The sequence below is a fragment of the Oryctolagus cuniculus genome, chromosome 3 (assembly GCF_051225735.1).
Source record: "Oryctolagus cuniculus isolate XC-2025 breed Fujian yellow rabbit chromosome 3, ASM5122573v1, whole genome shotgun sequence".
Classification (NCBI taxonomy): domain Eukaryota; kingdom Metazoa; phylum Chordata; class Mammalia; order Lagomorpha; family Leporidae; genus Oryctolagus; species Oryctolagus cuniculus.
Window position 1 is genome coordinate 69283495 of NC_142869.1, and position 144179 is coordinate 69427673.

A 144179-nucleotide genomic window follows, 5' to 3' on the forward strand; every position below is an offset into this window, starting at 1 on the left:
TTCTACTGCTTTCTCAAGCCATAGCAGAGAGCTGGACTGGAAGTGGAGCAGCCAGGACTAGCACTGGTACCCATATGGGATGCCAGTGCCGCAGGCGGAGGATTAACCCACTGTGCCCCCAGTTTGTGGTTTTAATTAAACATTTTATATAATTTTCTTTTCCAGCCTTTCTTACCATATAACTTATCTGTTAGGCCAGTTAAAAATAATATAAGTTCTTAGTTTTACCTTCATCTATTCCTTCTCTGATTTTCTTCCTTTCTTTGTGTAGATCAGAGTTTCTGACCTATATCTTTTTCCTTCTTTCTGAAGAACTTTTTAACATTTCTTGCAAGGCAAATCTGATAGTAAATTTTCTTAATTTTTAAAGGATAATTTCAAAGTGAAGAGTTCTAGGTTGGGGTGGGTGTGTAACATATTGGTTAAGAAATCAGTTGGAATGCCCATATTCCTGTGGTGGAGTACTTGGGTTCAAGTTCTCACTCTGCTGTTGATTCTAGCTTCCTGCTAATGTGCACCCTGAGACACAGCAGGTGATGGGACAAGTGCTTGAGTCCCTGCCATCCACATGGAAGATTCCAATTGAGTTCTGGGATCCTGGCTTTAGCCTGGCCCAGTCCCAGGTGTCACGAGCATTTGAAGTGAACCAGCATATAGGAACTTTCTGTCTCTGTTTCTCTGCCTCTCAGATCAAGTTTTAAAAAAATAGGTTGGTGATTTTGTTCTTGCAACTCTTTAGATATTTTACTACCTTTCTTCTTGTTAACATGGTTTCTCAGAACAAGTAGAATTAATTTTCAACTTGCTTCTTTGTGGGTAAGATATTTTTCTCCTCTACCTTCTTCTGAGATTTTTCTCTGTATATTTGATTTTCTGAAGTTTGAATATATTATACCTAGTTGTAATCTTGTTGGCATTTATCCTGCTTTGTGTTCTCTGAGCTTCCTGGATTTGTAGTATCTGACATTAATTCTGGGAAGTTATCAGTCATTACTTCAAACGCTGCTGTTTCTTCCCTTGTCATTGCCTTTTGTTATTCCAGTCATTCAGGTATTATTACACATTTTATAGATGTTCCATTCTTGGATTTTCATTTTTTTTTTTAAGATTTATTTTATTTGAAAGGCAGAGTTACAGAGAGAGAGAAAGGGAGGGAGAGAGAGAGAGTGAAAGAGAGAGAGATCTTCTGTCTGTTGTTTTCACTCCCTAAAATGGATGTAATGGCCCAGTCTAGGCCAGGCCAGGCCAAATCCCGGAGCCTGGAACTCCATCCAGGTCTCCTGTGTGGGTGGCAGGGACCTAAGTATGTGCTCCTGTGGGTTGCTGGCAGCAGGTTAACCCACTGCACGACAACATAGGCCCTTCCCCACTCACCCCGCATCCCCCAGTCTTTTTCCTCTTTGTTTTTCACTTTTGGAAGTTTCAAACTCAGTTTCTTTTCTCAGCCATGTCCAGTCTAGTAATGAGCCAGCCCATTAAAGGCATTCTTCACTTCTGCTAGTATTTTTTATCTCTAGCATTCAAGATTTATTTATTTGCTATTTGAAAATCAGAGCTTCAGAAAGAGAGGAAGAGACAGAGGGAGAGAGAAAAATCTTCCATCTGCTGGTTCACTCCCTAAATGTCCTCAATGGTCAGGGCCGGGCCAGATCAAAGCTAGGAGCCAAGAGCTTCATCCAAGCCTCCCACATGGATGTAAGGGCCAAAGGACTTGGGCCATTCTCTGCTACTTTCCCAGGCCATAGCAGAGAGCTAGATCAGAAGAGGAGCAGCTTGGACTCAAACCAACACCTATATGGGATGCCAATGCTGCAGATGGTGGCTTAACCTGCTATACTGCAATGCAGGCCCCGATCTCTAGCATTTTTATGTTCTTAGAATTTTCATCTCTCATTACATTTTGCATTCATCTGTTTCTGTGTGTTTTCTATTTCTATTTTCTATTGTTTCCATTAATTCCCTTAGCATATTAATATTTTTAAAAATTCCTGTTTGATAATCCTGGCATTCTGGTATACCTGGTTCTGGTTCTGATGCTGTCTGTTTTTTTCAAATTGTGTTTGAGACCCACTTTTGGTGGCTGCTGCTTCTGCTCATCAAAGCCTGTGATGAGCCAGTGGGCTGTGCTGCCAGTATTCCGATTCTGGGGATAGGCTTCTCTTTTCCTCCTGGAAAAGGCATTTTCTGCCTTCTCTAGCTCCAATGGCTTCACCCAGCCATATTCTAGGCTGGGTATAGACACTTCTTTAGCCCAGCTCTTGACCCATGGGTGGGGACAGAACATGCTCAATTATTTTTTATTTTTAAAAAGATTCATTGAGGGGCTGGCGCTGTGGCATAGTTAAGCCACTGCCTCTGCCTGTGGAACCAGTGTCCCATATGGGCACTGATTTGAGTCCTGGCTGCTCTACTTGTGATCCAGCTCCATGCTGATGGCCTAGGAAAGCAGCAGAGGATGGCTCAAGTGCTTGGGCCCCTGCATCCACGTGGGAGACCCAGAGAAAGCTCCTGGTTTTGGCCATTTGGAGTAAACCAGTGGATGGAAGACTGACTCTTTCTCTAAATCTTTAAAAAAAAATATTCATTTATTTATTTGAAAGGCATAGCAACAAAGAGATAAAGGACACAGAGATCTTTCATCTACTGGCACACTCCCCAAATGGCCAGGGCTGCACCAGGCCGAAGCTAGGAGCCAGGAACTCCATCTGGGTCTCCCTCATGGGTAGCAGGGGCCCAAGCACTTGAGTCATTTTCAACTACCTTGCCAAGTGCATTAGCAGGTAGCCAGGTAGGAAACGGAGCAGCCAGCACTCAAACCAGCACTCAAATATGGGATGATGGTGTCACAGGAGGCAGCTGAATCCCCTGCGCCACAACAGCAGCCCCGGGACTTGCTTAATTGTTGTTTCATCCCTAATGAGTCACCCTATCCAGCACCCCAGGACACCCTCTTGCTCTGTTGTGTCGCTCCCCCTCTTCGTGGAGGAGCGACACTAAACCCTGCGCTGTTCTTTCGTCTGCTCGGCCCTCCCCGGGTTTGCTGCTGGTTCTTCCCGGGTTGGCTACTATCCCTTCCACCTCCGTGGAAGGGCAGTTCCCCCTGGCCACATTCCCCACTTCCGCAGGGGAGCGGCACACCGCCGGCCGGCTCTTCTCGGGGGCTGCACAGGTGTTCCCCTTAGATGTTCCCCTTAGATGTTCCTGGTGCATGCCGTCTCTCTCCTCCTTTATAGTCCTCCTCTGCCAATCCCAACTCGGCTGCCCACACACCGAGTACGCTGCTCTCCTCCAATCAGGAGCAAGTCCTACAGTTAATTGGTTGAACTGGAGGCACCTGTGTAGAAGCTGTTTACTTCTCTCCCAGCGCCATATTGTGGGAGAGCAGATGCATAGAATAAGTCTTAATTCCAGTAACTCAGTCTAGTCCGGATTGCTCCCCACATGTTGACTCTGGATTCCAAGCCATCCTCCTTTTGTTGTAGTAATATTTGCCTGCTTTGAGTTATGATTTCCTCATTTTATTTTCCTATAGCTTCGATCCTGTTTTGTCTTTTTAACGTGATACTTTAAAAGTTTATTTATTTATTTGAAAGGCAGAGTTAGAGAGAGAGAGGGAGGGAGGAAAGGAGAGAGGGAGGGAGGGAGGGAGGGAGGGAGGGAGAGAGAGAGAATGATTATCTTCCATCCTCTGATGTGCTTCCCAAATGACAACAGCTGGGGCTGGGCCTTACCAAAGCCGGGTGCCGAGAGCTGCTTCTGGGTCTCCCACGTGGGTGCTGGGTCCCAAGCACTTGAGTCATCTTCCATTGTTTTCCCAGGCACGTTAGCAAGTAGCCAGGACTCACACCCGTGCTTATATGGGATGCCAGCATTGCAGGTCGCAGCTTAACCTGCTATGTCACATTGCCAGCCCTGATCCTTCCTGGTTTCTACCTTTCTGGAATTCCTCCAAACTTATATTCAGTTGGTAGCCCTCTCATTTTTCAGTACTGTAGCAGATTTTCTTCTGCTTTAGCACTTTATAGGATTTACGGTTGGAAAGGGGTAGTAGATACTTCTGTCTACTATCTTAGCTCCAGTCTAATGCCACTTTAAAGCAAACAAAACAAAACAAAACAAACCCCCCCCCCAAAAAAAAATAAAACCACCTCTTTATCCTGTCCTAGTTAGTTTTCTTTGAAAGAACTAGTGTGTAAATGATTCCTGGGATGGTCCTATAGATACTAAGCTATTCACAGAAAGTATTATTTACAACCTATTTTTTTTTTAATCAAAATAGCAAGCTCCTTGTATCCTAATTGTGATGACTCTGTCAATACTAGTAACCAATCTCTAGAAGGCAATAATACACTGAGGGTTCATAAAACAGTCTTCAGTGATCATTAATTTTATTTGCATTGAAAATACCACAGATTAAGTTTAACAAAGCTATCTTAAAAAACAAAAACAAAAAAAAACAAAAACAAAAAAAAACCCAAAACTCAGTTGACTTCAGGAGAAGAGGAAGCCCAGAACTGCCAGTAGCTAACTGACCGATTTTAGAGGACCTCTTGAACCATGAACTCTGAGCCTTGGCCTTCTTGTAGTTTTGTCTTTCCCAAGGGGGAGAGTCTACAGCATCAATGGGATATGGCCACCTGGAGCCAGTTTCATTTCCTTCTAGGTCATGGTCAAGGCACCTGTGACTCAGAATTTCCTACCTAACAGTTCAGCTTGCAGGGCCTGTCCCCTATGTGCACAGTCCCCAAAACTCAACCTAAGTTGAGAAGGTGGCCAAGGGTTGGCTGTTTATAGGCGTGTGAACAAAACTTAGGCATGTATGCTAACGAGTCAGCAAGTGTCACTCTGAGGCTCTGCAGAGCACTGGGGGTGCTGGTGTGAGCCGGCCAGAGGAGGACAGTGGACTGCAAGCTGTTTCCCCTGGCTGCTGCCTTCTCACATGGAATTCTGAGAAGTCTAAAAACTCTAAAATCCAAGCAGAATTGGCACATTGTTAACATCGCTTTTTTCTAGATTTATAACATTGACATAGTTGGGCCTACTGCCTCAGTGCTTATAAACTTTAATGGAGAGCCAGGAAAGAGAAAGGTAGTGATTTCTCAGTGGGTTCAGGCAATACACTTGCTAAATGAGATGCCATAACTGAGTTCTGTTTAGTTGTAGGTAAGTCACTTCTGGCTACCACTGTCTTTTTTATTTTAAAGATTTATTTATTTATTTGAAAGGCAGAGTTAAGAGAGGCAGAGGCAGAGAGACAGAGACAGAAAGAGAAGTCTTCCATCCACTGGTTCACTCCCCAAGTGGCTGAAACTGCTGGAGCTTCGCCAATCTGAAGCCAAGGAGCCAGGAGCTTCTTCCAGGTGCAGGGGCCTAAGGACTTGGGCCATCTTCTACTGCTGTCCCAGGCCATAGCAGAGAGCTGGATTGGAAGTGGAGCAGCTGGGACCTGAATTAGTGCTCCTATGGGATGCCAGTGCTGCAAGTAGAGGCCAAGCCCGCTATGCCACAGTGTCAGCCCCCTATACTATTCTGAGTAAAAGGTGAACTAATCTGTATTCCCACTAACAGTGTACAGGAGTTCCCTGTTCTCCGCATTCTCACCAGCACTTGTTGTCTTTTTGATAACAGCCATGCTAGCTTGGGTAAGCTGACATCTCATTATGATTTTAGTTTGCATTTCCTGATACCTAATGATGTTGAGCATTTTTCATAAATTTGTTGGTCATTTAAATTTCTTCTTTTGAAAGATATTTGTTCACATTGTTTGACATTTTTATTTGATTTTTTAACTTGATTTTTCTGCTGTTGAGTTTTTTGGTGCCTGTTTGTTCTAGATGCTAGCGCTTTGTAAGATGAATAGTTTGCAAATATTTTCTTCCATTCTGCAGATTGCCTATTCATTGTTTCCTTTGCTGTTGTCGCTCCCCAACTCGCGGAGGAATGACACCGGACCCTGTGCTGTTCTTTTTGCCCGGCCCTTCCTGGGTTTGCTGCCGTTCCCCCACTCACGGAGGAAGGACGCCATCCCAGGTTTGCTGCCGGTCCCCCCCACCCCCCGCCTCCGCGGAGGGGCGGCACACTGCCGGCTGGCTCTCAGGGGTTCCTCAGATGTTTCCCTCAGATGTTCCTGGTGCATGTTGTCTCTCTCCTCCTTTATAGTCCTCTTCCACCAATCCCAACTCTGCTGCCCACACGCCGAGCACGCTGCTCTCCTCCAATCAGGGACAGAATCAGCTCCTGCAGCTTGTTAGTCAAATTGGTGAGGCAGCTGTGTAGAAGTTGTTTACTCTCTCTCAGCACCATATGGTGGGAGATCAGATGCATAGAATTAGTTCTAGCAGTTCCAGTAATTTAGTCTAGTCTTGGTTGCTCCCCACAGCTGTGCAGAAGCTTCTTGGTGTGATTTAATCCTGTTTGTCTATTTTTTGTTTTTAGTTGCCTGTACTTGTTGTCTTACCCAGAAATCATTGCCTGTATGAATGTCCTGAAGTACTTTCCCTGATTTTTTTCTAGTATAGTCTTAGGTCTTGTATTTAGGTCTTTGGCCCATTTTGAATTCACTTTTGTATAGAGAGATAGCATGTGTCAAGGTGATCCATGTGTGTTGATTTTTGTAGTGACAGATCGGGATCAAGTTTCAACCTTTCGCATTTGGGTGTTATTTTCCGACCACCACTTACTGAAGAGGCTGTCCCTTTTCCCAGGAATGTTTGGTGCCTTTTTTTAAGCTATTGATTGTAGATATGTGGATTCATTCTGGAATCTCTGTTCATTGGTGTGTATATCTTTTTTATGGCAGTACCAAGCTATTTGGGTTACTATTACTCTGTAGCAGTCTTGAAATTAAGTATTGTGATACCTTTAGCTTTGTTGTTTTTGTTTAAGATTGCTTTGCTATTTGGGATCTGTAAAGAATGTCATTGGTATTTTAATGGGGATTGCACTGAATCTGTATAAATCACTGTGGATAGTAATATTCTTCCGACCCATGAAAATGGATGGTCTTTCTACTTTTTTTGGTCTTGTTCAGTTGCTTTTAGTGTTTTGTAATTTTTTTTTTTTAATTTATTTATTTGAAAGGTAGAGCTGGGGGAGGGGGGATGTTCCATCTATTGGTTTACCTCTCAAATGACTGCAACAGTTGGAGCTGGAACAGGCCAAAAAAAGGAGCCTGGAAGTCCAGGTCTCTCATGTGGGTTGCGGGGCCTAAGTACTCCAATTATCTTCCACTGATTTCCCCGGTGTGTTAGCAGGGAGCTGCTTTGGAAGTGGAACAGCACTTATATGGCATTTATATGGGACGCTGGCATTGCAGGTGGTGGCTTCACCCACTGTGCCGCAATGCCAGGGCATGTTCTGTAATTTCCATTTTAGAGGCCCTTCACTTGGTTGAATTTATTCCAGTTTTGTAGCCATTGTGAATGGGATTGTTCTTATTCATTTGTCTGTTGGAGTCTGGGTTTTTCTTCATATAGAAATATGCATTTGCAACTGGATAATTCAACTCCCCTCTCCTATTTGATATGCCTTCTATTTCTTTCTCTTGCCCAGCTACTCTGATTCAAACTTGCAGTATTATATATTGAAAACAAGTGGTGAGAGTGGACATCCTTGTTGGGTTCTAGATCTTAGAGAAGAAGCTTTTCCCAATTCAATGTTTTTTTTTTTTTTTCCTGTGGGGTCTGTCATAACTTTATTATGTTAATGATGTTCTTTCTATACCTAATTTGTCCAGGGTTTTGATTATGAATGGATGTTGAATTTTATTGAATGCTTTTTCTGCATCTACTGAGATGATACAATTCCTACCATCCATTCTGTTGATGTGATATGTTGATATGCATATGATCTCTGCATGCCTGAAGTAAGTCACAGTTGAATGATCTATGTGCTGTTGCACTTGATTTTCTAGTATTTTGTTGGGAATATTTGGATTTATTTTAACAAGGGACATTGGTATATAGTTTTACTTTTTTTCTGTATTGTTGCCTGGTTTTGGTATCAAAGTAATGCTGGCCTTATAGAATGAGTTTGGAAGGGTTCTCTCCCAATTTTTTTGGAATGCTTTGAGAATTAGTACTTTTTTAAAATTTTTATTAATTTTTATTTGACAGGGTTAGAGAGAGACAGACAGAAAGGTCTTCCTTCCATTGGTTCACTCCCCTAATGGCTGCTACGCTGATCCAAAGCCAGGAGCCGGGTACTTCCTCCTGGTCTCCCATGTGGGTACAGGGACCCAAGCACTTGGGCCATTCTCCGCTGCCCTCCCAGGCCACAGCAGAGAGCTGGACTGGAAGAGGAGCAACCAGGACTAGACCCCGTGGTGCCAGTGCTGCAGGCAGAGGATTAGCCAAGTGAGCCACGGCGCCAGCCGAGAATTAGTACTTTCTTAAAAGCTTGGTAAAATTGTGCAGTGTGGCTATCAGGTTCCAGGCTTTTCTTTATTGGAAGATTTGGGATCACTGATTCATCACCTGTGATTGGTTTTCTGTGTCTTCATAGTTTAACTTTGGTAGTTACATGTATCTAGAAATTTATCCATTTCTTTTAGAGGTTCCAGTTTGTTGGTTGTTCATAATAGTTGCTCCTAATAGTTCTTAATGATTTTTTTTATAAAAAAATGGTATCAATTATAATTTTTCCTTTTTAATCTCTAATTTTGATTTATTGATTTTATCTTTTCAAAAAACCAACTGTTTCAATGATCATTTGCACTTTTTTTTCTCCCTTTTATTTATGCTCTCATCTTTGTTATGTCTTTATATTAACTTTAGGTTGGCTTGTTCTTGTATTTGTAGGTCTAAGATTAGGTTGATTTTTCTTTTTGCTTTCTTGATGTGGACACTTATTGCTTTAAACTTTTTTAGTCCGGGTTTGGGTACATCACATTCTATTTTCATTAGTTTCAAGACATTTTTAAATTGCCTTTTGATTTCTTCAGGAACCCATTTTTATTCAGTAGCATGTTGAGACTCCATGTATTTGTATAATTCCTAAAGTTTCTTTTTAGTTTTATCACATTGTGGCCAGAAAATATACATGATATGATTTTGTCTTAATTTGTTGAGACTTATTTTGTGGCCTAAAACAATCTAACCTAGAGAGTGTTCATGTGCTACTGAAAATAATTTGTATTTTACAGCTGTTGGATGACACTTTCTGTAAATAACTGTTATGTCCATTTGGCCTTAAATGCAGTGTAACACTGATTTTTTTTTTTTTTTTGGATGTTCTGTCCATTGATGATGGTTGGGTGTTAAAGTTTCCTGCTATTATTGTATTGGAATCTATCTCTATTTAGCTTTAATATTAATCTTATAAAATTGGGTGCTTTGGCATTAAGGTGCATATATAGATTTACAATTGGTATACCTTCTTGTTGAATTGATCTGTTGATATAACAACTTGGGTTCTTTTTATAATTTGCTTTAAAGTCTAATTTGTCTTAACAATTAGTTATTCCTGCTTGCTTTTGGTTTCTATTTGCAAAGAAAATCTTCCCATCCTTCTACTTTGTCTATGTGTGTCTTTACTGAAGTGAGTTTCTTGTAGGCAACTGGGTCTTGTTTCTTTTTCACTCAGCCAGTCTTTTTCATTGGGAAATTTGTCTTTACATTTCCAGTTACCAGTAGGTAAAGACTTAGCGACGTATTGATTTTCTTCTGTATGTTTGGGATATCCTTTCTTCTGTTCTTCCTCTATTGGCAATTTTCTGTATTTATAAAGGTTTAATTTTTCCATTTCTTTTGTGTACCTGCTCTTCTTGTGGGCTGTATCCTTTCACATTTTCATATGGTAGTTATCTCTTTTGTTTCTGGAAGTAATAGGACTCCTTTATAAGGCCAGTGTGATGGTGATGAATCCTGTTTTCATCGGTCTTGAGAAGTCTGGAATTCTCTTTCATTCACGAAGGATAGCTTTATGGGGCCTGGTATTCTTGGCAACTGTATTTCTTCAGAACTTCTAATATGTCATTCCATTCCTTTTTGTCCTACTAGGTTTTTGCAGAGAACTTTGCTGTTAGGCCAGTAGGGTTCCCTTACATGTCAACTGGCACTTCTGCGGTTTTTAGAATTCTCCTTGTTGTGTGGTTTTGGTAGTTTTGACTTTATATATATATAGGATCTTTTCTGGTCATGTTTATTTAGGGTCCTGTGGTCATTATGTACATAATTGGACATCCAAATCTTTCCAAGATTGGGGAAGTTTTCAATTATTATTTCATTGACTAGGTTTTCTATGCTTCTTCTCTTCAGGTATCCCCAATTTTTAAATATTTTTAATCATGTTCCAAAGGTCTCTTTTTTTTCTATTTTAAGACCTGTCTTGAAGTTCTGATATTGTTTCTTCAGCTTCATCTGGTTTATAGAGTATTTCAGTATTTTTTTTAATTTCAACTCAAGATTTTTTGGTCCAAGAGCTCTCCTTGTTGAATTTCTCATTCACATCATGTAGTGTTTTCTTGGTTCTCTTAAACTATCTCTATGCATCTCTTTCAGTATCCTTATCAGACATTTCATCTATCTCATTTTTCTCGGGAGTCTGTTATGGAAGCATTATTGTGTTCCTTTGGAGAAGTGATAATGCCTTGCATCTTCGTATTTCTTGTGTCCCTATGTTGATATTTGTGCATCTGGTGGACTAGCTATCACTTAAAAGGTGGCTTTTGTGGTAAGAGGCTTTTTCCTGAAGATGTGCCTTCAAGTCGAGGTTTAGCAGGCTATTTTGGCTTTTGTCCCAGTTAAATGCTGTAGTGTAGTCTTCCATTGTTAATTGGCAGTGGTGGGGGTTTTTTAAGTCTTAGCTGGGGCATGTAGATCCCAGTGATCAGACATGGGGTGGTACTGAGGTCACAGAAGCATCAGCCCAGAGTGTGAGAACTCGTCTTAAGTCTGGCAGGGGCACACGTGGGTCTCCGCAGCAGCCCACAGTGGTGGTGGTGGCAGGGCCGGAGTCCTGGTAGCACCAGCCCCAGGTTTCTATGAAGTTCTTGGCATCTACCTAGCTTTTCTTCTCCCCAGTTATATTCTTTGTGCTACCTAGCATTGGAGGAGGAATGAAGTGGGTCATTTTTCTACTGCTCAGGTGTTACTTGTGACCTGAGGCCACAATATGTGATACTGGCTGGGATATAAGTCCACAGGTCTCCACTTGGCACTGAGGCAGATTCAGAGACTCTACTCACAGGTACAGGCCTGGGAACAGGGACCATTAGCATCTGCCCAGTGTTGGGCACTAAGATGAAGTCTTGTGATTTTTGTGTCTATACCTCAGTAACTGGAGTATGGTTCTTTGCTGTCTGCCCTAGGTTGGAGGAAAGGTAGTCCCTTGGCCACTCAAGCTCAGTAACACCAGGGTCTCAGTCACCAGGGCCTGCACAATCTCAGGCCCACGTGAGGCTGGTAGTGATACTGGACAAAATGAGTCCCTCCCACCAGGGTGGTCTTCACCCAGTGGCCAAGGCAGAGCTTGAGGCTCCCTCTGTGCACAGTGGCCTGGAAATACAAGCCTTTTCTTCTGGTGCTTTGTCTCAGTATCTAAGCTCCAAGGCAGTCCTGTCCTGCTCCCTGTGAACAGCAGCCTTCTTCCACTGTTACAGCAGGGTGGAGGAAGGGTAGGAGACGAACCTTGGCCACCTGGCAAAGGAGGATCCAGAAGCTTAGGCTGCATATACTGGCCTGGGGAAAGGGGCTATAGGGCACTGCCTGGTAGACGATTTAAAATTTAGACTTAATTCCTTCTCCTTTGTTCTCTCTATGCTACTGCTACTTGAAAGAGATGACATGGGCAACTCTTTTCTTACTATATAAAACTAGGCACTGTGATCTCTCACCTGACTTTCTTTGCTGTGGTGAAGGTAGTTTGGTATGTGAAGAGGTGTTCAAATCAGTGTCTGACTGCTAGTGTCTTATTTAGCTGTCGTTTTGCTCTGCCCTCTCAAATCAATTTTGTCTTTAGTAATTAATAATCAGAAGAGTTTCAACATCATAGGGAGCTAGGATAAATGAGAAAAAATATACAACCATTTAGTAAATGCTAGCAGTTACTACTGCTTGGTCAGAGTATACATCAGGTTGAGGTTGGCATTGTGGCATATATATTAAAGCTACTGTCTGCAATGCTGGTATCCCATATAGGCACTGGTTCAAGTCCTAGCTGTTTCACTTTTTTTTTTTTTTTTAAGATTATTTATTTATTTGAAAGTCAGAGTTACACAGAGAGAGAGAGAGGTCTTCCATCCACTGGTTTACTCCCCAGTTGGCCGCAATGGCCGGAGCTGTGCCGATCTGAAGCCAGGAGTTTCTTCCGGGTCTCTCACGTGGGTGCAGGGACCCAACGGCTTGGGTCATCTAACACTGCTTTCTCAGGCCAAAGCAGAGAGCTGGATCATAAATGGAGCAGCCGGGACTCAAACCAGCACCCACATAGGATGTTGGCACTGCAGGTGGTGGCTTTACCCACTACACCACAGCGCCGGCCCCTGTTTTACTTCTGATCAAACTCCCCTGCCAATGGCCTGGGAAAGCAGCAGCAGATGGCCAAGTGCTGGAGCCCTGCCGGGCCCCAGCCACTGCAGCCATTCGAAGAGTGAACCAATGGATGGAAGATATCCCTCTCTCTCACCCTCTAACTCTGCTCAAATAAGTAAATAAATCTTTAATTAAGGAGAAAAAAAGAAAAGAATGTACACTGCTCTGTTCTTTGTAAGGCAGAGGATATGCTAACTCTGGAAACAGAGATAAACATTTCCATTAAGTAAGACCTTTGAGTAGGTACTCATTTACTCCCCACTCTATTTCTTTGAAACTTACCTTTTTTATTCTGCTTCCATGAAACCAGTGTAAGAAATTGTTCACAAGGGACTCGTAATGGGTCAAGGTGGCCTGTATTAGAGATCTCTGAATTTCTAAGAGCCAATGTTAAATCTCTAACAGCCAGGACATAGAGTCTGTAACTTGTGGGAGCTATGGAAGATCAGTTGCTAAATCTCGTGAATGTTCTTTACTCATCACCCCCTCCACCATTAAAATGCCTCATATTTGTATGGTGCTTTATAGCTTCTTATCCATTTTTATATATACTCTGGTTTAATATTCTTAACTGCCTGAGAATCAGCATATAAGGAAATAGGCTTAGAGGGGGTGAAGCCATTTGCCCAAAGGCATGATTAACTGTTTCAACACAAGTTGACGCTTAAGGTCCAAGGTTCTTAGCACTTTGAAATAGAATGTTCAGGAGCCGGCGCCGCGGCTCACTAGGCTAATCCTCCACCTAGCGGCGCAGGCACACGGGGTTCTAGTCCCGGTCGGGGTGCCGGATTCTGTCCCGGTTGCCCCTCTTCCAGGCCAGCCCTCTGCTGTGGCCAGGGAGTGCAATGGAGGATGGCCCAAGTGCTTGGGCCCTGCACCCCATGGGAGACCAGGAAAAGCACCTGGCTCCTGCCATCGGATCAGCGCGGTGTGCCGGCCGTGGCGGCCATTGGAGGGTGAACCAACGGCAAAGGAAGACCTTTCTCTCTGTCTCTCTCTCTCACTGTCCACTCTGCCTGTCAAAAAAAAAAAAATAATAATAAATAAATAAAAAAATAGAATGTTCAGGACCACCATATTTTGAAAGGGTTTATCTACCAACCAACCACTGAGGGTGAGTCAAGGCTTTCCTCTAGCTGTTAAAATTCCTACTGAAACATAGCATCTTGCATCAATTAACCTTTTAGAGCTTTTAGATCCATGTGGATGTATTATTCCAGTTATTCTCTTGTTATTCTGGTATTCTACAGGATTCACTTTACACCAAAAGGATGAAGGTCTGGAGAGAAGAACTCCCCTGAGCTGAGGACCAAGAGACCCAGGGGCAGGGAAGTCTTCTTTTTATCACACTGTGCTCCTTTTCTGCTTTCCAGCACAACATGCAAAGGCCTTTTTCTCATTTGATACACCTAAGTAGCTCCTGACTTTCATGACAACAAAGGCATTTCTCATTTCTTGACCCAAGTTTTTTTTTTTTTTTTTTTTTGAATAATTGAAAAGAGTTCTAAGCCTTCACATGTGACACTCCAGGTACTGCCTTGGAAATATCTTGGAAATTCTGAGTGGGTCATTTGTTTTTTATTTAGTGTAATTTGCAACTTTACAATGTAATGAGAGAAAATATCCCTAAGAAAAGCAGCTCTTTTCAAGGGCAGTTAATATTTTTTCTCTCAATTCACTATTGCAAATATCTGAAGATGCTGAAGGTTGAAACTGATATAAAGTGAGAAATGATTCCTTGAACACCAAGCCACTTAGAAACTGAACTCTTGTAACACTGCACAGGAAGCTACAGAGAATGGCCCTCTCTATTCTGTATTCTTTAATAAAAAATCCCTTATTTGTATAATACTTCTAACGTAATTTACAAAGGTCTCCACATACACATTCTCTCTTGTAACTGTCACCGAAAGCAAGTATTTTCCTCATTTAACAGACAATATTACTGCTCCATGTCCCAGATAACGTTATTGGGGTTGTGGAGAATCAGGAATAGAACTTGGATCTTTGGATCCCACTGCTCTTTTCTCTTGTATACCAGGCCACACTTGAAGTCTAAGAGATTTTGTTCCAAAGCATTTCTGTTACTTTCTTTTTTTCTACTCCAAAGTTTTTTTTTTTTTTTTTTAAATTAGTACAAAAGTTCACAAAAGATAAAATTACTTGCTCTCAAAGCCTTGCCAGTGGTATACCTGATTTCTGGAGTCACAGTGTCGGGTCTCTGTATGCTCAGTGCAATACAGGTGTATTCTACACCCCATACAATTGCTGCCCCACAGCTTTCTGACCAAATCGAGTACATTATGAGAGAGGCAGGATAATACATTACCAGAGACCTGCATAAGTGACCTCACAAAGTGAAACAGACCTTTCAGAAAGCTTACCTGGGTGCAAGCTGTTCCATCCTCCGACTGGGAACTGGTAATGGAATATTAAGAAGCCAAAACTGAGACTCCTGCTATGAAACTAACAACACAAAATACTGTAATTTTATAAAAGTTTGTAAAAGGTTGCTGATTGGCTATGTTGAAGCTATCAGTGGCTAGAAACTACATACTGAAAACTTAAATACCTGACATCCACTCAAACTTGTAGAAGTTAGGGAATTCTGAAAGTGGGGCAGGCGGAAAGAGAATCTAAACACCTCAGATCTAACAGGTCTGAGAGCACTGGCCTGCTGTGAAAAGCACTGCACTGTGCTGACTGCTCAGAGGCTTGCACTTGGTATTCTGCTTAGGAATGAAGGCTCTCCAAAATGGAGTCTATAATAAGGTTCCCTACATATGAAATTAATTTCAAAGTTATAATACAGTAAAAGCAAATTATCATTTGTGGAGAGGAAGACTATAAATTGATTAAAACAATGTTCCTAATTATAATTCTCCACTTCAAAAGAAATAGTGAACATGAATATTCTGATTTGGGGACAGCTTTCCAGTTCTTTAGTAGCACAAGAAGACTCCAGATCTGTATACCGTATCTTAAGTAAATCATTTCCTAGCACTGATAATTTTTAATGAGTCAAAAATCCATGCATCTATAGCCAACTGATTCTTAACCAATGAACCAAAAACATACATTGGAAAAAGATAATCTCTTCAGTAAGTGGTGCTGGGAAAACTGGATGTCCACAGGCAGAAGACTGAAACTTAACCTCTGCCACTCAACCTAGACAAAAATCAACACAAAATGGACCAAACACCTAAAAGTAAGACTTGAAGCTCTGAAACTACTAGAAGAAAACATAGGGGAAATACTTCAAGCCATTGGCATAGCGGATTGAGCCGCTGCCTGTAGCACCAGCATCCCATATGGGCACCAGTTCAAGTACCGCCTGCTCCACTTCTGATCCAGCTGCCTGCTAATGTGCCTGGGAAGACAGAGGAGGATGGCCCAAGTCCTTGCGTCCCAGCACCCACATGGGAGACCCGGAGGGGGCTCCTGGCTTTGGCCTGGCCCAGCTCCAGCCTCAGCCGTTGTGGCCATTTGGGGAGTGAGCCAGCAGATGGGGGATATCTCTGTCTTTCCTTCTCTGTAACTCAGCCTTTCAAAATAAATAAAATAAATAAATAAAAAATGGTGTAGGTGATAATTTTTTGGATAACACTCCAAAGGCACAGGCAACTAAAAGCAAAAATAGACAAACAGGATTATATTGCATCAAGAAGTTTCTGCACAGCTGAACAGTGACTATAACCTACCTACCCAATGGGAGAAAACGTTTGCAAACCATTCATCTGACAAATATATAAGACACCCAAAAAGTTCAATCAAATGCACTGAAAAAATGGATAAATTATATGAATAGACACTTCTCAAAAGAAGAAATTACAAAGGCAATACATTTATGCAAAAATTATCATCATCATTAGCCATCAGAAAAATGCAAACCAAAACCATGAGATGTTTTAATACCCCACATGGAATGGCTGCTATCAAAAAGACAAAATATGACAAATGCTAGAGAAATGTGGAGAAAGAAGAACTCTTGTATACTGTGGTTGGGAATGTAAATCAGTACACTCATTATGAAGAACACTACGGAAAGGTTCCTCAAAAACTAAAAATAGATCTACCATGAGGCATCTAACTACAACTGAGTATATATCCAAAGTAATGAAATCAGCACAAAGAGATACTTGCACTCCCATGTTTATTGCTGCATCATTCAGAAAATGTACACACACACACACACACACACATACACACAGGATTATTATTCAGCCATAGAAAAGAATTATCATTTGCAGCAAAATGTCTGGAACTGGAAGACATCATGTTAAGTGAAAATTCAGACACAGGAAGACAAATACGCACACACATACAAAAAAAGTTGATCTGAATGTGGAATTGTGATTACCTGAGGCTGAGGAGGGACAAGAGGGACAGGATGGGGAGACAGGGGTCTTGGATAACACATCAAAACACAGAAGGAATAAGTTCTAGTGTTCCACAGTGGGGTGACTATAGTTCAGAGTAGTCTATATATATTTTATAGGAAGAACTGAAAGGGAGGAGCTCAAAGCTACCAAAGATAAGGAAGTGAAAAGAAGATGGAAATGCTAATTACCCTGATTCGATCAGTAGCTTCTGTATACATGTGGCTAGCAGGTAAAGCTGCCGCCTGCAGTGCCAGCATCCCATATGGGTGCTGCTTTGAGTTGCAGCTGCTCCACTTCCTGTCCAGCTCTCTGCTGTGGCCTGGGAAGGCAGTGGAAGATGGCCCAAGTGCTTGGGCCCTGGCACCCACGTGGGAGACCCAGAAGAGGCTCCTGGCTCTGGATTGGTGCAGCTCCGGCTGTTGCGGCCAATTGGGGAGTGAATCTGCAGATCAAATACCTCTCTGTTTCTCTGCCTCTCCTTCTCTGTTTAACTCTTTCAAGTAAATAAATTTTTTTTAAAAAAGAAATATATTATACTCTGTAACTATAATTATTCCATGTTAATAAAAAATGTAGAGTCCTACCTGGGAGTATTTTCCCCAAACCTGGAAGTTCCCTTAGGTGGCTACCAATCAACAAGGTGCTAGCAGGAAAGCAAGAACTCCTTTCTTCTTAAAGCTTGGGTAAAAACAAAAATCTCAGTGGGAACTCCATCATCAAAGGAAGCAAAGCCCTTGGCTTGGTAACTGAGTTATGCCCAGGATTCAGGCAAGACACCACCAGTAGGGATGGCAACAAGCAACTGGAACTATAATTGTAGTTTCATTACATATAATACAGCTTTTCTGTTTAGAAAATCATTACTATGACAACACTGGAATATTAGGGTTGTGGAAGACATTTAAAAATGTATTTTTCAATAGAAAGGAGAGAACAGCAGATCATATTTTCATCCATTCATTCAAGACCTTCCTTTCCACACATTACAGGTGCTGGAGACTGTAGTCTATCTGTAGTGCTGTGGAACACAATGGAACAACACTGCGTGACTAGGACCAGTCACTCCTAATACTACGAGTCCTCCCCCTAAATGTTAATTCATGCATTCCTTCAAGACACAGTACCTCAGTATTACTGCAACAACATGTTATATGAAGAGATTTTCCAAGCTTTGTTTGGAACTGAATCTGTAAAGAGAAAGAAAGCTTCTAGCAATGAATATTTGGTTTAAACGGCATAAACATGATTATTCTGGGGATTTACTGCAAGTTAATATCTGCAAAATGAAGTGTTCTTTCTCAACACAAACAGGAGTAATCATCTTTAACTTTCCTTTCAAAGGAGAGAAATACAGAAATTAGAAAGCTATAGTTTCCCACTCAGAAAAAAAAGCATAAATGAAAGAAAATAAGGTGTAAATTCTATAACTGACTAGTTTCCAAAATTATAAGGCTTCCATTTCTAAAAATATAGACACTTGTAGTTATTTTCATGTTACCAGCAAATTCCACATCAATTTTAACAGTATTTTCTGTTCTGCTATTTTATACAGTCTTTTTTTTTTTTTTTTTTGACAGGCAGAGTGGACAGTGAGAGAGAGAGACAGAGAGAAAGGTCTTCCTTTGCCATTGGTTCACCCTCCAATGGCCACCGCGGCCGGCGCGCTGCGGCCAGCGCACCGCGCTGATCCGATGGCAGGAGCCAGGAGCCAGGTGCTTTTCCTGGTCTCCCATGGGGTGAAGGGCCCAAGCACTTGGGCCATCCTCCACTGCACTCCCTGGCCACAGCAGAGGGCTGGCCTGGAAGAGGGGCAACCGGGACAGAATCCGGCGCCCCAACCGGGACTAGAACCTGGTGTGCCGGCGCCGCTAGGCGGAGGATTAGCCTAGTGAGCCACGGCGCCAGCCATACATAGTCATCTTTAAAGACAGTAAGTTTGTGTTCCAAACTAAAACTGAGTATCAGTCCACATTTACATATTTTTAAAAAAGACTTACTTATTTGAAAGACAGAGTTACAGAGGTAGAGAGAAAGAGAGGGAGGGAGGTCTTCCATCTGGTGGTTCACTCCCCAGATGGCTGCAATGGCCAGAGCTGTGCTGATCCGAAGCCAGGAGCCAGGAGCTTCTTCTGGGTATCTTGGCCCAAGGAGTTGGGCCATCCTCCACTGCTATCCCAGGCCATAGCAGAGAGCTGGACTGGAAGAGGAGCAGCCAGGACTAGAACCAGTGCCAATTTGGGATGCCAGCGCCTTAGGCCAGGGCATTAACCCACTGCGCCAAAGCGCCAGCCCCCACATTGACGTTTCTGAGGGCAGAAGTTATTTCCAGAAGGTGAAAACCCTTTGGTGTTAATTATTTTGCAAATACTTACCAATTTTTTTTTCATAAGTGAATACAAATTGAAGTCAGTTGTTGGTTTTTTGTTTTGTTTTGTTTTGCTTTGTTTTGACAGGCAGAGTTAGACAGTGAGAGAGAGAGACAGAGAGAGAGGTCTTCCTTCTGTGGGTTCACCCCCTAAATGGCCGCCATGGCAGGAGCTACGCCGATCCGAAGGCAGGAGCCAGGTGCTTCCTCCTGGTCTCCCATGCGGGTGCAGGGCCCAAGCACTTGGGCCATCCTCCACTGCACTCCCGGGCCACAGCAGAGAGCTGGACTGGAAGAGGAACAACTGGGCCAGAACCAGCGCCCCAACCGGGACTAGAACCTGGGGTGCCGGCGCCGCAGGCAGAAGATTAGCCTAGTGAGCCATGGTGCCAGCCGGAAGTCAGTATTTAATGTCATGGCTGTTGATTTCCAACCTAAGTCACCATTATGTTTTAACATTTATGTTTATCTTCTGTTTAGTCATTTTTACAAACTGAGGGCAAAAATACAATAACTTTATTATAAGAAGTATATGAATTTTTTAAAAGATTTTTATTTGAAAGGCAGAGTTAGAGAAAAAGAGATACCTCTTCCATCCTCTAATTGACTTGCCAAATGGCTGTGATGGCCGGATCTGGGCCAGGCTGAAGCCAGGAGCCTGGAGCTCCATTCGAGTTTCCTACATGAGTGGCAGGGGCCCAAGCACTTGGTCCATCATCCACTGTTTTCCCAGATGCATTAGCAGAGCTGGATTGGAAGTGGAGCAACTGGGACTCGAACTGGTCCTCATATAGGATGCCGGTGTTCCAAGTGGTGGCTAAACCCACTGTGCTACAATGCTGGCCCATGAATTTTCCTACGTATCAGTGTGACACTGCTGAACTTGAAATTCTGACTCAGGCATGGCTACCATGAAATGTCTTTGGTTTATAATGGGCAATTATTCGGGGGGGGGGGTGTCCATTTAGGAAAATATAGTATGTAAACGTGGAGAATTACCTGATATAATTAGAGATAATAATTTTAGAGCTGTAAGAAATTCAGATACCATCTAACCCACACTTAATTCCTAGATAAAAGCACAAAGCACAGATGGGCCAAAATCACATTTCTCAGAAGTGCCAGAGCTAGAACTTGAGTTTGAGTCTAATATTCCCAGTCAATTATTCTTTACTGCAAACAGTACTCATAGTTAAGTTTTTTTTTTTTAACTTTTATTTAATGAATATGACATAGTTAAGTTTTTAACAAAACAAAAATGCTCAAATTCTGATTTCGAATCTTCCTAGTTCATTTCTTTTGAATTATGATAGTTAAACTTTAGAAGGACAAAACGCTCAGGATCAAGGAATGGACAATTTAAAGTGGGTAAAATCAAGATCTGATTATGGCCTTTTCCTTTAGTCCTCAAGTCAGCTGACTTCAACACTAATTCTTAGATATTTGTCACCTACCTTTCAGAGGTGTAGATAAGGTTGTGCTAACAGATCAAGATGTGGAGTTGATTTGATGGCAAACTGAAGGTTCATTTGAGCACTTTTCATGCATAGTTACTGCAGCCATGAAGTCAGCTTCTCCTAAAGGAGGTTTTACTCTCAGAGAGCTCACAAAAATAGTAATCTCCATCAGTGACAATAATAGGCAGCTTTCTACTTACTCTTTAAAGTACGCATATCTTAGGTGAAAGCAAACAAGATGGTAAAGCAAACACTACCCCAGGGCGCATTTTTTCACTGACGGATTAGCTAAGTATCAGTTCATAGTGTACTGGGAGCTCTACAGTATCCATGGATGGTATCTTTAAAGCACAAAGCTTTACAGGGTTTCAGGTGGCTGTTCACATTCGGAGCTTAAAGAATAGCAAAGAAAGACACTGTATAAGAGAGATGGAAAATTTCAAATTACAGAAAGTCAAAATGAAAATTTGAAAAGTTAACACATATTTGTTTTTATTTATGGATAACTATCACATGAGTTATAAAGGCGAAAAAAGATGTCATAATGGAACTTGGATGGGTGTATACATGCCGTGGTTAAGAATAAACTGCTCCTACATATTATGGATAGTGAGAACCTCAGTATTAACCGAGAATTGTGATTATTTAAAAAGTATGCAGAACTCATTTAATCTGTGCTTTAGAAGTAACTGCACATAGTGTTAGAAGGAGAAAAGAATGAAAAAGAATACTACCACAGATATACCTGTGTCAAATTCAGAAAAAGCTGCATTCTGTAAAGTCAGTCAGCTGTATTAAAAATGACACAAATCCAAAACAAGGTGTATGTTATATAAAAAGGGACATTGTTAAGAGTTCCTTGCTGCATTACATCCATGGTTTAATCCACAAAATTCCCTTTTAATAATCATTTGGACAGAAGCATGCAAATAGCTTAAGAGTCTTTCCCAAATCCTCTAAGGCTACCCTCTTTTTCAGGAACTAAGCAGGTATTCGGGTAGCTGCTTCCTCTTCTGCATCAGCTCGATTTGCATTAATTTCTGCAAGTGTCCGGCCGAACCGTGCCCATTCATCATTGCGGGGAACGGCAATCTGCTGTTAGAAGAAAGACAATATTTGTGTACTCTGAAGTAAAAGATCATCTTACCACTATTCACTTGGTTTTCAAATAGTTTTCCTATCCATTAAAAAGTAATAATTGACCTGAATGGCCTTTCCATAATTACAGGGAATATAACAATGATTTACAACATTTCAAAATGAAAGACGGTGTTTGTAAAGTGTGTTTTGACAGCATCAGAAAGGACTTTGCTGTTATCACCATCAGTGCAGGAGAGTATAACAATGATGCTTTGTAAATACAGCTGCTGTGCACCGTCACACGGATTCTGCTGGTGGGGAAGAATTCCTGAAGAAAAAGTCTTCCTTATTCTTGCACACTTCTTAGCATGAAACTGTTTTTGAAGCATGGTTCATAACAGCTGGTTTCTAAGTGCTTTTGTTTGGAACCTAAGACAAGCTCTCTGATACCTTCATTTCTTCAACAGAAGGGCATGCTGTTCTCTTCAGGGTTGTACCCTTAGCAAAAGGGGAGAAGCAGCTTAGGGGCTTTGGCTCCACAGAGGCAATCCCATGATAAAAATGGGTGATAACTGCCATTATAATATAGGAGCTGGACACTGCTAGTTAGGGCACAAATCACTCAAGTGCGGCAGATGCATATGCCCGCTTCTAAATCTATACTATCCATTAAGGTGGCTTACTAGCCATAAGGTGACTATTTATATGTTAATTAACTAAAATTAAACTAAAAAATGCAATGCTTTATTTAGCTGTCTCAACTACATTTTAAGTATTCAGCAGCCGAATGCAGCTAATGGCTACTTCACTGGATGGTGTGGATATGGAACATCTCCAGCTGTGTGGTTCTACTGGCTGTTCTAAATAATTCAATCTACCTCCCTCCAAATCCAACTGATAGAGGCTGTGGGGTATCCAGGCAAGATGAGAGATCATAAGACATCACAAAAGAAAAAGTAACTAAGGCACTAGGTAGGGTTGAAGAGGAGGAAATCAGTTTAGGCGTTGTGTACAAAGTCAGAGCCCCAAACATGAGAGCTCTAACTTTTGCTGGATTCAGTTAATATTGATATTGGCTTTGCAACAAGGATCAAGACTCACAATTCTTTTTGTTTTTCAAGTAAATAAATAAATATTTAAAGAATTACAGTGAGAAAGGGAGAGACAGAGATCTTCCATCTGATGGTTTACTCCCCAAATGGCCTCAATGGCTAGGGATGGGTCAGGCTAAAGCCAAGAGCCAGGAGCTTCTTCAAGGTCTCCCACGTGGGTAGCAGGAGCCCAAGCACTTGGGCCATCTTCTGCTGTTTTCCCCAGGCCATTAGTGGGGAGTTGGATCAGAAATAGAGAAGCCAGGACATGAACTGGTGCCCATAAGGGATGCTGGCATTGCAGACAGCAGCTTTACATGCTACACCACAATGCCAGCCTCAAGATTCACAGTTCAAGGACAGGCATCTGGTGCAGCCATTCAGACGCCAGTTAGGACGCCTGCCTGTCTGCCATATCAGAGTACCTAGGTTCGACCTCTTAGTTCCGTTTCCAATTCCAGCTTCCTGCTAATGCATACCCTAGGAGGCAGCAAGTGATGGCTCTAGCACTTGAGTCCTGTCGCTTCTGTGAGAAGCCTGGATAGAATTCTGGGCTCTTGGTTTTGGTGGGGCCCAACCCTGACTGTTGCAGGCATTTGGGGAGTGAACCAACAGTTCGAAGATCTCTGTGTCTGGTCTCCCTCTGTGTGTCTCTGCCTTTCAAATAAACATAATGTTTTTAAAAAGATTCATGAATTACATTGAACATAGTTATCAGGTAACAAAGGACAGTACTTTTTGTTTTTACCACCTGGCCCAAACAAATCTACGTATAAAGAAAAATAAAACCTCAATATCAATTATGTGAAAGCCTAAAGTCCATCTATAACTCCCAATTTCTTCTTTTGCCTAAAGAATTGACGTCTAGCAACACAAGCTTCAAGAAACAAGGTACTTCCAACATATTATATTACCCTCAAAATCTGTCATACAGGGATGCAAGACATCTAGTGCATAAAGAAAACTAATCTCAAGGTATGCCTCTGTGGTGGAAAGTATGGTTTACACAATTCATGAACTTCTAAGATTTAGCCACAGAGCTACTTTGACTACAATGCCACTAAACAGATGTCAAAATTAGAAGCAGCGAGCCCCATACCTCTCCCACATCATATATAACAATCTGTCCTTCGGAATCGCCCACGGCAATCTCTCTTCCCGAATGGGTCCATCTTACGCGATTAAGAGCAGGATTACCTTCCACAGAAATGCTGGCTGTTGGTACCTAAAGTCATTTAAAATACAGTGCAGTGTTAAAAGTTTCATCAAGATTTCTATAAACATGTAAAACAGTAATTCTTATTTCAATCTGGCTATGTTTTTTAAAACAAAGATGGAAACAGATAAAAAATTTTCCCAACTTCCTTGCTGTACAGTGATATATTTTGAATGGCATTTATAGTCAATTCTTGAAAAAGGTCTGGGAAAATAACTTAAGCCCTTACATAAGAAATTCTCACATGACTGGATACATCGGCTTGAAATTTTTTCTCTTTAATAAACTTTAAGAGTTGTTTTAACTTCTTTAAGAAGTCAAGCTGTTTGAAAACATGGCCAAAACTCATTTAGAAGAAAACATGTCAAAAGCTCCCATAAACAGGTTATGTTTCAATTTCACAGGAAGGGAATTACTTTTGTACATAGTATCTCTGCCAGCTGAATTCTGTATTTTATGCACACTTGCTGGAAACACAGTGTACTGAAGGTGCAGTACGAGTCTCTAAAGCCCCTTATTCCCATGAACTGGCTGGAGGGAGGCAGGGTGATGGTGCCAACACAATGGAATAAGGCCTCTGAAATCTGATCACGCCTCTCCTATGCTCAGGGGAAAGACATATTTGCCACACGTGAAGCAAACACTGAGTGTATAATTCAGACTAAAGGTACAACAACATTAAAAAAAAATTTGAAATGAGGCAATAGTAGTCCATAGAACTGACATCATTCAATCCCAAATGACTGAATTAACCCTCTAAAATACCAGTCCTGTTATAAAGAAAACTATTTTGATACATTTTTTGAGTTCACTATTACCAAAATCATCCACATTTAATCGTAACCAAAAATTTCTAAGACCAAAATCTAAACTAATAAAACTGGTACCATTCTAGCTAACTGGAAAATGTATAACCAAGTCCAAACATCTGGCTAGGACTTCTTACCTTTTCCTGGCTATATCTGAATGTTCCTCCCCAAACTGCTACACTAGTAGTTACAGTGTTAAAATTCTTACATTCCAATATATCACTTCCTTGACCTTATAACTTATACTTTAAGGAATTTGGAGAGATGCTACCAGAAGAGACACGGGAGGACGCACCAAGTGACTCTGTCCTCCACAACTGTTAACAATAGAAATGTTAACTTCACTCCCAATAGCAACAGGGAATCCCAAGAACATTTTAAGTCTAAGTTAGTAAAAATATACATTACTAAAAAAAATGATACTGTTAAAGTTCACTGCTAATGATTTTAGGGTAACGATTAGAAAATTTGATGGCTTCCATATTCACTTTAAAGTGACAACACTGATTTCAATCCTTCACTGAAATAGTCATCAAATATATTTTTCCTTCATTCAGACAAGTCAGGGTAAGCCTAATGTTTATGGATGATAAGCAATTCTATCAAGGCTAAGAGATCATTTAAAAATTCAGAATTAAAAATAAGATACTTTCAGCAGTCTCAAAACTGCCTGTTTCCTTGCTTATAAATGCAAACTGTTTCAGCTCCAGCTGCCTTATGACGGAGACTTTAGCAGGACATTAGAGATGTGACAGAGCTTGTCAGAAGGAACAGGAAAGGCCCCAGTGCTCTTGGCAACATTATTTCTCCCATCAGCTCTACACAGCACACTGCTATTTAGGGTACAAAGCTGATTTGGTTCCTTTGTGATGAAGCTACAATCATACATACAGCCCTTTTACATTTCTTGGGATAAAAGGAATTTCACAAATTATTCAATAAATCTCCAATTTTCTATTTTTCAGTACAGTTTTTGTTATTTTCCTGCTCACCTCTGTATCATTATTGAGATTCCACAAATCCAATCTCCCCATGCCATCCACACAGGCAAATAGGGCTGGATGGGTGGGTGACCACATAACATCATAAACATAGTCTGAATTGTCTTCAAATGAGTATAAAGGCTTGTTATTCTGAAAGGGAAAAGTTGATTCTTAGCATAGTCAAAATATGATATACACATATATCATTAACTTACTTATTGAAAAATATGATACACATTCAATATCTGTAACATTTTATGATATTTAATTCAGCCTAGAAGTTCCTATACTTGGTTTCACTACAGAATCACTGGGAGTTATAAACTAAGAATTGACTAGTGAATTTCATTTTTTTTTAACTTACAGATGATTTAATGTACCAATTTTCTTTTTTTAAAGATTTTATTTATTTGACAGGCAGAGTTACAGATAGAGAGACAGTGAGAGACAGAGACAGAGAGAGAGAGAGAGACAGAGAGAGAGGTCTTCCTCTCCGTTGGTTCACTCCCCAAGTGGCCACAACGGCCGGAGCTATGCTGATCCGAAGCCAGAAGCCAGGAGCTTCCTCCTGGTCTCCCATGCAGGTGCAGGGCCCAAGCACTTGGGCCATCCTCCACTGCCTTTCTGAGTCACAGCAGAGAGCTGGACTGGAAGAGGAGCAGCTGGGACTAGAACCGGCACCCATATGGGATGCTGGCGCCGCAGGCAGAGGATTAACCTAGTGCGCCATGGCGCTGGCCATACCAATTTTCTTAAGAAAAAAATATAGCATACTTAAAGGGCCAGTGCTGTGGCTTAGCAAGCTTAGCCTCTGCCTGCAGCACCAGCATCCCATTCGGGTGCTGGTTCAAGTCCCAGCTACTCCACTTCCAATACAACTCCTTGTCAATGTGCCTGGGAAAGCAGTGGAAGATGGCTTGGGCCCCTGCATCCATGTGGGAGACCCAGAAAAAGCTTCTGGCTCCTGGCTTCAGTATGGCTCAGCCCTGGTCTTTGTAGTCATTTGGGAAGTGAACTAACAGATGGAAAATCTTTCTGTCTCTGCCTCTCAAATAAATAATTTTTTTTAAATACTTCAAAAAATTGTCAATGAGAGAGTTCTGGAAAGACAATAGTGGTAGCATACTTTTTGAATCATCTGTAACTCTCTCCACACACCAGATAGAGAACAGTAAAACCCAAAGATTCACAGACAACGTCTAGAACATGGGGAGATAGGCCTCCAGAGGTAAACAGGTGGAAACCTCTGACAACTGTATCAGCATCTGTGGGGGAAGAAGTGGTTAGGAAGGTAGGACTGACAGCTGGAGAACTGAAGAAGCCCACCCCCAACAAGCAGATGTTCACAGGGCAGCATAGCAGGTCAAACTCAGAATGGCAACAGAAATTGAAAGGAGTGTGGCACAATCACACTTATAAACAAATGCAAGCAGACTGCAATGAGACAGAAGTAAGGTCTGACGATTCAGGCTGGGCTCTAAAAACTCTCAATACTGCCAAACCAAAGCTCCTGTCTAAGCCCAGGTCTCCTTGAAGAGAAACTGCAAGGAGTAAAACCCAAAATGTGAAATAAAGGACCGGAGGAACAAAGGAACAAGAAGGCTTGAATAAAAGTGGTGGAGGGGAACGGAAAAGGCATATCTCAGAAAGTATAAGGTATTTTACAGATATGTTGTCATTCAGAAAGTACAATACACACACACACACACACCACCACCACTCTACAAGATTAATCACTGAAGAAAGAGTTTAACAAAGACTCATACAAGGTAAGCCATTCTTCCCATTCCATCCTAAAAATACAGAAAAGCCTATTTCACCAGCAGACAAGAAACAACAGTAAAGGATCTCAATCAAATCCGATACAAAATTAAAATTATTGTGATATCAGAAAAAGTAAATGGAGAAAGAAAAATCTTTTCAACAAATGGTACTGAAACAACTGGTATTACACATAGAAAAGAATAATGGTAGACCCCTCTTTCCTCAAACCATACACAGAAATTAACTATAACATCTAAAGAGAAGAGCTAAAACTATAAAACTTACAAGAAAGCAAAGAAATAAACATTTGTGACCCTGGTCTTGGCCATGATTTCTCAGATATGAAGCTAAAAACACAAGTGACAAAAAGTAGACAAACTGGCTTAAATAAACGAAACACTTTTGTGTTTCAAATTGTACCCTCAACAAAGTGAAAAAGCAACCTACCCAATGGGAGGAAATATTTGCAAACCATAATTTATTTGATCAATGAGTTGTATCCAGAACTCTAACAAAAGCCATTAAGCACATGGCAAGATGCCCAACATCACTGGTCACAAGAGGAAGGCCAATCAAAAGCACAATGAGATACCACCTCACACCACTGGGATGGCCAGAATAAAAAATAACAGTAACAAGTGAGGCTATGAGAAACCAGAACCCTCAGACCTTACTAGCAGGAATGTAAAATGCTACAGCTACTTTGGCAGATCCTCAAACTGCTAACTGGTTATCATAGAACCCAACAGTTCTACTCCAAGTATATACCCAAGAAACATGAAAATGTACACATAAACACTTATATATGAGTGCTGATCACAGCATAATTTATAATAGCCCAAGAGTGAAGCAATCCAAATAATTCATCAACTGATAAACAAAAGGGAGTATATTTATACAATGGGATGATATTCAGCCATAAAAAGAATGAAGTTGATATTTGCCACAATGCGGATGGCCCTTGAAAACAACATGTGTATGTAAAGTGATTCCATGAGATGTCCATGAGTTGTCTGTAAAGCCTCATCTACAGAGATAGAAAGATTAGTGGTTTCTAGGAAATGTATAAGTAGAAATTAGGAACAACTACTACTGAATATAGAATTTCTTTCTGAAATTTGAAAGTGTCCTAAAATTAGATACTAGTGACAGTGTATACATCTATGAACACAGTAAGAACCACTGAACTCTACATGTTAGAAAGTTGAGTTGTAGGGCCAGTGTAGGGCGTTAAGCTGCCGCCTACAACACAGACAATCCATATGGGTGCCAGTTTGAGTCCCAGCTGCTCCACTTCCCATCCAGCTCCCTGCTAATGGTCCTGGGAAAACAGCAAAAGATGACCCAAGTGCTTGGGCCTTGCACCCATGTGGGACAACTGGATAGATCCAGACTCCTGGCTTCAGCCTGGTCCAGCCCTGACTGTTGCAGCCGTTTGGGGAGTGAACTAGCAGGTAGAGATCTTACCCTCTCTGTCTCTCCCTCTCTCTCTAGCTCTGCCTTTCAAATAAATAAACTTTGAAAAAGGTGAATAGTATAGTATATGAAAATCTCAATAAAGCATTTTTCTTAAAAAAAAAAAATGAAGTGAATTTTTAAAAAAGTGATAGAAATAATTAGCACTGACACATCTATAAAGCCACTTTAGAAAACTGCTTGGTGTTATCAACTTAAAGCTTAATATATGCATAGCCTGTGACCAAGTATAGTGTGTATAGTGATCAAAAGACAAATACAGGGGCCGGCGCTGTGGCGCAGCGGGTTAACACCCTGGCCTGACATCCCATATGGGCACTGGTTCTAGTTCCGGCTGCTCCTCTTCCAATCCAGCTCTCTGCTATGGCCTGGGAAAGCAGAAGATGGCCCAAGACCTTGGGCCCCTGCACCCGCATGGGAGACCTGGGAGAAGCTCCTGGCTTCGGATCAGCGCAGCTCCAGCCATTGCGGCCATCTGGGGAGTGAACCATCGGACGGAAGACCTCTCTCTATCTCTCTGCCTCTCCTCTCTCTGTGTAACTCTGACTTTCAAATAAAAAATCTTAAAAAAAAAAAAAAGACAAATACAAGGGTGGCACTCTGGTGCAGTGGGTTAGGCTGCCATCTGCAGTGCCAGCCATCAGTCCTGGCTGCTCCACTGGTGATCCAGAGGCTGCAGTTGTAGCTCAAGCAATAGGGTTCCAGCCACCCACAAGGGACACCTGAATTGAGTTCCCAGCTCCCAGCTTCAGCTCCTGCTGGGGGCCATCAGTGGCACTTGAGGGACTGAACTAGCAAATGCATAAGTAATGGTTTTAAAAAGCATGGAAATACAAAGTAGTCAACTCACAAAGACAGTACCCATTCAAGCATTGTCCAGGAGAGGGGAAGTGTCAGGCAATCGCTTTTGAGAATTACTATCCCAGGACAAGGCTCCGTCTATTCGAATGAATCAAGCTATCTTAGCTTGATGCTATTAAACATTCAAATTATAAAACTTCTTTTGTTCTAATTCCTTACTCCCTAAGCAATCTACTGATTATAATTTGCTTCCCATGTGGGTTGTCTACAGGGTAACAATGAGCTGGGCAGGTCAGCATTGAGTATCTGGGCCTTCTGGCAGTTATGTTTCTCATTGTAAATTAATAAATTGACATTCTTCAACATATCAATGTCCTAGGAGCCTGTTAGTTCCAGTCAGCACTCCCTGTTTAATCAACTCTAGTGGACTGATGAAATTAGGCTTCTCACTATGCAAAGGAGAGGCTGGACACTGGCCAGGGGCAAGCTGTTGAGATAAGTGCTACTTTGTGGGACTGGGTCCAGTTCAGTCCCCAAGAGATACCCCAACTTCAAAGCATTCATTTTAACTTGTCTAATAAATGTACTGTTGGAATTTTACCTCTCTTTTAATGCTGGTACCCTCTAAGAGTTAAACAAGTAAGCTATTTTAGGAGGGGCTTTGAGACATCAGATTGTGGAAAATTTAAAGGTACTTATGAACTATGAAATTCTGAAAACTGCTTATTATAAGAAATTGTAACATCAACCATCTTGTCTTCTCTGAGACCAGAACATACTATATATACATTAAAAAGTTTTGTCTCCCGGCCGGCGCTGCAGCTCACTTGGCTAATCCTCCGCCTGCGGTGTCAGCACCCCAGGTTCTAGTCCCGGTTGCCCCTCTTCCAGTCCAGCTCTCTGCTGTGGCCCGGGAAGGCAGTGGAGGATGGCCCAAGTGCTTTGGCCCTGCACCTGCATGGGAGACCAGGAGGAGGCACCTGGCTCCTGGCTTTGGATCGGCGCAGTGCGCCGGCTGTGGCAGCCATTTGGGGGATGAGCCAATGGAGGGAGGACCTTTCTCTCTAACTCTGCCTGTCAAAAAAAAAAAAAAAAAAAAAAAAGGTTTGTCTCCCAAATAAATAATTCCTCCATTTTAACAGTTACCTGAAAGAAGTATGGGTAAATGTAGGGGAACGCTGAGCTAATTTACCAAGTCTACCTGTACTCAAACTCTTTTAGAAGCTTCAAGGCTATCCTGAAGAAACTTCCACTCTTCACTTTTTTGTGCTACCATTTTTCAGACCTGCTGAAGTATCTTTGTTGTGAATTTTTTAAATTTGCTATTTTGAGATGATAACAGTGTCTTCAAAAAACTATTAGATAGCAATGTCTTGATTGGTATAAACTTGACCTATATGTGAAAAATAATCTATTGTTTGCTTTCTACACTAAAAATAGCTGAGCTCAATAACGTAGTGAAAATAATTTGATGAACTAGAACTCTGACTGTTTTAAATTCCTGAGCAGATAACGATTAGAGGCTGGCCACAGATGTAGGTTCCTTTAAATTTGAGAAAATGCCAAATCAAGATTTCTAGGGATTTTCAATGAACATGCAGAAAGGATTTCTAGAGGCAGGTGTTGAGTCTAGCTATTAAGATGACTGGTCCCTTATTGGAGTACTTGGATTTGATGTCTGCCACTGGCTCCAGCTTCCTGCTAATGCAGACCTTGGGAGACAGCAGTGGCTCAAGTTATTATGTTCCTGCCACCCAAGTGGGAGACCTGGATTGAGTTCCCAGTGCCTGGCTTCAGCCTCCCAGGACCATCTGTGGGCATTTGAGGAGTGAAGCAGTAGATGGGAACTCCCTCAAAAAAAAAAAAATAAATAAAATAAAATAAAAAATAAAAAATAAAAATAAAAAAAAAGTTTCCTTCTATTCATTATTACCATACAGAGTCTTCATCAGGTTTTTAGCAGGGCAGAAATAAACAACACAACTAACCAGGATGTGCAAATTTAGGAAGAATGTCAAGATGCAATGACACAGGGGCCATGGGATAGCCAAATATAGTTACTTAGCAGATTATTGCTGCTTTACCTCTACCTTTCACAGAGTGGAATTATTTGTGTACAGAAAAGTCAGAATAAAGTAAAATTCTTCTGATAAAGTTGTACAGGGAACCTGGAGCCTAATTCTAGGCTGTTCCATCCTCTAACCTCCACTGGGAAAGTGGTCAGAGGGAGCAGAGAGGCATATTTCACAACTGAGCGAACATATGGATAAGGTTCAAGAAGAAAGCAATGCCTAGCCTAATTAGTAAGGAAAGAGATACACTTGTCTGTCATTCTTATTTGGAAGGCACTTCTATGTTGAGATACAGTAAAACACAAAAGGAAAAGTATCAACCACTAATCTACTAGCTATATAGTTCCACAAAAGCAAGTACTGATCAGTCTGCCAACACAGAGAAGTTATTTTCTTGATTAGGCAAGATGATCTTCAAATTTTTAAATCCTGTTGTTAATGTACATAAAGATGGATGCCGCCAATTCAAATCAAAAGGAATCTGGCAAACAAAATCCTTGACATTTTTTTTAAAGAAATCTACAAATAAAAAAAGATTCTTTTCAATTTTTTAAAAGGAAAGCTGGCCAAAAGCTAACAGAGATGCAGTGTCTCCTGTGACTATACATAGGACTGCTCAGCTGATGGCATATCCAGAAATCTAATAGGTTACATGGCTCTTTGAAGACTATCAAGAAATAGTAGGCATCGCCTTCCCAATTCTGTATCTTGCTTTGGGTTGACCAGCTGGATGGTGCATTTCTTAGACTGTAGTTTTGACAATCTTCTTCTTCCTCTACCTTTGTGAACTTATAAATCTCATTAAAAAAAACAAAAAATTCAACAATCCAAGAAACAAAACAGATGACTTTCTGAATACACTTGGGTTCTGATTCTCATTAAGAGTAAAAATGGCAACTGAACACTGGTAAGTCTACTATATCCTGGACACTGTTAAGTACTTTTCTACATGTCCCTTACATTAGACTTCAGGTAAGTACTCTTTTTATGCTAATGCCAAACCTGCAAATACTCAATTGTAAAAGGCAAGCTTTTAAAGGTATAGTTTTCTAACTCACTTTGTATTCAACTGAAAGGAAGCATCAAGAAAGAACAAGAGTAAACAGTGAGCTCATCACAGATTTCTGATGCCAATACTTGATAAATAAATAGTAGTTCACTTTAACAGCCAAGAACATCTCTGAAGACCACTAGGTAGGTATTTTCAAAGAAACTGAAGAACTAAAGATGGTCTCTAAACTATGTTTCAAGATAAATTATTCAAAAACCCAGTATTTAGGATGAAGTAAATAAAAATAGGGGAAAAGAGAAGCTTAACATTTAACTTAATTTAAATAGAATTAAAATATACTGAGTATGTTGTTTTACCAGCAACAGTGTGATACCGCCAACAAAAAAACAAAACAAAACAAACCCCTAGATAGCAAAGTTAAGGTGCTTTGACTATATAATGGAGTCAAATGAAGCCACCAAGTTTCGCACAAGAGGTAACGTTCCCTATTTGGATTTGTTTGAGACTTTCAATGGGGCAGGGCAATGTCACATCTATCTGGAATTGCTAGAGAATCAGGAAGCATTTTGTATCATAAACGAGTTTTTCAAATAACTTAATTTTATTAAAATCAAAACTATTTAAATTCCTTATCACAGATTAACAATGCATCCATACCTTTACACGCAATGCTTTTTTTTTTTTTTTTTGCCAGGCAGAGTTAAACAGTGAGAGAGAGACACAGAGACACAGACAGTGAGAGAGAGACAGAGAAAGGTCTTCCTTCCATTGGTTCACTCCTCTAATGGCCGCTACGGCTGGTGCTGTGCCGATCCGAAGCCAGGAGCTGGGTACTTCCTCCCGGTCTCCCATGTGGGTGCAGGGACCCAAACACTTGGGCCATCCTCCACTGCCCTCCCGGGCCACAGCAGAGAGCTGGACTGGAAGAGGAGCAACCGGGACTATTATCTGGTGCTCCAACCGGGACTAGAACCCGGGGTGCCAGTGCTGCAGGCGGAGGATTAGCCTAGTGAGCTGCGGAGCTGGCCTACACAATGCTTTCTTAACTATTCAAATTTATTATGTATAACTTTATTGTGCAGGACTTATTGTAAGTCAATTTCTCTCTTTTCTCCTATTTTCCATCAGCCCTGTGAACTACTATAGTTCTGAATAAGCCCCTAAAAACTCTCCCAAGAGCAAACACATGGCTTTTGCGTTGGGCTGAATGACAACTGTACGAGGTGCTATGTGAGACATTCAGGGGCTTTTTTTTCCCTAACCTAGTTCAGGGTAAACAGTTCTGTGTTGGAAAAGCCTGACTGGTGGGAATAATGATCTTTGATTATGTCTGGACTTTTCATATTTGCCAGCATGGTTTTACAAAAACTACAACATCTAGTAGCTTACCTATGTTCAGTGTAACTTCTAATCAGGTTTAATTTAACAGTGAATCATTCTAAGCTCTTTAAAAAGCTTTTTATCTTTCCTTTGAAGTATTAGAGCACCACCTTGTGTTAGAAACCCTAGCAAATGAGCAGACATCTGTATTTTTAGGTACCTTAGTTGTCCAAAGTTTTACTGTCCAGTCAAATGATGAAGTGACAAAAAGATGCGAGAAGTCTACTGCTCCAACAGCTGCATGACAATGGATGCCAGTGATTGGTCCTTGATGTCCCTCAAACATCTCACTGATTCCAGCTTTGCTGTTTCATAAAAGAGAAAACATTAGGGAAATCTGTTGTAAGCAGACCACTTACAGACACATTTTATTACAGGTTTTTATATTGGATCCTGACTTAATTTAACTTTGTGCTCACAGCACATCAGGATAACTTAAAATCGTCCAATATGTAAGTGGTGGAATAGAGACAAAGGGATGCTACATGTATGAGACACAACCTGGGAAACTTTTAAATCAAAAAATCAAGAGCAGTGAAGTGAAGGTGATCTGTATCTGAGATGAAATCCAGACACTCGATTTTTTTAAGGAAGCAATTGATAAGGTACAGCTAGACAATTTCAAAACCGATTGAACAGCAGGAGAAATGAGGTCAATTTAAACGTGGCCGTGACACTGCTGTGCAATTATCAGGAGAACTGAACTAAAGCTCACAGAACAAATAAGCTGAAATGGGAAAACACTTAAAAATATTATTTACAAGTCTGAGGATCAGTATATGGTATGTACATATTATATGTATCACTGTGGATGTATGTACATATTATATGTATCATTGCTGAATGTTCCCTTACCAGTAACTTCTATGAGTGTGTGCACACAAAAAACCACAATATACCACAACCTACAAAGTCCAGCACACATCATGAATCCAAAATGATGAAAAAAAAGTGTAAGTTTTAATTTATATGCCTGAACTCAATCTGTCACAAATAACAAGTGGCTCCAGCACAGATTTCTACTTAAATAAGGGGCAATTTGTTTCAATGAGATCACTCAAGGAGAATGTTAAATAACTATAAATTCCAGTTGGGGTTTACCTGCCATGGCGGCAAGCTGTGTACACAGAACCTTCTTCACTCCCAACAACAAAGTTGTTGACATCTCCAACAGGGAAGGACATGGATGTCACAGCTACTGCTTTTGACTGTTTATGAACCAACTCCATGCTATCCTAAATGGGGAAAATACAGGAAGTCATTTTGTAAACTTGCAACCTAATTGTTGCAGAAAAACTTGTAGTTTTAAATGGTTTGTAAACAATTCTTTCATTAAACTATTTATAGAGTATCTACCTTAATTAAATGAAGCAAGTTTAAAAATAAAATATATATATGATAAACTGCATTTAACATGCATTTAGGTTTATAAGCTGTTACAAATAAACTTATAATACTATCACAAAACATAAGCTGCCGTTTATATACACACATTTTTAAATAAAATTTTCCTCAAAATCTGACAGGTTTCCAAGTTTAACCTACCTGTGGATGAGAAAGCATGTCCAGACTCCATGAACAAATTTTTCCATCAGTGGAGATACTAATTAGATTGTGAGCATTTTGTGTTCCAACAACATTTACACAATATACAGGGTGCTAGAAACATTAAAGAAGGTTTTCAGAAATTATTTTACCAAAAAGTAAAATAAAACTTTCAGTCTAGTCACAGGCAATCTATTCCATATCAAAACAGATTCCTAACTTAAGGACATTTTTAATGTGAAATTGCTGCTATTCTGTTGATTAACAAAAGGTAGGTCTCAGAAGAGAGAGGAGTTCCTGATAAGCTCATCTGTTTTTATCTCTAAAAATACAGAAAAAAGATCCTGGTTCTTGTTTGCTAAGTGGGGAATTCAGACATCAAAGGAAGCACTTTCTGAGACTACTCTGAGGACTGACACTAAGTAGTTAATGGTGAAGGTTCACAGAAGTCTAATGGAAAACAACTTTATTTACTCACTGTGTGTGCAGCAGCTGACAGTGGAGTTCTTTGCACAGGAGTCCTTTTATTGCTACGGTTATCCCAAAGCACAATTTGGCCTGAATATGTACCACCAACAACAAGATTTGGATGAAATTTTGCAAATGTAGCAGACATCACAGCTGACTGCAAGAAAGATTTTTACACTTAAGGTTCAAATGGCAAAAGTATGACAAGCTATAAATATAAATCTGTTCCCCAAAAAAATTCCCTCTTCACTGTAGGATATTAGAAGTTACAAAAAGAAATAAATTCATTAAGAGTTTTCATTTTGTTTCCGAAATATATATCTTAAGACAACTTTAGGCTTAAGAGTCAGATATAATGACTGTCGACATAAATTTATTTAAGCAATTTATCAAAGAAAGCAAACAATTATTTCCTTTGATTACAATATTCAAATGATACCTGAACCTGCTTTGGCCTCTGACTGTAATCTGACAGTAGAGTACGTACTCGTTTTGATTCAGTTAAGTGTTTATTCAAGATTAACTTATGTTAAAAGAAAAGGCTTGCAAATTCTAAGCATCTAGAAAGTCCACTTAAAAAATCTGCATCTGCTTCCTACTTCAGCCATATGTTTCTACTTAAAACTATCTAATTCCAACTCCTCAGGCCATGTATAAGTAACCCAGTGGGCCAACATCTAATTGTGTATTCAGCAAATAAGTTCCTGGGAAACTCCCTAAAGAAAAGACATTTTAGAAAAGATGCCTTTTATATAATCAATCACAATAACAGAAAATCACAACTGCAAAGGACTTTAGGTGTGATTAAGCATTTTAAGAGATGTCAGAAAACCTACAAAAGACAGATCATGTTGAACTAAAAAGTCTTCGGTTTTCTGTTAACATCTGTTTGCAAATATGGAGTTGTGTAGTAAATGCCAATCCAATGAAATCATTATGTTGACAAGAAAAGAAAAAAGGCACTTGTCTAAATGCATTAATGTTTCTTAAACTTGAGAAAGACTGTTAAAAGACCATCTTACCTGGCAGTGAAACACATACTCTGGGGTAGTTTTTTTGTATTTCATATTCCATACCAGGGCCACGCCATCAGGCTCATGAGGAGCATCTTCATTGTTATTATAGGAAGCCACGAGTAACTCTGGGTACTGCTCACAAGAATTAAGGCAAAAAGAAATGCCAAATATAAGAACTGTTGTATGTTACTACTTGTTCAACTGTCTTTATCAGTATATTCTGAAAATGGAAATATCTAACACTTTACCAAGAAAGGATCTCTCTAGACTTATGCTCATTGGTCTCATGCAGTTATTTTACATGCTTTAACATTCAAATATTTAATTGAATTACATTTTCAAATTTTACACAAAGGATGGTATATAACTGAAAATTGTAACATAAGGCTTGGGCACAAATAGAGTTCTAAGTTTTAAATGCAAAGAATGCTGCCAGTCCTTTTTTGCAAAGTACACAAAACAAAATGAATAGGGTAACTAGAGCCATCAGTCATCATTATTTTATTTTAATAATATATATTGACTTCATTACACAAAGTTCTATAATTAAAACTACCCACTAATTATAATATAAAAACAAATAAATAGTAACCAATTCTGTTATATTTTACCTGAGAAGACCAATCCAAACAACTAACCACCCGATGCTTTGACCAACGTTCATCAAAAAACTGTCGACTTAGTGATAGTTTAGCACCTGCTTGAATCTCTCTACAGCAAAAGATCAAATCCAAAAAAGGTGATGTTATAACTTATATGTCAGTCTTAATCTGAAAGTAATTTAATACTGCTGAAGCTATAATCTTTGCAATTAAACATTACCCTTCCTTGTCTTCCAAATCTCTCCCACTGTAGTCAAAGAAGATGTTAATCTGCTCAGAAAGAGCTCTTTCTACAATTCTTGTGGAATGGTCAAAGAAACTTAAAAATTCCTCAGAGTGCAAGATTTGTTGCTTTTCTTCTTCAGTCAGTTCATGAGGGGGTGCTGGAAAACAAACGTTTTGGTTTTTTTTTTTTTAGATCTGATTTATGTCAGTCAAATCATGTCAGCTCACTTTCAGAGATGAGATTAGGGAATGCCACTCATTCTTCTATAACCAGACTTACCTCTGATGTAAAGCATTACTACTACTTTAATACATAAATAAGAAATCTTGCTAGAAAGCACCATGATTTCTAGAGTTAAATCATTTAAGATAACCTTTATTATCGTTTTCTTCATCTTTCTGCACAATTTTCTCTTCCTCAGCTTCAACTGGTGGTTTAGGAGTTACTACATCATCTTCTTCCTCTTCATCTAAAAAAGAAATTATTTTTATGAATACAACCAATAATTTGAGGTAGTATTTCGAAAGGCATCACAACTTTTAAGATAAGAGCAAAGTAAACCAGTGATAAGACACAAGCACAAACAACATGATTTTACTAACACAACTGTAAAGAAAGAATTAGGTGGAACCTCCTGGACCTCATCAATTGTCATACTAAATTCTGTGGCTATATAAATTGAAGTAAGATACATAAGCAATTAGGATGAATTCCTCATGGAAGTCTCCAAGAAGCTTGTAAGCATTCATCGTTCTAGACAGAACATTCAACTCCTGCATGGTTTCATATAGCATGCTGACACATTAGTGCTGTAGAATGAAGAAAATCAAACGTCTAAAATAGCACACAGAGCTGGCTACTTACTTGTGATCTGACACCATCAGTGTCTAATGGGTCTTCATATGGCATAAAGACAGTGTACATTAACTCAGGTTGCTATCTGAGAGGCAGATTTTAAAGATAATAGCTATGAGCCCACATTTTCTATTCTGTCATTTTAAATGAAAGTCAATTATTAACTACCATATATGATATGGTAATATGGTAGTAAGTACATAAAATAATGTTTTCTTAATTTGAGTAAAAATATACATTGAAATAATATACAATGTTTACAAAGGCTTTATAAATTATTAAATCTCTTACATCCCCAAACCAGGCAATAACAAAATAACTTATTTTAAAATGTCATGGAACATAAAATCCTGCTAATCTTCTCTTTCACTATATACTTAAGAGGATTTTGATGCAAAGACAAAAAACAAACAAAACCCAAAAACCAAGCGTGTTTTTATTGTCCACACACGTGTTATCTGTCTATAAGGGACAGGCAGCAGGCATCTAGAGCAGAGTGCACCTCAAGTAATGAGTCTATTCACTAAGGAGACTTTACTTGTTATAGTCATTTCCCCAGCCCATGTTCAAAATTATCTAAAACACACATACATAGGACATACACAAAAGAATGGTCAAGGATGGGAACCAGCTGCCAAGTCATGGTCCCAGCAGCCAGGCCAGCTGACCAGACAGCAACAACCAGATGGCACTGCTGCGACTGAGTCTTTCTGCTACAAGGTGGCAATGGGATGGCATAACATTCTTCCGCCTGACTGCTTCCAATCCTGCTTCTCTCCCCAATGGCGAGCCCGTGCAATTACCCGCACTCCAGGAGGCCTACAGACAAGTCTTTACCCTGCAAACAAAATGCAGCTTGTAGGCCACACCAGCTGCCAAACCACACACATAGTGTTAGGTTTAGAGAGCTATGAAAATCTTTCTAACTCTATAGTATAAGCAATAAAAATATAACTGTACCTGTGGAAAGAAAGCAAGCTTTAAATGACACCGTATAATGCACACAATGATACAACCTCCAACTTAATCAAAATGATAATGACGTATGCCAATCCTGCATTACTTGAAATTGAGCGATTTTTACGTTCTGACAAGTTTACAGAACTAGGATAAATGGCACGAATGATTTCAATATATGCTCATACTTTTGAACCAAATGGTGAAGGTTAAAATTTTTCCTTTCAAGGGCCTCAATCAGCCACAAAGGAAAACAGTAATCACTGTCTTTTCAGCCAGCCCAACCGCATTTGTCAGCCCTTTCTCCGTCAATGCAGCCAGAGCAATCAACCTGCCAAACATTCAGAATGGAAAAACAATCTGAAAATACAGGGTATAATGCACCTGCCAGTGAAAATGGCCATTTCAAGAAAAGCTAGTGATCTCAGTGACCCTGCTGAGGAGGCGGTGGTGCAAAGGGGAAAGAACACGTAAAAGAATTCTTGGTGATCGCCACTCTCTTGCACATTGACACTTCCTTACAAAGCATGCCAATTACAGCTTTTGTGCTACTTAAAAAAAATGAAAGCTTTTTGGGGCAAAATAATCACATAGAGAAACAGAAAGACACTACTCCTTTTTAGATGAATTCTCATACAACGGGTTATTAATCTGAAAACAATATAACTGGTGGCAATTCTATATTGTATTGTTCAAACATTAGCATGAAATTTTGCCATAAGTCATCTGCAGATATAATGTAATAAAATGATTTAATGACATTTAACTTCAAAGTTGACTTTTAGAACAGGACATTTCAATTAAAACTCAGTATGAGAATATATATATATATTTTTTTTTTCTATTTTCTGCTGATACTCTGTTATCCTAATCAATTTTGTTTGCTAGTAGGGTTCACTGAACATAAATCCTAAAATCAAGGATAGAGTTTGAGTCACCCTGGACAGGTCATTCTTGAACACTGTGAATTACAAATTATAGCCTCCTACCTCTTATTCCCGTTTCTTAACTTTCTTGTATTATATGGCTTCCAAGTATCACTGCCAATGACAGGTGTCAAATTCCTGTCATAATGCATATGGGTCAGTACTTTAGTGCTAAGTGACCTCATAATCTACATATTTAACAGTAAAGATCTTGTTTATAAGACAGTCTTCCTCTTAAAATTTAAAATGTAGATGAAGTATGTAAGACAGTGATCTGTATCTGTCTATATACAGCATTTGCTCTATTTGTACATTGAAATTATTTTAGTTGTAGGTGGATGATGAGTATCCATTATTTAAACACTCTCAGTATTTTCTTATAGAATATTTGTACATGGATTAAAAGGTTTTTTTTCAAACTATAAATGGCACTTAAGCCCAAGCTTCCTAACAGTGATTAAGGTAAGGGATATGAAAACAAATGGTATGCTTTCTTAAAAACTGAAACAGTATTTGTTATAAAGTTGACCATAAACAATTATCAACATAAACCAAATATTTGGCATAAATGCCTAATAGCAGATTAAACAATGTTCCTCTGAAGCAAATACACTTCTCTTATTATAAACTGATATGACAGCTACTAAGGAACTATGAACATGGCTAACACCGTACTCTCACAGTTTCAAAGATTTTCTAAGCTAGTCCTGATTACATGTGTTTTTTTTTTTTTTGTTTTTTTTTTTGTTTTGTTTTTTTTTTTTGGACAGGCAGAGTGGACAGTGAGAGAGAGAGACAGAAAGAAGGGTCTTCCTTTGCCGTTGGTTCACCCTCCAATGGCCGCCGCGGCCGGCACACCGCACTGATCCGATGGCAGGAGCCAGGAGCCAGGTGCTTTTCCTGGTCTCCCATGGGGTGCAGGGCCCAAGCACCTGGGCCATCCTCCACTGCACTCCCTGGCCACAGCAGAGAGCTGGCCTGGAAGAGGGGCAACTGGGACAGAATCCGGCGCCCCAACCGGGACTAGAACCCGGTGTGCCGGCGCCGCTTGGCAGAGGATTAGCCTAGTGAGCCGCGGCGCCGGCCCTGATTACATGTTAAGCTACAGATACCTAAAACTAGAAGAGACTAACAGAGCAGGAAGACTGAAAAATGGGATCGCCATGTCTCTTCAGTTTATTGATACATATTCATTACAATATGCTGAGTGGTTAATTCCATGTATTTTTCTGATGGGGATTCTAAAGTTATACATTCAGCAGTAAAGAGTGCAGAAAAGTAGCAGTTTTAAATGACAAATCTCTTGTCAATGAATGCTAAGACTAGGTTTAATGAGCCATTGCATTTTTACTTTGAGTTAACATCAAAATTGTAATGTATCTTGGTAGGATGGGAAAAAATGCTGTTCTGTAAATTAAGCTGTACCTGGATACAAAATCAAATAATGAAATTCCAGTTGTTGGAATACTCTGCTACAATGAAGTAGGTTAATCAAAGTTAAATCTTCTGTGAAATGGGTGGCTTTTGTTAAACTGAAGGAAGGAGTCTTCAGAACAAGTTTTCCCATCTATATTTCACATTACATTTAAAACACATTTATGCTAAGATTAAGTATACTTTGAGTTATTTTACAATATTACAACACATTTAAAAGATATTGGGGCTGGTACTGTGGTGCAGTGGGTTAATGCCCTGGCCTGAAGCACCGGCAACCCACATGGGCACCGGTTCAAGACCCAGCTCCTCCACTTCTGATCCAGCTCTCTGCTATGGCCTGGGAAAGCGGTGGAAGATGGCCCAAGTCCTTGGGCCCCTGCACCCATGTGGGAGTCCCAGAGGAAGCTCCTGGCTCCTGGCTTCAAGTCAGCGCAGCTCTGGCCGTTGCGGCCAGTAGGGGAGTGAGCCATCAAATGGAAGATCTCTCTCTAAATAAATATATTAAAAAAAAAAAATTCTCACCCCATTACCTACTACTTTCTCTCTAGCTCACTCTATTGCAGTCATAAGAACTTTGTTAAAAAAAAAAAAAGATGTGCAAAGTCTTTGAAAATTCTTACTAAAATACGGCTACTTATCAATCACTCACAGGATGTTTAATATGAAATGAAAAACAAATCACATCACTAGTGCACTGTTGTTTAGGAAATATATTTATCATCTATCAATTCATTATGTAGTTTTATTTTCATGGTGTAGGTATCAATGTTTTAAGATAATTCAATATCCAATGAAGAATTCTTAACTTACAAAGTAGCCTGATTATTCATAATACAAAGGAAGTTGAGGCTGTGTTCTATCAATCAGGAAATTTCCTGCCATAAAATATGATTTGAGGGGCCAGTGCTGTGGCACAGCGGGTAAAGCTGTGCCTGCCATGCTGGTGTCCCATATGGACGCTGGTTCAAGACACAGCTGCTCCAGTTCTGATCCAACTCTCTGCTATGGCCTGGGAAAGCAGTGGAGGATAGCCCAAATGCTTGGGCCCCTACACCTGCATAGGAGACCAGGAGGAAGCTCTTGGCTCCTGGCTTCGGATCGGCCCAGTTCCGACTGTTGCAGCCATTTGGGGAATGGACCAGTGGATGGAAGACATCTCTCTCTCTCTCTCGCTCTCTCTCGCTCTGCCTCTCTGTAACTCTGCTTTTCAAATAAATCAATAAATCTTTAAAAAAAACATGATTTGACTTACAGAAACTCAAGTTATGAATTACTTCATGAATACCTATGAGAATATTAAGGGAAAGTGCTTCAAGCATTAACTTCAAAACACTGACTGTATAGGAATTATTTTCCTTATCATTTCCCAAAACATTCTTAATCAGTCCGTTTGTCCATAACTGCATATTCTTATATTTATTCTTTAAAACCAACTGCATATTTAGGAGAATCCTCATTGTGACAGTTTTATGAACATGTCAGTGAAATCCATTTCCATTCCTTTTTTTTTTTTTTTTTTACAGGCAGAGTGGACAGTGAGAGAGAGAGACAGAGAGAAAGGTCTTCCTTTTGCCGTTGGTTCACCCTCCAATGGCCGCCACGGCCGGTGCGCTGCTGATCCGATGGCAGGAGCCAGGTACTTCTCCTGGTCTCCCATGGGGTGCAGGGCCCAAGCACTTGGGCCATCCTCCACTGCACTCCCGGGCCACAGCAGAGGGCTGGCCTGGAAGAGGGGCAACCGGGACAGAATCCGGTGCCCCGACCGGGACTAGAACCCGGTGTGCCGGCACCGCAAGGCAGAGGATTAGCCTAGTGAGCCACGGTGCCGGCCTGAAATCCATTCCTTTTAAGACATTTAGAATGGATGCAAAATCATTTGGAGTTCCTTAAAATGCTTTATCTTTAACAAGGAAAATTATGTAGCTGATTTTTTAATCAGGAAATATTCTGAATACAAATGTGATGCTAAATTGGAGGAAAATAAGAAAAGGATTAATAGTTTAACTGTACCATTCAGTTTACTTTAACATGCATTTTGTCTCTCTAGTCTTTATATAAAATTTGGACCTTTTTTTTAGCACTACTGACATTGTTTATGGATTCTGTTATCTGTGATTCCATCAAATACAAAATTTTCTGAGGCCAGTTTAAGATACGCTGATCAAAAAGTCTTATTCAAGGGTAAGAATGAATGCTTCAATTTTTAATTATATTTATATTCTTATAGGTTTTTTTTTTTTTTTTTTTACTTTGAAAGTTAGAGTTACATTGAGAAAGGGAGAGGGAGAGAGCGAGCGAGCGAGCTAGCGAGAGATCTTCCAATGGCTGGTCCACTCCCCAGACGGCTGCAAAGGCCAATACTGGGTGAAGCCAGAGCCAGGAGCTGCATCCAGGCCTCCTGTGTGGGTGACAGGGGCCCAGGGACTTGGGCCATCTTCCACTGCTTTTCCAAGCCATCAGCAGGGAGCTGGATTGGAAGTGGAGTAGCTGGAACGCACAGTGCCCATATGAGATGCCGGCATCAAAGGCACCACGTTTACCTGCTATACCACAATGCCAGTACCTCTTACAGATTCTTGCAGGGTTAAAATTTATTAAATTTTCTTTTTTTTTTTTAATTTTTATTTACTTATTTGACAGGCAGAGTCACAGACAGTGAGAGAGAGAGACACAGAGAGAAAGGTCTTCCTTCCGTTGATTAACTCCCCAAGTAGCCGCAATGACTGGAACTGTGCCGATCCAAAGTCAGGAGCCAGGTGCCTTCTCCAGGTCTCCCATGAGGGTGCAGGGGCCCAAGAACTTGGGCCATCCTCCACTGTTTTCCCACACCACAGCAGAGAGGTGGACTGGAAGAGGAGCAACTGGCACTAGCACCGGTACCCATATGGGATGCCGGCGTTGCAGAGGATTAACCTAGTACACCACGGCGCCGGCACCTAATTTATTAAATTTTCTTCCAAAATTGTCAATCCATTTCAGACACAGGCAATACTGTATTAACCAGAAAGCCCACAAAGGTAGTTTAATTGGGAAGTGTAGATTCCAGATGATCATGCGATAAAAGATGAAAAGCTTTTATATATAATTTTCCACACATTATAAATGCTAATCATCCTCTTCCGATCCAGCTCTCTGCTGTGGCCTGGGATAGCAGTAGAAGATGGCCCAAGTCCTTGGACCCCTGCACCCATGTGGGAGACCTGGAAGAAGCTCTTGGCTCCTGGCTTCAGATCGGCGCAGCTCCAGCCATTGCGGCCAATTGGGGAGTAAACCATCAGATGGAAGACCTCTCTCTCTGCCTCTCCTCTCTGTGTGTAATTCTGACTTTCAAATAAAAATAAATAAATCTTTAAAAAAAATAAATGCTAATCAACAGGTACCAAGGAAAAATTTCTGGTGACCAAGCCAACACTAATTAACACCCCCCTCATAGATAATAAAGTGGAGTAGAATAAGGAAAATGGCACTGCTTGGAAACCATGCAGGGGTCTGGTTGTAGCTCCTGAACTTAGGCTTATCAATCAACTTCCCCGGACCTCAGTTTTCTCAGATGTAAATAAGCTGATTAAATAATCTTCTTCCTTTAAAAAAAGAAAAGGAAAACCCACACCAAAGAGGTGGAGAAAAATAATGCCATTTTCAAGAGTTAAAAATTTTAAGAGGTACTGGAATAAAAGTAACTTTTCCAGGAATACATCTCTGGGCACCAGCTCTTGCCAGAAGCTGTTTACCTACTGTGAAGGAAATTGACTGAGGTCACATGGTCCTAGTCAATTTCATTCACGGTAGGTGCTTTAAGACAGCAAAGCACTTCAGTTCACAAACAGTACTACCAACTTAGAGAGTAAATGTGAAAGCAAGCAGATAGCTAGAATAGAGAAAAGAAAAAGTGGAATAAAACTGCCTTTTAAAAGCATAGGTTTAGCCGGTTTTTTGTTTTGTTTTGTTTTTTAAGACAATTATTTTATATTTATTTGAAGGGCAAAGCAACAGAAAGGAAGTGAGCTAAGAGATCTTCCATCCATTGGTTCACTCCCCAAATGGCTCTAACAGCCAGGAGCCAGGAACTCTATCCTGGTCTCCTTCATGTGTGGCAGGGGCCCCAAAACTTGGCACACAGTCATCTTCCTTTCCAGTCACATTAACAGGAAGCTGGATCAGAAGTGCAATAGCCAGGACTGAAACCGGCACTTCTGATATGGGATGTGGGTGTAGCAAGCAGCATCTTAAGCGATTATGCTGCAAAGCAAGTCCTAGCCATTTTTTTAATGGAAAAAAAGCCTAAGATCAATTTTTATCCTTAATTCAGTAACTCATATTACTTCTGCATTCATTTTACTGCCTAAGTTTAATTTACTCTGTTACACTCCAATTGTGGTTTCTCCAGTTTTTTTGATGTGTTTTCTGTTACACAATTCTTAAATGAGAACCAACCAGACTGACTTAAGAACTATGACATTAAAACAATGGGTTTGAAGTGCTTTCATTACAAGAATCTTAAAGATTTTTCTTTCCCTCTTCCAAAAACTTCCACAAATTGAGAAAATAAATTGTAGAGCCCCAGATGTGAAAATAATTGCAATGATCTAGAAAGGAAATTATTTCATTTCTATAAGTAGTTCCAAAAGTCAAAGATGGCCCCACAGTATCAGGATACAATTTTCGTTGTCCTTTGACTTATATATGTCAACCTGTAACTACCAGGACCACGAAACCAAAGAAAATATAATCTAGCACCTTCTTATTTAGCATATAATCAATATACTTGTAGACTCAGACTACTTGCTAGACTACAAGTGAACATACCAAGGCCTTTAAAAAATTAACATCAAAGTCCAGACTACCAGGAAAATATAGAAGATAGTGGTGCTGACGTAGACAAACCAAGTAGACACTGGGCTCCGGTCATCAACCTTATGGCTTTCCCTTTCTGTCAGTGAGGAGAAGAAAAATCCCGTGATGATGTCCGCGACATACTGTGCAGGTGTAGACGTGCTCTTTTGTGCTCTCTGTACCCTTCTGTATGCTGTGAACAAACTGAACCTACCGACATCTGCTAAATACATTCTCTCAGTGTTTCTAACCATTTCCAAACTTCATGTTTAAACTGGTGACCAAGAGTGCCCACTCCGTATTGGGTATATCGTGAGACAATTTATCCATAATCCTCTCACCAAAGGCCTGAAAGCTAACTCTACACATGAAGAGGCGGAACCTGACGTGCCTTATCCAGGGTCACCTAGCTGGTAGCTCTGATGCTACACCAAGCCCCTCTGGTTCCTTCTCAGGTGTGTTTTTCTCTCCTGCTTCCACAGAAGCAGCAACTTTCATGCCTTTGTGGTAGGAACCCAGAACAAATAAGTAGTTCAGTTTGGATTACAGTTCTGCCCAAAGAGGTGCAGATGTGTAAATGAAATACTGCATTCCCTCCTCTTAACCTGTGTTTCATTTTTAAAAATGCAGATCATAGCACATTAAATTTATTGCTTTAGAGCCACAGATTGAAAAACACTTCAAAAAAGAATAGCATGATTTGGTTAGCTTATCGACTGGTGTATCTACATGAGGAAAATACTTTTAGTGATAGTCTCATAATAATGAATAGCTAAAAAGAATATATTTAACAGATGCTGGTAGGTTCAGTTTTGTTCACAGCATACAGAAGGATACAGAGAACATTAAAGAGCAGGTCTACATGTATGCAGTATATCAAGGACATCATCATGGAATTCAAGTCAGCAATAAAGGTAATCTATAATGGTTTCATTTCTGAACCTGAGTAAATAATGATTAAAATGTTACAACTGGGGTCCAGAGCCGTGGCTCACTTGGTTAATCCTCTGCCTGCAGCGCCAGATTCCCATATTGGCACCAGGTTCTAGTCCCAGTTGCTCTTCTTCCAGACCAGCTCTCTGCTGTGGCCCACGAAGGCAGTGGAGGATGGCCCAAGTGCTTGGGCCCCTGCACCCACATGGGAGAACAGAAGGAAGCACATGGCTCCCGGCTTCGGATCAGCATAACTCTGGCCGTAACGGCCATCTGGGGAGTGAACCAACAGAAGGAAGACCTTTTTCTCTTTCTCTCACTGTCTGTCAAATAAATATATAAAAAAATTAAAAAAAAAATGTTACAATTAAAACCAAGAACTGGGGCTGGTGCTGTGTCTTAGTGGGTGAAGTCGCCACCTGCAGTGTTAGCATCCTATATGGTCGCTGGTTCGAGTCCCAGCTGCTCCAATTCCAATCCAGCTCTCTGCTGTGGCCTTGAAAGCAGTGAAAGATGGCCCAGGTCCTTGGGCCCCTGCACCCACATGGGAGACCGGGAGGAGGCTCCTGGATCTTGGTTTCAGATTGGCACAGCTCCAGCTGTTGCGGCCAATTGGGGAGTGAACCAGTGGATGGAAGACCTCTTTCTCTCTGCCTCTCCTTCCCTCTCTGTGTAACTCTGATTTTCAAATAAATAAATCTTAAAAAAAAAAAAAAGAACTGAGGCTAATTATCTTTTCATCCAATTTCATCAAATTATACTGTAGCATTAATACTTGAGAATAATCTGTTTTCCCAGTAGTTCCAGAGTAAAAGCATGAAAATAAACGTCCTAAGTAGACAAAATCATTCTCTTGAGTAGGGAAAAGCACTTACTTTCTTCACCAAATATTTACTGAGTACTTACTAAGACTAGGCCTTAAAGCTATGAAAACCAGTCCTGATGTGCATACAAAATTTGGCAAAGATGTATGATAATGCTAAAAACCTTACTTTGATCAATTTTAAGCCAAAAAAACTCCACAGTTTACCTTTCACTTTTGGCTTAGCAGCTTATCTAACAAATCATGATTTTTTTTTTAAGATTTACTTTATTTATTTGAAAGAGAGTTACAGAGAGAGGTAGAGAGAGAGAGAGAGAGAGAGAGAGAGAAAGAGAGAGAGAGAGACAGAGGTCCTCCATCCCCTGGCTCACTCCCCAATGGCTGGAGCTGAGCTGATCCAAAAGGCAGGAGCCAGGAGCTTCCTCCCATTCTCCCACGTGGTTGTAGGGACCTAAGGACCCAGAACATTCTCTGCTGCTTTCCCAGGCACATCAGCAGGGAGCTAGATCGGAAGTGGAGCAGCCAGGACTGGAACCCGCATCCATATGGGATTCAGGTGCTGTAGGCTGGGGCTTTAACCCACTCTGACACAGCACCAGCCCCCAAATCATGATCTTTTTAACAATTACTCGCAAATAAAAATGGAAAACCAATTTTTCTGAAAATGTGTCTTATATCAGCTATCCACATTCAAATTAGCTCAAAGGTAATATATTACATGCTCACATTTAAAATTTTTAGGCATCTCAAAAAATAGGCAATTAAAAATGCAAATTTCTTTTTTTTTTTTTTTTTTTGACAGGCAGAGTTAGTGAGAGAGAGAGAGAGACAGAGAGAGAAAGGTCTTCCTTCTGTTGGTTCATCCCCAAATGGCTGCTACAGCTGGCACGCTGCGCCGATCCGAAGCCAGGAGCCAGGTGCTTCTTCCTGGTCTCCCATGCGGGTGCAGGGCCCAAGCACTTGGGCCATCCTCCACTGCCTTCGTGGGCCACAGCAGAGAGCTGGACTGAAAGAGGAACAACCGGAACAGAATCTAGGGTGCCGGCACTGCAGGTGGAGGATTAGCCTAGTGAGCCTTGGTGCCGGCCAAAAATGCAAATTTCTAACAGTACATGTGTAAGTACATATACACATACATACGTAGGGTTTTTGAAAAAAATACATTGATTGCAAAAAAAAAAAAAAAAACATTAACAATGGGTAATGCAAAGCTGTATCAAACATTTACTCTTTTTGGCCTGTCTGTACTTTCTGAATTCTCTATGACATATTACTTTAACAATTAGAAAAAATTATGCTAAAAAAATTAAAGTCATCACTGAAGCTGAATATAGGTATATCACAATAGGCATTACCTAAAATACCTTCATTTCAAGCAAATCACATTTCGTGAGTATGATGTTAAGACTGAAAATACAATTTCCAAATTATTTGATGAGGAAAAAGCCCCATTTATTTTTTAAAATGAATCATTGTGCCCTCATTCTGGCTATTTTGCTCACCTTCTAAGTAAACATATGTAATATTGCAGCTCCAAAAGACAGACATGAATACTACTCACCAAATTAATGTATTACTTAATATTTTCTGGAAATTACATGTATAAGTCAATTTTTTCCCCTTCTTTCTTTTTTCTCTTAAAAGTTGCTTAAGCTTCGAGTTTACCATCCATGGTTTTTTTCCATCAGGATAAAGAATTTTACAATGACAAAAATCTTACCAACAAACCAAAGGTATAGCCAAAGTGAAAAAAAAATCCATAGAAATGAACATTTACAAAAGCAAATAAAAAATAACTTGGACTAAAGTATTATCCTGATTTCCTAAAAATTTTCAAAGCATTTTTGTATCTGGTATCAACTCCTTTTGGTAACAAATGAAAGGAAAAGTTTAAGTATTTATTTCATTTCCATCCTTAGAGGGCAGGAAAAGGAGAGTTGTGCAAGTCATGATCCGCTATTCAATCAAAAGGTTATAAATATTTATAATCCTAATTTTCTTTTGAGGTATAAGCAAATATGAAACTTGAAAGACTGTCTTTTGTATTAGCTAGGAATTTCACTGCCCCCACCTTTTGCTTATCCATCTTTTCTTGAGTTTCTGCAGTGAACATTATTTTTGTTTCTTCAATAGTAATTTAATTGAAATTTTAAAAATAAATCATTTGATAATAAAGTTTTCATGATGGGTTTTCTATAATTAAGTAGAAATAAATTTTCTTAGACAAGTAGGAAAAAAATGTTCCTTATGCACAGACTATTACAAGCCAAATTTACTATGGGCCTACAATACCTTAACTACAATTCCGAAAGTGTCAACATTTCTAAAACCCAAAACTCATTTGATGGTAAACCCTGACATGACCAGAGATAAAGCTATTTATAATCATTACTTCACTTGTGTTCATATTTTTTGCTGCAAAAATCTGCATGTCCATGATGTTGAACAATTAACATATGGCACATACTTTATTATTTTTCTCATACATAAATGGCTTCAGGAATAGAAAACTAACAGGAATCTCATGTAAACATATTTTATGTATGATATAAACTCATTAGCCTTGTTGAGAAAGATCAGAACTATCATATTACTTTATGCTTTAACATTGCTGTATTTTAAAAATCCATCCTCAGCCTAAATGGTAAGAATCAAAGAACTCTATATTCAATAAAATGTCTGTGCATACCTACCGGAATCATACACAGATTAAAGGCCACTATGTAATCAACAGCATCTATACATCATAAAGCGGGAAGTTTGAGAATTAGATCTAGATTTGTTCATTATTATGAAAAACTACAACAGCTCTTGAGAACACAGTATACTCTCCAGAAAATAATTTACATTACTTTATTTACTCTGGGAACACCTTCTTATTTGGGGAAGAATTATACTCAATGACAGGAATAGAACATTCTTAAGCTGCTCTACTTCTAAAAGGAATGCGTAACAATAACAAAATGAAGACTGAAAGTCTTTGTATCAGCAAAATTAAACAGCATACACATAGCTTATACTGTTAACTTCTAAAGGAAGAACATTAAAACTAAAAAAAGGGCTCAAATACAGAAATTATGACATTATTTTAATGTTTTCCCTAAGAAAATATGCCAAAAAAACAAAAAATTGAGAGAGACAAAGAGAGAAGAAATTATCCATTCATTTAACATAGAGGCTTAGCGACAATCATCATGGAGTGATACTCACCTTCTTTGGGCTGAGCCATCACTGGAGTCTGAGTTTCCTTTGTATATGTGACAATTTCTCGAGGAGGAAAGTCAACTTGTGTAATTTTGGCCATTCCAAGTTTAATAGGTCCTCGTCTAAATTAAATACAAATGTTTTTAAATATAACAAATGAAACATTTTAACTACATCAAACCATGTTATTTCTTAAAAATTAAACATTCATGTGCAGCCAATATTATAATTTAGATCTGTTTTATTCAGATATTTTAGATAAATAATGAATTTGATTTATTTTAAAGCAAGAGTTAAAAGGTAGAAAAAAACAAGATATTTCTGAATCATCCAGGGTGTTTATTTTTCACTTTAAAAAGACAAATAAATAGTTTCATAGAGTAAATGCATGGGCAATAACAGAGTGAGAAGACAGAAATTTTATAATGGATTGCTAAATGAGGCTGGTGATAAGAACTGTTTTTAGCAAAAATATGACCCTGGACTTTTCAAGATTTGTTTATATGGATCTCATTCAGATCACATTTAGTTCCCTTCACCTTGACAGATCTTTTGAATATCATATAACCACTAAAGTCACTTCTGTTTCAGTTATATGGAGGGACTATATTTATATACATATATATATATATATTTTTTTTTTTAAATAGAAGAAAACAGTCATGGCTGAGGAAACTGGACCAAAATAATAATACCTCTTATTGGCCAGATATTTTTACTCGGCATTGTATTAGCTGTTTAAATTATAAACTAAAGTATGCTTCCAAACTTCCAAAGATCTGTTATGAAACTGTCTTAAGAGGATATCTAAGAAGACATTATTACAACTTCTAGTATATCAAATAAGATATCTGAAATATATAATTGATAATACAGTAATTTTTAAAATAAACATTCTTTTCAATTATTTAGTAACTAAATCCAAATCCTGTACAAAAGAAATTATAATAAAGTTAATACATTTAAATCTTTTTCTCTAAAATTTAAGGCCCTGAGTGTGGATGTAAGTTTTAATTATGTTTTCAACTTTAAAGAATACCTTAGCCATAAAGAAAAAAAAAGCATAATCAAAGAATTACTGAGAAAATTTAAGTATATCTGAATCAATCAAACATTATAAGAATAAAATCTAAAATAAGAACTTCATGTTCTGGTTGTCAAAATTCAAATCATATGAAAAATAAATCATTCACATATCTGGAAAAAATAATCAAGCCAACAATATTAGGAACAAGTTACTAACTTGTATGCATACAGAGTCTAGTAGACAAAACCACAATATTAAAATTGAATATTCTAAAATTTTAAAGGAAGAGTAAGGTAGGAAGGTAATACCTAACTTATCTAAAAGCCACTTTTACTTAAAACAAGGAAATATTGGGAGGGGGTAACAGAAAGCCTCAGGACATACAAAAGAGAGGCTTTCCTCAGTTAAAGTATAAGAAGCTCACATATTTTTCTTATGTGCCCTAATTCAAGGCTTATTTACTCTTATTTTACATGCAGTTCCAAAATACATGGTCATATGTTTTAGAAGTCAAAAATTATCAGGGGAAATGAGCAACAAAAAACATTTATATGTATTAGCATCTAGGTAAATGAATGAACCTGGGGCCATAGTATAGAGATCAACATCTCAGTTTCCATCAAAATGTTAGAAATCATCAGTGAACTGAATACAGGCAAATACATTTTCACATCAAGTAAGCCAGAAAAGGCTTAATTACATATACTGTATTAGAAAAAGTCTGAAGACTTTAAGGCATCTTAAAAACAACAAAAATGGAGAACTAATAAAAGGAATTGGGACACTGAAGAGAGTAGACTTAGGGTACCTAGAAAATCACATAAACAGACTATTTCTTTTACTAATGATACAGGATAAAAGAGGTATCACAGTAAAATATAAGTCTTGTCTATGTATTACAATATCAGGAGCTTAACCAAAAGCAAATTAGGACAATTTCACATTCAATAAAATTAATTATAAAAGAGGGTAGGTAATAAATCTATTCAATACCCCAAATCGGAATCTGAGTGAAGCTGAAGAACTGATGGATCTGTATCCCAATGCAGCGTCCTAAATGGTTGTAGGACAACCATGAAGCATTAGTAAAAAAGGCCATAAGTTAGTCAAGCAAATACATTCTATGAATAGCTAAAGCTAAAGTACTGTTCACAATTAAAAACCATATGTTCTGGTTAGTACAAAAAACCCACGAAAACACCAGGTATCACTCATGCATGCCATACGCACAACATGGTTAAAGATGCAAGCATATAAAACCAGAACAGTTAAATATATTTTCAGATTCTGAGAAACTAGTAGTGCATCATAATGAATATAAACTGCTAAAGCAGACAATAATCCAAATATTACTTATGGATGGTAACAAGCTTGGCTGTAAAAGTGTTAACATTGCAAGATTTCTAATGAAAAAATTAGTAGAAACATCTCAGTTAACATATTCTAATCTTGCCCAAAGCATTAAATGTGCACAGGAAATTGTCATATTGGTAAAGGAAATGAGTCAACACATAAGCCTCCTAGTAAGAAAACCAAAGACTATCCCACTGGGATACAAAATAGCTAAAGTTTCTAAAATGTGACCCTTCTATAATTTGTGGGTTAAGCACTGCCTTGGGCTTACATGTCATCTGCTTTAGAAAACAACTAAAGATTTTTATCTCTAGGAAAAAATAGATTTTTTTTTCTGAAAAAAATATTTTATGCTTAAAGGATTTACCTAATATTTGGAAAATATCAATCCTTATAAATAAATATTTGGTGGTGTTTTAGAATTGCCTACTGGGTAAATAACTTGTATGAGATCTTTTACACTTAAGCTATATCTAGCTATTACTAGAACAAAAGACATTTTATCACACTGGCATTAGTATAGGTTAGCAATATATAGCTATGTATAGTACTGTTATAGTCCATATAGAAACATTAAGTACAGCACTACATTTAATACTATCATATTTGTCAAATGTTTCTCATGTTATAAAGCAAAACTAGTTCTAATTACTATAATATTTTAATACAATAATTTTCCATTTCTCCTGCCCAAACAACTTAATAAACACAATCTGATGAATTCAACTTCAGAAATATCCTGTTTTAAAAATATAAAGAGCAATCTCAGAATTCAAATAGGGTTGTGTATATGGAGGGGAAAAAAAGAAGCCACAGTGAAGATCTACTCTGTACTAAGCAACGAACAGTGACAAACTTAGGCTTTGTTAACCCAAAAGGAGTTCCTATGAGATGGTCTCCAAGGAATGCTCTATCAACAGCCTTTACATTATATAAGAGCTCCAGCTGTTATCAACGACATAAAGCTCCTTGTTGAGGCTATTATTTAGTCTAAAATTAAGCAAGACTTTACTTCAAAATACAGTCAGTACTTAATGCACATTACAAAACATACGTGATTATACTTATTAAAGTCATCTTCCAACATATAAAATAAAATTCCAATGTAATCCAAACCCTGAGAAAGAAACTGACCAAAAAATGGGAAAAAACACCAAGAGGAATGGATTACCCTACTGAATAACTTTCACCTACATTTTAGAGACAACACAAGTAACTGAGACAGTGAAGCACAAACTTCATGACATGCAACTTCCTAACCTACAAAGAGAAATAACATTTCTCATGGCCTTTTATATTTATTCACAAATATCCACCAGCCCCAATGGAAATTCTTGGCATTTAGAGTGATACAGACATGTTTAGATATCATATTTTGTAATGCCTCATCTATCTTATCCTGTTCCTTCAGTGTGCTAATCTTTGATTGTCTTGGCCAACTAATGGATCTGAGTGGCCAGGATCATATGCCTTACACACTTCCATGCATTTTCCTATGATCAATCTTATTATTATTCCATTAGCATCATGCCTATTCATTATTAAGTTAACTTGGGCATTCTTTTTAAATGTTATGTATTTAGAAATGCATTTTTCTCATTATCAGTATCACCATCAACAGTATAGTTCTCCACTATGGAATCTGGAGATGATATAGTGGAATTTATAGTTTCCTGTTTGTTTGTATGTGTGTATATAAAATAAATATACGCAGCCCTCTTGAAAATTAGTGTTTCAAAGTGACTCTGTAATCTCAAAGGAGACGATGTAGGTATTCAGATTAAAAAACTATAAGGTCACCTCATTCAAGGATTTTTTTTCTCCCATTAAACTTAGAATTAATTTTGTATTCATTTTTCTAATTAGAACAAATATCCCTTGAAATACATTATGCATTTTCTTATCTTACTATTAATGGTTAAACCAAAACCAACACTTGACACCAAACATAAGTTAGCATATTAGTCTTATAGCTTCTCAATAAAGTGAGCAGTTATCTTTAAATTAGTGCACTAGACTACAAGCAACAGCCCATGAACATTTTCTTTTCTGAGGTAACCCAGAGTGCTCAACACAAAGTTGATAATTTGTTGAATATTTGTTCTAAACATGAAAAGATATTTTTGTTAGCAGTTTTTAATTTCCCTGTACCCAGTTAAAGGTCCTCTAATAATCTCTAGATTGCCCAGGAAACTCAAGAGGGCACATCATAATTTATAATAATTTTAAAATCAAGTAGATGTTACATAGTACTTTTGAAAGCAAATTTGCTGGCAATGCATTAAAACAATTTTTCTCCTATCAAATCAGCAAAAATGAATTCATAAAGTATCTATAAAAATCACATATAATGTCAAATAAAGAAACTTAATAATAAATATTATACTCTTAACTTTGGAAATATTTTTATTATGGTAATGTTTGTTATAGAAAGAAAAAGAACCCCTCACTTGAAAATACCAGTTGTTTATAAGATATTTAAAGGAATACAGACATATCTGTATAAAAATACAAATGTAAGAAACAAATTTATCCATAACAATGGATTTAGACTAGTCTTTAATCTGTAATACACACTATCTTACAAGCTATTATTTTATTTTAGATTACTTCTGAAAAGGAAGTTTTGATTTTTCTTTTAAATAAATTGTCACTTATCTACAAGGGCCGGAGTGCTTAGATTGGTAATTTTGCTTCTGGGTGCAGAATACCTTTGGGAAGCACACCTTAAATTCAGACTGGCATCTTTACCGACCTTTTCACTGTTAACAATCTGATTATTCAGAAACTGATTAGATATTGAGTTTATAGATCATCCAGTCCCCTTGTTTCTTTTTTCTTGCCTTCTCTTGTAGACACTCATTACTTATTTGTAGTGTAGATCAAAGGGGTTCAAGCATAAAAAAGATAAACCTTCTAACTTCTAACCTCATGAATGTCACAAAAAAGATAATGCTTCAGTCAGTGGGACTCGAGAACAAAAACGATATGTTAACCAAAATGCTTTATGAAAAAAGGCTGAATAGTAATTCTACATATATAAATACATACATTACCCTGGCCAGTTCTGAAATGAAAGTTCAGAAAGAAAGAAAAAAAATCAAGAGGGTGATGCTATCAAATTATCAGAATTAACTGGCCAAACAGAGGCAAAATAAACCACCGTGTCTTCAAATTGGTAATCAGTTCTGAGATGGAGATGTTAATCAATATCTCCTTAATTTCTAAGTATGTATTAGTTCTCATTAAAAGGTGTGTTAGGAGACTTTCTTGGAGAGGAAATTTTTCCTAGTCCAAACTAGCTATATTTAATTTCATTCCAGCTGTAAAGTCAAAAAGTACAATGCTGTTAAGTGAAGATTTGCTATTATTGTGTGTCTGTGAGACAGAGAGAGAGAGAGAGAGAGAGAAAGTAATAAAACTTTCCAATATATCTTTGGGAGAAAACTGATTCTTATTAAATTTTTGAAAAATTTTTGAAATATAGTTTTACAATAAAGATGCAAACTCAGCATAACTTGGCAGTAAACACTCCATATTTTCTTAGCATTTAATTCTTATTCTTGGTATTTTATAAATTAATAGTTTCTATCTTAATTAGCAGAACTAATGACTTAACAGAACAGAATTGGGCTATTTAATTGAAAATGTTTAGACTTTCCAATTACTGTATGAGGGATTAATGACAGCAGAGAGGTTTTACATTATTTATACACAAAATATTCACACACAATAACCAATATAAAGTTTGCTTAAGCAAAAAAATTAACATATTGGCACTTTTAAAAAATAAATAATTTGTGTAAGATCATTCAACTATGTAGTACTAAGTTAACTATGATAGCTAAAATACTGTAAAAAAAAAAGCCCCTCATTCAATTTACAAGAGAGAACTTCTATGCTATTTACATTTTTAAAATGTGGGATCATGTACACACAACTATTTACAGTCCCTCTAAAGCATCAGCAGTATACAGGCACTGACTGCATCCTACAATGAAACATTACAAGGAAATTACTGTACCTGGATCCCACGGCGCCATCTCCAGAGTCCTGGCTTCCAGCTTCACTTGGCGTGCTCACAGATTTGGAGGATGGAGACATAGGAGGAGGGACTAAATAGTGAAATAGACAGGTATCCGCTGTTACTACACGGAGAGGCTGCTCAGCTTATGACGTTTCAAAAAATAATTTACGTGAAGTAATCAACAAAAAAGAAAATAATGGCAAACCAAAAAATGAAAATACATGGATGAAAATGAATAGTAGAAAAAAAGGGGAAAAGACAAAGTTAACAATGCATGCTGAAGATTTGTGCAATTTCTCTGGCAAAATGCATTTGGGATCTATGTTAAAAAAAAGAGGGGATGCAAAATTATGGAAGGATGCATCTTTATCTCATCCATCACCAAATGTGGCCACTAATTTTCAAAGGAGAACATTCCTTTTTCCCCTAATTTCTTACTTTTAAGACCACCAGGTTACAAGCATTATTTACAACTGCTGACAAAAATTAAATCCCCAAAATATGATTCATGAAATCATTTAATCTCCGGTTTCCCAAGATTAAGTTTTAAATGTTAATTTTTGTCTAAAAATTTTTTCCTTCAAAAAATAATGTCTAAAATTACTTTGTTTCCTCCCTCCCCCAAACCAAAGAAACAGCAATTTAGAGAATGAACAGAGCTAAAGGAATGGCTCCTTTAAAATGCCCATTAGTTTCCAGCAATTTGGGTGAAAAATGCAAACAGGCTATAAAACAGCATGCCTTCTAGACATGATGCACAACATAAAGTGATACATGCAAATTAAACAAGGCAAGACTTATGGTAACTTCCTTACCCCAGTATTCAGAAAAAACTGAAGTGTACAGACAAAGATACAGACACCCAAAATATTCTTAATCCCTTCTTATAGAAAAATACATTTTTCATAGTACATAAAATAAACAGCAAATGCTTTCCCCTAAACTGCCAGCTTTTAATATTATAGAATAACAGCTAAAACGTGCACTTTTCATGCTACGACATTTATAAAACTTTTTGATTACCGTTAACAGAGAGGATAGGAGGATCATTACTGCCATCTTCTGGTTAAATTTTATCATACATGTCCCCAATCCCAAGTATCTTTTTAAAATTAATTTCTCAATGTGCAATACTGTAACTAATAGAACTTATATTAAATTAAAATTCTTCAACAATCTACTGAAAAGAAGGTCCTAGTCATGTATGAACTGAAGAAATACACATTTAAAGTGTTTTTAGAATACTCTCATTCACTAAATCCTTTAACTTATGTTTAAATGTCTATACGTGCTACAGCTAAAACAATGGATTTGGTAACCTAACAAAATATACTCGTATGATGAACTGAATCTTAAACAGATACAAAACTTATCCTCATTTTTTTCAATGCCAAATTCTATTGGTAGCTAGTAAGACTAGAAGAGGAAAAAAAAATCCTAGTTAGAATGTTTATTTCCTGAGACAGGATTTGATTGTTTAAATTTCAAGACTATAAAACATTATCAATGTTTCTAACATTCTGACTAAATCTATCAGAAACAATAACAAGACCAAAGAGTCTCACATAGTTGCGTGGGGATGGCACTGTGCTAGCTGCTGTATGCCTAATTCAAAAGTGCCTAAAAATGACATGGATCTGAACTGGAGGAATATTAATGTCCTCTAACTTTCCTTAGCTTAAATTTCCCCGTCTTCAGGTCCATGTCGCCCTGTAAGGCTTCCCTTAGGCCAAGATCCAGCTACAGGAATAAAGAGTAATACCTAAGAATGGCTTGCGTACTGTACTACAAACACAAATAAATGTATATTAAATTACAGTGAAACATCATGTTTTCATATTAAACATTTTTAAGAAGAAATTTTGGATTCTTTACATTATGTACTTCATTTTCACATTCAGAAAAATAATTTTTCCAAATATATTAGATAGGAATTTTACTATTTCCTCCTATCAGTTTAATCATTTGTGATAAACTACAGCATTCTTCTCCAGTCTAATATTCTTTTTCCCTTTTCTGGTGACTTCAAGTACCAATAATTCCACTCAAGAAGTTCAAAAGTATCTTACTTGATTAAGACAACATTAAAAAAAAAGTTTACCACAATTCTTTAGGGAAATAGGCTAAATAATAATCATATATATATATGATACTTTAATCTAGCCAGTTCTGAAATTAAGCTTTAAAAAAAAATAAATCAAGAGAGTGATTTCACCAAATTATCACAGATACTCAGCCAGGAGCAAAATAAATCAACAAGATTCTAAACTTGTAATTAGGTAGATATCTCCATCCCACACCTATGCTTGTTCTGCCAAAAGATTGTTTCAAGTCAACTAATAGAGAGGACTCATAAAGAACTCTTGGTTCTGACCTACCAACTTTATCTTGCAATAGTTATATATACCACACAAGGAACAAATTCAGTAAGTGGAAATCACTATCACTGCAAAAGGAGAAACGTTAATTTTTTAAATTCAGAACAATCGAAAAAGAGGGAATCCTCCCAAATTCTGTGAAGCCAGCATCACCTTAATCCCTAAGCCGGAAAAAGATGCAGCATTGAAAGAGAATTACAGACCAATATCCCTGATGAACATAGATGCAAAAATCCTCAATAAAATTCTCGCCAATAGAATGCAACAACACATCAGAAAGATCATCCACCCAGACCAAGTGGGATTTATCCCTGGTATACAGGGATGGTTCAATGTGCACAAAACAATCAATGTGATACACCACATTAACAGACTGCAGAAGAAAAACCATATGATTATCTCAATAGATGCAGAGAAAGCATTTGATAAAATACAACACCCTTTCATGATGAAAACTCTAAGCAAATTGGGTATGGAAGGAACATTCCTCAATACAAACAAAGCAATTTATGAAAAACCCACGGCCAACATCCTATTGAATGGGGAAAAGTTGGAAGATTTCCACTGAGATCTGGTAACAGACAGGGATGCCCACTCTCACCACTGCTATTCAATATAGTCCTGGAAGTTTTAGCCAGAGCCATTAGGCAAGAAAAAGAAATCAAAGGGATACAAATTGGGAAGGAAGAACTCAAACTATCCCTCTTTGCAGATGATATGATTCTTTACTTAGGGGACCCAAAGAACTCTACTAAGAGACTATTGGAACTCATAGAAGATTTTGGCAAAGTAGCAGGATATACAATCAATGCACAAAAATCAACAGCCTTTGTATACACAGGCAATGCCATGGCTGAGGAAGAACTTCTAAGATCAATCCCATTCACAATAGCTACAAAAACAATCAAATACCTTGAAATAAACTTAACCAAGGACGTTAAAGATCTCTACGATGAAAATTACAAAACCTTAAAGAAAGAAATAGAAGAGGATACCAAAAAATGGAAAATCTTACATGCTCATGGACTGGAAGAATCAATATCATCAAAATGTCCATTCTCCCAAAAGCAATTTATACATTCAATGCAATACCAATCAAGATACCGAAGACCTTCTTCTCAGATCTGGAAAAAATGATGCTGAAATTCATATGGAGACACAGGAGACCTCAAATAGCTAAAGCAATCTTGTACAACAAAAACGAAGCCGGAGGCATCACAATACCAGATTTCAGGACATACTACAGGGCAGTTGTTATCAAAACAGCATGGTACTGGTACAGAAACAGATAGATAGACCAATGGAACAGAATAGAAACACCAGAAATCAATCCAAACATCTACAGCCAACTTATATTTGATCAAGGATCCAAAACCAATCCCTGGAGTAAGGACAGTCTATTCAATAAACGGTGCTGGGAAAATTGGATTTCCACGTGCAGAATCATGAAGCAAGACCCCTACCTTTCACCTTACACAAAAATTCACTCAACATGGATTAAAGACTTAAATCTATGACCCGACACCATCAAATTATTAGAGAGCATTGGAAAAACCCTGCAAGATATAGTTACCGGCAAAGACTTCTTGGAAAACACTCCAGAAGCACAGGCAGTCAAAGCCAAAATTAACTATTGGGATTGCATCAAATTGAGAAGTTTCTATACTTCAAAAGAAAGTCAGGAAAGTGAAGAGGCAACCAACAGAATAGGAAAAAATATTTGCAAACTATGTAACAGATAAAGGGTTGATAACCAGAATCTACAAAGAAATCAAGAAACTCTACAACAACAAAACAAACAACCCACTTAAGAGATTGGCCAAGGACCTCAATAGACATTTTACAAAAGAGGAAATCCAAATGGCCAACAGGCACATGAAAAAATGTTCAAGATCACTAGCAATCAGGGAAATGCAAATCAAAACCACAATGAGGTTTTACCTCAACCCGGTTAGAACGGCTCACATACAGAAACCTACCAACAACAGATGCTGGAGAGGATGTGGGGAAAAAGGGACACTAACCCACTGTTGGTGGGAATGCAAGCTGGTTAAGCCACTATGGAAGTCAGTCTGGAGATTCCTCAGAAACCTGAATATAACCCTACCGGTCAACCCAGCCATCCCACTCCTTGGAATTTACCCAAAGGAAATTAAATTGGCAAACAAAAAAGCTGTAAGCACATTATTGTTTATTGAGGCTCAATTCACAATAGCTAAGACCTGGAACCAAACCAAATGCCCATCAACAGTAGACTGGATAAAGAAATTATGGGACATGTACTCTATAGAATACTATACAGCAGTCAAAAACAATGAAACCTGGTCATTTGCAACAAGATGGAGGAATTTGGAAAACATGCTGAGTGAAATAAGGCAGTCCCAAAGGGACAAATATCATATGTTCTCCCTGATCAGTGACAACTAACTGAGCACCAAAGGGGAAACCTGTTGAAGTGAAATGGACACTATGAGAAACAGTGACCTGATCAGCTCTTGTCCTGACTGTTGAAGTACAATGTAATACTTTATCCATTTCAGTATTTTTTTTGTTCTAGTACTATTGGTTGAACTCTGTAATTAACACACAATTATTCTTAGGTGTTTAAATTTTAACTGAAAAGTGATCCCTGTTAGGAATTTGGAAACATTATTCTGAGTGAAATAAGCCAGTCCCAAAGGGACAAATATCATATGATCTCCCTGATCGGTGACAACTAACCGAGCACCAAAAAGGAAACCTGTTAAAGGGAAATGAACACTATGAGAAACCGGGACTTGATCAGCCCTTGCCCTGACTGTTGATGAACAACTTAATACGTTATCCCTCTTAGTATTTTGCTTGTTCTACTTAATACTTTTGGTTGAATACTGTAATCAATACACAGTTATTCTTAAGTGTTGAAACTTAACTGAAAAGTGATCGGTGTTAAATGTAAGAGTGGGAATAAGAGAGGGAAGAGATGCACAATTTGGGACATGCTCATTTGGACTTGCCCCAAATGGTAGAGTTAGAAACATACCAGGGGATTCCAATTCAATCCCATCAAGGTGGCATGTACCAATGCTATCTCACTAGTCCAAGTGATCAATTTCTCTTTACAATTGATCATAATGATAGGACTAAGAGCCAAAGGGATCACATAAACAAGACTAGTGTCTGCTAATACTAACTGATAGAATCAAAAAGGGAGAGAACGATCCAACATGGGAAGCAGGATACACAGCAGACTCATAGAATGGCAGATGTCCTAAACAGCACTCTGGCCTCAGAATCAGCCCTTAAGGCATGTGGATCCGGCTGAAAAGCCCATGAGAGTATTTCAGGCATGGAAAGCCAAGACACTGTGGCAAAAAAACAAACAAACAAACAAACAAAAAAAAAACAACAAACCTAAATGAAAGATCTCTGCAAGTGAGATCCCAGTGGAAAGAACGGGTCATCAAAGAAGGAGGTACCTTTCTCTGAAGGGAGGAGAGAACTTCCACTCTGACTACGACCTTGTCTAAATATGATCAGAGTTGGTGAACTCAAAAGGCTTCCATAACCTTGGCAACTCATGACAAGAGCCTAGGGTGATTACTGAGGCCATAAACAAGAGTGTCAATTTATGAAGTCAACAACAGGAGTCACTGTGCACTTACTCCTCATGTAGGATCTCTGTCCTTAATGTGCTGTACATTGTGATTTAATGCTATAACTAGTACTCAAACAGTATTTTACACTTTGTGTTTCTGTGTGGGTGCAAACTGTTGAAATCTTTACTTAATATATGCTAAATTGATCTTCTGTATATAAAGAGAATTGAAAATGAATCTTGATATGAATGGAATGGGAGAGGGAGCAGGAAAGGGGAGGGTTGCGGGTGGGAGGGAAGTTATGGGGGGGGGAGTCATTGTAATCCATAAGCTGTACTTTGGAAATTTATATTCATTAAATAAAAGTTAAAAAAAAAAGGGACCAGTTGTGTTATTTGGTGGCTATTGCATTTTTAACCCAATTAGTCTAGAAAAACTGAATACAGTAATTACGAAGCAATGCCAGTATGTATGTATGTGTGTTTTATATATATATATATATATATATATATATATATATAAAACAGGAGCCAGGAGATTTCTAATAGTGATATTTATATATATATATAAATGGAAGTAAAAAAAATGAACTCATGGGCTCTCAAATCTAACAAAAGATTCATTCTGAAATTAATTTTCAGAATGGTTTGAGTCCAATCATCTTTGAAAATAACATAAGCCATTAATAGTTTTTACGAAGTATTTTAGATATGATTTGCTCAGTAAGAACAGTGATTCAAATTAACTTCACAATTCTGAATGTAAAATAGCCTAACATCAGGCTTTAAATGGTATAAAATAATGGAATTAATATAAACATAGGAGAGTATGCTGAAAAAGTTAAACCCTGTAAAGTTCAGAGCAAAGATACTTAATCCCTTGAGAACCAAGGGAGAAATATGAAGCAAAAGGGCCAGGGTTGGGGGATGGAGGGCACCCTACACCACAGCATTCAGATCCTAGGAGAATGGGGTAGGAAACATCCAGCCTGCAGGTAGGCAAACTCGCTGTCTGGCCCTGCCAAGGTAAATGTTAGCAAGACTTGAAATTCAATAAATCTGTAACAGGTTAATTTTTTTTAAAGATTTATCTTTATTTATTTGAAAGATGGAGTTACAGAGAGAGGTAGAGACAGAGAGAGAGAGAGGTCTTCCATCTGCTGGTTCACTCCCCAAACAGCTGCAAAGGCTGGAGCTGCGCCTATCTGAAGTCTGAAGCCAGGAGCTTCTTCCAGGTCTCCCACGTGGGTGCAGGTGCCCAAGGACTTGGGCCATCTTCTACTGCTTTCCCAGGCCATAGCAGAGAGCTGGATAGGGAGTGGAGCAGCCAAGACTTGAACCGGCGCCCATATGGGATGCTGGCGCTGCAAGCCAGGGCTTTAACCTGCTGTGCCATAGTGCCCACCCCACAGATTAATATTAAAGTTGACAATTGTGTATGTCCCATGAATGATGTTATAAATATACACATGGCCCTTGGCAGAAAAAAGGTTTCCCACTCCCGAATTGTCAGTAATATTGCAAGACTATGATTTTAATTTTCTACGACTAAAAGCCAATCATAAAGCCCTAACCTGTCAGCTAAGATCTTGTCCTCTAAGGACATAAAATTTACATTGCTGCCTTTTGGCCTATGGTGAAACAATGATAATATTTTAAAATAAAGGTCCTAAGAATGAAAGACTCAGAATTAGCATTACATCTGGGCCAAACACTCAGAACTGCACAGAAGCCAAGGATGAAGCATGGCACAAAACCCAACTATTTTTCAGGAGCACAGGAAAGTCTCTGGCTTGTATCAAGAAGAAGGACCCACACGTGGCAGAGAGCCAAGGGAAAGTGAATGCAGAGAACCAACTGCCAGTAGATGTCAGGGAGAAGGAAGGAGTGACCTTCTAGAAGACCTCAAAGTTGTGAGGTCTTTCTAGCTCCTCAAAGACAGGCAGCGCTCACACGGCCTGTATTACAATAACGCCCCCTTGTGGATGTAAGTGCTCCTAGCCTGGACTACTAACATTCAAATAAGTAACTGTTTTGCAAATTTTACTTTTGTCCTCTTGAAAGATATTGCTCTAAATCTTAACTCCCTGAAACAATCTCTCCCTTTTCTAGGCTTTCACCAGATAATGAAGTTTAAATACCCTTCACTTATCTCCCTTAAATGTTTCCTTTATTCTCTTCTTCAATGTAATTCAGGGCATTAATTCTTTAGAGTAATAAAAATTAACTTTTATAGTATTAAAACATGACAATGGGGGCCAGTGCTGTGGTACAGTGGATTAAGCCACTGCCTGTGAAACCAGCCATCTCGTAATGGAACGTCAGCTGGTGTGTCTGCTGCCGTGCTCTGGATCCAGCTTCCTGCTAATGAGCCTGGGAAGGTAGCAGATGACAGTCCAAGTACTTGGGCCCCTGACACCCAGTGGGAGACCTTGATGGAGTTCCTAGCTTCTAGCTTCCACCTTGTCTAGCCTTAGTCATTTAAGCCATCTGGGGAGTAAACCAGCAGACAAATGATTCTGTCATTTTGCCTTTCAAATTAATTAATTTTTAAAAATACTACAATGAGAGCCAGACTGTGGCATTGAAAGTCAAGCCTCTGGCTGCAATGCTGGCTTCTCATATGGTGCTGGTTAGAGTCCCAGCTGCTCCACTTCCAATCCAGCTCCCTGCTAATGTGCCTGGGAAGGCAGAAGATGGCCTGGGTACACTGGACCCTTCAGACCCAGCTGAATCTCCTGGCTCCCGACTTCAGCCTGAACCAGCCCCAGCTGTTGTAGCCATTTAGGGAGTAAACCAGAAGACAGAAGATCAATCTTTTTTTTTTTTTTTTTTTTTTTTTAGAGAGAGCTTTTATTTAATGAATACAAATTTCATAGGTACAGCTTTAAGAATATAGCAGTTCTTCCCTCCTGATCTCTTTCTCTCTGCCTTTCAAAAAATAAAAATAAATGAATCTTAAAATGACAACAAGGAAAGCATTCTAGCTAAAATTCAGATTTAAAATATTCAAAAATTACAATATGGGGGAGGAGGAATGAAGCAATACATATGTTGACTAGCAAACCTATTTTTCCTTAATAACAGAAAATTCAGATAATAAGTTATCACAGTAATCAATGTATACTGCCCCACTGAGACAGACTAAAGCTACAGGGTAACTGACAGTATCTACTTTCATTTCTCCCCAATATTGTCAAACAGTAGTTATACAAACATAAAGATATGTAACTGTAAGAAAGGCATCTTCCTTCTCCTTCCCTACTTTTCCAAAAACTAATTACTGATATTGTGAGTTACCTGTGACTAGTCTGGTGAATAACGACATTTGCAGTAAAGGGGAGATGACTTGGAATGGCAGACTTTTGACTGAGCTCACAAAGAAGCCTCCACTCAACTGACGCTGAGCCCCACTGCCAAGAGGACTCCACCTGGCTGAGGCCCTGGACTTCTGGGATGTGCCTGATGGACCAGCTTCAGAACAAAGTCTGGATATGTGCATAATTATGTATTAAGTAGACTCATTATTTTATTTCTAACCTCACCCTGAAGATACCTTGTCCTTTAAAGATCCCTCTTTGCTGGCTTATTGTGTGGAAAGAGCACATTTTGGATCAAAAGACCTCTCTCTCTCTCTCTGCAAGATGCTGGCTTCCTGAAATAAACACTTTTCTCTTACCGACACTCTTCTCTGGAGCACTGGCTATCCTGGCAAGAGCACCGGTCTGATTATTTGCTCGGTAACAGATACATTTTACCTTTTTTAGGTTATTCATGGGACAGAACTCCACATTTGACATAACATATATTTAAACTTGTGCCTAAATTCACTTTCTTAAGATTGGCCACTTAGAAGACTTATTTTAAGAAACACTGAAATTTCAATTTCTACTTTGTATTTTCTTAATATTTGAAGAAAAAGATCTGGTTGGTGGTGTTGTCTTAACAGCAGAAGGCTTTTATGTGGCCTTAGCAGGTACAAAGACATAAAACCTAATAATAATTACACAAACATTTGTATGTATAGCTTATGCTAGCTCCAGGGATAAAAATGTAATATATTGTCCCTGCTCCCAAGAAATTCTGACAAGAAAAGCAGTCAAATGACTAAAACAGACAGGGATCTAATAATGAAGATAAGAGGTTTTATTAGCTGCATCCTTTTAAAATTTTACTAGAAGGAATTTGTTTAAAAAAGAAAAAATTTCATTTTAGGAAAACCATAGATCAATGCTTTTAATAAATCCTTATGTTTACTACAGCAATACTGTTATACTTTACAATTTAAAATACCTAATTTTTACACAAAGAGTATTTCTATATTGAAAAGAAAAACAGGTAGTCAACCCGGGTCATAACAAAAAGATTTTACTGTAGGTTACTGTCAAAAAAAAGTTTAACAGTCATGGCATTCATTTGCATCCTGAATCCTTCAGGCCAAATTATAAATAAATACTGGAGTTTCAGGCATAATGTGTTTAAGGATTATGAAATGTACTTAGCCTAATTTTCTAACAGTTGGGGGATCATCATAAAGCCTTTAACCCTTCACAAGGTCCAAGGTAATGGTAAATCTGCCACTAACATACAGAAAATGGTCAAGAAATAAGAGCCTCAAACACAGGAAAAGATGTCTAGAAACTGACTTGGGAACTTAAATGCTAAAATCTTAAACACGTTAACATAATCCAAGCAGACCCTTTGTTTATTTCCCTAGCTTCAGGAGACTCTTAGTTCAATGTTCATTGGCTCATGCTGCTTTGATAAACAATCTTACATGCCTCTACATTATTTAAAACTTCAAGCTAACATCAAACTCAAATGAAAGCAATGACATTTGGCTTTTTTTTTTTCCAAAGTACTCTTGTTCTCTGTTTCCTGGCACTGTTCTATCTTGACCAGAACTGAATCTCTACTCTTAATTGCTGACAGCTGAAACCTCAAGAGTCAAACAGTTAATAACCATTAAGGTGATATTCAATCAAGAGGAAGATATTATCTCCTCCCCCAAATGCCTTTGTTGCAAACTAAACCACACCATATATTCTGTAAAAAGTTTTATTAATAACCTATATTTAGAAAATGATAGGACATGAAATATGATTTCCCCACTCCCTTTAGTAATTAACCCAAATATACAACATAGTTTAAATTACATATAAAATGTTGTTTAAAGATTTTTTTTATTTTTATTTATTTTTTATTTTTTGACAGGCAGAGTGGACAGTGAGAGAGACAGAAAGAAAGGTCTTCCTTTGCCGTTGATTCACCCTCCAATGGCCGCTGCAGCCAGCGCACTGCGGCCAGCGCACCGCGCTGATCCAATGGCAGGAGCCAGGTACTTCTCCTGGTCTCCCATGGGGTGCAGGGCCCAAGCACTTGGGCCATCCTCCACTGCACTCCCTGGCCACAGCAGAGAGCTGGCCTGGAAGAGGGGCAACCGGGACAGAATCCGGCGCCCCAACCGGGACTAGAACCCGGTGTGCCGGCGCTGCTAGGCGGAGGATTAGCCTAGTGAGCCGCGGCGCTGGCCTAAAGATTTTCAATGGCTAATCACATTTACAAAATATGTATTTTAATTCAAAACTAGCTATTTGCTAAATTCTCTCTGCATAGTTTAATTTAGCAATAACATCAAGCTAATAGCTTGAGGTTTAATAATCTTTTCTTCTTTCATTCTCCCTCCCTCTCTCTCATATGTACATTCACAGACCAAGCCAATAAAACAAATGGTGGCATAAAGAAAAACAAGCGAATGATCTCCATGAGAGCATCCTTCCAAAGCAGGGGTAGGGAATGTCTGGCCTGCAGGCTGGGGTCCTACAAGGCCATTTGGTCCAGCCCTGCCAAGGCAACCATAGGTGGGACTAAAATTTCAGAAAATCTATAGCAGACTAATTTTTAAGCTAATAATTTTGTATAGCTTGTGAATGTTATAAATATCAAAATGGCCACTGACAGAACAAAGTTTCCCACCCTTGTTCTTTAGTCTAAACAGCACATGCTATGTGAATATCAAAATGCAATATCAATACTACAATATTTACCTCAGCTAAAAATACTTTTTCTCTCCAGTTATCTTTAAAAGGAAATCAGTTTGCTATTGGCTGGAAATGGTTGAAAGAGACATTTTTATCTTAATCTACTTTTTTTAGACCCAACACTCAAAAATTCAGTTATCTAAATGAGATGTTTTTAAGCTCTGATAATTGAAGGCTAGTTATAGCTATAATTGAACAAAACAGTTTTTAGTCTCTATAATAATTTGGTTTAATGACCCATCTAAGACACTGTGCTTAAAACCCTTCCATTGGGGCCAGTACTGTGGCATAGCAGGTAAAGCCACTTCCTGCAGTGCTGGCATCCCACATGAGCTGCAGTTCGAGATCAGCTGTTCCACTTCAAATGCACTCTCTGCTATGGCCTGGGAAAGCAGTGGAAGATGGCCCAAGTCCTTGGGCCCCTGCACTCCTGTGAGACTCCAAAAAATCTCCTGGCTCCCAGCTTTGGATTGGCCCAGCTCTCGCATTTGTGACCATTTGGGGAGTGAACCAGCTCAAAGATCTCTCTCTGTCTCTGCCTTTCAAATAAATAAATAAATAAATCTTTAACAACAACAACAACAACAACCTTCCATTGGCCCAGCCAAGGCTGTTGTGGCAATTTGGGGAGTGAATCAGCTGATGGAAGATCTCTTTCTTGCTCCCTCTCCGTTATCCTGCCTTTTAAAGACTTACTTGCTTATTTGAAAGAAAAAAAAACCCTCCCATTAAAACTCCTACTATTGGCTATGAGGCCCTATATAATCTGGTCTCTGCCCTATTTTTGCTCTTCTCCCTCGCACACATAAAAATGGCAACTACACCAGCCTAACTAAAACAAAGGTCTATTCCTTAGGAACAGTGTACTCACTATTTCCTCCACTTGGAGTGTTCTTCCTCTCAATCTTAGCAGGCCTGGCTCCTTTCAATCTTACGTTATACGTCTGCTTCTCCAAGAGGCCTTCCTGAACAGCCTCCCTAAAGCTGCTCCTTGAAATCTCATTCTGTATCACTAGAAGAACTTAAGCTCCTAAACAGCAAGGCTCTTGTCTGCACTGTTCAGAAACCCAAGCCTCGGTTACAGAGGTACTCAATATTTTTTTTTTTTTTTTTTTTGACAGGCAGAGTGGACAGTGAGAGAGACAGAAAGAAAGGTCTTCCTTTGCCGTTGATTCACCCTCCAATGGCCGCCGCGGCTGGCACGCTGCGGCCGGCGCACCGCGCTGACCCGATGGCAGGAGCCAGGAGCCAGGTGCTTTTCCTGGTCTCCCATGGGGTGCAGGGCCCAAGCACCTGGGCCATCCTCCACTGCACTCCCTGGCCACAGCAGAGGGCTGGCCTGGAAGAGGGGCAACCGGGACAGAATCCGGCGCCCCGACCGGGACTAGAACCCAGTGTGCCGGCGCCGCTAGGCGGAGGATTAGCCTAGTGAGCCGCGGCGCCGGCGGTACTCAATATTTTTAACTAATGAATGGATAAATGTTTTTTCTAAGCACTATAAATAACTAAATATGAGTATTAAAATGAGTTTCAGAAAGCAATGCTTCAAATTGTTCTAATTAGCTCAAATGGAAGTCAAATTTACATGATATTTCAAATTGTATGAATTTAGATAATGTAGTAATCCCATCTTAACTTTATGATTAGATTATGGATATAAACAATATCTATGCCGGGGGCTGGCGCTGTGGTACAGCAGATTAAAGCCTTGGTCTACAGTGTCGCCATCCCATATGGGCGCTGGTTCAAGTCCTGGCTGTTCTTCTGATCCAGCTCTCTGCTATGGCCTGAGAAAGCAGTGAAGATGGCCCAAGTTCTTGGGCCCCTGCACCCATGTGGGAAACCCAGAAGTAGCTTCTGGCTCCTACCTTCAGATCGGAAAAGCTTTGGCCGTTGCAGCCATCTGGGGAGTGAACCAGTGGATGAAGACCTCTCTCTCCCTGCTTCTGCCTCTGCCTTTCTGTAACTCTACCTTTCAAATAAATAAATTTTTTTTTTTTTTTGGACAGGCAGAATGGACAGTGAGAGAGAGAGAAACAGAGAGAAAGGTCTTCCTTTGCTGTTGGTTCACCCTCCAATGGCCGCCGCGCTGCGGCCGGCGCATTGTGCTGATCCGATGGCAGGAGCCAGGAGCCAGGTGCTTTTCCTGGTCTCCCATGGGGTGCAGGGCCCAAGCACCTGGGCCATCCTCCACTGCACTCCCTGGCCACAGCAGAGAGCTGGCCTGGAAGAGGGGCAACCGGGACAGAATCCGGCACCCCAACTGGGACTAGAACCCGGTGTGCCAGCGCCGCTAGGAGGAGGATTAGCCTAGTGAGCCGCGGCGCCGGCAAATAAATAAATCTTTAAAAAAATTCTATCCCAGTCCCCATTTTTTTCTGCAAGATTTTATTTTATTTATTTGAAAGACAGAGTTACAGAGAGAAATAGAGACAGAGAGAGGTCTTCCATCTGCTGGTTCACTCCCCAGATGGCCGCAAGTTGGAGCTGCGCCGATCCGAAGCCAGGAGCCAGGAGCCTCCTCTGGGTTCTCCCACATGGGTGCAGGGACCCAAGGACTTGGGCCATCTTCTGCTGCTATCCCAGGTCATAGCAGAGAGCTGGATCAGAAGAGGAACAGCCAGGACTAGAACCAATGCCCACATGGGATGGCGGCACTTCAGGCCAGGGCTTTAACCCATTGTGCCACAGCACTGGCCCCAGTCCCCATTTTTTTTTTTTTTTAACTTTTAAAAAAAAATTTAGTTATTTATTAGAGCCACAGACAGAGAGAGGCAGAGGCAGAAAGAGAGATCTTCCATCCACTGGTTCACTCCCCAGATGGTCACAAAGGCTGGAGCTGGGCTAATCTAAAGCCAGGAGACAGGAGCTTCTTCCAGGTCTCCCACATGGGTGCAGGGGCCCAAGGAGTTGAGCCATCTTCCACTGCTTTCCCAGGCCATAGCAGAGAGCTGGATGGGAAGAGGACAGGAACCAACACCTATATGGGATGCCAATGCCACAAGAGACGCCCGGCCCACTACGTCATAATAACAGCCCCCCCCCCCCATTTTTTTCCCCAAAGATTGATTTATTTATTTGAAAGGCAGTGTTACAGAGAGAGTGAGCGAGCGAGTGAGCGAAGTCTTCCTTCTACTGGTTCACTCCCCAAATGGCTGCAACAGCGTAGTTGGACCTATATGAAGCCAGGAGCTTCTTTTGGGTCTCCCACGTGAGTACAGGGGCCCAAGCACTTGGGTCATCTTCCACTGCTTTTCTTAGGCCATTAGCAGGGAGCTGGATTGAACTGGAAGTGGACCAGCTGGGAGCAGAACCAGCAGCCATGGGATGCCAGCAATGCTGCTGGCTTTGCCTACTACACCACAATGCTGGTCATTTTTTAAAATTGTAGCTAATCCTACAGCTTCTTCATATGTCTGAATAACATACTTGCTATTACATACAGGAAATGTGAATTTTATTAGGATAAAGATTAAAGAAATAAAGTTATGCAAGAAAAATGCAAAAGATCAATTAGCCTCCCTTAAGATTCATTTGTCTCAACACAAAACTGGAGTTTTTTTAAAAAAATATTTTATCTATTTATTTGAAAGACAGAGTTACAGAGAGAGAGGTAGAGACACAGAGAGAGGTCTTCCATCCACTGGTTTACTCCCCAGATGGCCGCAATGGCCGGAGCCGAGCTGATCCGAAACCAAGAGCCAGGAGCTTCTTCTGGATCTCCTGCATAGGTGCAGGGGCTCAAGGACTTTGGGCTATCTTTTACTGCTTTCCTAGGCCATAGCAGAGAGCTGGATTGAAGAGGAGCAGCTGGGATCAGAACTGGCGCCCACATTTCTCAGGCCAGGGCTTTAACCCACTGCACCAGAGCACTGGCCCCAAAACTGGAAATTTAACATGCAACCTGAATACCAAACTCTCTGAACCAAATGTGATCTATATCCATTTTTAAGTTTTGGCCTTTGTCTTCTGTAAGACTTATAATAATGTAATCTATTTGAAGTTATATTCACAAATCACTCAGTCTTTAGTACCTACTTATAAATACCTTAAGAATAAGAAATTTGTTAAGAACAAGATGTTTTAAGACATCCAAGGATAAGTCAAAAAAAGGATAGCCTTCTCCTGGTGCTCTTTTTCTCTTTGGCTACTCCTTCTAGGAGAATTCGGCAACCATGCTGCAAAGATACTCAAGCATATCTGTGGCATGGTGCATGTGGACAGGAACTCATCCTCCCCCTAACCAACATCAACTTGCCAGCCAACTGAATAAGCCACCTGGAAACCAAGTCCTCTGGCACCAGTCAACCTGTAGATGGCTACAGCTCTGATTGACGCCTTGACTTCAGCTCCATGAAAGACCGAGCCAGAACCATTCAGCTAAGCCATTACCAAACACTTAACCAGCACAAACTATGAAATATAATAAATGTTTACTATTGTTTTGGGAGAAAAAGACTGACAAAAGCAGGGGGGAAATGGGTAAAAAATGAAATAGAAAATTTGAATAAACTATAACTAGTTTAAAAAGAACCTTGAAATGGTGAAAAAACCTTACTCTTTATTCCCTGGAGAAATAAAAAGAATCAAAGCAGTTGTACAAGATTCTACCAAGATTTTAAAAAAACAGGAAGTACCATCTATCTTTCAAATTGTTCCACAAACTAGCAAAAGGGAAAGCCACTCAATTTATTTTAAAACTGTTACCATGAGGACCTTTGAACAAGAACAACATAAGAAAATTACAAAAAATCTTAAATATTAGCTAATCTGTTTTTAAAATATGTGCAAAAACTCATCTGCCAAGCCCTTGGAGGTGAATACTAGTAATTAAACATGTCTCCTGATTTCCAAGTAGGAAATACACTTAGGGTAATCAAACAGCCCCACGTATCAAGGAAAGTTCCCTTTTACAGAAGAACTTCAGCCAGTAAACAAAAAAGGAATGAGGGAATTACAAAAGCAATTTTGCAGCTCCTAATCAAACAACTGAGTTAGATAAGGCTCATCAATGATTATTAAAACTATTAGGAAAAAGGTTGGTGGACAAATGAATGGTCATATGTTGCCAAAGTTTCACTTATCAGTTACAAGGGTAACTATAATGGAGAGACTTGTATATCACAATCATAGCCCAGTAATCAATCTTAGCATCATTAATAGCTCAACATCCAGTAATGCACATTACTGATTCAATTCAATATGAAAGTATATAGCATCACTAATGAGCTATTCTTGCCAAAGATGTTCAGCCTGAAGTGAACCAAGTTTTTTGTTTGTTTTAACAGATATTTGAAAAGCAGAGTGACAGAACAAGGAGACACACACACAATGAAAGAGATATCTTCCTTCTGTTTCACTCCCTACATGGTCTCAACATTCAGGACAGGCCAAAGCCAGGAACTCCATCTGGGTCTCCCACAATTGTGGCAGGGGCCCAAGCACTTAGGCCATCATCCGCTGCATTCCCAGCTGCATTAGCAACTGAGCTAGAGAAGTGGAGCACATTTGACCTGAACTGGCACTCTGATTTAAGAAGCTGGTGTCGGCTTAATCTGCTGTACCACAATGCCAGCACCTGAATCAAGATTTTTAATCTAATTTCCAGTTTAGAGGAAACATAAGAGATAAAGGATCAAAGTTAAACGTAAAAAAGCCATCACATAACCCTAGTAAGTGGAACATTCTATAGACCGACTAGCCTATTCTACAACAAGTAGATATCATGAGACAAAAAGTAGTACGCATACGGAGGATGTTCTAGATTTAGAAAAAGTAAAAGCTAAGTACAATGTATAGCGCAGCAGGATTATGAGGAAACAATTAACTTTTTTTTTTTTTTTTTTTTTTGACAGGCAGAGTGGACAGTGAGAGAGAGAGACAGAGAGAAAGGTCTTCCTTTGCTGTTGGTTCACCCTCCAATGGCCGCTGCGGCCGGCGCACCGTGCCTATCCGAACAATTAACATTTTTTGAGGACAATAAAAATGTTTGTGAAGGTAGGCTGATTTTAAAAGAGGAAAGGGGTTGAAGGGATACTTTTCTACACCAAAAATTAGGATATTAATACAAAGTCAAAGTAATTTAATTTGGGTTTAAAATCAGACAAATATATCTATAGTGCAAACAGCCCAAAATGCCCATGAATATATAGGAGCATACTATATGACAAAGTTGGCAACAGACATGAAGGAAAAGACTAACAGTGAGAAAATTAGTGAATAAAAAATTAGTAAATTATAGGGAGAAAAATTAAGTTGGATCCCCACCTCACAGTTTTTAAAAATATAACACAAATCTAAATTCAGAGTAAAAAGATAAAACAGAAAAAATGTTGCCTCAACATAAAACTTGTTCTTAAAAAAGATCTAGAAGGAGGTACCTTTCTCTGAAGGGAGGAGAGAACCTCCACTTTGACTATGACCTTGTCTAAACAAGATAAGAATCGGAGAACTCAGATGGCTTCCATAGCCTTGGAAACTCATGACTGGAGCATAGGGAGATTACTGATGCCATAGACAGGAGTGTCAATTGGTAAAGTCAACAACAGGAGTCACTGTGCACTTACTCCTCATGTAGGATCTCTGTCCTTAATGTGCTGTGCATTGAGATTTAATGCTATAACGAGTACTCAAACAGTATATTTCACTTTGTGTTTCTATGGGGGTGCAAACTGTTGAAATCTTTACTTAATGCATACTAAACTGATCCTCTGTAAAAAAAAAAAAAAAAAAAAAAAGAAAAAGAAAAGAAACTATCAACTCCCAACTTGACTCTCACTGGGATTAAACATGACAATAGGTCTGATCTGATTTCATCATCATTAAAAAAAAATCATCTATTATTTTTCACTTTATGTTTCTGTGTGGGAGCAAACTGTTGAAATCCTTACTTAATGTATACTAAGCTGATCTTCTGTATATTAAGATAATCGAAAATGAATCTTGATGTGAATGGAAGGGGAGAGGGAGTGGGAAAGGGGAGGGTTGTGGGTGGGAGGGACGGTATGGGGGGGAAGCCATTGTAATCCATTATTCGTACTTTGGAAACTTATATTCATTAAATAAATAAAAATAAAATAAAAAAAAATAAAAAAAAAGATCTAGAGCACTAAAAAAGGGGTTATAAATGGTCAATTTGACCATATCAAAATGAAAAATTCTGTCCAATGAAAAACACTATAAACATAATAGGTAACATACAAGAGACTAGAAGAAAGTATTTTTTAAAGTCTAAAACAAATAAAAGTCCTGCCTGAAATATCCAAAATGTAACATGAACATCTACAAATCAACAGGATAAAGAACCTCAATAGGAGGTTATGATATGCAATTCATAAAAAGGAAACCTGATTAGTTAATAGATATGTGAAAATATCTTTGCTGTAATCAAATGTGTATTAAGATATTTTGCAAAATACTGTATTTGTGGAGCTAGTGTGGTGTAGCAGGTAAAGCTGCTGCCTGCAATGCCTGTATCCCATATGGGTATCAGTTCATGTCCAGTTACTCTGCTTCCAATCCAGCTCCTTTATAATGGTTTGGGAAAAAACAGCAGAAGATGGCCCAAATGTTTGGGCTCCTGCCACCCATGTGGGAGACCCGGAAAAAGCTCCTGGCTTCTGGCTTCGGCCTGGCCTACCCCTGGCCATTGTGTCCATCTGGGGAATGAACCATGGGGAAGATGATCTCTCTGTCTCTCCCTATTTCTGTAGCTCTGACTTTCAAATAAATAAATAAATAAAATTAAAAAAAAATACTGTATCTGTGTTCATGTATATTAAAATATTCTAGAATACAACTTTATACCCACCAGAGGGAAAAATCAGAAAGTTGGATAATCACCAGTGATAAAGCAGACAGGGTAAAAACAGCCCTCAGTTTCCCCTGGGGATTCTTCCACAGTCCTCATGGGAAAGAATGTATTCTCTGTAGTGTTGTTTACGATAGTAAAGCAAAGAGACAAAGCAATCTAAGTGCGTAGCACTGGTGAAAACAGATATGTAAAATATAGTACATGATGGAATGTTACACATCAGTCAGGAATAGATTTGTATGCAGCAACATGGAATAAACAGAATAAATGGACATAGATATATGCAATCTTGAAAAATATAAACACATGGATGATAGACTAAAAGGATGTATGTTTGTTACAAATACAAAAGAGGGTACTTAAAGCATGTGAGGGAAGAATAGAATTGGAGATGGGAAATAAAAGGAAAAGCACATACCCAAACAGATACAACTAAATAATGGCATCTTAAGAATCCATGATTGGGGATGGCGCTGTGGCGTAGGGGGTAAAGCCACTGCCTGCAGCGCTGGCATCCCACATGGGTGCCAGTTCAAGTCCCAGCTGCTCCACTTCTGATCCAGCTCTCTGCTATGGCCTGGGAAGGCAGTGGAAGATGGCCCAAGTGCTTGGGCCCCTGCACCTGTGTGGGAGACCCAGAAGAAGCTCCGGGTTCCTGGCTTCGGATAGGCTCAGCTCCAGCCGTTGCGGCCAACTGGGGAGTAAACCAGTGGGTAGAAGATTCTCTATCTCTCTCTTTCTGCCTCTCCTTCTCTTTGTGTGTAACTCTTTCAAATAAATAAAAATAAATCTTAAATAATCAATGATTGAGAAACTAGCATTGTGGCACAGGGGTTAAGCTGCCACATGCAATGTCAGTATCCCATATGAGCACCAGTTCCCTTCTGATCCAGCTCCCTAAAAATGCACTTGGCAAGCAGCATACTTGAATTCTTTCCAACTGTAAGAGAGACTTGGACGGAATTTTAGGCTTCTGGCTTCAGTCCGGCCCAGCCCAGGCCATTGCAGCCATTTATGGAGTGAACCAGCAGATGAAAGATTTTGATCTGTCTCCCCTCTAACATTGCCTTTTAAATAAATAAGTAAGTAAATAAAAAAATATCAATGATTGAGGCTGGGCATTAAGAAATATGAGCAAGTGAGTTCAATGAAATTGAAGTCCTAAAAAGGACCCCCCAAAAAAATCCCATAAGAGAAAAACAAAAGCCAATGGCATACAACTAATAAGCAACTTGGTTTAGTTACTAGAGTAACAAGAAAAAAGTGGGGGCTGGTGCTGTGGCATAGTAGGTAAAGCCGCCACATGCAGTACCAGCATCCCAAATGGGTGCCAGCTGAGTCCCAGGCTGCTCCATTTCTGATCCAGCTCTTTGCTACGGCTTAGGAAAACAGCCGAAGATGGCCCAAGTCCTTAGGCACCTGCATCCATGTGGAAGACCTGGAAGAAGCTCCTGGCTTCAGATCAGCCTAGCTCTGGCTATTGCAATCATTTGGGGAGTGAACCAGCAGATGGAAGATCTCTCTCTCCCTCTGTTTCTCTCTGCCTCTGTATAACTCTGCCTTTCAAATAAATAAATAAATCTTTTAAAAAGGAAAAAGGTTTTCTGATTCACTTACTTTTTAAATTGTTAATATACAGGGGCTGGTGCTATGGTGTAGCAGGTTAAGCCTCTGGGGCACTGGCATCCTACGTGGGGGCCAGTTTGAGTCCCGGTTCCTCCATTTCTGATCCAGCTCCCTGCTGATGGCTTGGGAAAGCTATGGAAGATGGTCCACATGTTTGGGCCCCTGCACCTACATGGGAGACCTGGGAGAAGCACCTGGCATCAGATCGGCCCAGCTCCAGCCATTGTAGCCATTTGGGGAGTGAACCAGCATATGGAAGACCTTTCTCTCTCTTCTTCTGTAACTCTGCCTCTCAAGTAAATAAATAAATCTTTTAAAACAAAATAAATTGCAATATACAACATTAAATAAAGACATAAAATTTAGTATGTGAGTCTTCAAATTCTACCAAACAAGAAAAAGGAAAAGGAACTGAAATAAATAACAAAGGGGACCAGTGGTGTGATGCAGCAGGTAAAGCTGCTGCCTCCGTTGCTGGCATCCCATATGGAAGCTGATTTGAGTCCTGGCTGCTGCACTTTGGATCCAGCTCTCTGCTAATGGCCTGGAGAAGCAATAGAAGATGGCCCAAATCTCCGTGTGGGAGACCCAGAAGAAGCTCCTGGCTCCTGGCTTCAAATCAGCCCAGCTCTGTCGGTTGCGGCCATTTCGGGAGTTAACCAGTGGATGGAAGATATGTCTCTCTCTGCCTCTCTGTATTTCTGTCTTTCAAATAAATAAATGAATCTTTAAAAAAATTTCCCCTCACTACTAGTTAAAAAAAAAAAAAAACAGGATGCAAGCAAACATTGCGCACTACATTTGGTATTTTGTTTTGTTTTTTAAAAAAGATGTAACAATGAAGCAGACTATGAGAGTGACTAGCTCTTTCATCTCGAAACCTTTTGGATGTATTAGTGGTAAAGGCAGACAACGAGTGTACAAGAGTTATCATCTCTAGTATTTTTCCCTTGGACTAAATGGAATTAGCCCACAAACTAACTATGAAATTTTGTCTCTAAAAGACAAACTAAAATACTGTAACAGTACTCAGCACAGAACTATTTTAACTAAACATTTAACGTTTTCTCATATGTAACTAAATTGGCCTGAACCTCTACTGTATCAGCTTTTTGGTTTAGTACAACTATCAAAATGAATAACCCAGAAAATAAATGTAATTAAGTCAAATCACTGTCAAAATAAGGTACCAATAAAATCTCCCTTATTGGTATTGGGAGCAGGTTATATGTGTCCCCTTCCACTCTAATACCTTTCAAATACTAACAATGTAACTGATTCATTACATATCTCTCTAACCTACAGAAAGCAATATAGAGTTAAGGAACCACAGTCATCTTAAGGCTTAACACAGTATGACTCATAAAACTCACTTATGTTTAATAAAATTAATTACTGATTTAAACAGAAGCCAATTGGTGGTTTGGTATATGTTAATAATATTAATCTTGCAGTTCTTTTCAACAAATAAAGTAACCATGCACCAGCACATCTGAAAAAAAGATAATTCCAAATAACTTATAAAGTTAATGATTTTAAGAGATGCAAATAAGGAAAATATGCAAACTATCAAATCATCTCATTCATCTCAGCTATGTCTGAGCTGACCAGACAGATGCCTATCTTCTCTAAGTGGATGTATTCTTCTCCTTACCAATGGGGGATTCTGGAGTTAGTCCCATGCTTTGAAGCAGTGCTTCAGCTTCTCTTCTCTTCTTTTCAAGATCTGATTCTTCTTGCACAGGAGCAACAGCTTCCTTCTTCTGATCGGTCTAAAATTTTTAAATGAAAAACTTAACTTTAGGAACAGGCATTTGGCCTAGCAGTTAAGATGCTGGTTACCACACCCATGGGCCTATACCAGAGTGTTCGGGTTTGATTCCCAGCTCCAACCTCAATTCCAGCTTCCCGCCAATGCTGACACCGGGAGGCAGCAGAAGACAACTCAAAATACCTGAGACCCCATCACCCACACGGGAAATGGGACATCTGAGGAGTGAACTGGTGATGGGAGCACACTTGTGCACACTCACTTGTATTCACTCTCTAACTCTGAAATTAAAAAAAGTTAATATGTGGTTTGAAAATTTTGCAAAAAATCTTTCAAATAATATTCTAACACTATTTTTAGGAGGTACACTTAATTTTTAATCTAAATTAAAGTCATTTTAATAGTAAGTAAATGAAAAATGTTCTTAATAGAGTTCTAGTAAATATTCTCTATATGATATAGTACCAAACTCATCCATCTTTATAGGTAATCAAAGAGGTTCCACAAAATTTTCCTAACATTAGGGCTGCTATTGTGGCACAGTGGGTTAAGCTACATTCCACGATGCTGGCATCCCATATTGGAGCCCTGGTTTTGAGTCCCAGATGCTCCACTTCCAATCCAGCTCCCTGCTGGAGGAGCTACAGAAGATAGCCCAAAGACCTGCACCCCTGCCAGCCACATGAGAGACCCAGATGGAGTCCCTGGCTATTGGCTTTGGCCTGGCTCGGTCCCAGCTGTGTAGGCATTTGGGGAGTGAACCAGCAGACAGATTTCTCTCTCTCTGTAACTCTGCTTTACAAATAAATCAACCTTTTATTATTATTTTTAATAAAGTGGCAATCTCCCCCAGTGTGGCAAAAAAGCACTAAAAAATGAGGTGGAATTATTAAAAATTTAACAAATTTTAAATAAGTTGACAATTTTTGCCTTATAAAAAAAGTATGGAGTACCTCTAATATCTGTATAAAGTCTTCATTTTATTTATACAATTTTATGCAGAGAACATCAAAAATTCATGTGAAGATTTTTATTTTTTTACATTACAAGCATTTACTTTTTTATTTGAGAGACAAAGACACAGAGAAACAGAGCTCCCATCCACTGGTTCACTCCCCAAATGCCAACAGTGAGAACCACCAGAAACTCAATCCAGGCCTCCCATGTAAGTAGAGGAACCAGATTACTTGAGCCATGACCAGATCTGCACCAGCAGGAAACTGCAATCAGGAGCCAGAGCCAGAATTTAACCAAGAACTCCCAGCGGGTCACAGGAATACCAATCACTAGGCCCAATGCTCTCCCATTGGTCTTTTTTATGATAATAAAAACATATGATTGTATTTGGTAAAATTAAAAGTCACTTTTACATAGCACAAAACATTGTTATGAAAATTTCTGACAGCTGTTATTTCAGCTATGTATAATTCTAGCAAAACATTCTAATTAAACTAGATAAACTTTAAAACAGGTTGAGTATCCCTTACTTGACTGAGACCAGAAATGTTTTAGATTTTGAATTTTAAATTTTGGAATATTTGCATGTAAATATTAAAGTATCTAGGGGAGGGGATCCAATTCTAAACATGAAATTCATTCACATTTCATATATACTTTACACATAGCCTGAATGTGATTTTATACATTTTTAGTGTGCATGTGTTTCAACTGCAACTGTTACATAAGGTCAGGTACAGAATTTTCCACTCATGAAGCAGGCCACACAGCAGACTCACAGAATGACAAATGCCCTAAACAGCACTCTGGCCTCAGAATTAGCCCTTAAGGCATTTGGATCTGGCTAAAAAGCCCATGAGAGCATTTCAGACATGGAAAGCCAAGACACTGTGGCAAAAAATGGCCTACATGAAAGATCTCTGTTAGTGAGATCCCAGTGGAAACAAGGGGCCAAAGAAGAAGGTACCTTTCTCTGAAGGGAGGAGAGAACTTCCACTTTGACTATGACCTTGTCTAAATAATGATGGAGTTTGTGGACTCAAAAGGCTTCCATAGCCTTGGCAGCTCATGACAAGAGCCTTGGGTGATCACTGACATCATAAATAAAGAGTGTGGGGCCGGTGCCATGGCACAGTAGGTTAATCCTCCACCTGCAGCACCAGGATGCCATATGGGCACCAGTTATAGTCCTGGCTGCTCCTCTTCCAATCCACCTCTCTGCTGTGGCCTGGGAAAGCAGTGGAAGATAGCCCAAGTCCTTGGGTCCCTGCACCCATGTGGGAGACCAGGAAGAAGCACCTAGCTCCTGGCTTCGGATCAGCACGACTCCGGCCATTGCAGCCCTTTGAAGAGTGAACCAACGGACAGAAAACCTTTCTGTCTCTCCCTCTCATTGTAACTCTACCTCTCAAATAAGTAAAATAAAATATATATATATAAATAAGAGTGTCAATTATTAAATCAACAATAGGAGTCACTGTGCACTTGCTCCTCATGTAGGACCTCTGTCCTTAATGAGTTGTACTATGAGAATTAACAGTAAAACTAGTCTTCAAACAGTACTTTATACTTTGTGTGTCTGTGTGGGTGTAAACTGTTGAAACCTTTACTTAGTACAGAGTTGATCTGTATATAAAGATAATTAAAAATGAATCTTAATGAAGAATGGGATGGGAGAGAGAGAAGGAAGTGGGACAGGAGTTGGGGGTGGGAGAGCGGGTATGGGGGGAAGAACCACTATATTCCAAAAGCTGTATCTGTGAAATTTGTATTTATTAAATAAGAGCTTTCTATTAAAAAAAAGAATTTTCCATTTATGGAATCATGTTGGTACTCAAAAAGTTCCTTCTTTTTTTGAGCATTTCAGATTTTGGGTTTCAAGATTACAGATCCTCAAGCCTATATTCTCAGATCATTCACAACATTTTAAGAAAAATTTAAGCTTTTGAGGGAAAAGTTTCATGTATACACCTTAATACATGTGACAGTATATTTGAGTCAACCCCATTACTCATATATTGTCCGGAGTGAATTTTGTTACTCACAATAGTCTATGATACCTTTTTAACTTAAAGTCATCAGAAAATTTCATCAAAATAGCAAAACTGAATATTTTACCAAACAAACTTTAATGCATGTAACAGTTTATCAGCAGACTCCTGAATTAGAAAATGATCAAATTCACTCTCAGAATTGAGGAGTTGAAGACTATAGAGACTATTCTGGAATGGGTCTGCTAATCTAAAGCATGCTTCCACCAGTTAGCTTTTAATCAAGTAGCTAATATAAAGTTCTAACCCTTTTATGAAAGTGTAACAAAAACTGTTCAGCATTAACCAGCAAATTCTTCAGTTTTAGGCCTTAACAGCATCACAGCAATGCTGCATATAAACTGTCTCTTCATTTATTTAGGCTATCACACTGAAAAAAAAAAAAAACTTGGTACTAAAGTCACACTTAGGACCAACTACCATACACTGGCCATTTAAAACACATCTGTGGTAAAAGTATACATATCTATCCAAAGAGTTTCCATAGGAGTAAATGTGTATCTCATGCAGGAATAAGTAAAATATCTCCAGCTCAGGGTCAATGAATATTTTCTGCATTTGATAAAACAAGTGATGTCAAAACTCAGAAGACAGAAGTACCTGGTCCAACTTTATTACCTCATCAAACCTACAACTCAATAAAAATATAGCCTTTCAATAAGTAACTCATGATAAAATACATAGGAACAAGTCCTCTAATCAATTATGTCATCTATTATACATTTGTTTGCCATTAACATTACCAATTCTGACAAATTACTAGCAGTTCAGACTAGCAAAATGTTCAGAAATAAAACTTCATAAGTCTAAACTATGCTAAAAGTATCATCTTATGAGCTAATAGATTTTTACATAAAATTATCTTTTTTAGAAAAGGATTATTTATGTATTTTATTTTAAAGGCAGAGCAACAGAGAGACACGGAAATACAAAAAAAGATATTCCATCCGCTGGTTCACTCCCCAAATGGCTGTAAGTCAGCAACAGCTCAGGCCAAAGCCAGGAGCCAAGAACTCTATCCTGGTCTCCCACATGGGTACAGGGGCTTCAGTACTTGGGCCAACTTCCATTGCCTTCTGAGGCACATTAGCAGGAGCTGGACTGGAAGTAGAGCAGCCAGACTCAAACTGCCACTCTGATATGCGATGCTAGCGTTGCAGGTAGTGGCTTAATCCACTGTGCCACAACACTAGTTCTGCAACACAGATTACAAGGGGTGGAGGAGGCCTTCAAAAAGCTTATGAATAAAGTGTATTGTGAAATAGTTATATATTGATTTCAAAAATTATTATACCAAAATAAACTTACCTTCTTTTTTCTACAAATTTTTTGAAATACCCTCATATAACAAATACATTCTTAGATTAAATATGTAAATTGAACTTCTTAATCAAATCTTAGAAATGGAATCTATATGCAACATTTTCATTTAGTTAAAAATAATCACATTTTGGCCAGCGCCGCAGCTCACTAGGCTAATCCTCCGCCTTGCGGCGCTGGCACACCGGGTTCTAGTCCTGTTCGGGGCACCGGATTCTGTCCCGGTTGCCCCTCTTCCAGGCCAGCTCTCTGCTGTGGCCAGGGAGTGCAGTGGAGGATGGCCCAGGTGCTTGGGCCCTGCACCCCATGGGAGACCAGGAGAAGTACCTGGCTCCTGCCATCGGATCAGTGTGGTGCACTGGCCACAGCGCGCTGGCCACGGCAGCCATTGGAGGGTGAACCAACGGCAAAGGAAGACCTTTCTCTCTCTCTCTCTCTCTCTCACTGTCCACTCTGTCAAAAAAAAAAAAAAAACACCACATTTTAATTTACCAGTTGTGTAATTTTCACATATTAGCCTGTTTCTTTAAAGTAGGAGCTGATTATAATACATCTACAGTCGTAAGTGCTAGATTTTTTCTATTTTGGAATTATTACATAAAAATATGTACTAGGAATAAACTCTACTTATATTGTTATTCTTTAAAAAAATTAAACATACTTCTTTCTTTTTCCTTTCTTCTTCTTTTCTCTTCTTCTCCTCTCTGATTTGTGCCAACCGCTGTTTCTTTCGTTCCAATTCAGCCTTTAGTTCACTTTTGTCCGACATGTTTGTGACCTTAACAAGCATACAATGAATTCCAATAATCAATACATTGGCAAAAGTAGCACACTTAAAAAAAAAAATCAGTTCTTAGCAAAGATAACCATCCCGAGAGGCCCTGCAGTTCAATACTATATAAAGAGAGCATGTAATCTCCACTTTAAAAATATAAGCATAGGGGCTGACATTATGGTGTAACGGGTTAAGCTGCTGCTGCAATGCAGGCATACCATATGGGCACTGGTTCAAGTCATGGCTGCTACACTTTGGATCCAACTCCCTGCTAACGCGCCTGGGGAAACAGCAGAAGACAGGCCAAGTGCTTTGGTCCCCTGGTCAATGTGGGAGACCAAGATAATGTTCCACTGGCTCCTGGATTTGGCTTGGCCCAACCCTGGTCATTGCAGCCATTCTGGGAGTGAACCAAGAAAGCATGTAATAAGTTCTTTATTGTTTACATGCCCCCAATTAAAAAAGAATTTACTTATTTGAAAGGCACAGTTGCAGAGAGAGGGAGAGACAGTGAGATCTTCCATCTGTTGGTTCACTCCCCAGGCACAGCGGCTGGGGTTGGGCCAGTCTGAAGCCAGGAGCCTAGAACTCCACTGGGGTCTCCCATGTGGGTGCAGGGCCTCAAGAACTTGGGCCATCTTCTGCTGCTTTCCCAAGAGCATTAGCAGGGAGCTGGACCAGAAGTAGAGCAGCTGGGACTCAAACAGGCCCTCATACGGGAAACATTGCAGGCGGTAGCTTAACCCACTGCACCACAACAACATCCTCCCCACCACAAGTTTTTGAAAACTTTGTTACTTTAAAAAAAATTAAATTTATTTATTTTCATTTTATTTGAAAGGTGCAGGGAATGGGAGGGGGGGCATGGATCTTCCATTTATCAATTTATTCCTCAAATGCCCCCAACAGCCAGGGTTGGGCAAGGCTAAAGCCAGGAGTGGGAAACCATATCTAGTTCTCTTATGTGGGTGGCAAGAACCCAAATACTCAAACCATCACTTGGTGCCTCCCAGGATGTGCATTAGCAGGAAGTTGGTGCCAGAAACAAATCCAGACATTCCTATACAAGATGCAGGTATCCCAAATGGGGTCCCAACCACTGTGCCAGATGCACACTCCCACATGCCCAGATTTTCTATGACAATATATTCCTACTACAGCAATGAAGATAAAGGTAAAGACAGGCTCTTAAGATATGCGCTGGCATTAAGAACTCTCAAGTAATGTGACACAGATCCAAACTACTACCAGAGTGTTGCACTCATTCCTAGAAACCTGCTAAAAACCATGAGGACAAAGAAAATTTCTGCAAATTTGCAAATTCTAGAAGGGCCATGGTAGCAGTAATATTAAAGACAGCATAGTGCAAAGGGCACCATCGTTATCAGTCCGATCAACTTCTTTGTTTCTCCACTCACACCTTACCTTACACCTGTTAGGACACTTTTTATACAATTACTTGTGAACACACTTGAAATGTTCCAGATTAGACTGTAATCTACTTGAAATCAAGGCTTGTGTTTTAGTCATTTTTGTCTCCACAGTCTACAGCACAGTGACCTTAACATTGCATTGATACTGGCTAAATGAATAATGAATAAGTTAGATAACATTACAAACAGAGGTTTAAAAACAACTACATGAACATTACTTTATCCTCAGTTTTAGGAAAAAGTAATGATTCGAGGGTTTTTAAAAATTGAAAAAGTATCATAGGGATAAAGCAAAAGGTAACTTATTATCATCTTCATATTTTGACTTAGAATGATCAACGTCTCTGCGTGTACAACTGAAGTATCAAATTATGCTTCAGACCAAGAAAACTGGGAAAACCAACTTCTGGAAAACTGTATGTAGGAGGAATCTCCAAAAAAGCTCAATTGTTACATCAAAATAAAGAGGGTTAGAGAGGGGGAAAAACCCTGTCTTCCAATAAACACATAAAGGAAATTTCTCTTATAAAATAGTCCAGAGACACTGACATCACAAGTCGATAAGTTCCAAGCGTACAAAAACAGTGACAAGCTGCCTCCACCGACCCTTAAAGAGACTCACTCTATCCACCGGGACAAACGCCGCCCTTGCTACCCAGCTGCGCACGGTAGAAGAGAACTTCCACACCTAACTCTGCAGGTGCAGCTAGCTAACCGCGTTATTTTTGCTCAGTGTCAACCGTAAAATGGAGGTACTACCGCTAAGGGACATTAGAGTAAGCATATTTTTAGGCAAAGCCCAACAACACAGGTTGACCGGCTCTTACTGCAGCTGACCCGTCCGTCTCTCTCTCATCCTGAGGCCAGAGCCTCCATGACGACGGATCGGTTCCTTTTCTGAAAACTCCGGGGAAGAGAAGTCTGCAGAGTTCGGCGCTACAAGCCCCGCGTAGGGACCTTCCCAACACACACGAGGTGCGGGGAAACGCTAGCAATGACCTATATTTGTAAAACGGAGCAAGCAGAAAAGGAATCACTTTCTCCCCCACCCCGGGGTCACCGCCAAGAAGGCGCGGTCCAGGTCAGGGAATCCGGAGGAAGGGGCCGGCGGACGCTGGCCGAGCCTCTAGGCTCCACAGGCCGCCTCTTGAGGCTCAAGAAGGGAAGGGAGTGGACTCCTCTCCGCCGGCTGCCCTGAGTCACGGCACCCGGTTTCCCCCGCCTCCTCTCCCCAGAGCCGGAGGGCGCTGTCAGCAGGACCTGCCTGGCCGCCCTTCGAGTCCCGACGCGGGACAGGCAGGAGGGCCTTCGAGGCAGAGCAGCCAACCCACCTGTGAGGTGGCGGGACGGGGAAAGAGTCTTCCCGTCGGCAACTTCCCGGTAACGTCCCTCGCCTAAGCCCTCAACGACAACCGCCGCCGCCACCAGCTCAGCGGCTTCCCGAAGCACACAAAGAGGGATGGGCGGCGGCTGCTACGGCGAGAGCTTAGGGACACAAGGCTCCGCCAGACCAAGCTTGCGCTCAGGAACACAGGGTGGGGCCCTGCGACGCAGAGTAGCTCCCCCATGACTTACCCTGTTGCAAAGCAGATAAGACAGCGCAGCTCGCCCTGAGGCCCGAAGCCTTTTCGCTTTGCCAACCGCTGGAAAATCACGCCTAGTATCTTGGGGCTGAGTCCGTACGCTCCGCCTCGTGGTTCAAATTGACACCACCTGGGAGAACTACAAGACCCAGCACCGATGGAAACCTGCGTGCGGGGAGCAGTGCATTTTGGGAGTTGTGGTCGCTGGTAGTCGCAAGGTCTTCTGGGAGACGTAGTATTGCGAGCCTTTGGGGCGTCTACTTGGACGGCTTCTTCCTGGAATATGCCAGTGAGAGGGTATGTGCTCTTCATCTTTCGGCGTATTCCTGTCGTTGTCCGGGGCGCCTGACGTTCAGTGTGTTGGATCTTCAGATGTTTGACTCAACAGTGGCAGAATTTTAAGGAGGGTTATTTTCCAGTGGATAACACTGCACTTTAGGATATATGAAGAATATAGGTTTTTTTCCCCCAGTATTTACTTACTTATTTGAAAAGCAGAGTTACCGAGAGCGAAACACACACACACACACACACACACACACACACACAGAGAGAGAGAGAGAGAGAGAGAGAGAGAATATCTTCTACTGGTTCACTCCCCAAACGGCCACAACAGCCAATGCTGAGCCAGACTGAAGCCAGGAACCCGGAGCAGTTCTCCCACATGGGTGCAGGGCCTCAAGCACTTGGGCCATCTTCTACTGCCTTCCCGGGTACATTAGCAGGAAGTTGGATTGCAAGTGGAGCAACCAGAACTGGAACAGGTACCATATGGGATGCTGGCATCACAGATGGAGGCTTAATATGCTTTGCCAAAATGCCAGCCCCAAAAGTATGTAGTTTTAGAAAACAAAGCCTTACTGAGGATTCATATGACATCTTGGGCAGAATCTAAATAAAGATATGTTAATCATAATAAATAATTCTATTTTGTTGCAGTGTGGGAGCATTTTGGTTTTCTCTGAAAGAATTTTTGGTGAGAAAGCATTTGATACTGTTGAAATCTAAATAAAGCAAGAATAGTTTCCACAGTTGTTAGATATTTTTAATATACAAATAAAGCAAAAATTGTCAAAACATGAAGTTTCCAGAAATGTCTGGGTTGATATACATGTTTTGAAAATAAGAATTTAGGGGCCAGCGCTGTGGCATGGTGGGCTAAGCCTCCACCTGCCTGGCACTGGCATCCCATATGGGCCATGGTTTGGATCCCAGCTGCTCTTCTTCCGATCCAGCTCTCTGCTATGGCCTGGGAAAAGCAGTAGAAGATGGTCCAAGTCTTTGGGCCCCTGCACCCACGTGAAAGACCCAAAAGAAGCTCTGGGCTCCTGGCTTCGGATTGGTCCAGCTCTGGCCGTTGTGGCCATCTGGGAAGTGAACCAGCAGGCAGAAGACCTTTCTCTCTGTCTCTCCCTCTCTCTGTCTGTAACTCTACCTCTCAAATAAATAACTAAATCTTAAAAAAAAAATAATTTAAAACAATGGCAAGATTTAAAGCTAACACCAAAGCAGTATCTTTTCCATGTTCTAGAAAATTGATAGAAAACACATTGCCCAAGTTTAGGATTCACCTTTAGTGTTCAAATTCTAAGTCCTTGGGCTGTGGTCTTCTCTGTATCTTTGTCTGCCTATAAAAAAAACAAATGTAACAGAAATGAATTGAAAAAGAAAACCCTTTAGATTCTGAGACGTTCCCCCATAACCTAAAATTTCCAAGAGCTTTATTGCAATACTGTTTTCTTGCCTCTTTCCTAATATTTAGTTTCCATTTATTCATTTAAAAAAATGCTTACTGATTACAGCATTGTGCCAGGAATGGTGCTCTGTGTTACATAGTGAGCTAAAATGTACATGTCTCTTCTCAAGGGTAAAAGGGCACTTGGTTCAACTAAGTACTATGATGAAGGTAAACAAGGAAGTAATGGGAATACTCTGGAAATGAAAACTTTCTGTATGAGTTAATTCTACAGCTACATTTTGGTTTTTGTTGTTTTTTGAGAGGCAGAAAGGGAAGGAGGGAGGGAGGGAGGGAGAGAGGGGGAGGGGGGGAGAGAGAGAGAGAGAGAGAGAGAGAGAGAGGGAAACACTCCTATCTACTGGATCATGATTTACTCCCCAACTGCATATGACAGCAGCCAGGGCTAGGCTAGGGCCAAAGCCAGGAGACAGGATCTTAACCCAGGTCCCAGGAACTCACCCACTTGAGCCAACACCTTCTACCCTAAAGAGTACACATTAGCAGGAAGCTAGAATTGGGAGCAGAGGCAGGACTCAAATGCAGATACTCTGATATGAGATCTGGACATTTTAATCACTTGGCCAAATGCCCTCCTCCAGAGTTAAGTTTTTAAATTTGCACTTATTTTTATTTGAAAGGCAGAGAGACAGACAGAGACATACAGTCAGAGATCTTCCCCATGCTCATTTACTCCCCAAATGCTTGCAGCAGTGGGGCTGGGCCAGGCTGAAGCCAGGAGCCTAAAACTCAGTCTGTGTCTCCCACAGGTATGGCAGGAACCCAAGTACTTAAGCCATCACTTGCTGCCTCCCAGGTGTGCATTAACAGGAAGCTGGAGTTGGATACTGAGCCAGGACTTAACTCCAGGAGCTGTGAGATGGGATGTAGGCATCCCAAGCAGTGGAATATTGACTGTTTCCCTCCACACAAATGCCCACCCCTGGAGCTAAGTTTTTGATTCTGAAAGGTTGAGTGGAAGTTGACCAAGCAAGGAGGATGCAGAAAGGTGGCTTGGGAAGAAGGAATATGGCCAAAGTGCAAAGCTGTGAAAGCATGGGATACTGGGAATCCTGGAAATGATGTAGAATGGTTGTAGACCAAGACAAGAACTGGGGATTGAAGCTATAATCAGGGCAACATTAAACATCCTGGTTTAGGTGTTTTTTTTTTTTTTTTTTTTTTGACAGGCAGAGTGGACAGTGAGAGAGAGAGAGACAGAGAGAAAGGTCTTCCTTTGCCGTTGGTTCACCCTCCAATGGCCGCCGCGGCCGGCGCGCTGCGGCCGGCGCACCGCGCTGATCCGATGGCAGGAGCCAGGAGCCAGGTGCTTTTTCCTGGTCTCCCATGGGGTTCAGGGCCCAAGCACCTGGGCCATCCTCCACTGCACTCCCTGGCCACAGCAGAGAGCTGGCCTGGAAGAGGGGCAACCGGGACAGAATCCGGCGCCCCGACCAGGACTAGAACCCGGTGTGCCGGTGCCGCTAGGCGGAGGATTAGCCTAGTGAGCCTCGGTGCCGGTCTGGTTTAGGTTTAGTCCTACAGATTCTGCAAATCTACTGGCAGGTTTTATGTTGGAGGATGGCATGATACGGTTGGTTTTTGACATTGAACTTAGGAGGTAGTCTGGAAAAAGACTGGTGTGCTGGTTATTTTCGCTCTCTTCCCCCGATTCTTTCCTGCCCTTCTCTGCCAGGCTGCATGATGCTAGGGGTTGACCTTGGCTTCTTTAAGGACTGCCTTGTTGTGTGGGCCGAGGTGAGGACATCAGAAGGCAGGTGCAAAGTGAAGACTGAACATCTCTTCCCTACTCCTTCCCTCTTTTGATGCTGCCTCTCCAGCGACAGCTCTATCCCTCCGTGACCTTGGTTCATGCCGGTGCTCTTCTTCCATGGCTCTAGTTTCCATGGCCCTGGGAACTTCACCTTCTTCCTTTGTCTCCTTACCACCTCCTGCATAGCTAGTTTGAGTTCTGTGTCTTTTATTTGCTCCCTGCTACTACTCTCCTCTCTGTAACTGGTCCTTCGATGAAAGTATTTTCACATATCTTGGGTGAATTCTGTTTCTTTCTGAGACCCTTACTGATGTAACTTACTTAGGGGAATGGGAAGTGGAGAGAAGAAACAGCAAGTAGAGGTAGAAAACAGGCATGTAGCTGGAAAGCTTTTGAATGGAGCCAGAAATTATAAGTGCATGAACTAATGCATTATCTGTGGGAATTAAGTAAAGTACATGGAGAAATGTTAAGACTCTGTATGATTTTTACAATAATAAAACAGACTGGGTGCCCCACTGACATTCCCAAGGAAAATTACTAACAATGCTGGATAAAACACCTTCCTTCTTACTACAAGGAGCTGTCAAGAAAGTAAATAATACTTAGGACAAAAGAAAATGGGCACCAAGGGATCATTTGCTACCTGGTGAACTTTCACAGCCTTAAGAGGTCAGAGCACAAGAGACAAAGCCCAAGGCCTATCCTGAACTGGATTTTGCAGCATGGTGTCGAGTTGAGGGTAGAAGGAAAGGGGTTTAGTGATGAAGTTAGAAATCAGCTCTCCTTATGCCATGGTGTGAGTATTGCAGGGCAGAGCTTCAGGTATCTGAAAATTTTTAAATTGAGATCTGGCCTTTGTCAAGGTAAGAGGATGAAACGTTTTTTATTTAATTCTGTCTCAGCTTGATTTCTAACATTAATATATTTATTTTCCATTTTGTATTTTCCATTTGTACTCTGTCCCAGTGTCCTAGAAATAATAGAGCAGGCATAGAAGAGAAAATTTGTATTTTGGAAGGTCATATTAAGGAAATTATCTAGAACATTATATAAAGAGAATGAAAGATAATATGCAAGAAATGTTTAGAGAGCTGAAGGATAGGAGGAGAAATTCTAATAAGAATCTAATCTTGGCCGGCGCTGTAGCTCACTAGGCTAATCCTCCGCCTAGCGGCGCTGGCACACCGGGTTCTAGTCCTGGTCGGGGCGCCGGATTCTGTCCCGGTTGCCCCTCTTCCAGGCCAGCCCTCTGCTGTTGCCAGGGAGTGCAGTGGAGGATGGCTCAAGCACTTGGGCCCTGCACCCTTGGGACACCAGGATAAGCACCTGGCTCCTGCCATCGGATCAGCGCGGTGTGCCGGCCGCGGCAGCCGTTGGAGGGTGAACCAACGGCAAAAGGAAGACCTTTCTCTCTGTCTCTCTCTCTCACTGTCCACTCTGCCTGTCAAAAAAAAAAAAAAAAAAAAAAGAATCTAATGCCGGCCAGCGCCACTGCTCACTAGGCTAATCCTCCACCTTGCGGCGCCGGCACACCGGGTTCTAGTCCCAGTAGGGGCGCCGGATTCTATCCTGGTTGCCCCTCTTCCAGGCCAGCTCTCTGCTGTGGCCAGGGAGTGCAGTGGAGGATGGCTCAAGCACTTGGGCCCTGCACCCCATGGGACACCAGGATAAGCACCTGGCTCCTGCCATTGGATCAGCGCGGTGTGCCAGCCGCGGCAGCCGTTGGAGGGTGAACCAACGGCAAAAGGAAGACCTTTCTCTCTGTCTCTCTCTCTCTCACTGTCCACTCTGCCTGTCAAAAAAAAAAAAAAAATCTAATGCCATGTTAGAAGGGAAGAGGAGAGAGAATGAAGCAGAGGCAATATCTGAAAAGCCACTTTTCCACCACTGATAAAAATCACCAGTCCATAGATTCAAGAATTCCAATTAGTTTGCAAATAAGATAGATGAGAAGATATCTAGACCTTGACACAGCAGAATGAAACAAAGGAAAACTAAACAAAAACTCTGGAAATAATCCAAACACCTACCAACTAGTAAATGGCTAAAATTGAAATATATTTATACAATGGATAATAGCAGAGAGAAATGAGCAATAGTATGAATTAATCTTGAAAATCCCATGCTAAGTGAAAGAGACCAGGCATAAATGACTACACACTGTATGACTGCATTAATCTGAAATCCTAGAAAATGCAGAACCATAATGACATAAAGCAAATCAGTAGTTGCCTGGGGCTGGAACGGAGAGGGGGATGAACTGCCAATGGGAATTTTTTGGAGTGATAGAAGTTGTTTGATTATTGTGGCTTTGCAATTTTTTTTAAAGCTTTATTTTATTTATTTGAAAGAAAGAGTTACAGAGAGAGGTAGAGACAGAGAGAGAGAGAGAGGTCTTCCATCTGCTGGTTCATTCCCCAGATGGCCACAATGGCTGGAGCTGAGCCTATCCGAAGCCAGGAGCCAGGAACTTCCTCTAGGCTTCCCACGTGGGTGCAGAGGCCCAAGGACTTGGGCCATCCTCCACTGCTTTCCCAGGTGCATCAGCAGGAAGCTGGATTGGAAATGGAGCAGCTGAGACTTGAACCAATGCCCTTGTGGGATGCCAATGCTACAGGCTGGGGCTTTAACCCACTGTGCTGCAGCACCTGCCCATTTATTTATTTATTTATTTAAGATTTATTTTGTTCATTTGAAAGGCAGAGCAACAGAGAGAGAGGGAGAGACCGAGACAGAGCCAGATCTTCCATCCGCTGGTTCACTCCCCAAATGGCTACAACAGCCAGGGCAGGAACAGACTGAAGCCAGGAGCTAGAACTCCACTAGGGTCTCTCACGTGGGTGGCAGGGACCCCATAGGTGGGTCAACTTTCATTGCTTTCCTAGGCACATTAGCAGGGAGCTGGATTGGAAGTGGAACAGCTGGGACTTGAACCAGTGTTCATGTGGGAATGCCGGCATCACAGGTGGCAGCTTAACGAGCTGTGCTACAACACTGACCCCATTCCATGTCTTTCTTACTTCTTAAGTTGGCAGGGGAGTCATGGCAAGCATTAGTGCTGAAAGTTTTTTGGGGTGTGAGTGAGTTTGCATCTTTTAGAATGGTTTGTAGGAGAGGGTAGAAATAGATACAATGGTATTTGTTGAACAAATTCATATCTAGAATTACACTTGAAATCAATATGCCAACCTACACAAAATTTGATAGACGTAAAATATTGGCATACTGCAGGACTAACCAGGTGCTCCTCAACTTCCGAAGCTGTCACATTCTGATTAATCCATCATAAATTGAAAATATCAGATGTGCCCTAAACTCCCCAGCATCCTCACTTAGCAACAGGGCTCACTGGAGAGTATGGGCTGCTTCCCCTCGTGCTCAAGGGGCTGCATGGGTGCTGCTGCCACCCACATCACGACAGATGATTCTACTGCATGTTGGAAGCCTGGAAAGGATCCAAAATTCAAAATTCCAAGTGCAGTTTTTACAGAACACATATTGCTTCCACAGCATTGTAAAGTTAAACCATCATAAATTAGGGAGTAGATCAAAAGCAGGCAGAATTAGTCTAATGACAGGTCAGACTAGGAGCTATGAAAGGATTAGGACTACTGAGTGAAACGGGACATGGGGAAGTTTCTTGTTGAGAGTGCTCCATCTCTTGATCTGATGAGGATTACACAAATTGACATTTCCATAAGAAACTCATTGTACTCTCTTTAAATGGGTTCTCTTTACTGGGTATATGTTATATTCAATAAAGAACTTAAGAAAAAATAAGTAAATTTAAGTAAAAACACAAAGCATCCGAAAAATGTAATACACACTCAAATAGAAAAGGAAAGAATCTGTAAGGGTTAAAATGAGTTCTAGGCCGGCGCCACGGCTCAATAGGCTAATCCTCCGCCTGTGGTGCCGGCATACCAGGTTCTAGTCCTGGTCAGGGCACCGGATTCTGTCCCGGTTGCTCCTCTTCCAGGCCAGCTCTCTGCTGTGGCCCAGGTCCTTGGGCCCTGCACCTGCATGGGAGACCAGGAGAAGCACCTGGCTCCTGGCTTCGGATCAGCGCGGTGCACCGGCCTCAGCGTACCGGCTACAGTAGCCATTGGAGGGTGAACCAACAGAAAAAGAAGACCTTTCTCTCTCTCTCCCACTGTCCACTCTGCCTGACAAAAAATAAAAATAAAAATAAAAAAATGAGTTCTGGAGCTGGCACTGTGTTGTAGCGGGTAAAGCCACCGCCTGTAGTGCTGGCATCCCATATGGGCATTGGTTTGAGTCCCGGCTGCTCCACTTCTGATGCAGCTCGCTGCTATGGCCTGGGAAAGCAGTGGAGGATGGCCCAGGTCCTTAGGTCCTTGCGCCCACGTAGGAGACCTGGAAGTAGCTCCTGGCTCCTGGCTTCGGATCAGTGTGGTTCCAGCCTTTGCAGCCAGTTGGGGAGTGGACCAACGGATGGAAGACCTCTCTCTCCGCCTCTTCTCTCTCTGTGTAACTCTGACTTTCAAATAAATAGATAAATCTTAAAAAAAAAAAATGAGTTCTCTTACCCAAGTAGTTGGCTTATAGCATTTGTGTTTGTTTACAACCTTGTGAAATGCACCCTCCTCAAAGTTTGCCATGAATTTACATTGTTAAAAAAAAAGTTGCAGCCCCTTAGCAATGTATGAAGCTTCTCCTAATTATACTTTTTTTTTTTTTTTTGACAGGCAGAGTGGACAGTGAGAGAGAGAGACCGAGAGAAAGGTCTTCCTTTGCCGCTGGTTCACCCTCCAATGGCCGCTGCGGCTGGCGCGCTGTGGCCGGCGCACCGCGCTGATCCGATGGCAGGAGCCAGGAGCCAGGTGCTTTTCCTGGTCTCCCATGGGGTGCAGGGCCCAAGCACCTGGGCCATCCTCCACTGCACTCCCTGGCCACAGCAGAGAGCTGGCCTGGAAGAGGGGCAACGGGGACAGAATCCGGCGCCCCGACCGGGACTAGAACCCGGGGTGCCGGCGCCTCAAGGCGGAGGATTAGCCTAGTGAGCCGCGGCGCCGGCCCTAATTATACTTTTAATATCCTGTAACTGTCACTTGTTGTGGTTATAACTTTACTATCATGAAATGTACTAAAATCCAAAATATACTCTCCTTACCAAAGAACATATTTCTCAGGACCTTCTCATAAATAGCAGATCTCTCATTTTTTTTCCATGTGTTAATGAGAGGTTCTCTCAGAATTCACTTCGGTTATCTGAGTTCATGAGATTCCTAACACCTGCCTCTGGGCCCCTCAGATTGTTCATCCTTTGCCTGTTAACAGCTCCTTCGAAACCACTTGGTTTTTTAAAAATTCATTCTAAACATTTCCACTTCACCTTCAGGAAATGTATTTGGCTCTTACAAACATGGGCACAAGGAAATATTTTCTTCCAACTTTTAGAACTATCTTAACTTTCCCATTTCTTCTCTTGTCTAAGAGAAGCTCCTGAAGACCAATCTTCACTTAGGGGAGTGTTCATGAGCTGACCAGCAAATCTCTCATAATTTAACAGCATTACTTCTCTATTATCCTTATTATTGTTCTAGTCTGTATTTTTCCCTTTGGAGTGTTTGCTGCATTGTTAACTTAATATAGGTTTTTTTTTTCATTATTTCCTCTACTTGTCTTGATGCACATATTTTCTCTCTCAGTGTCAAAATAAGGTGATGGTGAATTATGAGTCCCTTCTGAGCCAAGAATAGTTTTGTAATCTGGTAACCTTTGGCATGAAGCACATATCCTAGTGAATGATGGAGCACTTAAGAGTGATTCACCACTGAACATTACAGAAAATAGGCTGAGGGGCTCAAAAATCCAAGGCAAGTTCCTTCTACTCAGCGTGGTGTATATACTGTACTCTCACTTTTCTACCCCCTATTATGTGGTTAAGAGAGAGGAGATAATGATGGCTTCTTAAAGTTACCTATAATGCACTCAAAAAACTCTGTTAGGTGTAATGGTTTTAAAAGGTAGAATGAAAACACAGCTAGGAGATCAACACAAAAGGAATCATTTTCTGATAGAGACAGTGAGCCTGTACACTCTGATACACACACACAGAACTTCCATTAACTATAATGGGAATTATGAGTGGTCCATTAAAGGAGCATATAAACCCTTCCCCAGTGTGGTAGGGGCATCATCTTTCTCCCCCAGAGTTTCTTGTGTTGATTTAGCTTCTTGTGGTAGAATAAAATCTCATTGTTTTTTAAAGATTACTCCTGTGTATATTGTTTTTTGAATGTGAGGGTATAAAACAACAGTTACTAATTGGCAGGTGAAATATAGTGAACTACAAACCCTATGTCAAGTCCAAATCAGACTCAGATTGATTAGCTTTCAGGTTAGAAGCACTGACCTGTACTATTCATCTTTGAATAAATATTTGTTCAACATTTGACCTTACTGACTTCAGATAAATTCCAGGATGGTTAGGATTTTCTACATTAACATGGAAATGAGCTTCTAATTATACAGATCTGTTGATTAACAAAATGTACAGATTTGCATAATGGGGAACGAACTGTGGTTTGCTCCATGTTCTTTCTAGCTATTCACAAACAGAGCAACCTTGATCCCTGGCAGATGTTGAGCTTTGTGTGTGTGTGTGAATCTACGCCTATGTATGTGTATACACACATATGTTTACAACCTGAGAAACAGTCACACAAATGTAACACTGTCTCCTGAACTTCCAAACTGCATATGGAACTCTCCACCATATAGCTCCCGGAAATCCTGCAGGCACCTCAAATCCAACATTCCAGAACTGGAATGTCATCTTCCCCACCAAGACTGCTCCTCCCTTCTTCCCAGTCTCGCTGATTGACACCATTATTCTCCCCTCCCCCCATCAGAGCCACAGTCCTGCACCTCCTCCTCCTCTAGACATCCTGTCCCCATCTATCAGTATTGATGCCATCTCCGAACCAGTTTCCCCAGGCACAGGCAGATGTGTTGGGGGGGTGCCGAGTGGGCAAGTTGCAGCAGGCATGAGTCTAGCATCAGATCCGGGTAGATGGTCTCCCTGAGACCATGGCAGCAGGAAATGAGACGTTGGCCACAGGGACTGATAGTGCTGAGAGTCAACCCAGATGGCCCAATACCCTGAGGGCTTAATAGGTAAGGGGGGAGGATGAGGATGGAGTGAGAAGATGTCAGGAGTAGAGACGCAAGATAAGGGTGTTATCCTGGAACTGGGGCGGGAGGTGGGAACTTGGTCACACATGGCCTAAAAAAGAGTCCATTTCTAGAGGACAGAGGTCAGAGCTGGACCAGCAGTACATGCCTTTACCAGCAGAGTCACAGAGCCGTGGAGTCTGTAGTTCTCACATTCCCCTGTCCTTGCAGCCAAGTTAACCTTAGAGGCTGGAATAGAACGCATAAGCCTGCAGGAGTTAAATGGTCCCAAGTGTCATTTTCTAGGGCCTTGGGGCCAAAGAGGTCATCACATCTATCACTGCATGCCAGACATGAATCTGTCCCTAGGAACCCTTTCAGACCAGCGCTGTGGCATAGCGGGTAAAGCTACCACCTACGATGCTGGCATTCTATAGGGGTGCCAGCCTGAGTCCCACCTGCCCCACTTCCAGTCCAGCTTCCTGCTAATGTGACTGGGAAATCAGCAGAAGATGGCCCAAGGGCTTGGACCCTTGCTCTCACATTTGGAAACCTGATGGAGTCCCAGGCACCTGGCTCTGGCCTGGCACAGCCCCAGCTGTTGCAGCCATGTGAGGATTGGATGGAAGATCTCTTTCTGTCTCTTTATCCTTGTCTGTCACTCTGTTTTTCAAATAGTAAATCTTAAAATAAATAAAATCAATGCATATACTACTTATTAATTACTTTTTGACCTTCAGAGAACTCATGTAAATCATGAAAAAATATGAATACACTAGGAAATAAAAGGAAAAGATAGTTTACAACAGAGTAAGTACAAATGACTAATATGTGTGAAAAATGTTCAATCTCTTCACTGTAAATACAGGTAGATTTAAACAAGGAAATATGACTTTGTAATAATTTAGTTAAAACTCCTAATCAGATGCTGCAGTAAGTGTGCACATTGTTGTCAGTATTTAGGAAAATAATTTGCAACACCTGAAACATGTTCCCATCCTTAAACAGTTTGTTCAACAACTGAGAGCCCATCCAAGAAAATACATTGTTAAAGGATATTTGCAAAGATTTATTGCACCATTATTTGTCATTGTAGATAATTAGAAGCCATCTGAATGTCTGACTATATCGGAATATCTGACTATAGAGGAAAGCTGTAGTCAATTAGGATACAGGTAGGCTGGTGGAAACTTACCCCTGCTAAAAATTGTATTTCTGAAGATTTTGACATAACAAAAAATCTCTGTTATAAAGGTAAATTAAAAAACTAAGAATATGCATTTGTATATAGAGCCTGTTTCAATTATTTGTAAACTTACTAGGGGGTCTTCCAAAAGTTCGTGGAAAATACATGTTAGGACAAAGCTATGCATGGATTTCAAAAATATTTTGCAGCAGAATAAACTTCATTTCATCTTCCCGCAAACTCCTATTGAAGAACCCTCATAGACAGAAAACACACCAGAGGGAAATTCACCAGGATGTCAGTAGTGAGTGCCCGTAGGTGGAGAGAAACGAGTGCCCAGAAGAATTAGATGGTCCCAGCGGGAAAAGTGTTCCTCAAGCACAGCGTGGGGATAGAAAGCCAGGTCTGGAGATCCACACCTCAGGCCCCGTGGTGTGACATCTGCTGCAGAACCAGCGAGCACGGCATCTGCAGCAGCCTGTGAACAGCTGAGGCCGAGAAAGGCCCTCCTCCCGGGAAGAGCTTGCCGAACCCCAGGCATCCTGTGCAAGCAAGTCAGAGCGCTGAGCCTGTGACTCAGATGCTTTCAATGGCTACAGTGGCCACCGATTACCCCCAGTTTTAAATATAGGTGTTTATCAAAATTGTGCATTGGATAAATGTTAGAAAGCTGAATAAAACCCAGGCTGATCAAATTCTGGTCTTACCTGTTTTCAGTATTGGGATTTTAAAGACAATTTTATTTATTTGAAAGAGAAAAAAAGAAAACTGGTTCGATGGTTAAGAACAAAAGTGACCACTGTTCCCTTTTGTTTCTCAGGGCTCCCCCTGCCCACAGTGCACATCTAGGAGCTGCCCAGCATGCCTGCCTGAGCCCTGCCCTGCAGCCTGAGCCTGTGCAGCTGTCTCACCACTGAGTTCCTCTGCTAATGCCGGATGCCTCCCAGCTGCCTCACCTCCAAAGCTTTTCTCTCCATATTCTCTGCAAGGCTGGCCTTGGCTCCAACTCTCCTCCTTAGCTTTTCCCCTCACTCTCTTGCTTTATGTTCAGCCATACACAAGGGATGGGGGAGCTGTGAATGACTGCCAATTTAAAACCTGGATTTCCTTCATAAGATTTTTCATTCAATGTTCATTCAAAAACATGATAAAAGCATTTATTAAGTAGTAGGCACTAGGGTACACAGAGAGCTTAGAATCTAGTGGGAGTGCAAACCAAATAGCATGAAAAGATAAAGTGCTTTGAGTGGAAAAGTTAAGAATGATTTCCAAAAGCCCATGGCACCTGAGCTATGTCCTACAGGATTACCTGGAGTTAGGTGAACACGTGAGAAGGAAGTGTTCCTAGCACAGGCAGAGTTGGGTATAATGTGCTAAGGAGGCAGAAGTTGAGGCCAGTATTGTGGCACAGAGGGTTAAGCCACTGTATGAGTGCTGGTACAAGTTCTGGCTGCTCAACTTCCAATCCAGCTCCCTGCTAATGTGCCTGGAAAGGCAGTGGAAGATGGCCCAAGTACTTGGGCCCCTGCTGCCCCACATGCGAGGCTTGGATGGAGTTCCAGGCTTTTGGCTTCAGTCTGGCCTAACCCTGGCCATTGCAGCCATGTAGGGAGTAAACCAGCAGATGGAAGATATCTCTCTTTCTCTGCCTTTCAAATAAAAATTTGTTTTTAAAAAGCGGCAGAAGTTGAATCAGAGTCCCTGTTGCACTTGCTAATGAGTGCATTGTATCTTGATGGTACTAATGCATTTTATTTTATTTTTCTCAAAGATTTATTAATTTACCTTAAAGGCAGATTTAGAGAGACAGAGACAGAGACAGAGACAGAGAGATCTTCCATCTGCTGGTTCACTCATCAAATGACTGCAACAGCCAGGGCCGGGCCAGGCAGAAACCAGGAGCCAAGACCTTCTCCCAGGTCTCCCATGTAGGTAGCAGGGGCCCAAGTACTTGGGTCATCTTCCACTGACCTCCTAGCTACACCAGCAGATGACTGAAAGAAGTGGAGCAGCCGGGACTAAAATAGGCATCACATGGGATGCTGAGGCACGGCAGTGGCCCAAGCCACTGCACTAAGGCGCCGGCTCCACTAATGCATTTTAAAGTAGAATGGTTACATGTTCTAATTTAGATTTTTTAAAAAGATTTATTTATTTATTTAAAAGGCAGAGTTACAGAGAGAGGGAGAGACAGTGATGAGAGATCTTCCATCTGCTGGTTCACTCCCCAAATGGCCACAATGGCCAGTGCTGAGCCAGATCAAAGCCAGGAGCCAGGAGGTACTTATGGGTCTTCCACGTGGGTTCAGGGGTCCAAGGACTTGGGCCATCTTCCACTGCTTTCCCAGGCACATTAGTAGGGAGCTGGATCAGAAGTGGAGCAGCCAGGGTGGGGTGGGGTTTGGGGGAGCCGGTGCTGTGATGTAGTGGGCTAAAGATTCTGCCTGTTGTGCCAGCATCCCATATGGGTGCTGGTTCAAGTTCTGGCTTCTCTTCTTCCAATACAGCTCTCTGCTATGGCCTGGGAAAGCAGTGGAAGATTGCCCAAGTGCTTGAGTCCCTGCACACATGTGGGAGACCTGGAAGAAGCTCCTGGCTCCTGGCTTCGGATCAGCCCAGCTCCAGCCACTGCAGCCATTTAGGGTATGAACCAGCGGATGGAAGACCTCTCTCTGTCTCTCCCTCTCTCTGTCTGTAACTCTACCTCTCAAAATAATAGTAAAAAAAAAAGTGGAGCAGCCAGGACTCAAACCAACACCCATATGGGATGTCAGCATCACAGGTGGGACCTTTACCTGCTAGGCCACAATGCCAGCCCATAATTTATATTCTAAAAGATATTTTTGGTAGTTGTATGGAAGTTAGGTGGGAGGGAAGCCTAGAGTAGGGTTAGGGAGACTAGTTAGTAATTTAAGTGAGAAATGATGAGAATGGATTTGAGAAATACTTATAAGTAGAAGTAGTAGGATTCCATGGCTAATTTAGGGTATGGCACACCTGAGAGTTATGAGAAGTATGACAATTTGGTTAAACATTTATTCAATGGATTTAGGAACAAAATGATTTTCTATTAATACAATTTGAAAATAGAAACAGTTGAAAACAGAAATTCACACACTAATTAACTTTTATTGATTAAATCAGAGTCAATAGGCTCAGAGAGATGGCATACTCAAATTAGGTGATTCAAGGAGAGCTTTTTTACCCAAGGGTCTGTAATATCCCATGGGAGGGCTGTGGGAGAACCATAAGGGACACTACAGGGACCAGCTCAGGGCCCAGAGCTGCAGAATTATCACCACTCCCAGGCCTGAAAGATGAAGTTATGAAGAGTAACAGAAATCCAGGAGCAGAAAAAAATCCTACACAATTAGTTAGGCTGTCTTAAACCCAAGCAGCTCCACATGATCTCATAGGAAGGAAACCAGGGGAATAAAAGTCAGTACTCTCTCTAATCTCCTACAAGGGCTCCTGAATGGCCAAACCAACCCAACCAGAAGCCAGAAGACACAGGAACTATACAGGGAAGTCAGCCTCCTGAGACACGGAGCAGCATGGAGAAGGGCAGAAAAGCATTTGCAGAGGGATTTTGGATTTCAACTGATTACACCTGCTTCAGGTGCATAGTACCTCATGCAAAGATAGTTGCATGTTACAAAACACTTAATGGAGATTAGATCAATGCCTGCAAGGAATGTGTGTGTTTTACTATTCAAAGGCAATATTTTCCAGAAGTGAGACCAATGTATACTTTGCTGCCTAACTAAGAAATTGCATGAGAAAAGCTGAGTTAATTGTACTGTATTTCTCATTAATTCTAAGAGTGGTGAGGATCCCTTATTGGGCATCCTGAGCAATGGATCAACATCGCCCATTGTTTTAAACTACGAAGGACTTTAGAATTTTTTAAAGGCATTGCAGTTGATAGGGTAGATACATAACACTGCTTTTTCTCTGCCCAAATTTAAATTTGAAAGGGAGAGAAAGAAATAAACAAATAAAGTAAATAAAGTCCGGCAAGTCTCTTTGCAGGGCCTGCTTCTGTAAAAGTCATGGCAGAGTGGAATAGTGAGGAATGCAGATGTGCGTTCTCCAGCACACAGATGCCGACAGAAAGAAGGAAAGTAAGAGGAAAGAAGAAGCTGCCTACACCCATGTTTTTTCTCCCAAATTCACCAACAAATAATTCTTGCAGGGAGGAAAGAGGGAGGGGATGGAGTGAGACCAAAGGTGATATTCTGGAAGAGATCTCCTCACAAGAAAACATGAGGTGAGGAGAAAGGAAGTGCTTCTCTAATAGAGGACAGTATCTTGGGTAATTGGGTGCTCTGAGGGAATACAGGAGGGAGAGTACGGTGACTTAGTTTGGTAAGTGATTGACTTGAGAAACCCCTGGCATCAAGAAAGGGATATACAGTAACCACTGCATATATGGAGGTAGAGTCCAAGAGAGAGGTTGGGCTGGAAATGTACAGATCAATGATAGTTGAGATGGATACAGGTAACAATGCTTTGGGTTTAATGTACATAAAGAGTAAGAAAGGGCTCTATCTGGAACCCTGGAGAACACCAGAATTCAAGAACAGGTGTTATGGTTGGGTAATAGTTTGGGTGTACTTCGAGAGGCCAAATATTGAAGGATTGCTCCCTAAAGTCTTATGTTAATGGTTGACAGCTCAGTGTTAATGGTCAATGGGCGGCCGGCGCCGTGGCTCAATAGGCTAATCCTCCATCTTGCGGCACCGGCACACTGGGTTCTAGTCCCGGTCGGGGCGCCGGATTCTGTCCCGGTTGCCCCTCTTCCAGGCCAGCTCTCTGCTGTGGCCAGGGAGTGCAGTGGAGGATGGCCCAAGTGCTTGGGCCCTGCACCCCATGGGAGACCAGGAGAAGCACCTGGCTCCTGCCATCAATCAACGCTGTACGCCGGCTGCAGTGGCCATTGGAGGGTGAACCAACGGCAAAAGGAAGACCTTTCTCTCTGTCTCTCTCTCTCACTGTCCACTCTGCCTGTCAAAAAAAAAAAAAAAAAAAGATCAATGGGCTAGGGGTAGAGACTTGATGCAATTATGGTGTCTGGAAGGTGGGTGCATGCCCTCAGAAGGTAGTTATCACAGGAGGGTTGGTTATATAAGCCAAGGTCAGCCCAGCTGTTCTCTCTGTGCTTACTGGTCCAGCATGTGATCATCTCTCTACATAGCTCCACCACCCACCGCCTTCATCAGATGCCAGACTGATGGCGCCACCTGTTCTTGACCTATGAACTTCGAAAACCATGAGCAAAAACAGACCTTCTCCTCTACAGGTTAACTCCTCTCAGACATTTAGTTAAAGCGATGAAAAACTGACTAATACATGGTGGAAAAAAGTGATTATTAAAGTAATAGAGAAAGGTAAGTTAAAGAAAAACTAAGAGAAAATGGTGTTCTGTAACTATGTATTCCTGAAGAAGGAAGCTACTATATGCTAAACAAGGCGGCTGAATGCTGTGAGGCCGTCTTAGACTATGCTTTTTTTTTTTTTAATTTGACAGATAGAGTTAGATAGTGAGAGAAAGGTCTTCCTTCCGTTGGTTCACCCCCCCCCCCCCAAATGGCCATCACAGCCGGCACGCTGCGCTGATCTGGAGCCAGGAGCCAGGTGCTTCCTCCTGGTCTCCCATGCGGGTGCAGGGCCCAAGCACTTGGGCCATCTTCCACTGCCTTCCCGGGCCACACAGAGCGCTGGACTGGAAGAGGAGCAACTGAGACTGGAACCCGGTGTCCATATGGGATGCCGGCGATGAAGGCGGAGGATTAACCAAGTGAGCCACAGTGCCAGCCCCCAGACTATACTGTTTTTATCTAACTTGAACAAAGTTAACTTACTGAGCTAGTTTTTTTTTTATGATTTATTTATTTGAAAGGCAGAATTACAGAGAGAGAGAGGGAGAGACAGAGGGAGGTGTCTTCCATCCTCTGGTTCACTCCCCAGATGTCCACAACAGCTGGAGCTGCGCTGACCCAAACCCAGGAGCCTGGAGCTTCTTCCAGGTCTCCCAAGCAGGTAGAGGAGGGGCCCAAGCACTTGGGCCGTCCTTCCACTGCTTTCCCAGGCCATACGCAGAGAGCTGGATCAGAAGAGGAGCAGACGGGACATGAACTGCCGCCCATATGGGATGCCAGTGCTGCAGGCGGAGGCTTAGCCTACTATGCCACAGCACCAGCCCCGTCAATGTTCTTTAAATAATAATGTGTTTCTGGACCTATATTGAGTTTATGGAAAGCACAAATCTATAAGAGAGGGGCCTAGCCATCTGTGTCCCAGACTCTTGTCACAGAGAAGTACTAGATGAGAGTTATGCTCCCAAATCCAAAAGTACAGGACTGGGAGCTGGCTTGCTGGCAGTGGAAAGTAGCCAGGCTCATTGTGGTGAAGTTGATGGTGAATTAAAAACATTTACTGAGATGCTGCAGTCAATAGAAGCGCCAGTGAGGCACCATTAAGGCACTTAATGGTGTAATGGCAGAGAGCCATTCATTAAGGGGTTAATGACCCCGGATCCCAGAGTGGAAAGCCATGGTCATTAATGCTACTTCTGGATCACAGTTATGAAGCAGTCTATAAGAAAACATTTGGCATGTAATACCACCTAAGATGATAATATTTTATTTGTAATGGGGAGCAGCCTTTCCAAAGGCATTTTTAGCCCTCATGTTTTCTACTTTTCAAACACAGACTGAGGGTTCATGCATGGTGATTTACCACACAGTGCCCACAACGTGGTAGGCACCCATGCAGGGGGACTCTGTAGATATTAGTTCCTTTCTGTCCTTTGTAGCATTTCCTTGAATTCCATAGAATCTTCAACAGTTAGGAAGATAATATACAACCCATACTTCTCATGTAAAGTGCTGAATTAAAATAATGTAGATTACATTGTTTTCTGAGGTCAGAACTTAATCATGAAAAGTTCCTTTTTCTTATAAACGTCCCCTAAGGAGTTATAACCATTCACTCAGTTCACTCTAGAAAAGTTAAAAATCAAGGGGGCAAGAGGCAGGCACTGTGGCATAGAAGGTTAAGCCGCTGCCTGCCACACCAGCACCCCAGTTCGAGTCCCGGCTGCTCTACTTCTGATCCAGCTCCCTGCTTATGTGCCTGGGAAAATGGAAGAGGGCCCAAGGGATTGGGCCCCTGCACCCACATGGGAGACCCAGAAGAACCTCCTGGCTCCTGGCTTCGACCTGGCCCAGCTCTGGCTGTTGCGGCCATTTGGGGAGTGAGCCAGTGGACGAAACACCTCTCTCTCTCTCTGTCGCTCCCTCTCCCTCTCTGTAACTCTGCCTTTAAAATAAAATAAAATAAATTGAAAAAAATCAAGGGGCAGATGTTTGGGCTAGTGGTGGACTCTGGTTATGACAGCTGCATCTCCCACTTGGAGTGGCTGGGTTGGATTCCTGGCTCCTATGAAGGCAGACCCTGGGAGGCAGCATGTGATGGCTCAGGTAGTTGTGTTGTGCCATCAGACCTGGACTGATTTCCTGGCTCCTGGCTCCTGGCTTCTGGCTCCTGGCTCCTGGCTTCAGCCCCAACCTCTCCCTGGCTGTGAATCATGGGTGCTCTTTTTTTTTTTTTTTTTAAGATTTATTTGATTTATTTGAAAGACAGAGTTACATAGAGAGGCAGAGAAAGAGAGAGAGAGATCTTCCATCTGCTGGTTCACTCCCCAAATGGCCGCAATGGCCTGAGCTGAGCCCATCCAAAACGAGGAGCCAGGAGCTTCTTCTGGGTCTCCCATGAAGGTGCGGGGACCCAATGGCTTGGGCCATCCTCTGCTGTTTTCCCAGGCACATTAGCAGGGAGCTGGATAGGAAGTAGAGCAGCCAGGACTCGAATTGGCGCCCAGGAGGCTGGCACTGCAGGCCAAGGGCTCTAACCCACTGCACCACAGCACTGGCTCTCCCATGGGAGCTCTTTCAGTTAGCTTGTCTCTCTCTTTCTCTCTCTCTCTACCTCTCAAATAAACAAATACTTTAAAACAAAAAAAATTTAATTCCTATATTCTGATACTGTTGTAGTGCCTCTGGTAATGAGAATACTCAACACAGCTCTGGTTGGAGCCTTAAGTGAAAGCATTATCACAACTTCCCACAGAGGGAAGGAAAGAACCTTTTGTTGCATCTAAACACAAATGTGACAAATAATTAACCACTGAAGAATATTCTTATGGAAAACCAGGCCCTTACAGGCACTTCTTAGCATGTTTGTCTTGCTATTCCAATCACAAACAATAGTTTAGTTTCTCAGAGAAAACATTACCTGTGAAGACCATAGGCAAGACATAGCCACTACATAGAGAAGAAATGTATGGATGAGCATTGCTGTGGCCTTTTCATGTTGGTCTTAATATGTAATTGTTTTAGGAGGACTGTTTAAAAATTTATTTATTTCATTTGAAAATCAGAGTTACAGAGAAGGAGAGAGATCTTTCATCTGCTGTTTCACTCCCCAGATGGCCACAATGGCCAGGAGCCAAGATCTTCCAGGTCTCCCACATGGGTGGCAGAGGCACAAGCACTTGGGCCATCATCTACTGTTTTTCTCAGTAGAGAGCTGGATCACAAGTGGAGCAGCTGAGACATGAAGCAGTGCCCATATGGGATGCAGCATCAAAGGTGGCGGCTTAACCCACTACACTGCAACACCAGTCCCATTTTAGGAGGATTTCAGCAAGTCAATGTTAAAAGCATCTGGTCCTTGTATGGTTAATCTTGTCAAATAGGGAGGAATGAATGCATGGTCCAGTTCTTTGTTGTAGGTTTTATACCCAAATAAATGAATGATTTCCAAATTTCTGAGACTAATTTTAGATAATGAGAGCAAATAAAACCGCTGATCAACAAAGAGATTCATTTAAGGGACTTGAGTAATTAAGCTTTTCCCTTTTAATATAGGCTTTATCTGGTATGCATTAATGGCTAGGAGAAGATATGCTGGCATCAAGAGCTATAGATGTATTTGTTCACATACTTAAAGCAACCAAGGGCAAGTATTGTGGTACAGTGGGTTAAGCCACCATTTGTGATGCCTGCATCCCATATTGAAGTACTGTTCCAAATCTCAGCTCTTCTGCTTATGATCCATCTCTATAATAATGCATTCTGGAAAGCAGTGGATGATTGGTCAAATGCTTGGGCCCCTGCCACCCATATGAGAGACCTGGATGGAATTCCTGGCTCCTGGCTCTGGCCTGGCTCCGCCCTGCTGTTATAAGAATTTGGGGAGTGAACCAGTGGATGGTAGAATGACTGGGTTCAAGTTCTGATTCCTAATTCCAACTTGCTGCCACTGCACACCCTTCAGAGGCAGCAGGTGAAGGCTCAAGTTGTTTGGTTCTGGCCACTCACATGGGAGACCCAGGTCATGCCCCAGCTGCTTGCTTCAGCCTGGCCCAGTCCTGGCTATTGCAGGCATTGAGAGAATGAACCAAAAGATGTGGAATCTCTCTGTCTCTGTCTCTCTCTCTGTCTCTCTCTCTCTCTTAAATAATTATTAACAGTAGACTAAGACTAGAATTGGGGGCCAGTGTTGTGGTGCAGCAAGTTCAGCCACCACTTGGGTTGCTGGCATCCCATATCAGAATGCTGGTTTGAGTCCATGATGCTCTCCAGTGTCCTGCTAATGTGCCTGGGGAGGCAGCAGAAAATGGCGTAAGTGCTTAGGGAAGGAAAGAGAAATCTTCCGTCTACTGATTCATTTCCCCTGCAACAATTGGAGGTAGGACAGGCAGAAGCCAGGAACCAGGAATTCTAGCCAGTTCTCCCATGTGGATGGCAGGAACCCAAAGACTTGGGCCATCATCTGCTGCTCCCAGGGTGAGAGTTAGCAGGAAGCTAGACTGGAAATGGAGTAGCAGGTACTCAAACAGACAGTCCGATATGGGATGCAGTGGCCCAACCCACTGTGCCACAATGCCTACCCTGATTTTCTTTGAAAGAGCCAAATTTTGGGGGCAAAATTATAGATTCACAGATTATTTTTCTTTTTCTTGGTTTCTGGGTGAAGAGGCCATAGTCCTCACTATCCTTTTCCCCATGAAGTTGCACGGTTTGATTCATTGGTTCCAGAAAAGAAAGCAGAGGAGCTGGAGCAAGCAGCCCAAGGAAGCCTGTCAAAGAACGGGAGGTTGTTGATACAACCTGAAGCAGAGCCACAGCTAGCTCCTCTCCTAGCCTGAACACTGACAATGGCTCTGTTCTGCTGCAGTCTGTTCTGCAACACACATCCTCGTTCCTGCACTGCTCTAAATGCTGGGGACACAGCTGTGGACATGCTGACATACTTTGTAAGAAGCAACCATGGAGAGGAAGGGTACGGTTGAGTTTTCTACTCCCTAGTCAAAATCCTAGCCAGAGCTCCTACTTGGCAGCCCTTGACCAAAGTTTCACAGGAAAGAGACTCTCGGGAAGTTTGTGACCTTCCTCGGCTCTGATCCTTCCTGGAAAACAAGCTTCACTTCTGCAGTAGTTGGCCCTCTCCGCATTCCCGGCCCCCACCTCACCCATAAAGTAGTAAATTCCACAAAAAGCCACAACTCCCTTATAGCAGAAATCAGTCCCTAATGACATTACACTTGCACAAATTGAAATGGGGTTAAAAGCTCAGATTGTGGATTCTTAGGTTTCTTGCTAAGCTGGAAGCTTTTATGGGACTCACTTTAAATTGAGAGGCAGAGTTTAGACGCTTTTGTTACTTAAGAGACTGAGCAAATTAGCAAGTCGGAGGCAAATCTTTTTTGATTACTGAACTATTACAAATGCCTCCTGGCCAAAGAATAACCTCTCTCCAGAGAGAAATGTGCAGCAGGACCTTTTGCTTAAATTCATAAAATCTGTTAAAGCAAATCTCTCACATTTCCATTAAGTCAGTAAATTACTTCCAGGGGAAGAGGATAAAATGCCGGCAACGAAATGGCTGGACCATATTAATGATGGGAGGTGGGGCTGCAGAGGTGGCAGAATGGATGCCACATTTACAGTGCACAGAATTTCAACCTTTTTCACGCGTTGGGCTAAATGTAAATGATGTCACCTTCTCCTCCCTGAGTGAGAGGCAAAGTTATCAGGCCACACAGCCTTCGCAGAATGCGTTTTGTGGCTGACATTACAATGACTACGAGGTTATTTCTTTCCATATCTATTCTCTTGGAAATTTTTTCAAGATTTTATTGTAGATGGGGAAAATGCATAATGCTACGGGTACTGGATTATTGCCATTCTATCTCGATGCTGATTGAAATCCAAGACTTTGTATCGAAGCCTTAATGAGATGCTGGCAAATATCTTTCTGCCCCACTGGAAATGTAATCTTTCTATTGAACACTTTGTCCCAGTGAATTTCATCTGCAGGAGCATTTTGCATTTGAATCAGAGAGGTCACTGCTTGAGAGCAGAACGTGTGGTGCTGGCTCTGTTCACTTTTGGGTGAAATTGATCCCCCAAGGTGTGGAAAGTATAGCAGTGAGGCATGATAGATAATTAGCTCATTGTTTCCTTCAGATGATCAGAGTCATAATACCACTGTCCAATTTGTTATGTTTCTAAATATCCGGTTTTTCTAGAAAACAACATGTCAGTTTTCATGTCTACCATTCTGCCCAAGTATATTCAATTAGTGTGTTTTCTCAGCGCATCTCCTATACTTGTGTTACATTTACTTATAAAAACTTGTGCAGGTCCCGACAGTTGTACTTAAAAAGGCCGTGTTTTTCTATATTTTTCTCAGATTTGTTTGAAAGAAGTAGTGTATGCTGTGAATCTAGGCTAAAATTGGGAGTTGAAATACTCTCTTCCTTACCTAACCATTAGCATTTTCTGAGCTTTTGAACAGAATTAACCATCAAGCAAAGTGCTAAATTGTACTATTGTTTGCTAAGGTTGGGATAATAGAAAAGGCAACATCCTGCTAGTGTCCTTTAGACAGATAAGAAGCCAACACAAAACACATTTGTAAATATTTGGTCCACTAGTTAAATAATTCATTTCATGTCTGTAAGCAGCAAAGCGTATCACAGTAGGAAATGTACATACGCACACACACGGACACATGAAGGGTTTTCAAAAAGTTGATGGAAAATGCATATAAAGAGAAAACTATGCATGGATTTCAAAAATGTTTTGCACCAATAAATTTATCTTTTGTTTCCATTTTCCATCAACTTTAAAAACTGTCTCTGAGTGTAAGCATGTTTTTAAAGTAAATGTATGCTACCAAAATATAAAAACTATTGCTTTTCATGCTGTGCTAATATCAAAAGACTGAGCATTTAACTGCTATCTGGACATAGCTTTTACGAGCGAATTTGTAAATCAAAAAGGCTTACCATAGGCTACTTTGAATTCACTTAAATAGAGGCAGCTTACTGTTCTATGAAATATGATCAATTTAATCAAAAGATTATGAATAGAGCTGTTCAAAAAGATGAATAGAACTACTAGAAACATTTACTTATGTTAATAGGCTAGAAGATTGGGCTGCAAGCCCAATTATTTGAGATTCCAAGTGTGGAGGAAATTCAAGAAAGTGAGTAGCTAGTAAATAATGGAAGAATTGTAACTTAGAGTAAAAATAAGAACCTATTACAATTATAGAAAAGCAAGTTCACTACCATCGTAATGAACCTTGTTATGATGCTGCAAAGTATAGAGAAAGAAAGTGAAAATTTTGGTGTGATCATTTAGAAAGCCAATAGAATCTTTTGTCAGTAGAAAATATCATTTATAAAATATTTAAATGTGACAACTGAAATGTTTAAAACTTAACATTGATTAAACAATTCTACTTTTCAGAAATTATACTAAAGAAAATAGGAATCTGTTAAGAAGCTTAAAGGAATTTATTTACAATGATCATAGTGCTTTAATTATAACAAGAAAAACATTGGACAAGCCAAACAAATCCATATTAATAGTTTGGTTGTTAAGATATAGAACAAATAAATTCTATAAAATGGAGTACCATGTAGCTATTTAAAATTATGCTGCAGAAATACAATTGCGGAAATATATTTATTGACACAGAAACATATTTGCAAGTTATGCTATGTAAACAAAAAGCACAGTTTACATAATAATAGAGTATGACCCCACATATATAAATAGGTATGGTGTGTATCTGTATTTTCAGAGGGAGTCACCAAAATATTAAGAATGGTGGATGGGTGTTGTGGCTCAATGGATTAAACCACCAGCATCCCATATCAGAGTGCCTGGGATTGAGTCCTGCCTCTGCTTCCAATCCAACTTCCTGTTAATGTGCCTGGGAGGCAGCAGATGATGGCCCAAATACTTGAGGCCTTGACACCCATTTCAGAGACCCAGTGTAGTTTCTGGCTCCTGATTTTGGCCTGACACAACCCTTGCTCTTGCAGGTATTTGGGGAATGAATCAGCAGATGGAAGATCGATCTCTCTCTCTCTTGCTCTACCTTTCAAGTAAATAAGAATAAACAAACATAAATATATATTAAGTAGTGATCTCATAGTGGTAGATATGTATGATTTTTATTTTCATTTACTTTTCTAGTTTTGGTTTTCATAATTTAAAAGATTATAAGAACAAGGGGCTGGCATCACCATATGCCCACATCCCATATCAGAGCACTGGTTCTCACTCTCAGTTATTTCTCTTTTGATCCAGCTCCCAGATAGTGTACCTGGGAAGCAGTAGATGATGGCTCAAATATTGGAGCCCCTGCCACCCATGTGGGAGAACTGGATGGAGTTCCTGGCTCCTGGTTTTGGCCTGGCCCAGCCCTTGCTGTTGTGTCCTTTTGGGAGAGTGAATTAGTAGGTGGAAGATAAATCTCTCTGTCTTTGTCTCTGTCTCTCTCTTACATCCTTCTTCCCTTCCCCTCTCCTTTCCTCCTTCTCTGTAACTCTGCCTTTCAAACACATAAATAAATAAATTTTCAAAAATTGGTAATAACAGGAATTAATTGCTCCATGGAGCCAGAAATGATATATAATGTATTATTCTAACTAGAATTAATCTGACTCCATAATTTTTTTTTTTTTTTTTTTTTTGACAGGCAGAGTGGACAGTGAGAGAGAGAGAGAAAGGTCTTCCTTTTGCCGTTGGTTCACCCTCCAATGGCCGCCGCGGCTGGCGCACTGCGGCTGGCGCACCGCGCTGATCCGATGGCAGGAGCCAGGTGCTTTTCCTGGTCTCCCATGGGGTGCAGGGCCCAAGCACCTGGGCCATCCTCCACTGCACTCCCTGGCCACAGCAGAGAGCTGGCCTGGAAGAGGGGCAACCGGGACAGAATCCGGTGCCCCGACCGGGACTAGAACCTGGTGTGCCGGCGCCGCTAGGCGGAGGATTAGCCTAGTGAGCCGCGGCGCCGGCCTAATTTTCAATCCCTTTCATTTTCTTGAGACGCTAAAGGAACTCCCAGGGAACTGGTGAGGAGCCTCTGCTCTTCTGTTAGCTGTGGTTGGCACTCCTGATGATCCTTGCCAAGGCAGCACCATCCATCAGAGGGTGGACTGCTCGGCTGGTGACCACGTGCTCTGCAGCCATGGGAATCTACAGAGGTTTTGTGCTATGACTTTAGTCTCCTGGCACCCACTCATGCCTTCACCTTGGTGTTACTGATGCAGGCTTGAGAAGGACAATGTCTTCCTCCTTTTCTAATTTAACTGTATCGAATGATGGCAACAAAAGCAAAAACTATTAGCTAGCATTTAAATTTTTAAAATTTTTGATTGACACATAATTATATATATTTATGGGGGTAATATGTAATGTCCTCATACATGTATATATTGTGTAATGATCAAATTACAACAATTAGCATATATATTACCTCAAACATTTAAATTTCTTTGTGGTGAGAACACTACAGATTCTCTCTTCTACCTACTTTGAACTATATAATACATTTTGTTAAGTATAGTCATTCCACTTTGCAGTAGACCACCAGAACTTGGTTTTCCCGTGTAACTGTCACACTACGCACATTGGCCAGCCTCTCCCCCTTCCTCTCTCCAGCCTATGGGAATCACTATTCTACTCTAAACTATTGTGAAGTCAACGTTTTTAGATCCCACATATGAGTGATATCACGCAGTATTTGTCTTTCTGCACCTGGCTTATTTTCAGTTAACAGAATGTCTTCTAGGTTCATCCATGTTGTGGTAAATGAAGAATTCTAATTATTACTTATGAGGCAAGAGACACAGAGAGGCAGACAGACAGAGAAAGAGTTCCCATAGGCTGGTTCACTCCCACAAATGCCTGTAACAGTCAGGACTGGACAAAGAAGAAGCCAGGAGCTGAAAATACAATCCAAGTCTTATATGTAGGAGGCAAGTACCCAACTCCCTGAGCTGTTACTCTTATCTCCTAAGGTCTGCCTTAGCAGGAAGCTGGATTCCATAGCCACAGTATTCCAATACAGGACACAGGCATCTTAACTAGTGTCTTAACTACCAGGCCAAATGCCTACCGCAAAACTTTTTTTTTTTTTTTAACAGATGAAAGGTATCCCCATTTGGACACTTAGGTTGATTACATATGTTTGCTAATGTGAATGGTATTGCAATATACAGGGGGGGTGCAAGTATATCTTTGATAGACTGATTTTATTTCTTTAGGATGTACACCAAATAGTGAAATCACTAGATCTCAAGGTAGATTTATTTTTTTTTAAAGACTGTTAAGCAATTTTATACCAACAATTTTGGCAACATGTGCAACACACATATTTCTTCAAAAACACAAATTCAGAAGGCTGACATAGAAAGAAAAAAAATGTTAAATAGCTCAATTATATTTAAGAAATTGAATTCAAAGTACCTTTCCCTAAGGAGAACTAAAGACCTAAATAGTTTCACTGGTGAATTCTACTTAAAATCTAAGAAAGAAATAATAATACAATAAGATGTTCTTCAAAACACACTGAAAAATCAAACACTTTCCAACTTATTTTAAGAGTTTAAAAACTCATTTTAATGAGTTTCCAACTCATTTTAAGTCCTGGCATCAAAACCTAATGAGTTGGCCAGTACCACGGCTCACTAGGCTAATCCTCCACCTGCGGCGCTGGCACCCTGGGGTTCTAGTCCTGGTTGGGGCGCCAGTTCTGTCCTGGTTGTTCCTCTTCCAGTCCAGCTCTCTGCTGTGGCTTGGGAGTGCAGTGGAGGATGGCCCAAGTGCTTGGGCCCTGCATCCACATGGGAGACCTGGAGGATACTCTTGGCTACTGGCTTCGGATCAGCACAGCTCCTGCCATTGCGGCCATCTGGGGAGTGAACCAGTGGATGGAAGACCTCTCTCTCTGTCTCTACCTTTCTCTGTAACTCTGTCTTTCAAATAAATAAAAATAAATGTTTTTTTAAAACTAATGAGTAAAAGAAAAAAAATTGCAGAACTATATTCCTGATTAACACAGGAATATATAACAAACCAATTCTAGAAAAAATATTTCTTTCACTTCTGTGTATCTGCTCTACTGTTCAGACTTACAATTTCATGTGTTTAAATGACGGTAGTTATCCTGCTCTCACTTCCAACGTAGGACTCCCTTGTTCATTTCCTGTGTTGCTAGTCTGTTGGTGATAAATTCCTTCAGGTTTTGTCTAACATGAAAAGTCTTTACTTCTCCTTCATTTCAGAGGATGGCCTTTTTGGGTATAATGTTCCTGGCTGGCAATTTTCTTTCTCTTTTCAGGACTTTGAGTATTTCATTCTGTTCTCTCCTGGCCTGTAGGGTTTCAGTCAAAAAGCCTGCCATTAATTTCATGGGGATTCTCTTGTAAGTGGCTTGATGTTTTTCTCTTGCTGTTTTAGAATTCTTTGTTTTTTATACTTTTGACAGCTTGACTGTGCTATGTCTTAAGGAGGGATTTTTTTTTTTTTTTGGTCAAATCTATTAGGAGTCCTTTGGGCATACTGGACCTGGATGTACATTTCTCTCTCAAGCTTTGTAAAGTTTTCAGCCATTGTTGAATTCCATTGAATATGTTTTTCTATGCCTTTTCCCCGCTCATCTCCTTGAACATCCATAATGTGATACCTGCTTCCTTAATGGTGTTCCATACGTCTCAGGGCCTTTCTTTGTTCTTTTACATGTTTTCTTTTTTCTTCAAACCTGTTTTTGTCTGTGTGGATTATTTCAAAAGACTTGTGTTCTGGTTCAGAAATTCTTCTAGTGCTGAATTCTGCTGTTGAGGTTCTCAGCTAAACTTTCGTTTGTTCATTGGCTCCAAGACTTCTGATTCTCTTTTCTCATCTCTGTACCTCTGCCTAATTTCTCACTGTGAATTGTTTTCCTAATGTTGAACTCTCTGTCTGTATTCTGTTGTATTTCATTAACTTTCATTAAAATCATCATTTTGGGACTGGCGCTGTGGCATAGTAGGTTAAGCCTCTGTCTGTGGAGGAAGCTCCTGGCTCCTGGCTTCAGATTGGCTCAGCTCTGGCCATTGCAGCCATTTGGGGAGTAAACCAGCAGACCAAAGAACTTTCTCTCTAGGTCTCTCCCTCTCACTGTGTGTAACTCTACCTCTCAAATGCATAAATCTTTTAAAATATCATCATTTTGAATTCTTTGTCAGGGAAAGAATTGAGGATGTCTGCAGGTGTCTCAGTGGCCCAGGCTATAGGGGTTTGTGGGACTGCATCACTAGCTGGGATGCAGTTCCTTCAGGTAGTGCAAGTTCTATGGCAACTCTGGACATAGTGCATCCAACTGCAGAGGTGAGATGCAGGTAAGTGCAACAATGCATGCCCAGCGCAACATCCCATGCGGTGGGGTGCCTGTCAGTGTCTGAAGCCTGAACAGGGGCCAAACTGACCCAGTAAGCCCAGACAGGGCACCTATGTGTTTGAGGCTTGCATTGGTAACTTCAGAGGATCTCAGGGAGCTAACTTGTTCACAGTTCTGCCTTGCTACTTCCTGGGATGAGGGTGGGTGGCTGAGGACAAGTGGCTACTTCCCAGGACCTAAGTGGGCTGAGCTTCTAAGAAAGGGCAGCTCAATTGCTTCTTGGAACCACAGGAAAGTAGATGAGGCTGCCTGGATCCTTCTCTGGATATATATGCTCTGGGCTCCTCAGGATTGGTTGTTTGGTTGCTTTCCAGGGCTGAGAGTGTGTGGGTGTGGCCACTGGGGTAGCAGGAGGATGGGTAGGGCTGCACAGTGGTCTTCCAGGTGCATCTGCAGGCCAACCTGCTCAGGGGGCCCTACTCAGCTTCTTCTCAGGAAGGTGGGTGGTGCCTCCTAGCCGTCTCACAAAGCTGAGTCTGTGGAGCATCCGGTAGCAGCTGCTTCACGGGCCCCTCAGGAGGTGGGGTCTCAAGGCGGCTCCATGCAGCTTTCTCTGGGGCAATGCAGCAGTATAGTAACCTGACAGCACCCAGCCTGGGCTCAGGGCCTGTAAGGGCCACAGGGTTCTCCAGCAGTAAATGCCTCAGGTGTCTATGGTGTGAGTGGAGCAGCCAGGGGCCTCCTGTTCGCCCCTTTCTCACTGAGCAAAATCCTTCTTGGTCCAGCATTGATCTCAAGAGACAGAAAGACAGGTGCTCTGTGCTTTGTATCTCCACGCTCTGCAACATCTAGTCCTGTGCTCACTTTCCTGCCCCACTCCCCAGTGGGTGGGGTCTTTCTCCACACTGTGCTGCCCAAGGTCAGGGGAGGGGTGGTGAAGGCAGTCCCTTGGCCACCACAATGTAGTCTGTGGGTTCTGGCTTGGGGCAGGGGCCATGGGGCACTGCCTGACACTGGTGGACTTGGTTCCAGGACTGGTACTGAGGCCTGGAGTTAATCCTCTCTCCCAAACCAGAGATGTCTGGGGGGTGGAATGGCATAGGCAATGCTTTTCTTCCTGCCTTGTTTAATGCCTCTTCTCCTATTATACCAAAACCAGGCACTGTGCTCTCTTACCGGCTCCCCCAGCTCTTACGAGTGGCACATGAATAGCTGTTCCAGTCGGTGCCTCTGTGGGGAGATGATCTGGGCAGGATCTTACTTAGGCACCATCTGGGCCAATTTTTAAAATAATTTTTATTTATTAATTTGAAAACAGAGAGACAGAGAAAGATCATCCATTTGCTGGTTCATTCCTCAATGCTCACCACAGCTGAAGCTAGGCCAGGCCAAAGCCAAGAACTGAGAACTCCCTCTGGGTCTCCCATGTGGGTGTCAGGGACCCAAGTACTTGAGCCATTACCTGAGCTATCACCTGGTTCCCAAGGTTTGCACTTTTAGCAGGACGCTGGAATTGGGAGCAGAGCCAGGATTTGAACCCAGGCACTCTTGATAAGGGATGTGAACTTCTCAAATGCTGCCCCAAATGCCTGTTCCTCACCAATTTTTGAAAGAATAAATTATCTTGTTATACCCTTTATTTTTAAAATGTGCTTATTTATTTATTTGAGAGAGAGAGAGAGAGACAGGGAGAAATCAAATCCACCAGACACTCTAAAAATTTCCTCAACACTTGGGGATGGGCTGGGGCTGGGCTGGGGCTGGGCTGGGGCTGGAAACAAGAACTGAGAACTCTCAAGGTTCCCATATGGGAATCAGGAACCCAAGTACTTGAGTTATCACCTGCTGCCTTCCAGGGTTGGCATTAGCAGAAGACTGAAGTCAGCAGCCAGAGCTCTGATGTGTCTATCCTAACTGGCACTTTTTTTTTTAATTTTTATTTTTTTTAACTTTTATTTAATGAATATAAATTTCCAAAGTACAACCTATGGATTATAATGGCTTCCCTCCCATACCGTCCCTCCCACCCACAACCCTCCCCCCTCCCACTCCCTCTCCCCTTCCATTCACATCAAGATTCATTTTCGATTATCTTAATATACAAAGATCAGCTTGGTATACATTAAGTAAGGATTTCAACAGTTTGCTCCCACACAGAAACATAAAGTGAAAAATAATAGATGATGTTTTTTAAATGATGATGAAATCAGATCAGACCTATTGTCATGTTTAATCCCAGTGAGAGTCAAGTTGGGAATTGATAATTTCTTTTTTTTTTTTTTTTACAGAAGATCAGTTTAGTATGCATTAAGTCAAGATTTCAACAGTTTGCACCCCCATAAAAACACAAAGTGAAATATATTGTTTGAGTACTCGTTATAGCATTAAATCTCAATGCACAGCACATTAAGGACAGAGATCCTACATGAGGAGTAAGTGCACAGTGACTCCTGTTGTTGACTTTACCAATTGACACTCCTGTCTATGGCATCAGTAATCTCCCTATGCTCCAGTCATGAGTTTCCAAGGCTATGGAAGCCCTCTGAGTTCTCCGACTCTTATCTTGTTTAGACAAGCTCATAGTCAAAGTGGAGGTTCTCTCCTCCCTTCAGAGAAAGGTACCTCCTTCTTTGAAGACCTGTTCTTTCCACTGGGATCTCACTCACAGAGATCTTTTTGCCAGAGTGTGTTGGCTTTCCATGCCTGAAATACTCTCATGGGCTTTTCAGCCAGATCCGAATGCCTTTAGGGCTGATTCTGAGGCCAGAGTGCTGTTTAGGACATCCACCATTCTATGAGTCTGCTGAGTATCTCGCTTCCCATGTTGGATCACTCTCCCCTTTATTCTATCAGTTAGTAGTAGCAGGTACTAGACTTGTTTATGTGCTTCCTTTGACTCTTAGTCCTTTCATTATGATCAATTGTGAACTGAAATTGATCACTTGGATTGGTGAGATGGCATTGGTACATGCCACCTTGATGGGATTCAATTGGAGTCCCCTGGTATGTTTCTAACTCTACCATTTGGGGCAAGTCAGCTTGAGCATGTCCCAAATTGTACATCTTTTCCCTCTCTTATTCCCACTCTTATGTTTAACAGGGATCACATTTCAGTTAAATTTCAACACTTAAGAATAACTGTGTATTAATTACAGAATTAAACCAGTCATATTAAGTAGAACAGACAAAAAAACTACTAAGAGGGATAATGTATTAAGTTGTTCATTAACAGTCAGGGCTATGCTGATCAAGTCACCATTTCTCATAGTGTCCATTTCACTTCAACAGGTTTCCTTTTTGGTGTTCAGTCAGTTGTCACCGATCAGGGAGAACATATGGTATTTGTCCCTTTGGGACTGGCTTATTTCACTCAGCATGATGTGTTCCAGATTCCTCCATTTTGTTGCAAATGACTGGATTTCATTGTTTCTTACTGCAGTATAGTATTCTAAAGAGTACATATCGCATAATTTCTTTATCCAGTCTACCGTTGATGGGCATTTAGGTTGGTTCCAGGTCTTAGCTATTGTGAATTGAGCTGCAATAAACATTAGGGTGCCCACCGCTTTTTTGTTTGCCAATTTAAATTCCTTTGGGTAAATTCCAAGCAGTGGGATGGCTGGGTCGAACGGTAGGGTTATCTTCAGGTTTCTGAGGAATCTCCAGACTGACTTCCATCGTGGCTTGACCAGTTTGCATTCCCACCAACAGTGGGTTAGTGTCCCTTTTTCCCCACATCCTCGCCAGCATCTATTGTTGGTAGATTTCTGAATGTGAGCCATTCTAACCAGGGTGAGGTGAAACCTCATTGTGGTTTTGATTTGCATTTCCCTGATTGCTAATGACCTTGAACATTTTTTCAGGTGCCTGTTGGCCATTTGGATTTCCTCTTTTGAAAAATGTCTATTGAGGTCCTTGGCCCATCTCTTAAGCAGGTTGTTTGTTTTGTTGTTGTGGAGTTTCTTGATCTCTTTGTAGATTCTGGTTATTAACCCGTTATCTGTTACATAGTTTGCAAATATTTTTTCCCATTCTGTCAGTTGCCTCTTCACTTTCCTGACTGTTTCTTTTGCAGTACAGAAACTTCTCAATTTGATGCAATCCCAATAGTTAATTTTGGCTTTGACTGCCTGTGCCTCCCGGGTCTTTTCCAGAAATTCTTTGCCTGTGCCAATATCTTGAAGGGTTTCTCCAATGTTCTCTAATAACTTGATGGTGTCAGGTCGTAGATTTAGGTCTTTAATCCATGTTGAGTGGATTTTTGTGTAAGGTGAAAGGTAGGGGTCTTGCTTCATGCTTCTGCACGTGGAAATCCAGTTTTCCCAGCACCATTTATTGAATAGACTGTCCTTACTCCAGGGATTGGTTTTGGATCCTTGATCAAATATAAGTTGGCTGTAGATGTTTGGGTTGATTTCTGGTGTTTCAATTCTGTTCCATTAGTCTATCCGTCTGTTTCTGTACCAGTACCATGCTGTTTTGATTACAACTGCCCTGTAGTATGTCCTGAAATCTGGTATTGTGATGCCTCCGGCTTTGTTTTTGTTGTACAAGATTGCTTTAGCTATTCGAAGTCTCTTGTGCCTCCATATAAATTTCAGCACCATTTTTTCCAGATCTGAGAAGGTCTTCGGTATCTTGATTGGTATTGCATTGAATCTATAAATTGTTTTTGGGAGAATGGACATTTTGATGATATTGATTCTTCCAATCCATGAGCATGGAAGATTTTTCCATTTCTTGGTATCCTCTTCTATTTCTTTCTTTAAGGTTTTGTAATTCTCATCGTAGAGATCTTTAACATCCTTGGTTAAGTTTATTCCAAGGTATTTGATTGTTTTTGTAGCTATTGTGAATGGGATTGATCTTAGAAGTTCTTCCTCAGCCATGGCATTGCCTGTGTATACAAAGGCTGTTGATTTTTGTGCATTGATTTTATACCCTGCTACTTTGCCAAACTCTCCTATGAGTTCCAATAGTCTCTTAGTAGAGTTCTTTGGGTCCCCTAAATAAAGAATCATGTCATCTGCAAAGAGGGATAGTTTGAGTTCTTCCTTCCCAATCTGTATCCCTTTAATTTCTTTTTCTTGCCTAATAGCTCTGGCTAGAACCTCCAGAACTATATTGAATAGCAGTGGTGAGAGTGGGCATCCATGTCTGGTACCAGATCTCAGTGGAAATGCTTCCAACTTTTCCCCATTCAATAGGATGTTGGCTGTGGGTTTTTCATAGATTGCTTTGATTGTATTGAGAAATGTTCCTTCCAAACCCAGTTTGCTTAGAGTTTTCATCATGAACGGGTGTTGTATTTTATCAAATTCTTTCTCGGCGTCTATTGAGATAATCATATGGTTTTTCTTCTGCAGTCTGTTAATGTGGTGTATCACATTGATTGTCTTGCGCACATTAAACCATCCCTGCATACCAGGGATAAATCCCACTTGGTCTGGGTGGATGATCTTTCTGATGTGTTGTTGCATTCTATTGGCGAGAATTTTATTGAGGATTTTTGCATCTATGTTCATCAGGGATATTGGTCTGTAATTCTCTTTCAGTGCTGCATCTTTTTCCGGCTTAGGGATTAAGGTGATGCTGGCTTCATAGAAAGAATTTGGGAGGATTCCCTCTTCTTCACTTGTTCTGAATAGTTTGAGAAGAATTGGAGTTAGTTCTTCTTTAAATGTCTGGTAGAATTCAGCAGTGAATCCATCTGGTCCTGGGCTTTTCTTTGTTGGGAGGGCCTTTATTACTGTTTCAATTTCTGTCTCAGTTATGGGTCTGTTTAGGTTTTCGATGTCTTCCTGGTTCAATTTTGGTAGGTTGCATTTGTCCAGGAATCTATCCATTTCTGATAGGTTTCCCTGTTTGCTGGCATACAAGTCCTTGTAGTAATTTCTGATGATTCTTTTTATTTCTGTGGTGTCTGTTGTTACATTTCCTTGTTCATCTCTGATTTTATTGATTTGGGTCTTTTCTTTTTTTAGTTAGTTGGGCCAATGGGGTGTCAATTTTGTTTATTTTTTCAAAAAACCAGCTCCTCGTTTGGCTGATTTTTTGTAATGTTTTTCTTGATTCAATCCTGTTGATTTCTTCTCTGATTTTAATTATTTCTCTTCTCCTACTAGATTTGGGTCTGGTTTGCTGTAGGTTTTCTAGATCCTTGAGGTGAATTGAAAGCTCATCTATTTGGTGCCTTTCCAATTTCTTGATGTGGGCACCTATTGATATAAACTTTCCTCTTAACACTGCTTTTGCTGTATCCCATAAGTTTTGGTAATGTTGTGCTGTTATCCTCATTTACTTCCAGAAAATTTTTGATTTCTCTTTTAATTTCTTCTATGACCCATTGTTCATTCAGGAGCATGTTGTTCAATCTCCATGTGTTTGTGTATGCTCTAGGGATTCCTGAGTTGCTAATTTCCAACTTCATTCCTTTATGGTCTGAGAAGCTGCATGGTATGATTCTAATTCTTTTGAATTTGCTGAGACTTGCTTTATGGCCTAGTATGTGGTCAGTCCTAGAGAAGGTTCCATGTACTGCTGAGAAGAATGTAAAATCTTTAGCTGTAGGATTGAAAGTTCTGTATATATCTGTTAGATCCATTTGGGCTATAGTGTCGTTTAAATCTACTGTATCCTTGTTGATCTTCTGTCCTATTGATCTGTCTATTTCTGAGAGTGGAGTATTGAAGTCCCCCAGTACTACTGTATTGGGGTCTAAGTCTCCCTTTAAGTCCATTAACAAATCTTTTAGATAAACTGGTGCCCTGTAGTTAGGTGCATATACATTGATAATTGTTATATCTTCTTGTTGTATTGATCCCTTAATCATGATATAGTGTCCCTCTTTGTCTCTCTTAACAGTTTTTGTGGTAAAGTTTATGTTGTCCGATATTAAGATGGCTACGCCCGCTCTTTTTTCATTTCTGTTGGCATGGTATATCTTTTTCCAGCCTTTCACTTTCAGTCTGTATGGATCTTTGTTGGAAAGATGTGTTTCTTGTAAGCAGCAAATAGATGGGTTTTGTTCCTTAACCAAATCAGCCAATCTGTGTCTTTTAACTGGACAGTTCAGGCCATTAACGTTCAATGTGACTAATGAAAAGTGGTAACTTTGCCCTGCCATTTGCCAAAGATAAGTTCTAATATATGCTTTGAATTCCCTGTGATCTTTTGCTGTGAGGTTTCCTTCCTTTATCTTCTTTCATATTGATGACCGTGTTTCTGTGTTTCTGTGTGTAACACATCTTTAAGCATCTGTTGCAGGGCTAGAGGAGTGGCAACAAATTCTTTCAATTTCTGTTTGCTATGAAAGGTCTTTATTTCACCTTCATTCACAAATGAGAGCTTTGCAGGATATAATATTCTGGGCTGGCAGTTTTTCTCTCTTAGTACCTGGGCTATATCTCGCCATTCCCTCCTAGCTTGTAGGGTTTCTGATGAGAAGTCAGCTGAGAGTCTGATTGGAGATCCTCTGAGAGTAATCTGACGTTTCTCTCTTGCACATTTTAGAATCTTTTCTTTATGTTTCACTGTGGAGAGTTTAATTACAACGTGTCGTGGTGAGGATCTCTTTTGGTCGTGTTTATTAGGGGTTCTGTGAGCTTCCTGTACTAGGATTTCTCTGTCCTTCTCCAAACCTGGGAAATTTTCTGCTAATATCTCACTAAAAAGGCCTTCTAATCCTTTCTCCCTCTCCATGTCTTCAGGAACTCCTAGAACCCGAATGTTGGGTTTTTTAATAGTATCCTGAAGATTCCTGACAATATGTTTTAGATTTCTAATTTCCTCTTCTTTTTTTTGGTCTGACTGTATCCTTTCCTGTTCTCTGTCTTCTAAGTCCGATATTCTCTCTTCTGCTTCACCCATTCTGTTTGTAAGGCTCTCTATTGTGTTTTTCATTTGATCTATTGAATTCTTCACTTCAGTCACTATCACAGTTTCCTGTTCTACTAGTTGTTTCGTTTCATTTTGATTCCTCTTTAATATTTCATTTTCACGAGAGAGACTTTCTATCTTGTCCATTAAGGATTTCTGTAGTTCAAGAATTTGTTTTTGAGAACTTCTTAATGTTCTTATCAATTTTTTGAGATCTGCTTCTTGCATTTCTTCTATGTCATCATCTTCATAATCTTGAATTGGGGTGTCTTTTTCATTTGAGGGCGTCATGGTGACTTCTTGTTTTTATTACCTCGGTTTTTGCGTTTGTTATTTGGCATATTGGAGATATTTGGTTTCTTCACTGTGGTGCTTTTTCTTGTTATACTATGACTCTAGATTAAGTGGACTGTCTGTTTTTGATGGAGCCTTAGGGCTTGAGATGGGTGTGGCCTGAGAGCTCTGTTTGGTGTGCCAAAGGTGACACTCCCAGGTTAGGCATGGTAAATCTCTCTCTCTCTCTTTCTTTTTTTGATTCAAAAGGGAAGTAATTCCGCACAGCTGAACGAAGTTGGAAGTAGTTAGCAGGCAAATGATATACCCACAGGAGCCAGAGATCGGAAGCTCTTTCCCAAGGACCACACAGGGAATCTGTTCTGCCCTCAGAGTGGGCTCAAATTCTCCTTCAGTCTCCCACTGGGTTGCCAAAGTTATGGAATTGTAGCGTCTCTGGAGAGTACTCAAGTGAATTCCGTGAGTTCTCTCCCCCACCGTCTCTTTTTTCACAGTCTCAGTTCAGTAGCACCACAAATTTACTAGGTCCTAATCTCCTGTTAATTCGCCCCGCCCAGAGTCAGGTTTTTCTGCTAGGCTCAGGGCCGGTGCAGACCTGAGGTTGCTCTGCTTATGACGTATGTCCAAGATGGCGCCTGCTCTGTCTTGCTCGCCCTTGAGAGGTGAGCGGAGAGAGAGAAACCCGTGTCCGTACCAGTCACCTTTTTTTTTTTTTCTCTCTCTCTCTCTTCCAGTTAGCCTGGTGAACTCCCCCCCCCCCCGGGGGTCGTTCCCTCTAGTCTCCTCTCTCCGCTTGCCTGCCGGTGTCTCGGGCTATTGAGGTTCGGCTCACCTCGCGTTCCAGCGCTGGTGTGTTGAGTCTGCCGCTGGTGTCCCGAACTGTGGGCTCCCACGCTCTCCACGCAGGTCCGCTGTGAATCACGCATTCCGGAAGAGTTTCTTCTGCTGTTTCCTCCCCTACTCTTCCTTGAACCTGCAGTATCTCCACTTTTATTAAACTATCACTCCCCGGACTATCAGTGTGCTCCCTTCCTATTCCGCCATCTTGCCTCCTTCCTCCAAAACCACTGATTTTTGTTTTAAAAAGAAAAGTTGGTTGGGGCTGATGCTGTGGCAGGTTAACGCCCTGGCCTGAAGTGCTGGCATCCCATATGGGTGCTGTTCTAGTCTCAGTTGCTCCTCTTCTGATTCAGCTCTCTACTATGGCCTGGGATAGCAGTGGAGGATGGCCCAAGTCCTGGGCCTCTGCCCTAACTGGCATCTTACCTACTAGTCTACATGCCCACCCAATGCTTTCACTTTATTTGCTTTTCAAAGGTACAACTTCTAAATTTTATTTTCAAGTGTGTAAGAATAATAATAGCAACTATTCTTAATACTTTTATATAGGGGCTGGCGCTGTGCCATAGAGGTAAAGCCACCGCCTGCAGTGCCGGCATCCCATATGGGCGCCGGTTCGAGTCCCAGCTGCTCCACTTCCAATCCAGCTCTCTGCTGTGGCCTAGGGAAGCAGTAGAAGATGGCCCAAGTCCTTGGACCCTTGAACCCATGTGGGAGACCCGGAAGAAGCTCCTGGCTCTGGATTGGCCCAACTCCAGCCATTGCAGCCATTTGGGGAGTAAACCAGTAAATGATCTCTCTCTTTCCTCTCTCTTTCTGCCTCTCTGTAACTCTTTCAAATAAATAAATAAATAAATAAATATTTTTTAAAGATTTATTTATTTATTTGAAACTCCGAGTTACACAGAGAGAGAAGGAGAGGCAGAGAGAGAGAGAGAGAGAGAGAGAGAGGTAGGTCTTCCATCCACTGGTTCACTCCCCAGTGACTGCAATGGCTGGAGCTGCGCCAATCTGAAGCCAGGAGCCAGGACCTTCTTCTGGGTCTCCCACGTGGGTGCAGAGGCCCAAGGACTGGGCCATCTTACACTGCTTTCCCAGGCCATAGCAGAGAGCTGGATTGGAAGTGGAGCAGCTGGAACTCGAACCAGCAGCCATAAGGAATGTCAGCACTGCAGGTGGCAGCTTAACCCGCTACGCCACAGCACTGGCCCCTCAAATAAATAAATAAATCTTTAAAAAATACTTTTATATAACAGATGTTACCAAATAAAACAATCATTATTTCCAAGAAACATAATTAAATTAGCCTCATTATTATTATTGCTTCCTAGAGAAAGGTAAAAAGAAAAGATGAGAGACTGGTTCAGGGGAGTCAGTTAAATTCTTCCTGTAGCCCCCACATCCTCCCTCAGCCTTGCTGCCCCTTTCTGATGGCCTGGTAGTCAGCTTTTCCCTATAACCATAGAGGAGATCCTTGTCTAGCCAACTGGTCAGGGTCTAATCTTGGCAGACGCAGACCTTGGGCCGGGCTGGCGATGATCTGGTGACACATCATCATGGGTCTGCAGAAACAAAGTCAACCAATTGCTACGGTTTGAGCAAGATTTGGCTCCAAAGCTCATGCAGGACTTTAAACCTCCAGGTCATGAGTGAATTATACCGAGAAGGCAGAAACGTAATCCAACTCTCGTGGAAGGTCCTTCGTTCACTGGGAGCACTCTCTTGGAAGGGAGTTCTCGCCAGAGGGTTCCAGAGGCCTGAGTCAGGCCCTGCCATTCTGTCTGCTTCCTGGCTCATTACATGGTCTTCTGCACTCCGTGCTCCACCATTGCCACCCTCATCAGAGGCCAAACCAATGGGGCTGCTTGCTCTTATCTTGCAACTTCCAAATCTGTGAAGTAAATAAACGTTTTTTGTCTGTAAATTTAGTTTCTTAGGGTATTTTGTTGCAGTGACAAAAGGCTGACTACTGCCTCAGCATTTCCCGAGTGTTTTAAAGGACTGACTGTGAAGGATTTGTTCTGAAGCACCCGAAGGAAGGAACCTTTATACCAAAGGCTTCTGGCATGGGAAGCACCTGCCAGCCCTCTGCAGGGGTAAGGAGACTGTCCCTGGGAGGAGCTGACCCAGAAAGGACCATCTTGGTGACCGTTTGCTTGGACACTTGGTGCCACTGAACCCCACCCTTGTCACACTACTGTCTCCCTTCAGTCAGAGTGTAAGTTAATGGAACAAAGGTCCATTTGTTTCTACTTTTGTTTATAGAGATTTACTGTAGTTGAGATGAACAAATCTGACACAATGTGCAATAGTCTGTTTTACAACAAAAGTGATCAGCTGTCTCCCGTCCTCAGCAAGAGCAAATTGAGAGTCTGAATCATGCCTGAGAAAGTTCAGTTGTCACTCCAGAGCCAGTCACTTGTGTATTGATTATCTGTGTTTTCCCTTAATGTCACGTCTTCTCTTTATCAAGTGTCACTATGTATCAGCTTCCGGCCTTAACATTTTAGGTGCAATTTTCTTCCACTAGATTTTTAAACCAATGAATCTGTCATCTGCTTTTACTTATCTATACTGAATTTTAATAACACTAACAGATGGGCCTAAAGCAATGCAGAGAGCACAGAATCTGGTCAAACCTTGAAAGACCAGGACCCTCAGGCCGGTGCCGAGGCTCACTAGGCTAATCCTCCGCCTCGCGGCGCCAGCACACCGGGTTCTAGTCCCGGTCAGGGCGCCGGATTCTGTCTCGGTTGCCCCTCTTCCAGGCCAGCTCTCTGCTGTGGCCAGGGAGTGCAGTGGAGGAGGGCCCAAGTACTTGGGCCCTGCACCCCATGGGAGACCAGGAGAAGCACCTGGCTCCTGCCTTCGGATCAGCGCGGTGCGCCGGCCACGGCGGCCATTGGAGGGTGAACCAACGGCAAAGGAAGACCTTTCTCTCTGTCTCTCTCTCTCTCTCTCTCACTGTCCACTCTGCCTGTCAAAGACCAGGACCCTCTACTGATGGGTTTTGTGGATACCTCTATGGTGAAACGGCAGATTACATCAAAATCAGGTTAGGACTTACTCAAAACAAAAGAAAACTTCCAGGACAAATTGTGAGTTCCTCTTCTAAACCCTTGGGATCTACCATTCCCAAATGAGGGTGGTCAGTTTGAGGCACTGCGGAATCCAAGCATGCTCACTGTGCCCCACTTAGGAGAGAAAGCTTCTGGCACACCTTTGATGTGCAATGAATGCTTAATTAATTAATTAAATACATTGAGGGAGTGACTGATTTTTCCTACGGGTTTCAGGCTGGCTTCTCAGCGAAGCCCACTTGGAAGACCCAGTCACCCGGGAAGGGGAGGGGGCAGGAGAGAGGCCTGAGCTCCACTGCTCACTGTGGAACCCTGGGACAGAAGCTGTCTGGCAGTGTCGTTCCAGGTCGTCCCCAGGTTCAGTTGTGGGCTGAGCTCGAACAAGGCAGCTTTTTTCAGCAGAGGCAGTGCCCAGGGAAGGCTGACAGGCAGCTCTCTCAGCAGCCGAGGGAATGAGTCCGCAGTAGGCTGAACGGCGGAACTCAAAAAGCTATGCCTCCAGTCTAACCCCCAGAACCTACAAATGTGGTCTCCTTTGGTAAAAGGATCTTTGCAGATATAATTAAGTTAAAGATCTTGAGATGAGGTCATCCTGGGTTACCCAGGTGGCTCTCAGACCCATTGACAAGTGTGGGGAGCAACTCGGACTAGACTGTTACTGGAATTAAGACTTATTCTATACATCTGCTCTCCCACAATATGGCGCTGGGAGAGGAGTAAACAGCTTCTACACAGCCGCCTCCAGTTCAACCAATAAACTGTAGGACCTGCTCCCGATTGGAGGAGAGCAGCGTACTCGGCGTGTGGGTAGCAGAGTTGGGATTGGTGGAAGAGGACTATAAAGGAGGAGAGAGACAACATGCACCAGGAACATCTATCTGAAGGAACACCTGTGCAGCCCCCGAGAGAGCCGGCCGGCGGTGTGCCGCTCCCCCGCGGAAGTGGGGAATGTGGCAGGGGGAACTGCCCTTCCACGGAGGTGGAAGGGACGGTAGCCAACCCGGGAAGAACCAGCAGCAAACCCGGGGAGGGCCGAGCAGACAAAAGAACAGCGCAGGGTCCTGTGTCGTTCCTCCGCGAAGAGGGGGAGCGACAGACAAGTGTCCTTACAAGAGACCGAAGGGGAGGGGCAGGCACTGTGGCACACAAGGTTAAACCACTACTGCAGATGCCCGCATCCCATATTGGAGTTCTGGTTTCAGTCCTGGCTACGCCGCTTCTGATCTAACTTTCTGGGAGATAGCAGATGACACAGCAAGTACCTGGGTCCCTGCCACTCATGTGGGAGACCAAGATGGAGTTCAGGCTCCTGGCTTCAGCCTGCCCTACCTCTGGCCGTTGTTGGCATCTGGAGAATGAACCAGAGGATGGAAGACCTTGCCTCCACCCCCTCACCTTTTTTTTTTTTTTTAAGATTTATTTTACTGGGGCCAGTGCTGTGATGCAGTGGGTTAACGCCTTGGCCCAAAGTGCAGGCATCCCATATGGGTGCCAGTTCTAGTCCAGGCTGCTCCACTTCCAATCCAGCTCTCTGCTATGGCCTGGGATAGCAGTGGAAGATGGCCCAAGTCCTTGGGCCCCTGCACCCACATGGGAGACCTGGAAGAATGTCCTGGCTCCTGGCTTCAGATCAGCGCAGCTCTGGCCATTGCAGCCACCTAGGGAGTGAACCAATGGAAGGAAGACCTCTCTCTCTCTCTCTCTTTCTCTCTCTCTCTCTCTGCCTCTCTTCTCTCTATGTTACTCTGACTTTAAATAAATAAATAAATATTTTAAAAAAGATTTATTGTATTTATTTCAAAGACAGGGTTACAGAGAGAGGTGGAGACACAGAGAGAGGTCTTCTATCTGCTGATTCACTCCCCAGATGGCCGCAACGGCGGGAGCTGCACTGATCTGAAGCCAGGAGCCAGGAGCTTCTTCCAGGTCTCCCACGTGGATGCAGGGGCCCAAGGACCTGGTCCATCTTCCACTGCTATCCCAGGCCATAGCAGAGAGCTGGATATGGGATGCCAGTGCTTCAGGCCAGGACGTTAACCCTCTGCGCCAGAGCGCCGGTCCCCACCCCTCACCTTTTAAAGCAATAAAATAAATGAAACTTTAAGACACAGAAATATAGAAGGGGAGAAGACACAGAGGAGAACCCCATGTGAAGACGAAGACAGAGGTTAGAGTTACAGGGTCGCTGGCCAAGGAATGCCTGGAACCCCCAGAAGCTGGAAGAAACAAGGAAGCTTCTCCCTGCAGCCTGCAGATGGCGCACAACCTGCCTCTAGCTTAACTTTTTTTTCCCTCCCACAAAAGATTTGCTTATTTATTTGGAAGTCAGAATTATAGAGAGACAAGGAGAAACACACACACACACACACACAGAGAGAGAGAGAGAGAGAGAGAGAGAGGGAGAGGGAGAGAGCTTCCATCTGCTGTTTCACACCCCAGATGGCTGCAACAGCTAGGGCTGAGCCTGGTCAAAGCCAGAAGCCAGGAGCTTCATCGGGGCCTCCCACAGGGTGGTAGGGACCCAAAACACTTGGGCCATCTTCTGCTGCTTTTCCCAGGCCATCAACAGGGAGCTGAGTCGGAAGTGGAGCCTCTGGGACACAAACTGTTGCCCATGTGGGATGCCAGTGTCCTTACTTGCTACACCACAATGCTTGCCCCTCTACCTTAACTTTGAACTTAGCCTCCTCAACTATGGAAAAAATAAGTTTCTGTTGTTTTCAGCCATTCTATTTGTGATGATTTTTCTGCAGCAGCCTAGGAAACAAATACAGACTCCAAGCTGGTAAGTGAGCATCTGGCTAACTCACTACAGTGTCTACCAACACTGGGAGGGAGAAAAATGGGACTTGTGGCCAAAGCTAAGAAAATTCAGAAATCTCTCTTTTGAAATATTCTCATTCAGTTGGTTTGCTATTATTGTTGTTTTGTGGTAGGAGGGGAGGCTGCTCACAAGAAGTGACACAAAATGGATGCTGACAATGTCAACAATCACTGTTACTGGCCCCAGAGTTAATCAAGAATCTGAGCTTGTGTCTGTTCTCATTGCAAAATGACCTCACTAGCTGGCAGGACCTCTGCAGAATCCCATAGAGGCAGGGCTTAATTGGGGTTCTTTCAGAAAGACCTACACTACTCACTTTATATTCTACCTAAACATTATATTAAAGTATAAGTGTGCTAAAGTAAACCACATTTCCAAAAAGAATGTCTTGATGCTAAGGTAGCAGCTGTGCATGTACAGACTTTTTAAAGCATCCTAATTATACACATTATATGACTCTAATTGCTCATAAACTATTTATTCGGTAATTTAATTATATTTTGAAAAAGATTTTATAAAGCACATTTTATAAAGCACATTGGGTATTTAATCACTAAGTCACTAGAAGAAAAGAAATCATACTGATATGGAGGGTTCTTAAATATTTACATTTCAACTAAAATAAGGGGAGAAATGTCCCAGGTTCTTCTTACAAAGAATTAAAGTAATCTTTACTATTCAGAAATAATGCTCCATCAAGAAAATTGCATTGTGCTATTTGAAAGGAGAGGATATCTATGAACTATAAAGCATAGAACTGAAGGTTTACAGAACAAGTTGGAAAATCATCGTCACTTATTTGTGAAAAGGCTCTTGCTCCCTTGAAATTCTGATGTGTTCTTTACAGAGACGAATTGTTTCCTTCATGCTGAGTGTCACAAGGCAGAGGTCTAGAATTACCGTGTTATGAATGTGCCTGGATTGGTTTCACAAATATTTCAAAAAGGTGGTTAGGAACAGAGCATTGAAATTCTCATTTAACAATCAGTGTTATTATAAATGACAGTGAGATTTTTTTGACATCTAGGCAGTATTAATTAGCTATACTAAACACAAAGAAATGTTATATTTGGGAATGTTAAAAAGATGGATTATAATAACAATGCTGATGCCTGGGCCTCTGCCTAATATTTTTGAAGTCAAAAGGGCTCTGGTGGAGAAAAGGAAAGAGAATGTGAAGAAGGCAGGAGAGACCGGACAAGATGGAGCGAGGAGGAGGAGATGTGGGAGAGGAAGATTGAAACTGCAGGAGGGGCCGGCGCCGTGGCTCACTAGGCTAATCCTCCGCTTTGTGGCACTGGCACACCGGGTTCTAGTCCCGGTCGGGGCGCTGGATTCTGTCCCCGTTGCCCCTCTTCCAGGCCAGCTCTCTGCTGTGGCCAAGGAGTGCAGTGGAGGATGGCCCAAGTGCTTGGGCCCTGCACCCCATGGGAGACCAGGAAAAGCACCTGGCTCCTGCCATTGGATCAGCGTGGTGCGCCAGCCGCAGCGCGCCGGCTGCGGCGGCCATTGGAGGGTGAACCAACGGCAAAAGGAAGACCTTTCTCTCTCTCTCTCACTGTCCACTCTGCCTGTAAAAAAACAAAACAAAACAAAACAAAACTGCAGGAGGAAGCAACAGAGACTTCCAGCCTTAACCTCTTCTGGGGAGCAGGAAGATAAAGAACACTACTTAATTCATGTTGTGAAGCTAGTATCGCCTGATCCTAAAAACGGACAAGGACAGTATAAGAAAGAAAATTTACAGGACAAATTTTCTCATGAGCATGGATGCACAAATCACAGATAAAATATTGGCAACCTTGATTCTGCTATGTATAAAAAAAAAAGACAATAAGCCATGATGAGGCTAGGGTTATTTTAGGAAGGCAGAGTTGGTTTAACATCAGAAAATCTTTTTCTCATTACCCTATTAACAAAAGAAAGGAGAAAAAGTATATGGATATTTTGATCAGTGTCACAAAAGGGTTTTATATACACCAGGAAGAATTAACGATTTTTAAAATGTATGTATTCGAGAGGCAGAGAGAGACCCATAGAGAGATGTCGCTCCCCATCTTCGTGGAGGAACGACACAGGACCCTGCGCTGTTCTTTTGTCTGCTCGGCCCTTCCCGGGTTTGCTGCTGGTTCTTCCCGGGTTGGCTACCGACCCTTCCACCTCCGTGGAAGGGCGGTTCCCCCTGCCACATTCCCCACTTCCGCGGGGGAGCGGCACACCGCCGGCCGGCTCTCTCGGGGGCTGCACAGGTGTTCCTTCAGATAGATGTTCCCGTTAGATGTTCCTGGTGCATGTTGTCTCTCTCCTCCTTTATAGTCCTCTTCCGCCAATCCCAACTCGGCTGCCCACACGCCGAGTACGCTGCTCTCCTCCAATCAGGAGCAGGATCAGCTCCTGGAGGTCAGCACTCAAGTTGGCAAGAGGCAGCTGCGTAGAAGCTGTTTTCTCCTCTCCCAGCGCCATATTGTGGGAGAGCAGATGCATAGAATAAGTCTTAATTCCAGTAACTTAGTCTAGTCCGAGTTGCTCCCAGTTGCTCCCCACAGAGAGAGAGCTCCTATCTGCCAGTTTATGCCCCAGATGCCCACAATAGCTAAGGATGAGCCCAGGGCCAGAGCTAGGAGTCAGAAATTCAATCCAGGTCTCCCACATGGGTGATAGGGCCCCAACTACTTGAGCCATCACCTACTGCCTCCCAGGGTATTCAATAGAAGGAAGCTAGCATCAGATGTAGAGCCAGGACTCAGACCCAGGCACTCCAGTATGAGATGTGGGCATCCTAAGTGGCATCTTAACCAATCACCCCTGAATTCATGATTTTAAAGATATTTAGCAAACCGGGATGGAACCTGATAAAAAGTCCACTAACATAATGTGAAATGCTACCATTCTCTTTGTTTTTTAAGATTTATTTTATTTATTTGAAAGGCAGAGTGATGGGGTGGGTGGCTTGTGGAGAGATCTTCCATCCACTGATTGATTCCATAAATGGTCCTAGGGCTTGGCCAGGCCAGAACCAGGAGCCTAGAACTTCATCCCACATGGGTAGCAGGGGCCCAAGCACTTGGGCTACCATCTGCTAGCTTCTAAGGCACATTAACAGGGAGGTGGATCATAAGTGGAGCAGTCAGGACTCTAACTAGCACCCTACTATGGGATGCTGGCACTGCAGGCAGTAGCATAGCTCACTGCACCACACAGTACAGGTCCCTGTTATTTCTAGATTGTAATAGAGTGGCCAGCACTGTGGCTCAGCAGGTTAAAACTGCGGCCTGCAGTGCTAGCATCCCATATTGGTGTTGGTTCAAGTCCTGGCTGTTCTACTTCCAATCCAGCTCCCTGCTAATGTGCCTGAGAAAGCAGCAGAAAATGGCCCAAGTGCTTGGGTCCCTGTACCCGCATGGGATTCCCAGAGGAAGCTCCTGGTTTTGGCCTGGCCCAGCCCAGTTCATTGGAGCCATTTGGACAGTGAGCCAACAGATGGAAGATTTTCTTTCTCTCTCTCTCCCTCTCTCTCCCTATGTCTCTGTAACTCTGCCTCTCAAATAAATAAACGAATCCTAAAAAATATGTACTAGAGGTACACAGGGAGTAAGGAAGGGGAAAAAAAGAGTGGAACTCCGTGTTTTCTTTTTTCTTTTTTTTTTTTTTAAACTTTTATTTAATGCATATAATTTTCCAAAGTACGACTTATGGATTACAATGGCCTCCCCCCCATACCGTCCCTCCCACCCACAACCCTCCCCTTTCCCACTCCCTCTCCCCTTCCATTCACATCATGATTCATTTTCGATTATCTTAATATACAGAAGATCAGCTTAGTATACATTAAGTATGGATTTCAACAGTTTGCTCCCACACAGAAACATAAAGTGAAAAATAATAGATGATTTTTTTAAATGATGATGAAATCAGAGCAGACCTATTGTCATGTTTAATCCCAGTGAGAGTCAAGTTGGGAATTGATAATTTCTTTTTTTTTTCTTTCTTTTTTTTTTTTTTTACAGAGGATCAGTTTAGTATGCATTAAGTAAGGATTTCAACAGTTTGCACCCCCATAGAAACACAAAGTGAAATATATTGTTTGAGTACTCGTTATAGCATTAAATCTCAATGTACAGCACATTAAGGATAGAGATCCTACATGAGGAGTAAGTGCACAGTGACTCCTGTTGTTGACTTTACCAATTGACACTCCTGTCTATGGCATCAGTAATCTCCCTATGCTCCAGTCATGAGTTTCCAAGGCTATGGAAGCCCTCTGAGTTCTCCGACTCTTATCTTGTTTAGACAAGGTCATAGTCAAAGTGGAGGTTCTCTCCTCCCTTCAGAGAAAGGTACCTCCTTCTTTGATGACCTGGAACTCCGTGTTTTCTAACGTTATGATTGTCTTCATACAAAATCCGAGAATATGCACATAGTCTAGAAATCCAAGCCTATAAAGTCAACACATTTCTAGAATCCGGGGACAAATACAAAATGCAATTTTAAAAATATTTATCATAAAATACTGTCAAAAATAAATCAAACAAAAACTGTGTAAGTCTTGTATAGAGACAATCACAAAATGTAATCAAATGTGGTGTAGTGGGTTAACCTGCCATCTGCAGCACCGGCATTCTGTACTGGCGTCTGTTTGAGTCCTGGCTATTCCACTTCTGACTCAGTTCTCTGCTCATATGCTTGGGAAAGCAGTGGGAAATGGGCCAAGCCCTTGGGCTCCTGCACCCACGTGGAAGACCCAGATTGAGTTCTGATGTTCGGCTTGGCCCAGCCCTCGCTGTTGCAACCATTTGGAGAGTGAACCAGAGGATAGATCTCTCTCTCTCTTTCTCTGTTTCTCCTCCCTATCATTCTGCCTTTCAAGCAAGCAAGCAAGCAAATAAATAAATAAATAAATCTTTTAAAAAAAGAATTCTCATAAAAAAGGCATTAATGATGACTTAAATAGATGAAGAAGTGTACCATGCTCATACATCAGAAGGCTCAACTTTATAAAATGTTTACTGTACAAAAATTAGATTAACAGAGTATCATGGTTTCTCAATATCAAGAAAATATCATAGCATATCAACAGTTGGAAAATTCAATAAAATTCAGCATTTATGTATGAGTTAAATAAATAAATCTCTCAGCAAACTAGGAACAGAAGGAGGGGCAGGTATTTTGCACAGTAGTTAAGACTCCTCTTGGGGATCCCACTTGCCATACCAGAGCACTTGAGTTCAAATCCCTGCTGCTTCTGACCCTGTCCACCTGCTAATATGCACCTGGAAGATATCAGCAATGGCTCAAGTAGCTGGGTTCCTGCCACCTACATGGGAGGTCCAGGTTGAATTCAGGCTTCCCAGCTTAGGTCTAGTCCAGCCAGGCTGTTGTGGGCATCTGGGGAGTGAGCCAGCAGACTGAAGATCTCTCTGTGTCTTTCTCTACCTCTCTCTCTGTCTCCTTGCCTTTCAAAAAATTTTTATGAATACAAGGAATCTTCTTTAATACATGGCAAACCCTCTACTCAGTAGTAAACTTCAAGTTGAGTGCATACCTAATATAAAAATCCAAAATGCAAAATGCTCCAAAATCCAAAGTTCTGGAGCAGATGTTTAGCTTACTGATTTAGATACCCCCCTTCCACATCAAGTGTGATTTCCAGTTCTGGCTTCTGATTCCAGCTTTGTACTAATATAGACCCTGGGAGGCAGCAGTGATGGCTGAAATACTTGGGTGCCTGCCACCTATGCAAGAGACCTGGATTGCTCCTAATTTTGGCGCTGGCCCAGCCTTGGCTGTTGCAGGCATTTGGAGACTTATCCAGCAAATAAGAGTCAGTCTCTCTCTCTCTCTCTCTCTCTCTCTCTCTCTTTCCACTCACATATCCAGAACCATGTCTCATACCCACCTAAAAACTAATCAAAGGACATGGATTACCATGACTTGATGTAGACTAATTAAGACCTTTTCTAAAAGTTTTTTTTTTTATTTGAAAGCCACACACACACACACACACACACAGCTGAATGAGAGAGAGGGAGAGCTCTTCCATCTCCCCAAATGCCCACAACTGCCCAAGTTGAGCCAGGCTGGGCGAAGCCAAGAACTCCATCTGGGTCTCCCATGTGGGTGGCAGGAACCAGAGGACTCAAGCCATCATTTTCTGCCTTCGCAGGTGCATCATCAGGAAACTGGATGATGAACCAGGCACTCCAATATGGGATGTGGGCATAACCCCCGTGCCACAATGCCTACTCTAGGATTTATTCTTGAGTCAAGCTGGGAAGAGGGGGTTGACAAACAAAACCAGGCTGCAGTTATGCAAGAAGGGAGGAATGGTGAGTAAGAAGGCCTCCAGCAGTGTCTGCGACATCAAAGAATTTACAGTTTGAGAGTTGTTAGGGCAGAATTAATTTGTCTAAAGATAAAGGACTCTCTTCCTCATAGATGGAAACATCTAGTGGCACTCTCACAGGAAGGAAGGGGCCAATGATCTCCCTTGATAGTCTTTTATAAAGGTACAAACCCTATTCATGAGGGCTCTGTTCCCATGGTCTGATCACTTCCCAGAGGCCACATCTATTAATAATATCACATTGGATATTAGCTGACACAAATATTCAGACTGCAGCACTAGTTCACTAAGCATGTTACAAATTAGTTACATGGTAAAAAAAAAGTAATATTTTGTAAATAGAACAAATAGAGAAACGAAAACCTCGGGCCAGTGCTGTGGCGTCATGGGCTGAGCCTCTACCGGCGGTGCCAGAATCCTATATGAGCGCCGGTTCTAGTCCTGGCTGTTCCTCTTCCAATCCAGCTCTCTGCTATGGCCTGGGAAAGCAGTGGAAGATGGCCCAAGTCCTTGGACTCCTGCACCCACATGGGAGACCTGGAAGAAGCTCCTGGCTCCTGGCTTTGGATCAACCCATTTCCAGCCATTGTGACCATTTGGGGAGCAAACCAGTGGATGGAAGACCTTTCTGTCTGTACTTCCCTCTCTCTGTCTATAACTCTACCTCTCAAATAAATAAATCAAATCTTAAAAAAACAAAAACAAAACCTTGTATTCAGTTATGGAATATCAGGTGGCATGGATTTGGAATAGACCAGTTGATAGGCTATTTGGGCTCATGATAAAAAAATTGTAGGTGTACTTATAAAGCAGAATATGTGAAATCATCTGGACATGAAAAGTGGATATGTGGTTGCTACAATTATCCAAGATTAATGACATACTACCTAGAATAGTGCTTCTCAAAATTTAGTGCATGTAAGAATTATCTGGGGGTGGCGTTGTGATGCACGCAGCAGGTTAAGCTGCTGCTTCTGATGCCAGCAGACCATATGGGCACCAGTTCAAGTCCTTTTTGCTCCTCTACCCATCCAGCTCCCTGTAAATGCACCTGGGAAGGCAGGGGGAAGATGGCCAAGTACTGGGGGTCCTTCCTGGCTCCTATGGCTGTTCTGGCTATTTGGGGAGTGAACCACAATGCCTTTCAAATAAATAAATAAATCTTTTAAAAAAGAATTATCTGGGTAATGTTTTGAAAATACAGATATCAGGCCAAATCCTAGAAAGCCTATTTGAATGGGTATAAAAGGAAGGCCAAGGAGTTTTAAGTCAGCACTGATCTGAAACGTCTGCATCCCAATGGACCTCTGTGTTACTGTTATATTCTTTCTTTTTTTCTTTTTTTTCTTTTTTTTTTTTTGACAGGAAGAGTGGACAGTGAGAGAGACAGAGAGACAGAGAGAAAGGTCTTCCTTTGCCGTTGGTTCACCCTCCAATGGCCGCCGCGGCCGGCGCGCTGCGGCTGGCGCACCGCGCTGATCCGATGGCAGGAGCCAGGTACTTATCCTGGTCTCCCATGGGGTGCAAGGCCCAAGCACTTGGGCCATCCTCCACTGCACTCCCTGGCCACAGCAGAGAGCTGGCCTGGAAGAGGGGCAACCGGGACAGAATCTGGCGCCCCGACCGGGACTAGAACCCGGTGTGCCGGCGCCGCAAGGTGGAGGATTAGCCTAGTGAGCCACGGCGCTGGCCTGTGTTACTGTTATATAGGCTTGGAGGAAAGGGCATAGATAGTTGTACACATGACTCTGTCATGTACTGAACTCCAGAAAGTTCTGCAAACCAACTCCTTTGGAGCACCTTTGTTTTTTTTTTTAAAGATTTATTTATTTATTTGAAAGTCAGAGTTAGAGAGAGGGAGAGACAAAGAGAGCTCTTCCATACATTAGTTCACTCCCCAGATGGCTGCCACAGCCAGTGCTGGGCCAGTCCAAAGCCAGGAGCCGGGAATTCCATCCAAGTCTCCCACATGGGTGGCACATCACAAGTACCTGGGACATCTTTCACTTTTCCAAGCATATTAGCAGGAAGCTGGATCAGAAGCAGGGCAGCTGGGATACAAACCAGCACCCTAAAGGGATGCTGGCATGCAGGCGGTGGTTTTACCAGCTATTCAACAATGCCAGCCCCTTGAACATCTTTAAGTACTGTAAAATATAGACCAATCTTAAAACAGTCTGGAACATTTTCTGTCTGAGCCACTTCATTAAATTGTCAGCCACTGACCCATTAATAAGCCCCAAGCAGAAATACTCTTATTTTATGTGACAAAACACAAAAACGTAGTTGGATATGAGGGGAGAATTGGCATCTGGGTTTCTTTTTAGCCACACTCAACGTTACTTTATTAAATACTCGTAATTTTGAAGACTGCAAGAAAAAACATTCATAATGAGTTCTAGAATTGAATAAGTTATTAGAATAAATTTTACAAAGCCACTCTGGGGTGCTTTTGCAATTTTTTTCAGAAACTCTGGCCCTCCAAGTAGGTAAAAATAAAACCTGGCAATGTAGCTCTATGATTAATGTGAGTAAAATGAACTCAGCCTTCATTGTCAAAAGAATTAGAATAAGCCTTTAAAAAAAACTCACATCCAATAAGATTGTCTAAAGCTGAAATACATTTTGGCAAGAATAAACATCTACTGAAAATCTATGTAGAATTCTGTGATACTGTGGTTTGGGTAGTGGCCTGTTTCACCAGCTACTCTTAAGGCAGAAATGTCAGTTCCATTAACAAAATCTGGGACCACAGTTGAATAATTGATGAGTAATCTCTGAAGTTATCCTCTGGTAAGGGTGAGTGACCTGGCCCTCAGTTACGGTAGCCAGTATTCATCTCCTGCGAAGCCACACACTGCCGAGCGGTCTGCTTGTACCGTGCAATGGCTGCAGTGCACACGAAAGGACCAACACAGAAGCCCTACAGAGGGCGCGGCCCAAATATATCTGGGTAGTTTGGAGGCTCTCGAACACGGCCAAAGAATAGAATTCTAACAGTTTTATTTGTTATTCTAGAACCAGCCAACGCCTCATTCCATGACATGGATGAAATAGTTCCATGAGCCAAGTAGAGGGCGTTGGTTTTAGAATCAGAAAGGTTCAAGAAAGCAAAAACAAAGAACAAAAGACAATTGCTTGTTTCAAACTTTACTTGTAAGGTGAAAACAGGAAAACGATAAAAAAGTACAGTGGGGCCTACACCATGGCATTGCTGGGTAAGCTGCCGCCTGCAACCCAGCATCCCATCTGAGCACCTCCTCACCACTCCACTTTCTGACTTGCAGCAGAAGATGGAACTTGGGCCCCTGTCACCCATGTGGGAGACCCCAAAAGAGTGCCACAGGACCAGCCCTGTC

General features: G+C 41.3%; 1 protein-coding gene across 17 annotated transcripts; it reads right to left on the reverse strand.

Moving 5' to 3' along the window:
• Window positions 1–21200: 21200 nt before the first annotated feature.
• DYNC1I2 (dynein cytoplasmic 1 intermediate chain 2) lies at window positions 21201–90178 on the reverse strand. 17 transcript variants are annotated; one of them, XM_089328165.1, is made up of 18 exons: window positions 89968–90178; window positions 86846–86962; window positions 81740–81857; window positions 59466–59483; window positions 58648–58738; window positions 54264–54323; window positions 52250–52365; window positions 38649–38744; window positions 38270–38432; window positions 38059–38158; window positions 37454–37579; window positions 36442–36588; window positions 35964–36077; window positions 35520–35653; window positions 34579–34723; window positions 25923–26063; window positions 24005–24130; window positions 21201–21826 (listed from the first exon to the last, which is right to left on the reverse strand). In XM_089328165.1, the coding sequence occupies exons 2-18, from the start codon at window positions 86951–86953 to the stop codon at window positions 21716–21718; spliced, it is 1914 nt and encodes a 637-aa protein (XP_089184291.1). In that variant the 5' UTR covers window positions 86954–86962; window positions 89968–90178; the 3' UTR covers window positions 21201–21715. The 17 variants fall into 17 exon arrangements, with proteins under 17 accessions (XP_089184291.1, XP_089184290.1, XP_089184292.1 ...); XM_089328164.1 differs by having other exon boundaries at window positions 21201–21829; XM_089328166.1 differs by lacking the exon at window positions 59466–59483.
• Between the last annotated feature and the right edge of the window lie 54001 nt (window positions 90179–144179).

Coding starts and splice junctions, on each gene's coding strand:
- DYNC1I2 (XM_089328160.1), bottom strand. CDS start 86,953: ATGTCGGACAAAAGTGAACTAAAGGCTGAATTGGAACGAAAGAAACAG. Junction 38,745..52,249: donor GATGGCTCAGCCCAAAGAAG/GTGAGTATCACT, acceptor TTTCTTTTTTAG/ATGAAGAGGAAGAAGATGAT. Junction 24,131..25,922: donor ATCTCAATAATGATACAGAG/GTGAGCAGGAAA, acceptor AAATGACTTTAG/GTACCAACAGCCAGCATTTC.